The sequence below is a fragment of the Mesocricetus auratus genome, unplaced genomic scaffold, assembly GCF_017639785.1.
Source record: "Mesocricetus auratus isolate SY011 unplaced genomic scaffold, BCM_Maur_2.0 Super-Scaffold_100676, whole genome shotgun sequence".
NCBI classification, from domain to species: Eukaryota; Metazoa; Chordata; class Mammalia; order Rodentia; family Cricetidae; genus Mesocricetus; species Mesocricetus auratus.
In genome coordinates, this window is record NW_024429266.1 from 186,002,489 (window position 1) to 186,146,667 (window position 144,179).

Sequence of the window (144,179 nt, forward strand, 5' to 3'; positions counted from 1 at the left end):
CCTCCTCCCATTATTTTTAAGATACCGTGTGGATCTGAGCCACCCTCGGGAGCTGGCCCAGAAGCTGGCAGGGTGTTCAGAAGAACCTTCTGGCTCCATCCCCTTTGCAACCCTATTGATTAACCAGCTTTCTTGCTCATCTATCACAGACTGGAAATTTCAATGTCTTCCTCACATGGAACTCGAGTTACAGGATCAACGGCCATGAAGGACTCAGCACTGTCCCCAGTACTTCCCAGGCATTGGTCACCAGGGCCTGTTTCATTGGTAGCACAGAGCCACTGTCCAGACCACTTTCCAGACATCTGCCCTGATGGGCACAATTACCAACACCACCTCATGTGAGCATCTCTCTTCTCAGCCCATTGGCTGACTTCGATGTCAGAGCTGACTTCTCTTTCAACCTTGCTGTTGTTTGTTCCCAAGGACTCCCAGGAGTCCTGGGTTCCTACCAGGTCCTATAGCCTAGCAGTGGCCCTTGATGATTCCAGGCCCCAGGCTGTGTCTCTCCCTCCCTGTCACTCATCAGGACTGGGGAAGCAGCTGAGACCTGGTGCCAGGCCATGCTTATTTACCTAGAGTGACCTTGACTCTCGACAGTCCCACAGATGCCATACCTTCTCACCCTTAGCTGACTCATGCTGCTTTGTGTCTGCTACAACCACAACCCTGTCACCAAGTCAGGACGTACCGCACCAAACTAATGTCCCAAGTCTTTCGTTCCTGCTTAGGGTTTGATTCTTTCCGCCTCTTTGGGATGTTTCATGTTCCCCCTGTGAACATGCAGTCCCCCCATCTCTCTGTCCCATTCTTCACCTAACTCTGGACTCCCCACTCTCTTCAGAATCCCACTCTAGCCAGACCTATGACCTTTGCCAAATGGCCCTGCTCTGGGTCTGCAGTGAGCAGTGCTCCAAAGGGTCCTAACTGGCCTCAACTAAGGTGCTAACACGTGGTGGCCTAGGGCTCCCACTGTGATTTCACAGAGAACTCTAAGAAAGATAGTGTTTATATTTAAGGAATGAGTCTGGAGGGAGAGTTTTAAGCCCTAATAGTTTATAGGGGTCAATAGTTGTGGCCATGCTGCCTTTCTCTCTGCCCCTCTCAGAGATTTGTTTGCTCCATAATTGGGGCCTCTACTGCTAGGTTCAAACATATCCAAACAATGACATCTTCAGTATATAGTGGCATCCTTTGTCTTCAGTTAACTTTTGCCTTAAAGTCTATTTTGTGGTCCATCTTTTATTTTCTGGTACATGGTATGGTTGTTTTTTCACTTTCCAACCTGTATATCTTCAAAGTCAGTCTCTTGTAAACAATATACTTGGTTCACATCTCTTTCCAGTATCTCTTAATTGGAAATTTTAGTTTGTTTATATTTAATATGATTGATAAGAACTGATTATGTCTGCCCCTTTGTTATTTCGTGTGTGTGTGTGTGTGTGTGTGTGTGTGTGTGTGTGATTTGTTTTTCCATCACCACATTCTTTCTATTAAATAGATATTCTCTGGTTCATCATTTAATAATCTTACCTGCTTTATTTTTAAAATATATCTTCTTGGTATTTGCAATGAGGGTTACTATGAACATTTCAATTTATAACAATATATTTGGAGCAATAACAACTTAATTTCTTTTATTTAGGGCTTTACTTTTTATTTCACCTGACTGCTAACTAACTTAAGATAATAACATAAATGAATAACAACAAAAAATCAGCCGGGATGTGGCAGCACACGCCTTTAATCCCAGGATTCGGGAGGCAGAGGCAGGCGGATCTCTGTGAGTTTGAGACCAGCCTGGTCTACAAGAGCTAGTTCCAGGACAGCCTCCAAAGCCACAGAGAAACCCTGTCTCAAAAAACCAAAAAAGCAAAAAAAAAAAAATTAACTGTTTCTTAATGTTGAACTCCTAAGTTCAACATTAAGTAAATGCTAAGTAAATCCTAATGTGTGATTTTGTACATGATGTAGCCTTGAGATGTTGCAAGTATCAGAAAATTATGAACCCCTACCTTGGATATTAGTTGAATAACAATTTTCCTAAAACACAAAATTCTGATTCTGTGTAGTTCTATTCTCTTCTCCTTTATGTTGATATATTATCAACAATTATCTATATGCCTCTGAGCCTGTCATGTAGATTTACAATTATTGCTTCATGCATTCATCCTTTAGTTTGTCCTTTAAAAGGAGTTATGAGTGGTCTAGGTACAGAGAAAAAATGTCAGTGGAATGCTCATCTATAAATAGGATGTCTATATCTCCTCCTACCCTCAAAACTGGGACCATCAGAGAAGAGAGGATGATAAAATTGTTGGGAAGGACTGGCCCCAAACAGTATCTTCTGAACATGACAGGACCCTGCACACATGATCTCACAGCAGCTGTGGTTGCCTTCGCAAGATCTGCACAGGATCAAGCCAGTTAACACCCAGCATTAGGAGGGGGTGCTCATGAATCAATACCCCCAGAAAAGGGGCTGCTGATGGCCTCTGGGGAGGGAGAATCAGTTATCTTTAAGGGTGTGGTCCCTGGGGGATCAGCCATGCTCCAGTGAAAGGTCCCACGCTTGTGACTATATGGACAGTACTAATCAGACTCCATGGGTTATTAAAAAATACAGAAAAAGGACAAGTTGGGAAAGAATATTGAGGGGGGGAGTGAGTTTGGGAGGAGTTGGGGGCAGGGATGGGAGTGAATATGATCAAAATATATGTATGTATGTATGAAATTACCAAAAATTAATAAAAATATTTATTTTAAAGGAGTATAAAGTAAAGAATGCATTTATAGTCTTTCATATTTAACTGTATAATTTTGCCAGTGCGCTTTATTCCTTCATGTTTATTCATATTATTGGTTCTCTCTTTGTTCACCCAAAGGACTCTCTTTAGTGCTTCTCAGAAGCACCTACCTACTAGAGTGAAACTCCTCCAGTTTCTATTCATCTGGAAATGTACTAGCTTACCCTGTTTGTGGGTGTGGTTGGCCAGATATTAAATTTTCAGTTGACTTTCTTTTCTGTTTCAGCACTGTGGCTGTGCCCTCCCGCTGTGTCTGGTGCCTGTAGTCCCTGGTATGAAATTAGCTCAGCCCAACTGAGGAGCCCTTGTATATAAGATGTTGCTTTTCTCTTTGTGCTTTCAAAACTCTTTGTCTTTAATGGATGGATTTCCATGTCTGACTATGGATTTCTTTCGGTACACCCTACCTAGATGATGTTGAGTTTCATAAGTTTGGGAAGGTTTCTGTCGTTATTTCTTCGCATACCATCTCCTCGGCTTCCAGAATTTTCATTACGCAGCGCTGGCATTCTTGATAGTTCCACGGGTCTTTGAAGTTCCATTTGTTTCTCTTCATCCCATTTTCTTTGTGCTCCTCAGTATGGAGGATCTCATTTGTTCATTGTTAGGGTTCCTCTGTCTTGGTTGATTTCCTCTACTTTGTAAGGTATGACTCACCCTTCCTTTTACTTCTTCAGGGGTGGCTTCCCTTCAGGTCATCTGGGCACATTTAAAATGGCTTACCTTTAGGGTGCATAGTGGGTAAAAAGCACCTGCCACAAAATCCTGATGACCTGAGTTCATGCCCAGGAACCCATGGTGGAAGGAGAGAACAGGCTCCTATCTTCTGGCCTCCATATGTATGTGTGGCAGTTGTGCACTCCAGATACACACACACACACACACACACACACACACACACGCACGCACGCACGCACGCACACGCACGCACGCACACGCTGACGCACGCTGGTGATGATGATGATGATGATAATGCATAAATACATTTTTAAATAGCTTAGATTTCAAGTCTCACATCTTCCCTGTGTGCAAATCAAGTCCCTCCTTCCTTCCTCACAGTGCACACAGTACAGCAGGGATCTGGCTCACTGCCAGTGCCACCTCTGGGCTCCCTCGCAGCCTCTCCCCTCTTCTGAATTGAAGACGGCATTTCAATCTGTGAAACTCTGCCCTCCAGTTGAGCTCCTGGAAGCCCTTGGTGAGACGAGCTCCCCTGGGAAGGTTCAGTCCCTTGGGTAGGTGCCGTCCTTGGATAGATATCTGTGTGCTCCTTGCATCAGAGCCAAGCTGGGCAGTGGTGGCACACTCCTCTAGTTCCAGAACTCAGAAGGCAGAGGCAGGTGGATCTCTGTGAATTCGAAGCCAGCCTGGTCTTCAGAGCAAGGTCCAGGACAGCTGGGGCTGTTACACAGAGAAACCCTGTCTCAAACAAACAAAAGAAAAAAATAAAAGACTATGTAGAGCTCTGCTAGGCAATGACAAGTGTGGGAAGGTTAAAAATGAGATCCTAAGTTTGAAAACTAAAAAGCAGTTTACTTCAAAATAATGAAAGCAGAGCCCATGTGCATGGTAAATCTATTCCTAAATGACTGTTGCTTGGAATCAAATCCCCTATTTGACTTCCAGATCTGACCTTGGCCCTGGGAGCACGGTGCCTCTCCTCTCTTCATGCTCAGCCAGGATCCACAGGATGCAACTCTATCGATTAACCCCACCCTCCCTGTGGATGGATGAGAGGATGCCTGTCTGAATCTCCAGCACCCTCCCTAGCCACCTCTAGTGGTGTTTCTATTAGTGGACATATTCATTACCAGGAGCAGCCACACTGAAGGACCTACCACACGATTCAGTGGGGCCGATTTAATCAAAGTGTCCTACTTAGAAGAACATGGCTGGGAATGTTGGGATTTGGGGAAACCATCTGGTGCTTGGCAGAGGACCTGAAATCAATGTGGAAACTGAGGAGCACAGGTGAGGTGGTGCCATTTATCATCCTGGCTGAATCAGGTCCAATAGCTGACCCTTGTTCCTAGCTGGGACTTCATCAAGGCTATGGCTCACATCCAGAGGGGACTTGTCATAGTACCAGGAAGCTCCGCTCCTTACAAATGAGGACTCTGAGGACCAGTGAGCCTGCACCGTCATGATGAATTATGACTGGATCCATCTGACCTATAAAAAGTACGACCCATAAAACCCTGCATTCCTAAGCAAAAACTGCACAAAGAACACAGTCGAGAGGAATGGGACTGCTGCTTTTAATGTGGAGATAAGAATTGAAATAGAGGGGCGTGGAACACAAAATGCTGTGGGCTCCATCATGGCCTGTGGAAATGTGGCTATGGGAATGGGATTTATTAAGCAGGGGCACCAGGCCAAGGGCAGTGTTGAGTTGTGCCTCAATGCCCCAAGCACGGGCTCTCACAGCCCCTCTGTAATACTGCTAGTCAAATGGCTAACCAGGGTGTGTGACGCTCTTCACACACTGACTAAGTGCTCTAGAGAATGGCAGGCATGGCACCGAGCTCCCAAGGGTGGAACGATTCCTCTTTACTCCTACAGTTTGGTCTCCATGAGCTATTGAGAGCAAAGCATCATTTCTTCAGAGTAGACCCCATCCCTGGGGAGCTGCCATGCTAGAGGCCCAGAGCCTACAGGCTGGGCAACTCAGTTGGTTCAGATGAGGTACTCCTTCTGGCTTTAAAACAACATGCTGGGGAGCGTTCCAGCTGCTGTGATTCGATTGCCTTTCAGACAGTGTGATGCTCATCCGAGTGCTCTGTCTCATCCCCTGCAGCCACCCCAGCTGCTAGTGGCAATCCATTACCCCTGGGCAGCCTAACAGCTCAATTGACTTGGGCTCAGTGCCCTGTGCATAGCAGATGCTTCCCTGCCCTGCTCTTCTCCATCCTGGTATGAAACCAGTCCTTCTACCCCTTTGTGCCTATCCTGAAAGCTTTCTCCAGCTTCCAAAGGCCTGCTCAGAATAATATATCCTACATATAAGCTGTGTGGCCTTGAACAACCCCTGGTATGGCTCTGATGCCACCTACACATCTGTAACGTCGTAATACTCTTTTACTCATTGTAGAAGAGGAAGGAAGACAAATGAAAACTCAGGGAGAAAGTCTAGTCAACTGAATGGCTCGAAGCAAGTCATAGTTACTACATTACCTCCCAGAAAAGGAACCAAAGCATTTGAGGATAGAGGATGGGGAAAACACACTTCTGGATAACTAAGAGAAGCAGGGCTCCCAGGTAAAAGTGACTTCCATTACTTCTTGAAGGACTAACTAAATAGTGTTTCTTCAAGCTCTGAACTTTTCTCTAATCGTGCTGTGTTTCTTGATGTTGTGCTTTGAACCTGTGCAGGCCTGGCATCATAAATCACAAGATGTCCCCAGCAGAATTCTGCTCTCCTTCAGTTCTGTGTTTACCAAGGTGTGGCAAAGAATAGATTCTCGATGGATGGACCTGAAAATTCTTGAGACAGCATGCTCTAAAATGGCCCACCTTTATACACATGTTTTATAGAACACTTTACCACTGGGGTGGTAAGAAAGTTCTAGAAATGGAGTGGCTCTATGTGATGATGTAAATTACTTAAAGGTATTGACTTAGACATTTTTCAATGGTTTATACTAAACTTTGCACTTATTTTTATCACAATTTAAGAAAAACCATTTTAAGGAACATTTGTCTACACATGAAGAAAGGATTCATTTTCTCCCATATGAAAGCACAGCCCAAGGCTGCCTATAGTTGGTTTTGGAGTACATGAGGATGTTGAGGAGGTGTAGAGGAAAACAAGCAGACTTCTTGCCTTTGGGGTTCCAAGACATGAGAGGAAGAAACCCCTAAAAGCCCACAAGGAGCATGCCATGCACACAGCACTATAGCACCCACAGACTTCCCACCCTTAGGACCTCTTCCAACACTTGGACTCTCTACTCCTGCCTGGACCCCGCAGAGAAAGGCCCTCATGGCTCTTGGCATTCGTGCTATCCCTGCACTAGCTTCTGTGTATTTGCCTTCACCATTTTAGGGCAAGTCCCCTATGAGTGGGACCCCTGTATGCCAACAGGAATGTCTAGAGGTCCCAGAGTAGATACAAGAGTGTATTGAGTGACAACATCAACAGACAACTCTTGTTGCTCCTGGAATTCTACTGTATTGGTCACGGCAGAAATGGATTCAAAAGCACCCAGGAATTTCTGAGCTTTAAAGAGACTTGCATTGGAACCATAACTGACAAAGAAAGGCTAGAGAGGAAGAGGGAAGCTAATGCTCCAGGGGCACAGGCAGATGTTGGCATTGAGCTTGCTCTGAGTGGCTCCAGAGGTTGGGTTAGAGCCAGAAAGCGGAGCATAAAGTTGAAATACCTCCCAGAACACTGACCAGAAATGCAGTAAACACTCCTGGCCCCCTGCTCCTAGGAAAGGGAGAAATGGAAAGTATGAATTCCAAGGCCCATACCCCTGCTGTACCCCCGAGACTCAATGAAGGGAAAGGATGCACACACTTCCTTATCACCTAAGTCCTCTCCCTCCATCCTCTGTCCCCTCTGTTCCATAGATCCCATCTTGCAGAGAGAAGCACCTGGCCTGAGTGTCCCCGGGGAAAGCTCTATAGCTTTCCTGGTGTGGGCAGCGGTGCTGTGTCCCCGCCAGGGCCCTGCCACCTTCTCTATTGTAGAAAGTGGAATTACCAGCTTCACACCATGGGCCTATTTAAAACAGCCTTTCACATATGACAGATTTAAAAATATGCTAGAAGCTGGAGTCTTGCATGCAGAAAACACAAGCAAGCGGATGAAGCCTCTCTCCTTGCCCCCCCACCCTCCCAAAGCAGTTTCCATTCATGAGACCCATGCCTCTACTTCTGTCCATCCCTCTTCTCTCAGGCACAGGAAGTCTACGCGGGGGCGGGGGGGGAGGACTGCTCAGTTCCTTAGGAACCCCAGAGTGAAAACCAGTGTCTGAGGCCTAGCCACTACACACAGGGGTCACTGGAGTCTCCCCACTACTATCGTTTTCACATGAAGACCCAGCTGACCAGCCCTCTCCATTTCCTTCAGCGCACGGGACTGTGATCATATCCTGGCAGGAGGAGGGACCTGCCTAGGCTGCTATGTCAGCGAGCAGCTGCTGGCTCTGGTCCACTGTTCTTGTCATCTTCATCCTTCCAGAGTCTTCACTTGGTGTTCCAACGGAGAAGTGTACCACCCTCAAATGACTCTCCCAGAGAGCCCCAGCCCTGCTACCCCTTGTAAAGCACCTGTGAGAGTTCTGTAGCTCCCAGAAATGTCACCAATACTCTATCCTCTCATCTCAAAGGACTGTATTCACTGGGAACCCTTTTAGGGCCATGACCCACTTTCTTTGGCCTAACCCAGTTTTCTCTTGCTATAAATTAAATCACATACCCCCCAGCCAGAGTATCATCTATCTGAGGTCCGATAAGTGACTCTGTTGCATGTCCTGTGATGGCCACCAAGGACCCAGCTAGTGCTACTGACATTGAAATCAGGAAGGCAGCTTTATCTGGACAGAACACTACTGCCCCTAGTTAGTCTGCTCTGTGCCCATGCCCACAGCCCTACCACACCCAGCCTGCACTGTGCCCTTCTCTGCCTAACCCAGGCCATGAGCCTTAGCTCTGCTCCCAAACCTTGGGTGTGTGCTCAAATCATCTGGGAGTTTAACTAGTTGAGTTTTATGCTACTTTTGATAGCGTTACTTACTTAAAAAATCAATCCTAGGCACTTGCTACACCTGGAGATTCTGATTTAATTAAATGCTGGAAGAATCCCAAGATGACAGGGCATTCCTATAATCCTAACATCCAGGAGGCCGAGGCAGGAGACTTAAAAGTTCAGAACTGTCTGAAGCTGCTTAGTTGGACCCTTTCTCAAAAGCAAGCAAACCAACAGACTGGGGCCGGGCATACTCCAAGTCACTTAGGCAGCTGAGGCAGGAGGATTCCAAATTGAAGATGTATGTCGTCTACAAAGTAAGTTCGGGGTCAGACTAGGCAACATTTAAAAATATTTAACACTGAGAGAATAGCACCATGATAGGGGGCTTGCCTATATACATCTAAAGCCCCGGGTTCCAGTATGATGTAAAAGTAAAGAAATGAAACTTGAAGAGATTATCAAGAGACCTTACTATTAGTAGCAACAGTAACAGAAGGGACTAGGAGGAAATGAAGTGTCTCAAAAGCGTGCGCATCTCCTTGACTTTGAATCTGCTCTTTGATGTTACTGTCCTTGACTAACCCAGTCTGGACCAACCAGTCTTGATTCTTCACGGGAATGTTGCTGACTTCTCTGTGAAACAGGGCAGGAGGTTAGTAGATGCTACAGGGTCCTCAGCCTCCCCACACCTGCCATGCCGACTCCATGACCAGGTCTGAGATCAGGGCACTCTGACCGCCCACATGCAGGACTGGGAGCTCAGTGCCTGCCCTGAGCCTCGGGTACACCACACACATTGATGAAACCATACGCTGATCCCCCTTCTCAGCATGAGGTGATATCAGGCCTCACACCTCAAGGCAAACAGAATCCTGTATCATCGCTTACCTGAAGGGTCACAGGTCACAGTTTCTAGCTGATCAAAGCTATTTGTGGTTTGTGCACTGAGGAAGTAACAGAAACCCCAGGTGTACACCAAATTGTAGAGATTATAGGGCATTGCCAAAGCATGCTGTGGAAACCAAGGGCCTTCCTCATAGGGAGGCTAATGACCCTCAGGTTCAGTCCTCTGTGGTGCTGTGTGCACTCCACATTTACACCCATCTTGCATAGACCGAGTATCCCTGACTATGCTTCTCCTGACCCTGGCACCTCCCCAGTCTTCTGCCCTCACAAAACCCTTGAAGCCATATCACAAGGGACCATCTCAGTGGAAACTCTTGGCAGAGAGACACATGAATGAGCATCTAATCAGATAGGCAACCTGAGCAGACACAAATTAACTCCCCAAAGAAGAGTCACCCAGCTCTGGCCAGCCAGCAGCCAGCATCCTTAATTCCATTTCCTCTCAGTTATTAAAATGATTTTCTCCCAGATAGCCTATCTCCATGGAGTCCAGACTAATAAGCAAAACCAAGGCCAAGAGAAGACTTTTCTGCAGACCTGTCTCCATTTCCCGTTGGTATGCATTAACCACCTCCAGGATGCCCTCCAGCAGCCCTGGAAGAAACTTCCTTCACTCTTTGAACCTTTATTTATCATCCCATTCCAAGAAGGAGGAGGAAGTGGAGGAGGAGGAGGAAGAGGAGGACAAAACCCTAGCATTCATTACACTCCCTCAAAGTAGGAGACAGGCTCTTCTTGGAAAGGATTGGGCATGCTATGATGAAATAAAAACAGCAGAATCAGAAAGATTCCTCCAACTGGGTAGGAACCTGGAGATCACTCCAGGCTAACACCTTCATTTTCATAAATGAGAAACAGAGGCTGAGATGGTGAGTGAATAAATAACTGAGGGTCACACAGTGGGTTCCCAAGAAGAATAAGAGCTATGGGTACAGTGGCACAGGAGACATGGTGACAGTCCATCTTCTGGCTATTCAACAGTATTTGAATGAACCAGGGTCTGCCTTCAATATTGAAAGACAAACATAAATGAGGCCCTCTGACTTGTGGCGGGAAGACAGGCATAAAAAGCATTCAAGTGAGACAGCATGGGAAATGTGGGCACGGGTACAGGAGCACAGAGGGGACTGAGCAAGTCCTGGACTCGAACCCATATGTGGCTCAGTGGAGCAGCATTCCGCAAGAGAGTAGCCACCGCATGGATGGCTTGCTCCTCATTCAGTCTTTCCCCATAACACTATGGAGTGGACAACAGAGTCATCACGGGTTTACCAGAAAGGAAACTGAGGCAGAGAAAGGCTTAATGGCTTGCTAGTGGTTACACAACCTCAAACGGGAGAGTGAGGGTTTTAATGCGGTCTTAACACTCTATGCTCCTCACTACCGCTGTGTCCCATTCCCTGAGCTCTCCAAGGTTTGCCAGGTACCCGGTGGTACTAGGTTTTGGTACCCCTCATCCAAGTCCAGACCTGGACTGTGCTTAATGATCTCCAATTTCCACGAGTCTGGGACTGCTCTGAACTCCCATGGGATCCCAATCCAGGAAACTTCAAGGCCACCTTCAGAACTGTTTCCAAGTGACAGAGGGTCATCTGTCTTCTAGCTTTGCTCACAGCAGAAGCCTCCTGACCTGCTGTAGGAAGAGGCTCTGTCTTGGAGCTAGCCGCTCCTCTGTACCTTCTCACCTGAAGCTTTTGGTCCTGATAACAGGGAGAATTCCAGTTTCTATGATGTGAACCACTCACCACACAGGTGCCCTCTCCTCATGCTGAATCATACTTGTAACAACCCCAGGAGGAAAAAGGTTATTATCATTGCCATTTAACAGGGCAAGAGGCCACAGAGGAGCAAACACAAAAAGCCAAGGAGCTTGCTTCAGGTCTCACAGACACGCACTGGAAGAGCCAGGCTTCTACCTCAGGATTGTTTATCTGCAAGGCTGGCAAGAGTTCCCAGCATCATCCATGACTGTGAAGTTGAGCTGTGAGTCTGTGAAGCCTGAGCTTTGGCTTCAAGCACGATGTGCTATCCAATTGAGCTAACCAACCATGGCCAGAAAGCAATTGTCAGCATATCACAAACCCATTATGACCCGCAGAGCCTCTGAAAGATGCTTCAAGAGTATGCTCTGTGAGTTGAAAGTGATGCCAAGCAATGGCTTCTTTGGAAACAGCTGCCCAGGGCTTGAAGATATCCCAGCAGTTCCCAAATACAGATCTAGCCTTTCACAGATCCTACTGACCGACCACCTTCCACCTCCCAGACAGTTATGTTCTCTGAGCTGAGGGGAAGCCATCCTTGCCGAGGAGCAGAGTAACACTCACTAGAAAGGACAATGCAAATGAAGTCATACAAGCTGGCCCATCACATGCAAACCAGGGCATTCTTGGTTGAATCCATCTGTAAGCCCAGCAACCAAAGGCAGCCTGGTTTGCCACCCTCTCCTCAGGTCCTGGAGCCTTAGCAGCTGTTCAGCGCCCCTTTCCTACAGGTTCATTTTCTCAAGATGGCAATGGGTTAAGCCCATCACCAATTTCCAGGGGAAATGGCTGCAAATTGAGCTCATTAGATGGAGTGCATGTGTGACATGCAAATCTTTTGCTGTCACATTCCTGATTAAAATTCTTCAGTGTCTTCCTGTTGCCAAAGGAATAAGTGTCCTTGACATGGTTTGCAGGGCCCTTGACCTTGGTGTGCAGACTGTTTCCCTCACCTCTCTTCACTCTGCTTCTTCAGATATGGTTGCTTCCAACAAACTAAACCCCTTGGATTCCCTCAGCTAGGCACATGCTGTTTGCAATGAATGTTTCCTCAACCTATCCTCCAACACTTTCTACCCTCCTTTCTGTCCTCCTCCCCCTTTGACTCTCAGATTAAAGCTGTCCTCAGGGACAGGCGCTCTCTTGATCTTACACTGGGCCTCACAGCTTCATGCTCCCTCTGCTGCTATACTTTCTCTTTCACGATTTTGATCCCAGACACAGGGAATCCCAGGACGGCACATTGGTGTCTGGTTTGTCCACAGCTACACCCTCTGCACAGTATATAGTCTTCTATGGAGACACAACTCCAATAATGTCTGTGGAATGGAGGATGCTGGGAGAGGTCTCGCGGATCTCCTAGTTCTAATGGGGACTGAGAACAACCATGTTGCCGAAGATGGGATGGTGCTGTATGCTTTTCCTGGGAACATTGCCTTGCATCCATGAGACAGACACAAGAGCACCTCCCTCCTACCTCTGACTGGATCTGTGCTTCATGGTGGCACAGCACTCCCAAGCCAGCAGGTTTCCTGAATAGCACTGCTGTGATTTGGATATGGAGAGTTGTTTCCAAAGGCCCATGTGTTGGAAGACTTGTTCTCCAGCCTGTGTTGCTGTTATGGGTAGTGGCAAAACCTTTAAGGGGTGGGGTATAATAGAAAGAAGGCAGATTATTGGGGGCATGGCTGTAGGAAGATACTGAGGCCCAAGCCTCTTCCTGTCTCTATTACTATTTCCTAGTCACACTGGGGAGCAGACTGCTTTGCCTTGGACCCCTCACTATAGTGTGCTGCAGGTCCAAAGACAACAGGACCAAGCAGCCATGTACTAAAACCTCAGAAACCATGAACTGAAACAATCTTTTTTCTTATTAAGTTGGTCATCTCAAGTATTTTTGTCATAGTATCAGTTATTTGTCACGGTACTGTGTCCCTATATCTTTAGGCTTTGATTTTTTTCTTCCTGTACAATGGTCCCAGGAGGCTGACTCTATCCTTCCCTGGCCTTGTGGCCTTTCCTGGTCATAGAGAATTTGCCTGTGTTTCTGATTTTCCAGCTCTTCTGACACATGATGCCATGTGAATGTGCCTCTGTTGGGCTGACAGTAATTTTTGACAGTTGGAAATTGACTGGTCATCTCCTTTAAAACTGGCCAAAACTATCTCAGGGACTTACATGGTTGGTATGGCCCATCAGCATTCAGTTCTCATCTTGGTCCCTGCCCTGCTCCCACAGCTGGCTTCCAGAATGGAGTGCTGAGACACTAACCCTGAGCATCAAAAAGCACAAGTAGTCTGTATATGCAAACTCAGTACATTATTAACTGAAGCTAATATAATGCCTAGGGGAAGAATTCCCCTGGGAAGAGGTACCTGCCCTAAATTCCAATGCTAAGTGAGTAAGTCAACACTCCTGATCTTCACTGAATGGCACTACCCAGGCACTCTTAAACCACTGGGACCTGCCCCAAGGTCATAGGAAGTCTCTGAAGTAAAGAAAGGGTTATAGAATAAATAAAGGAAGAATCCCAGAGGCAAAATGTAGAAGAAGAGACATGGGTCATCTTAAGTTAGATAAACTAGCTAGAAACAGGCCAGGCATTCATAAGTAAGAATAAGTCTCCATGTATTTATTTGGGATCTGGTTGGCAGCACCCTCCACACACAAAGAGAAAAAAAACCAAAAACTAGTGGATACATTGTGTCTGATTTGTTGCTCAGTGTAAGCTGATGGCTTCCTTTGGGCCAGAGACCTTGGAAGCTCCGGACCAACTCCAGATGATAGCTGCCAGAAGGCAGGGTTCTCTTGGAAGTCACAAGATAAAAGGCCCAGATTTAGTACAATAGTTGATAGCCCAAGGGTAAAAGGCAAGTTAGGGAGCCCCCACTCTGCAACCAAGTATGACTGTCCTCAGAAATAAGATGTCTGAGGAATGGACGTTCAAGGTCCCATACAGACAGGTAGTAAGAATTAAGAATAATATTCCTTTAGAAAGAAGGCTTCATAAACCAGCTGGAATTTGTTGAGTATCTTAGAAAAATATATTTTATGAACACATTAGAGAAGTCTTAGACTCTGAGACCTGGGGGTGGGGGTGGAGCACAGCTGAGGCAAACAAGACAGAACAGATAGACACCAGTGATCCAAACTGGCCTCCAGGCCTGGGATGGACTCCAAGCAAGTTGAACATGGCCCAGGGATAGTATCTTAGTCCCTTTCTGCTGCTGTAACAAAATACTTGAGACTGGATAAAGGAGGGATGGAGGGAGATATATATATATATATATATATATATATATAGAGAGAGAGAGAGAGAGAGAGAGACAGAGACAGAGACAGAGACAGAGACAGAGACAGAGACAGAGACAGAGACAGAGAAAGACAGACAGAGATTCCATGGTTTTGGAAGCTGGGCAGTTCATGGTGTTGGTGAGGACTTCATGCTGCTTCCGTTCCTGAAGGACAGCATGAAAACAAGCATGGGTGAGGATGGGATGCAGCGTGAGCGGCCATCCTCCATCCTCCATCCTGCATCCTCCATCCTGCATCCTCCATCCTGCTTTGCACCAACCAGCTCCATTATAACCATCCAGTTCAGTGAGAGCAAGAACTCACTGGCATGATAAAATCAACAGTCCACTCACAGGGCTGCAGTCCACAGTGAAACTACCATGCACACTGTCTCACTAAGGACCAAGCACCCACTCAAGTTTTGCTGGAGACAGACCGTATTCCAGCCACTGTGGGTGGGTGGGATACCTGGGGACAGCCCACACCATTGCTGAGGTCTGGAGCTCGGCAGTGCCTACAGATGGGGTGCCAGGGATATCGTGAGAGGAGAGCTATAGAGGTGGGGACTAGGTGGGCCTGGCAAAGGCTTTATATCCGCCCATAGTCTCCAGAGAAGAAGGCCTCCATGGTCCATCTTGCTTATAAAAGTACAGAAAATGTCAGCTTCTCGAGGAATTGGAAGGCCAAGGGCCTGGGCAGGCCCATGGGAACCATTGCATGGAGTGAGGGTTTACCAAACTCTGCTGTTGTCCTGATGCTCCAGCTCTATACTCTGTTCATTCACAGAAGTCCCACCCTCAGAACCTGTAGTTTGTAGCTGAGAGAGAGAGAGAGAGAGAGAGCTTCTATCCCTGGACTTCAGAGTATGCCCAGGGGCCCATGTTTGACTATATTTACCACACACAATGGTGAAAGAGGCACTGCAGACCCCAGCTTATGGATCTGTGGAAGTTCTCTAGAAGAATGACAGGAGAGAGGGCCACTATTTAGCCTCCATGCAGCCTCAGCAACAACAAAAGCAATGGGTTTGGATGAGGGGTGGACTTCTCAAGTGACCTCATTTCTACAGCACCTCTGCTGTCTGTCACCCCAGGACCATATCTTAGACCCTGACTTCTATTTAGAACACAGTCAAAGCAGACATGGTTTATTTTCACAGAATCAGAAAACCAAACCAAAGCAAACCCAAACAAGACAAAAACAAAAACGTGGGCAGTTCCCACTGGAGTCTCCCATTAGAAGGAGGGGAAATAGCTGTCATTTTTATCCTTTCTGGAGTCCATGGGCAGAGAGTGATGGCCATAGGACAGGGTCTGAGGCCACCCAGGAGGCTGAAAATGAGGAGTGGGATCAGGGAAAGCCTGGGATGGCCCTCTGACAGCTGGAGAGGATGAAATGGTGTCATGGATACCTGTAACTCCCACAAGATGGCTATTCTGTTGAATCCTATGGGTTCTGGCAACATGGGACTTTCCCCTGGTGGCAGCATCCCCTCCAAGTGGGATTCAAGGCTAGGCCCCTTGCAGTAGGTAGAACTCAGGACCTCTCCAAGCACCTTGGTAATGGAAACCCACCAACAGATTGCCCTATAATGTCCTCAAAATGCCCCTTTTCAATTAAATTTCTTTTTCTAACTCAAGTGCCCTCCTCTTAAGTTTCTCTATTTTTCTTGACTGGCACAGGCATATTAAATTATTATATAATTCTCAATGATTTTTTTCTAAACACAACCAAAGTCTCACACGTTATGTCAAGGCTCTGAAGAATCAGCCCAGGGCAGGGAGGGCATGTGGGAATAATCTGGAGCCTGCTCCAGCTCTGCTTCAACTCCGTGGCTCTCCCCCCCACCCCAGCTCCCAATACATGCCAGCTACAAAGTGGGTGATAAGGCTGTAGCATCTATCTCCAAGGCTTTGGGGAAGTTGACAAAATTCATAATAGAGAGTTCTAGAAACAAAAGAGACAGCCATTGGGTTTGTTTGCCATTAGCCAAGGACTTTCCACAGACTTTATGCAAGTGTGGTGCTGTCTAGATAGATAGTCCCTCTAGATTGGTTTTTATGAAAGTAGAGAAGAATGTTAAAACCCCTCTGAAGAGCACTCAGGGGACTGAAGCCTGGGGTCCTAAAGAAGGCTGTGGGATCCTTTCATAGAGTCAGGTCATGCTGGGATATGTCGTCCCTGTCACCACCTCCTGGAATTCATTCTACTTCGGCAGCTCTACCTGGAGCAATCTGTGACCAGCATGCCTCTACAATGCACAGCCAAGTCCAAGGCCCCTGTGCATCTGAGCCCTCCTGGGCGCCATCACTCCACAATGGACTCCATCAATGGATCCCTTTCCTTCCCAGCACTTGGAATGTCTCTCCCATGGGAGACAACACAGATGATAGTCCAGACGCCAAAGAATAATAGAAACAAAGACCAAGTATCCCACCAAGTCTGACACAGCACACTGGGTTTCTATCCTGTGGAAATTGTTTTCGTACAAAGACAAGGGCCTTCAGACTTCAGACGACAGGTAGCTTCCTGGCTCTATGTATAGCACTATCGGTCAGTTCCTGTCCTCCTCCCCAGCATCCTTACCTCCACAGCTGCAGGATCCTCTTGTCCCCTCATGGCAGGACCTAGACAATCTACAGACAGGTGTGCTAGGACTGGCTCAACTTCCCAGCTGCTTCTTCCTTGGAACTTATTTCCAATGAGCAAACATAAACACAACAGGGACTGCACTCCACAATGCTCTGCCGCATTGTGGCTTCCTACTACCCCCTGCGCCCCCTGCGCCCACCCTTACACCCCACAGCACCAGGAACACAGGTCTCCCATATTGCTTCGTTCTCATGTGTGTTTATTGAGCGCCCACAGAGCCCGTGGTACTGTACTCAGGAATCAGAGCCACAGTCTAGTCAAAACGAGACCAGAGCTAGTACACAGAATGTTTCATAGCTGCGTAACATCTGTTAAGGGATCGGGATGGGGAAAACTAATCACGAAACAAATTCCTATTCAAAAGCAACAGAACCTCCTCTGAGAGTAATATAGATTCTAGGCACACACCCCCACACTCACATGCACACACGCGCGCACACACACCCCTCAGAATGAACACCCAAGTGTGCCCACTTAGTTGTATATGCATGCATATACAGATGTTTGTGGGCAGGTAAATTAATGTATATGCTGTATGCACGCACACTCACTTACACACCCACACGCACTCACACTCACACACACCACTGCACAGACAGAAAATCTGGCTTATGCTATCAAAGACACTATGTCTCCAGGTTCTAGTGGAAGTAGTCTGTCCTAGATGTCTGCAGCATGCAAAACTTGGAAGATCCATGGAGTCAGTTTAGGGGACAATGGGGGCACATGGGTTTGCTTCCATCCTCGGAGCCCCCACCACAGCACAACAGGCAACAACAAAGCCTCTGTGAGAGGCTCCAGGGGCGGAGTGGAGGAGCTGGAGGCTCGCTGTCATGGTGGGGTCCAGGAGAGCCCCGGCAAGTTCACCAATCTTCAAGGCAGAGTGGAAAGCTCTGGTTGTCCAGTGTGGTCCTCCTAACGGTATTCCTTGGGGCAGCGTGGCAGACGGAAGTGAGTGCCTCTCCTTGTTGCTCTCTGCAGCTTCCCACATGTGCTAACGCATCTTGTAGTCGTTAGATACAGATGTTTCACACAGCTGTCCCTTAAAATCCAAGTCTACTGTGAAATCGAGGTCTCGCTGTGAAGGAAGAGCAAGGGGCCACAGTATGAGTCTGGGTGGCAGATCACAGCCCTTCCCAGCATAGGAATTCTCCTGGAGCCACAGGGACAGGCAGCCATGGCATTCCTGGCTGAGGAGTCTCCATGGACAGTCAACAGGAATCCATTCTGGTTCCCCCATTATCCTCACAAGGAGGGCTGTGACATCTAACCTAAGCCTTCCTGCCGGCACACGAAAGCAGTCCCGGGATTTCTTTGGTCCAGGTGGGTGCTGGGTCTGACTGGACATCACCCTCAACCTCCCTGCAGACTTTCAGTGTCTGTGCAGATGGATAAAGGGACACTTCAGCAAGGTCCCACCAGGCTAGCTGGAGAAATGCCCAACAAACACTCCCTCTATACCAGACACTTGCATTTACTGGCTCAGCTCACCCTAAATGAAGCAGAGACCATTTATGCAACATCCATTCTCAAAGGTTCTCTTGTGGGCTTCTGGGAGCTGTCCTCAAGGTTGAGTTCAGAGTCCAGAAAGCCTCTAGCCACTGGGGTTTGAAAGACTCAACATTGAGGTTGTCCAATTAGGCCTGGTCACATGCAAACACAGCTGATGTCTGTCTCCCCCAGAAGCGTTTCCATTTGGACACAAGACATTAGAGCAAGTGACTTGTGGGAGCCCCCTGGGAGTCAGCTGCTTCATGTGACCCTCCTCCTCAGTGGTCCTGCTGTGCAGGGCTCCCTCAAACTCACCACGTTTTTGGCATTTGGCTTCATGGATATGGTCCCGTAGATTTCCTCCCCTCTCCGGACAGTGAGGTAGTCTTCCAAGTAGAAGACGGTCTGCTTCCAGTGGGTGTAGGGGGCATCGGGGGCTGGGGAGGAACATGAAAAGGGGAAGAAGAAAGAGTCAGACATGAAAAAGAGTCAGCAACAAGAGGCCCAGGACCCACAGAAGTCCTGAGCTCCTCAGGGTGAAGGGCTCTAGCAGGCCCAAGCCTGGAAAACACAGGCTGAGCGTGACAACCGTGGCTCTAGCAGACCCCCCCCCCGCTGTCTTGCTAACCCTTAGATCACATTCCTGAAGCAGCAGCTAAGCTCCATTCCCTTATTTGGCCACTTTCTCCTCCTGAGGCTGACTACCAAGGTCCACCTATCAAAGTACAGAAGCCCAGCAATTAGAAGTCCCCTTTGGCTCACCTAATTAACATGCACAATTAAAATTAAACAGCTCATCCTAATACTGGGTGCCCCCTTTCCCTTTGTCACCTGCCATTCGCCTATGTGCCACATCTGTCTCCTCTGTATCCAGAGGTCGGCCTTTATCTCTCTGCCACATCTGTCTCCTCTGTATCCAGAGGCCGACCTTTTTCTCTCTGCCACATCTGTCTCCTTTATATCCAGAGGCCGGCCTTTATCTCTCTGGGACAAATACCTCTGCCCCCTTTCCTGTCCCTTCCACTTCGCCTTGTCCTTGATCTCCTGTCTTTGTCTCTTTTTCCCTGCTCTTTGTTCCTCTGAGGCAAAGAAATCTCCCTTGCTCTGGGAACTTGGCCTTGGGGTTTCTTGAATCACCACCTGGTGATCAGGAGTGGGATCATGAATTTCCACATAGAACAACAAAAGCTTTAAAGGAATTTTAGAAACAAAAGAACGGAGAAAAGTATGGGTTCTTGGTGGCAGCATTTTCTCAGGTGGGCTCTGTTTTGCTATCGACAAGCAGAGACTCACACGGCTTGCTTAAGGGAGTCTTCCTGACTTAGCATAAGCAAAAAAACAAAACAATAAAAAAACCCAGCAAAGTATTGCGTTTATATTAATCTTTTAAAACATAATGCATAATTAAATACAGATTATAGATAGTTACTTATAATAGTCAGAACTTATAGTTAGGTAAGTTAGGTTTTCTAAATATATAGAGATGTATTTGAGATATATAGATAGTCTTCAAACCTTTCGAAGACCTTCAGAAAATGGCATTTTAAATGGTTTAGGGTTTTTCTTAACAATGAGAAATGTCTGCTCCTGGCATCACCAATTACGTCTGAGAGGAAGATAGGCATCGAAGAAACTCGTTATGGAGTTTGCTTTCAACATGGCAAGATTAGCCATTTGGGCAAGAAACTGCCTTTGCCTAGACTGCTGGACTGTTGCTGTATAAACTGGATATGGAGGACCCACAGGAAAGTGACTGCTGAACTCAAATAGTCCTTCAGGGTTCCTGCTTCATGGAAGAGTCTACGAGACTTTCTACAGGACACAGAAAAATGACTGACAGACTGCTGATGCGGATGTACAGTTTGAAATTTCCTGCTTCAGAGTAAACACCTCCCCCTTCTTGTTCCAGACACACTGTGGCCTATGGGCTGAAGATGAATGCCCCAACATTACAGAGGAACTTCAGGTGACTGTCCAGGCAGCAAGATATCTCTGTCAATCCTAGTGTTTATGTATTATCCTTCTGTGGTCTTTGATGGAGTTGAAGACAGATAGTTATAATTACAGTTTTCCTTAGTTATGATAAAAGATAAGCTACATATAGAACTTTGGACTCACAAGGATGGTATGGATGATATTTTCTTTAAATCTTGCTGAATATTGATAGACAAAATATTGTAACTGTGTTCTTACTTGATAACTGTTCTGTTATATATAATTTGACTATGTTAAAGTTAAGACCTTTCTTTTTGTTTAGACAGAAAAGAGGAGATGATGGGGAAGTCCTGTGTATATGTCAATAAAGGACTGTTGGCCAATAGGGAAGCAAGATAGGTGGGACTAGGAGTCCAGGAGGCCTCTGGGAAGGAGAAACACAAGGAGCCACGATGTAGCCCGCCAGAGAAGTAAGATGTCCGGAACTTTTCTCCGGTAAGAGAAAAGTTAGATTAACAATTATGGGGTAAATACTTAAGTCAAAGCTAGCCAGTAAAAAACAAGCAAGGCCAACAGCTTCATAATTAATACAGCGCCTTGTGTGTTATTTGGGGGACTACAACACGGCAGAGCCCAGGTGACTGGTGGGGAAAAACCAAAGCGGCAGACAAGAAAAAGGCTTCTCTCTACAACCATACACCACCACTCAAGGGGTCAGGTGTCTAGTTCAAGTCCCAGAACTCCTACTCCGGCCCAATGCCCTTCAACCCATCCTGGTAATATTAGTGAGGGGTCAGAAGAGAGGCAGCCTCCTACCAGGGAGCCTCTGGTAGCTGAAAGCCCCTCAGCAACTAATTCCATTAGCATGCATGTGCCCCCTCCCTACGCTCCTGTGCTAGTACAGTAGTGACTCAGAGTGCGAGAGACCATCCTATCTCCATCATCTTAGATCTATGACATCGTTTATGCAAACTCAGAAGCTCAACCTATCTCCCAGCCTTACCATTACCCCTCCTTACTTCTCCATCCCTCAAACAGCTTCCCTTGCCTAGGAGTTTGCCCTGTTGCTGTACCCAGCACCCTGGCCCTGTTCTGCTGGTAAATTCCATCTGTGCCTTCCCAACAGGACAAGAAAGAAGGGGATTCTTGCTTCATGGGTCATCCCATCCTGCATAGTTCAAGGCCATCGTGATGCTTGCACCTCCCCAGTATTTGTCACTGGATCCCAGGTAGTCTCCAGCTAACTGGGAGGGGCCTGTGTCTCGGAATGCAGTCCTTTTCTTCAGTAGTGACTGCCTCTGGAGCACTCTCCCCCATCCACTACGTCCTCATCTTCAAGGCCAGCCTTCCTGGACCACTCTAACCTGGGCATCCAGAATTGGTGTCGTGACAATGTCCAGCATGCTTCAGAGTAAACGCCTCCGCCTCACTTGTTTACATCCTCGGCAGGCTCCTAGAGAGTGGGGCGAGGCCAGCCTTGCTTTAATGATGCTCAGCTCTCACCAAAGTCAATGTAGAAGCACCGAGTCAAGTGGACACTGAGAAGTGGGCAGTGTCAAGAGCCCAAAGCACAGCATCTTGTGATGCGTGGTATGCCCAAAGCTGCTCAGCTGAAACCTATGACTACAGAAGACTCGCTGTAGGCTGAGCTCCTCTGGGCTTTGACTCTTGTCTTCCCCCAGTGAACTTTCCTTCTTACCTAAAACCAATGCTAACAGCAACAAGACTTGGGAAGGACATAAGGACCCTTCAAACACATCGAAGACTGCTTACATGGGAGATTCTGCCTTATAAGTGGCTCAGGGAATTACTAGGAGTCAATTGTGCACCTGCAGGAGAAATTGGAGCTGGGGGACTGAGTTGTTTGTTCCTCCTAGAGGTGTTGAGGACACCACTCACAGTAAGCTCAGTTGCCATGCGCCAAGTCATACAGTATGACCTCAAATATCTTTCAAAACCCCAAGATCTATTTTAACGACAGCCAAGTGGCCTCCCCCACCCCTCGTTTGCAGTGAGCTGGCTTGATCAAATGTCAGTGGTCAGGTAGAGACTAGGACAGCCTTCAGTGTGTGTGTGCATTTGGAAATCAATGAAAATCAAGGCCACAGGAGAAAGACAGCCTGGGCATCTGGAGGGGGAAGGAGGGCTGAGGTAGCACAGCCTGGGCCTTGTGGACCATGAAGCCTCAAGCCCACCTAGCGCTACCCCAGCCTACAAAGCATGCTGCTGTCTACAGACCACCTGCTCTCAGCAGCTTCCTGCCAATTACCTCTAAATAAACCGTCAAAAGACAAGTTCTGGCTGCGTATGCAGAATGCGATGCCGGAGCGTGACTGACAGCATGCTCGCCCCCATCTCCACCTCCGCCCACTCAGACAGGTGTCTCTCCCGTTCCTAAAGACCTTCAGCTACGGGGATTCAAGCTGCCTCCTCTGTCATCCAATCAGAGACGGCGAAGGTTGAGCTTCCCTGGTTTAGCTCTGCTGGCCCCGGGAGGCCAGATGGTCTTCTTTGCCACAGGTTTGTACTGTGACCCTGGAAGTCCTGGGCCACCACATGGACTACATACAGGTCATGCTATTTATCCCCTGAAGTATTGTAAGGCGGGATGGCTCATAGAGGGTGACAACACATCCCTCTGTGCCTGGGGACACAGTTCATGTCTGTTCACCAAGCACAGTCATCACTAGCTCACCCTTTTGCTTGCCAAAGCATCCTTAATTGAAAGCTGAATCACATGGACACCCCACTTACAACCTATTAGTTAGAACAAAACCACACTAGGGGACTGCTAAGCTGTGGCAGCTGGTACTGATTCATTACATGAGCTGGTGCGTAACTACCCATCCCTAAACTGAGGGGTACCTGCAAGGATACACTGCCTCACTCGGGCGCGTTACTGAGTTGTATCTGGAGTGCTGCAGTGCACAGGGTGGCACTCGTGCTATTCCATGCATTCAGAGCCACGAATGATGTCTACAGCCCTCTTTATCAGTGACTACGTTTTCCTTCCTCCCCAGTCGCAACCCACCGCCCAGGATAGCACAGCTTTCAGTCATTAGACAATAAACACCTCTTGGAGATATTCTGGACCTACAAGTCCACCCAGGCTCCCCGTTTCTAGATTACTGATGATTTTCAGTCTACATTTAGGCTGAGTGTAACCACTACTGTCTGCTTAGGGTGCCTGTTGTGTGCCAGGCGTGGCTCTGAATTTGTCCAGCAATGCCCAAGATGAGCACGGCTCTGCATCCCCACCCTCATCCCTCCTGTTGATCCTACACCCTCAGAAGACCACCAGCAAGCAGTGGATAGTGCAAGCAGCCTGTGGGGGCTGTGATCTTGGGTGAGGGAGTGGAAACACAGGGAGCCATGAGAGCCATTGGGAGTGGCCTCATGTGAAATTATCCTCCTGTGCTTTGAGGAAGAGAATTCAGCTTCCTGTTTTACTTCCTAGTAGTTAAATAGTATTTCTTTGTAAGTTTTCTAGCTATGTACTTAGAGTTACATTGCCTAGTGAGCTTCTTGGAAATTGAATACCGTGCACAGAGAGGCTTCTTTAACCTAGAAAATGACTCAGTGCCATGGGATGACAAATCGGGGAAGATGCTGCCTGAGACCCACAAAGTCACAAGCTCAAGGGCATCCTGCCTTGGAAAAACGGATATTTGGAGGCAGCTTCCCTTAGGGCCACTGCCTTCCTCCCACCTCACATCTTTCCTGGACTGCATGGCAGCATCAAATCCCCTCCCACCCTTGCAGAGGATAAGTTCAAGGGGACAGAGACAGCTGTGCCCCTGGCTGGCAGAGCCTGGAACCTTGTGTGCTTTTGCCTGATGCTGTAAGCAGCCAGAACCATTAACAGCAGCATTTGCAAGCTCCACAGTATGTGATTTGCTTTTTTGAGTGGACTCCCCAGAGCTGGCTGCACTGAGTTTGAGATGGAAAACTCAGTGGGGGACCAGCAGGGAGGGGCACGTGCCAGGGAGGGGAGGAATGCTTCCACAAACCCCTACAACCAATATCTTATTTTTGCACAAGCATGATTGTATGAAAACTCTTTTTACCATAGCAAGGACATAGGAATACTTAATTTAGGATAGAGCCTTAGGGGCAGGATAGCTAGAAATGGGACATTTAGATAAAAATTTCAGAGATACCGATAGCATCTAAGCCACTAAGTTCTGAGGTAGGTTCACAGGGAGCTCTTCTGTGAATACAAATTAGTTTATTTACATTTATTAATTATAAATATAACCATATATCATTTATTCATCATCCATTTAGCTGATATTTATATTTTAATTAAGTATTGCTCAACAACTCGTGCACTTACATTCCAATAGAAATAATAATAAATTTGTTCCCAGCTACTCTTTGCATTGTAGTTAATAATTTAGTTCCATTCTAGTTAATAATTCATCTTCATCCTAGTTATTGAGTTAGGTGGTAAGTTCATGAGTACTCATTATATTAATAAACAAATAAGCCCAAAGTGAATCATGCATAGGTTTTCAAACTGTGACACTATGTCTTGAACCAAACATTGGGATTTATCAAATTCTATGCATTCATGAGCCTAAAACAAACAAACAAAAAATTACTCTGCCAATGGCCAGAGTGAAGACTCTGAGCAGAATTCACTGTGAGGTTAACACAGTCCAGTAAAGTCTTTGACAGACTGAACTGGTGCTAACCTCACGAGAGGGTTAAGAGACTAACCAACTGCATTGTTTCCTCTGGTTCTCAGTGATCAGCATGAGAGTTTACAAACCACGTAAGACTCGGTAAATTCAGAGGGCATGCATGCCTTGGTGAGGAGACAGACAAGCTTGCCCTACCAGAAGGGAGTCAGGCTCAGCTGAATTCTCAACTGTCTAGTTCAAGATGGTCTTCCCTGAGGGCAGGGCTTCTCGGACTTGAGTAGGAAGCATGGCCACATGGAGGTTTTGCCAAGGCACAGAAGGCTGGGCCACCCAAGGCACAGATGGCTGGGCCACCCTCAGAGTTTCTGAATTGGTGGTTCTAGGGTGAGCCTGCCTGGATCTGAAGGATGCTGAGGCTATTGTCACTGTGCCCAAGACATGGGAATCAAAGATTTTAGGCCCTATGAACATCCTTCTTGAGCCCAGTTGTGTGGAGTTCTGTGCAAACAAGAGGAAATATGGCTTTCTGGTGGCCCAAAGGCAGAGGAGAGCCTCCTCCCTGGATTTATCAAGGGGACTCAGCTTGAGTAGGGTAGTGGTAGGGGGATGGTCTACAGACAGGGGACTGAGCCTGGGGTTAGATACTTCAAGTCCTTGGCTTCTTTCAGGAAGCTCAGAAGCAACGGCTTTGAGTCTGGGCTGAGGTTTAACCAAGCCTGACCCTCATGGGGCCATCAGAATGTCAACCCGGCCACCACAGAACCAGGGGATCAACTCTAGACAGAAATTCAGTAGGCTGCTAGGACCAAAAATAAATCAATTTAAGGAAAGATAAGCCTCAGTAAGAGTCGTGGGTCAGGGTCCAGGCTTCAGACACCCACAGCTTTTCCCAGTGTGCCATTGCCATAGGCTCTCACATCACCCACAGGGCAGGCTCTGAGCTATCACCATTGGGAGATGGAAGAAACAGGGCTAGATACCATGGCTCCCTTGCTACCACACTTCCCTCTCCATTGCTGGACTGTCTCCCCTTTATCCTTCAAGTTCAAGCAGAATCTGACATCCCCTCTCCAGACTGCTCCTGCCCACTGGGAAAAAGAGATCAGCTCACCTACTGCCCCTTGAAGGACGGCAACCCTCGGCAATGGCCCCGATCAGGGGAATCTCTGGTTTTTCCCAGGGCCAAGAGAGCACCAGTCCAACCTAGATGATGAAGCCGAGGAGACACTAGTCTTTGTGGCCAGAAGCTGTGCATTAGATCTAGGAGAAGACTTTCTGGGATTTGGACAAGATTTGTTTGTTTGTTTGTTTTGAGGCAAGGCCTCACTCTGTATCCCTGGCTGGTCTGGAACTTGCTGTGTAGTCCAGGCTAGCATAGGGATCCACACCTGGCCTAGTATTGGATATGATTAAAAAGTCTCCTGCCTCCTGTCCACAGCTAAAAGTATCTAAGAAATAAGTGGTCACATCTGCTAGAACATTCCCCCTGCCACTAGCACACCTACTTAGTCCCCGAGGGCACACTCACAGTTTCCAATAACTCATAGGGAGAGCATTCAGCCTCTGAACCTCCGTCCTGGAAGCTCAAGCCGACCATTACAGAAATAAAGGGGTAACAGGAGCCCTCTGATAAAGGACCCTCCTGTTCCTGGGTTGCATCCCAAATGAACATGCAGAAACAAAGGCCCAGGGATGAAGAGGTCTCCTGAGCCTAAGGCATGGGAGGGAGCTCACAGTGGCTGTCCTGTGGGTGGGAGTGATGGGAAATAGCTTGGCATGCCTAGCAAGAAGTCTGAGGACCCATAAGAGGGCTAGGACCAAGCCATGGAGCCCTCCTCTGCCAAGCCCAAGGCAGACAAGACAAAGGACACGGCTTGAATGTGTCTCCCAAAGCTCGTGTGTTGGAAATGTGATCTTCAGTGGGTTCATCGAGAGACAGAATCTTTTTTGCAGGGAGGAGTAATTGGGTCTGTCCTCCTGATATACAAATCCATTCACAGATGGATGAACCTGTGGGGTATCATGTGTCTTAGCTACTGTTCTATTGCTGTGAAGAGACACCGTGACCACAGAAAAGAAAGCGTTTAGTCGAGGGCTTGCTCACAGTTTCAGGGGGTGAGTCCACGACCATCATGGTGGAAAGCAGACAGGCATGGGGCTGCAATAGTAGCTGAGAGCTTACATCCTGATCCACAGATGGCAGACAGAGGGAAAGACAGACAGAGCCTGGTGTGAGCTTTTGAAAGCTCGAAGTTCAATCTCAGTGACACTCCTCCAGCAAGGCCACAGCTCCTAATCCTTCCCCAAAAGTTCCACTCTCTGAGGATTAAGCATTCAAATATATGAGCCTATGGGGGCCATTCTTATTCAACCATCATATCGTAGGAGTGGGCTACTGTCCAGGGAAGCTCTGTCTCGGGCTTTCTTTGTCTTGCCTTTGGTACCCTCCGCCATGTTATAATGCAGCACAGAACCCTCATCAGATGCTAGGATAATGCCAGCACCACGGTTTTGGACCTGCCAACCTCCAGAACTTTGATCAAATAAATTTCTACCCTCCCAAGTTACCCAGACTCAAATGTTTTGTTATAGCACCAGAAATCAGACAAAGATAATAGTGAAAGTCATCTTCTGGGAATGCAACCACAGACTTAATGATATATGGATGTAGGTGAGAAAAGCAGGAAAGAAAGAGAGAGGCCAGTTCATAGCCCAGAGAGAGAGAGAGAGAGAGAGAGAGAGAGAGAGAGAGAGAGAGAGAGAGAGAGAGAGAGAGAGAGAGAGAGAGCGTGCGGTCTTGCATAGAGGTTATCACCTCTGCACACGGCACCAATTTGAGCATATAGGTTGTTCTGGAACCAGAAGGGGCTTCTAATGGAAACCCCATGCTGTTCTTGCCTCTCACACAGAATATTTTCACAAATGCTAATCAGACAAGCATTTATTAAAAATCTCACAGTGAGATGAATCAGTAGCCAGAGACCCTTGCCACCTGAGTTTGATCCCTGGAACCCACACAAAGGTAGAAGGAGAAAATCAACTCTGACATGTCTTCTGACCTCTGCACACACAAGCCATCCCTCACACACGTGATAACACACATTATAATATCAATCAATTAAAATTTTCAACATGGAATCTCCTTACCCAGTCCATGTCTCCTACCTTGCCCTCATCCAGTGTTAAGTAGGGCATCATATATGAGCAGGGCGAAGGTGAATGGGGATGAGACCTCCCTCATAATCAGCAGCTTGTAAACCCAGGAATGAAGACAGCAAGACTTGGACTATTAGTCAAGACAATGATATCTAGGTTTATCTCTGGCCCCAGAATATCATGAAGACATAATATTCTGAACTTCCAGAAATTGCTTCCATCTTATTGACCTATGGGCATTTTTATGAGGCATTTTCTTCATCGTTAATTGATGTGGGAAGACTCAGCCACTGTGGACGGTTACTATCCCTAGGCAGGTGTGTCTGGGATATATAGAAAAGGAGGTAAATGTGAGCTTGAGAGTAAGCCAATAACCTGGTTCCTGTCTCTGTGTTCTTGCCTGGGCTTCCCTCAGTGGTAAACAAAAAGCTGTAGGATTAAATAAACCCTTTCCTCCCCAAGTTGTTTTGGCAATGGCATTTATCACAGCAGCCAAAAACAAACGAGGACAGCTCCGTACTCATGTGCTCACACAAGTGAGCACATGAGTGTTCAAACACAAGACACAGCTTGAGGTAGATCTAAGTATCTACGCTAGCCTGATGGCCTCCCTGAGCACTGTCCATGCTTACCCATCCAAAGTGTCTTCCTTCACAATGGTCCCTTTGGTCACAGTCTGCTCTCACCCTCAAAAGTACCTCATGCTGTTTTGTAATAAGCCCAGCCTATATCCTGTAACTACACCACAAGGATAGAGGAACAAAGGGGAGGCCAGGGTGAGTTCCTGGTGGCACCATGCCAGCTCTCAGCTCTGGAAATCCTACCCCGTATCACACTTACCCTCTCCTTGGGAACTCAATAGAGTGGGAGCTGCATCCTCTGCTCAGATGGAGATGCTAAATTGGAGCCCCAACTGATGTCTGGCCAAGTTAAGGCCAGCCCTGGTTTCTACCCATACTCCTTAAGAGAGCGCAGAGGGAAAGCTATAGATAACCAGTGGAGAGCTCACCTGTAGAAAAGCCCATTTTCTTGTGGCACTTGGTAAATTCAATATTAAAATAGGTGACGAGGGCATGGACGTAGTCGTTGCGCTGTATCTGCAGGCAGAAGGCAGATGTGAAGCTCAGCTCTTCCGTCTTCACAGTGTAAATGTCCACTTCCTGCAATCCGAAGGAGAGAGAAGCCACAGGCTTACAGCCTCTGTCATGCCAGGGCCCAGTAGCCTCACCCCTAGAGAAAATAGATTAGCTACTACTTTGCGGTGACTTCCAGTGGGAGGAGTAGAGAGGGGCTGAAGGTTGAGACAAGAGTGATCTAGGTAACCACACATCACCAAAGCAAGTTAGAGTGGCTTCCAGTGGCCAACCAAGCATTGCTACCTCCCCCTGGTCATTCTCAAAGTGTGGGTCACCCATGCTCAGCACCTTTATTACCTGGAAGAAAATTCTGAGTGGGGCAAGGGGAGTCAACACAGACCTACTCCATCAAAACAGCAGGGCCCTCCAGGGCCCCCATGAATCAGAGGACTCATTCCCTGACCCCCGCCATTTTTTTTTGTATTCAAGTTCTTCAAGTCAAGAACACTAAGTGTTACCTCAGGACTGAAGCATAAACTGGCTGGAGGAAATTCCACTGACCATTTATAACAAGACTGGACGGGTTTAAAAAATAAATAAGAGGGGAAAACACGAGGCAAGAAGTCTCAGTTTGGACTGGGCAAGCAGAGCACAAAGAACTAATAATTCTCACAAGTTCAGCTGGAGAGTGGCTGAAAATCGATGTTACATGGGGAGCCAGCTCAATGGAGAGACGGTTCTCCATGTGCTGCTCTTCTGTGTGTGAAGGATGCTGAGTAACCTGCTGTTCTTTGGCTGGCCTGAGGCAGGAGACCCTACTGGGGACTTAAGAGACATCCAGGCAGATGCCCGAGAAACTTCAAGAAGAACTTCCCTGGTGTTGGGGCGTATAGCAAGAACCACTATTTGGGGGATTCCAGGAGAGACAGCCAGACACCTGTGTGCCTGGTGGCTCTGGGAAGTGCTCCAAATGCCCAGCAACAAGCCCCATGAAGAGGCAGAATGTCACTGGGCAAAGGGCTCCGTCTCTCTGCTGTGTTTTAAAGAATCATTAGAAGGAAAGGGGTTGCAAAGGTCATAGGACTTGTAAAGATGAAACTGAGCCATGGAACCCAACCTGGTCTCAGTCCTGATGGCACCTGAGTGAGCCGCCATGGCCCTTGGAGAAGGGGAGATGCTCTCAGACTGGCCAGGAAGAGAGCAGATGCAGGGCTAGAAAGTGAAGCTCTGCAGCAAGCAGCTGGGTTGCAGGGGCAGATGGAGCCTTCCATGAGGTGGACACTGCCTAGTTTCTAGAGCCCAAAGATGGAGAATGAGAACTAAGGGGAGGGTGAACCTTGGGTCAGAGGGGCCTCTGTAGATGGTATCAAGCATCCCATCCATTTTGATAAGTGACACCTTGACCTTTGTGAACAGCCCAAGGATGCTGATCCTCTGCCCATCATACAATGCATTCTGGGTCCAGGCATCTTCAGCAGCAGTGGAGAGATCACAGCTGCTTTTCCTGACTTCCACCTACAGGGCAAGCTGAACCTCTGCTCCATCTGCCATAGAGGCCCTGCACCCTCATGCTGGGCACTCCAATGCTGCTGCTGGGTTCTGTCTGCATTTGATTCTGGCTCCACCCCACTTCTTCAGCAGAGACCCTGCCTAGAGTGTGGGCATTGTTCCAGGGTAGGAAACCACTTCAGAGGAGATGTCAGACTTTCTCAGTGCTCGTGGTCCCTCCAAGCCACACTTCATTCGCAAGTTCCCCGGAGCTCCAGAATTCCAGAGAATGCCTCTGGGAGCTGAGCAGTGACTGATGGTGCACATAAGCACTTGGTGACTTTTCTGCTTTCTCGTGCAGGTCCTCTCACTGTCCCCATACCTTTGATCTCAGCCACCAGCCCAGCTTCACTGCTGGCTCTTATGCAGGGGCCTTGTCACCTCCATCCTCAGCCCCTGCCATTAGAATGGATCCTTTTAGGGACCAGAGCTACACTTCATTGTCTTGTGTGTCCTTGGCATATAATTGAGCACTAACAGGTGCGTGGGCTCACCATTCTCCCAGAACAGGTTTCCCTGCCTGGAGTCCTTCCTTCCTTCCTTCCTTCCTTCCTTCCTTCCTTCCTTCCTTCCTTCCTTCCTTCCTTCCTTCCTTCCTTCCTGGGTTTCTTTCACAATCACTCACCCACTCAAACAATGTCACTCTTGGTCTACAACCTTCAATGACTCCCTATGACTTATACCCAGATCTTGATAATTTCCCCATCTATTACTTCCCTTTCTGTTTTGTCACCTTCAAAACACATGTGGACACACACACACACACACACATACATAAATGCACACATACACATACAGACACACATAAACACATATGCACACATTACTTAGTGGGAGCTTAAATAAGTTTCTACCTTCACACCCTTTAGTTGATTCCAAAGTCATTAATTTGGGAGACTCTGCAGCCATCAATGTGTTACAGGCTTCACACTGGCTGTGCTCCAAGTGACACTCTGAATGAAGCCACCCTGCTGTGTGAAAATTGCATTTCACTATCTAGCCTGACTGCAGTTGCATGTCTCTGGTCCTCCAGGAGAAGTGGTTTTCCTCTATCCCCTAGGGTCTTCCAGCAAAATAGCCTTTTGCCATCTTCCCCATTCTTTGGAGGAAATAATGCTTTCTATTTTATAATAATTAACTGCAGAATTAACTTCTCCTGGGTAATGGAGTTCCAAAAAAACAGGAGTCACACATTCATTTTGCTTGGTTTGGATTTGTTTTTGAGACAGGGTCTCACATAGACCAGGCTGGTCTCCAACTCATTAAATAGATGAACCTGGCCTTGAGCCCTGATCTCTGACCTTTACCTCCCTAGTTCTGGGATTCCATGTGTGTCCCACCATACCTGACAGAGGCTTTCTTATCAATGATTTTCCTTCAGATTTACAGAATCTAAAACAGCCACACACAGTGAACGGACGTTTCGATGATTAAATCTTTTGAATAAAAACCAGAGAAGAGTTTTTCACATCAGAGAAGAGCCCTGGTGCTTCGTATCTTGAATTCTCATGTTTCCCACACCAGCCTGCAAACCCAAAGCAAGACAATCTTGTTGATGTTCCAGACTTTTAGCCTTGCCCCAACAACCTGCTCTGGAGTCATTAGTTTCCCAGTGCTAAACAACAAACTTGTATTCACGGTAACACACACACACACACACACACACACACACACACACACACACACACACACACACAGCAAACCCTCTAGCAGGAATCCCATCTCCAAACAGTCTCTCAGACCATCCATCAACCAAATGTCATCTGTCGTGTCTTGTGCTAGCTGACAGTGTTCCATGGGTCCTGGAGATATTTGCATCTAAATGGGGGCCTCTGAGGAAACAAAAGGCTTCCAGGCAAAGGGCAATGAAGCTGTGCATTGAAGTGACAACAGCGGAGGCAGATGGGTCCCATCTGGGGCGATAGGATCAGACCTGGCTGGGCCTTGGGGACACAAAGCCCGGGGCTCAGGTGCATGCCTCAGTTCACAGCTCAGACACAGTCATCCCCACTGATGCCCCAGAGCCTAAGCGCTGTGGCTGGAAGGGTTCTTTGTCTCTCATCCTCTCATCCGTACCCTTGAGACCTCAAGGAAATTCACTGCCTTGGCCTTAGGCAACCCCAGATAAGACAGGGGGCCTCAGGGAAGGAGTTTCAGAAGAGCGCCTGGCCTCTGCTACCCTACCTCTCAATAATGTCACAAATAGATATCTCTAGGCAGGAGTCTGGTCAAAACAGAGGCTTAATTATAATAAAGTGTCACACTCAGCAGTGTTAATAGCTATGAAAACAGCAATTAAGTGTGTGAAGAAGGGCAAGTGTTTTCCCAGAAGGCTCAGTGAGATTCAGTGAGATGTTGGAAGGAGAGGGAGAGAGAGAGAGAGAGAGAGAGAGAGAGAGAGAGAGAGAGAGAGAGAGAGAGAGAGAGAGAGAGAGATTGGTGGAAGCCTGGAAGCCAGCATTGCAGGGGCAAACAGTCCCCCTCCTATCTCAGAAAATGCTAATGCTAGGAAGAGGTCACAGTGAGGCATTGGTAGTGGGTACAGGAGCATCGTTACAGGGTGAAGTCCCAAGACATCTTCAGAGCACTTCTGGGCTTGAAGGAGGAACAGATACAACACCTGTCCTTCCCCAGCCTTCTTGTCTAGTCTGGCTGCTTGGCACACAGATATACCCAAGTACAACCTGGTGGCCAAGGATCTTGTTGCCGAGGTACCCATCTAGGAAGAAGGGAAAGGAAGAGAGACGCATGGGGGGGGCTGGGAGTGTGGGAGACCCTAGCTGATCTGTGAGGCCACCAGCAGGTGACACACAGGAACACAGTGGCCATATTGCAGTGGGACTCTGTCAAGGAAAGAAGGCAGCCTAAGTGCCCCAGAACACTGATTTTATCTCCAAGCTAAAACTGCTTCGTGCAGGTGCCTGATGGTACAGTGACTGCTACATGTTGTTTTGGAAAACTCAATAACACTAGTTGCCTTCTACCTCTTCTGAAATCAATTAAAAAACAAATTAATCAATTTATCTGTTTGTTTTTGGTACTGGGGATTGAACTCTGCGCCTGGAACATGCTAGGCAAGAGATCTACTGCCGAGTTATTAAACTGAATTCTTCCCTCAAACTCTACCTTCTCCCTTAGGATCCTGGAACACAGAAACTAAAGACCTCAGATCGTCCTCTGAATTTTGAGGGGTGTATCGTGTCCTGAGAATGAGCATCCTCCAATCTCCTTGCTCTTGTTCAGAGTTCTAAGAGGGAAAGGTTTCAGGGGTGTGAGTTTATAGGAAGAGGTGGGCATATTTCCTCATAATGGCTCCTGCCAGCACCATGGAAGCAATGAGTTAGGAATACTGTGAAATGAGAAGTCAAGACTCAGGCCTGAAGCCAGACCTCATAGGCAGGCCGCTGCAAAGTGGGGGTCATCAGGTGAGACCTTGCCCAAGTAGCCCTTCCCAATGCAACAGGGGTGGCCAGGGCCAAAGACTGTAGTGGATCCTGCGTTGCCAAATAAAGGGAGGGAGGGTTCTTTGTGTGAGCAAGCAGCTGCCTTTCAGAAACTTCCCTTCAACTTTGGGGGCCATGAATTGGTCCTTACTTCTGCTAGAAAGGTTCCAAGCCACCAGTCCCAGAGCAGACAAGGATGCCCCAGTGTAAGATACGAGAGACAGGTGGGCTGATGAGGCTTTATACCACGGGTCTATACCAGAAAATGAACTTGCATCCTATGAAGTGGATGCCTTTCAACCCAAAGTACTAGAGGTAGTCACATGTCAGTTGTATCTGCTTCAATGTCATGTGTTAACACATAGCAGTGAAAACATAGAAGGAGGACTAAAAGGATCCAGCTGGTGTAAACAGTGGTGGCTCCTGGGAGGAGCTGGGACGGGAAAAGCAGTGGGGGTGGGCTCAGTGCTTAGGGTTGCTCTTTGTAATTTGTCATGTTTGGGTTTTTAACAATAATGGATTCAAGATGCTGACTAGCTAGTCATGTACACCGAAGAAACCCTTACAAGAAAGGATTTCAAGCCGGGCGGTGGTGGCACACGCCTTTAATCCCAGCACTCAGGAGGCAGAGGCAGGCGGATCTCTGTGAGTTCGAGGCTGGGCTGGACCGACAGCCTCCAAAACAATACAGAGAAACCTTCTGTCTCGAAAAACCAAAAAAAAAAAAAAAAAAAAAAAAAAAGAAAGAAAGAAAGGATTTCAGACTCCAGGACAAGGCTGGAGGACTGTCTATGCGAAGCTGATGTGTGCAGTCTGGGAGGTCTGTCCCAAGGTGGACACTCAGCTCTGAATTGTGCCCCACTATCCCGAGTCCCCACATTCCTGCTGCCTCCCAGCAGTTTTCCAGGGCCACCACTTTGGGTCCCGCTTCCAGCAGTGCCACTCTGGAGTCATCTCAACAGTTCTGCTTAGTACAAACATTAGCTTTTGACTTGTCACCAAGCTCTGACCAAAGTGGCCTTGGTGCCCTCGATGGGGAGCTATGCAGAAACTGACATTACATGGCTTTCCAGAGTGGCACAGCTGGGTCCTTTGCATACCCAGGCCCAACCCAGATGAATCTCCAGACCTTTATTAAACAGGCATTGGTCACCACTTGCTTGGGGTCCACGATGTCCACCAGGGGCTCCTTCATGGCAACATCTCGGATACAGGTCATGTCAAAGCCATAGACGTTCTCCCACCCTGAGGAAACAGAGTGAGTCATGAAGGCGGGTAGTAGGAACCCCAGCTCCCCCACGCTCCGGGGTGCTCCAGCCCAGCCTGCCTAAGACATGGGAGCAGGGTGAAGCCTCTGTTCCCTTCAATCAGAACACTGTAAGTACCACTCCTACAAGGGGAGCAGGGCGAAGCCTCTGTTCCCTTCAGTCAGAACACTGTAAGTACCACTCCTACAAGGGGAGCAGGGCGAAGCCTCTGTTCCCTTCAATCAGAACACTGTAAGTACCACTCCTACAAGGGGAGCAGGGCGAAGCCTCTGTTCCCTTCAATCAGAACACTGTAAGTACCACTCCTACAAGGGGAGCAGGGCGAAGCCTCTGTTCCTTCAGTCAGAACACTGTAAGTACCACTCCTACAAGGGGAGCAGGGCGAAGCCTCTGTTCCCTTCAGTCAGAACACTGTAAGTACCACTCCTACAAGGGGAGAAGGGCGAAGCCTCTGTTCCTTCAGTCAGAACACTGTAAGTACCACTCCTACAAGGGGAGCCTTGCAGTGAACGATGGCTCCTTCACACTGTGTCATTCACACCTCTAGAAAAGGCAAGCCCCATTGTGTGACATCAGCCAGAAGTCAGAGAGGCTGTGAAACTTCTGGACGTTCACACATCTAGAAGGCAGCAAGGCCAAGGCCCTTACACACACAGGACCTGTGACTTGGGGCACGCGCTTGCTACCTCCTTTCCAGGACATTTACTTTCCTATTCTGGGCCTTCGCTCAAGCTTCCTGTCCCCAAGGGGCTATCTGAACCTTTAATGCAGATGAGAGAAACACGGGTCCTTGCACTGGGCAGACTCCTGCCCTGATCTCTCAGAACCCCAGCTTGGGATCCAGGAAGGAGCTCACTTTACCCCCATGCCATCAGTCTGAAAAGCAAAAAGCACTCACTGAGGGTTCACTTCATGAGACATCACCCTATGTGTGTGTGTGCGCGTGTGTGTGTGTGTGCGCGCGCGTGTGTGTGTGTATGCCTGTGTGTGCGTGTGTGTGTGTGTGTGTGTGTGTGTGTGTGTGTGTGTGTGGCCGGGGGGAGAGGAAGCAATCACTCTTACAGGGCTCTGGGCCTCTTGGACGACTCATGAGATGCTTTGGGAGGAAGAATTAGGGTGCAGGAGTTGTTAAGTGCATTTGGGTCTGATAACTTAAGACAACCCTTCAGTGGTGGAGCTAATTCCTATTACAGATCAGTCACCTTTGCCTAAGATACCCAACAACCCCTTAAGGGTACCTCCAAGCTACAAATAAGAAAACTGACTCGGATAAGTTGGCATCTGGCTCATAAACAAAACCTGACCTAAAGTCACACACCAGCCTAGTGACACCAACGTGGAGGTAGGAAAAGCATCAAGCTGACCCCCCTAACCCTCCAGCTGTGTCCCAGTGTAACAACAGCCAGGCACACAAAGTTCTCCCTCCCAAGAGGAGGGCCTGGTCCCAGGCTTTGGTCCCTGGGAGCTGGATCTCATATATCTGTTTATTCTGAAGGGTTCATAAATGCTTTGAAGTAAAGATGTTTTTGTCTAAAATCTTATTAAATGTAAATTTTCTTTTAGTGTTCACCACACAAATGGTGCCTTGGGGAACTTAGGTCTGTGTGTGTGTGTATGTGTGTGTGTGTGTGTGTGTGTGTGTGTGTGTGTGTTGAAGAGAATGGGTATGGGAGAGGGAGGTGTGAATGGCCAGTGAAAAGAATTGCTGGTCTTTCTAAGGTACACAAAGATCTCTGGGGTGGGGGTGGGGAGAAGCAGGCAGAGAGAACAATCATTTCCCCCAGGGAGAGGGCTGGTGAGTTCCTGCTTGCAGAGAAGATGCTGGGCATGGCCCATTCAATCACAGGAGACTGCTGCCAAACTCCTGGCTGAAACCAACATTGTGGGGGCTGGGAAGTAGCTCAGCTGATACAGTGCTTGTTTGACATGATGAAGGCCTGGTTTCCATCTCCAGCACTGCATAAAACTAAGTGTGGTGGAATCTATGATCCTAGCACTCAGAGGTGGAGGTAGGAAAACCAAGAGTTCAAGGCCAACCTTTGCTATATAGTGAGTTTCAAAGCTAGCCTACCTAAAGACTCTGTCTCTAAAATAGACAGACAGACAGACAGACAGACAGACAGATAGATAGATAGATAGATAGATAATAGACAGACAGACAGACCACCTTGTCAGATCTAGCAGCTATTCATTCCCTTCCCAGATGTACTGAGGCACACCGCCTTAGGATTAAATCCCTCCATTAAGAAACCTGAAGCTAGCCGGGCGTTGGTGGCACACACCTTTAATCCCAGCACTTGGGAGGCAGAGGTAGGCGAATCTCTGTGAGTTCGAGACCAGCCTGGTCTACAGAGTGAGTTCCAGGACAGCCTCCAAAAGCCACAGAGAAACACTGTCTTGAAAAACAAAACAAAACAAAAAAAAAGAAACCTGAAGCTGCTCACACGTCCCTGTACCCCCTCCCTCCAGGAAAAGTTGTGTGATGGTTGTTGGCCTGGGTGTTTGTGATGCAAATCAGGTCTTCTGTTTGTTTGCTGTGTAACTTTACAAAGTCATGAGATTCTCTAAGCCTCAATGTCTGTTTCTTTAAAATAGAGCTGTTGGTGATAATAATGGCTACTCCCTGGGGCCCTTATGAGCAAAGTGCCTGAGACAGTGCCAGGCGCAAAGAAAGACCTCTACATGTGGCAGTTGTCGTTATGCTGTATGAGCGCAGGGCTGAGCAGCCCTGTGCAGACCAAGCCTCTTCTCCACTATTGTTTGTAAAAGGAAGGGTTCGTCTCAGTGTCTGTGTGTTCTAGAATCATCTGGAATACTTTTTAAAGTGCAGCTCCTGGGCTCTGACCAGACCTACTGGACCAGAATCTCTAGGCGGGAGATTCAGGAGGCTGAACTTTCACAAACATGGTCATTCCACCCAGAGTTGGAAAAACCTTCATGTTGCTTGATGGTCTGAGGTTTTTTTCATGTTGTAAATTGTGAACTTAAAATCTCACAGCATTTGTGAACCCTTTCCCAGCTACTGGGTCCCCTTCTGAAAGGTTCAGGCATTACACTGGCCTGCCCTGTTACCTGGCAGGATGCACTCAGGCAACACTCTGGCCAGCCCAGAGTTCTGTGAGAACCACGCAGGTGCAAAGGACCCCTTTAAAGGACTGACCCCTGCCTGCTTAGGCTCTCTTGCACTCTTCTCTCTCTCTCTCTCTCTCTCTCTCTCTCTCTCTCTCTCTCTCTCTGCTCTGCACAGGTTGGTTACCTGTCACCCCCCCTTTCCCTCCTTGTCTACCAATAAACTCCACGTGGGATCGTTGAGTCACGGTCTGTGTCTCCTTACTGGATAAACCTAAACATTACAACAACACCTTCCACGTCCATGGCACCCACAGCATCTGGCACAGCACGGGCCTGCAGCCGACTTTTCAAGCTGAAGGTTTTCAGAGATGAATGATGTCTGTCTTTGCAAGTGCCTTGTCCTCTAGTTACCTTTACTGGGGCTAACTGATGTCGTATGTTCCCAGCTAAACTGTCCCACTCCAGTCATTCAGTACCAGAGCATCCAGGACCATCAGAAATGCATTTTCTTGGTTCTGCTGACCATTCATTTTCCCACTAGGCTCTCTTGATGGAAGTGAAGCAGAAATGGGAGGTTGTGAACCAGGCATGCTAATCTTCTATTGCAAGGGTACATTGTCTGTTGAAGAGCTGCCATTATTTATCTAAAGTAACATCAGAGGGCCCTGGAAATCTTTTGGTGATACATTAACATTAATTCTCAAACAGACGGTGATATATCACAACAAATGTTATTAAGGCAATCTGAAAGCCCATGACGGCCAGCCCATTTGACTGAAGCACCTATTCCAAAAGTCTGTCAGAGGAAAAAGTCTCTTGTCTGGGTATAAATATCCTTTGTCTCTCCATGCTGCCTTTTTAATACTCGATGCCCAGCAGCAGTGAAGAATTATATGACACTGAAAAGGGCACACATACAACCTACCATCCGAAGAGAAGGAATAGGGCAGACTCGGCCATAACTCAGATGTTGGAATTGCTCAACAGAGACTATGGAGTAACTATAGCAAACACATTAAGGAATCCGGTGGGAAAGGTAAAGGTTGTGAGACAGATGGGTAGGAGACTTCATCAGGGAGAGAGAAACATGTCTTTAAAGGCCAAAGAAATTCTCCAAACGAGAATCATGCTATCAGAGAAGAGTTCCTAGAATCAGCTTGTTAGTGGAACGGATGGACACACTGAGGAAACCATAAACCTAAAACCAGTTCATTAAAAGTAACCCAAAACTAAACACAGCAAGGAAAAACAGCTAGATATAATATCAAACACATTTTAATGAAACTCCCAGAAGATGAGGAAGATGAGACAGAGAAACATACACATTTGTATGGATGACGGATGAGATAATCAACCTACAGACCCAAGTGTCGTATTTAACCCCAACTAGGATGCATATGAGGAAATTTAACCACATTCAGGAAGCATATGAGGAAAACACACCCAGAGAAATCCAGGTAAAACCTGAGAGGGGGAAAGGGAGAGAGAGGGGGAGGGGAAGAAGAAGAAGAGAGAGACAGAGAGAGAGAGAGACAGAGAGAGAGAGAGAGAGAGAGATGCATACTAGAAAGACATATGCACAAGAAGGTAATGTCTCAAAAACAACCAAAGAAACAAATGCAAATTCCTGGGGAACAAACAGAAAACACATCGGAAAACGCAGCACCTGACCCTCCTCTCTCTGGCCAGAAAGATCTGAGTTTCTCTGTGAGGGCTGAAGACCAGGATTACTGGCTCAAGAGGAAAACAGGGTGCCTCCAGGCCCCACATACAGCCTCACTGTGCAGAACGGAAGATACTTATACTACCCCCATGCGTTTTAGCCTGCCAGCAGCAAAGTGAACAACAGTGGGAAAACCACACATAAAGACATATAGGTCCAAGAGCAGAACTCTGGATTAGGGGGGGTGGAAAAACCAGCTGCAGGCTCTGCCTCTACACCAGGACTTCCTTCTCAACTGGCTGGAGAGTCTAGTATTGGGTGATTTGTGGCAGGGATGAACCGGAATATACAAGCCAACTTTGAGACTGCCGGTGTCCTCTGCAGTAGGGCATGGTTTTTACTGATTGCCCCTCTTTCAGATTCAAACATGCCTGCACATTCCTCTGATGTGTTATTCTTTGCTTTGTCCAACAAAACATGCACATGAGCCAGTGCAGGTCAGGCACCCAGTCCTTCAGGCCAGGTTCCCTTTTAGCTGGTCAATAGAGTAAGGGCAGGGCCTGTACTGTGTTGTATGCTCGAGGCTGAGATGGGGGAAGGGGGAGCAGGAGAGGTGAAAGGTGATGGGAAAGAAAGCTTTCCATCTCAACAGTTTACTTTCTGTAGGGCTGGACAAGCCCCACATTTACATGGTTCCTGTGGTTCTTGGGCCAATTGAAATTTGCCTGTAACTGTTCCCTTGGCAACCAGCAACCAAAAGCTGTTGTTTAAACACGTTTCTCTAAATGGGCCTGTTTCCTTTAGCTAAAAATGTGTCTTTGAAAGAAAAACATTTAAGTGGGAAACTTAACCGTATCCTAAATAAAATACAAATGTTAGACTCTTGCTCTTTGGGAATTTAGGGCTTTTAGTGTTGTTTGATGTTGCTTTTGTTTTTTTGCTGTGGTGCTGGAGATTGGAGTCAAGTAAGTACTCTACCATAGAACTACAGTGTCAGCCTCTTTAAGAGGTAAACACTTTATAAGGAAACAAATGGGGCCTGACTTATGGTTTTTTTGATTGATTGTTAATTTGTTTTCCCTTTGCCAGAGCTGTAAAGGCAGCAACAGGAACTGCAAGAATAAATTACACACTCTCCAGTTCTGGGCTGTACCCTAAGTAGCAGCCACTGTCCCTTCCTCTAATGGGTTCAGAGAGGCTCATTGCAATGTGCTTGCTCCAAGGGCTCCCAACAGGTTCCAGGGAGGGAAATAGGGAGGAGGTTGCTTTGTTCTGGAAACTAGAAGGCAGCTCAGTAAAGAGCTTTCCTAGGAACTCGATAAATATTTAAGTAGATGTGTGTGAAGAGTGTGCTGGAATGTTCTCCCCACACGCTGCTCAGGGCAATTACTCCTCGCAAGCTCCACAGTGTCGTTCTGGGGTGATCTGCATCCTATTTGCACACACTTGACTACTGCTCACTGCTCAGTGGCTTCTTCAATCTTCTATAGGGAGATGCATGGCCCATATTCCAAGCCACCAGAGGCCAGCCAGCAAGCTTGCTGAGCCTGGAGCAGTACAAGATGCTGGTTTACTCCTTCAGAGGCTAGACCTGGCCTATTCCTACACGTTCCACAAACTGTGGTGTTCTTTGGCATATATCATCTGATTTAGTCTTTGCGAATCACTGAGATTGAGGGCATCACCTCTCACTGGGGCTCAAAGTCAGGTACCACACTCAAGGTTACTCAGCCAGTGAATGGCAATGCCCACATTTGGAGCCCTGGGCTTGGCAGGCGTCAAAGCATTCACCCAAGGCACCCCACATCTCCTGACTTTCATTTAGAGACCTGCCTCCTGCTTTCTTGGGGTCAAATATTAGCAAACGCAGTGACCTAGAAGGCTCCAGGGCATAGAGCTTCATGGCACTTGCCCATTTCCACTTCTGAACTTTGACTCTAAACTTCACCCTTTGACCTTCAGCTTCCAGAAGAGTGTGTTAACCCTCCACAGCCATGTCTCCAAGCAGGAGTAAGCAGCCTGGTGGGGGGTGTGTGAACCTGGACATATTGACTGCTGTGCAACTTATAGCTCCTGCCTCCTTCTGGTTTGGATGCTGGTGTGCCGATTGGTCAAAGGGCTCTTTACTCCATTGTCATGTGCAGTTCCAGGTGACATGGCCACGTCTCACCTGACAGAAATATACTGGAAACCAAACACAAGACCCATGCACTAAGAAGTAAAACTTTTAAAATGAAATGGAATAAATTGGTCCTTTAGAGCCAGATAAAATATTGACAAGGATGTTATTTTTTTAAGTTGTTTTTGTCTTGTTTTATTTTGAGACTGGTCCTTATTCTGTAGCCCAGGCTGTTACTGAACTTGAGTTAATCCTCGGGTCTCAGTCTCCTGAATGCTGGGATTACAGGAATGAGCTACCATATTTGCTTTTGTTTGGAGTTATGTAAAGCCCAGGCTAGCTTTAAACTTATGATCTTCCTACTTCGGCCTCCTGAGTGTTGGGCTATAGCAATGTACCCACACAGAGCCATTTGGCCTGAGAGAGACACTATTGTAACTTGTAAGACATGGATACGTATTTACATATGAGCCTCCCTCCCTCTCTCCTCTCTCTCTCTCTGTCTCTCTCTATCTGACTGAGAGTCTCTACTCCTTCCCACCTCATTGTACATATCCTTAGAGGAACTTCAGAGAAGAATCCATATTTTACCTAATGTGATGCAGAGTCATAGTGATTTTGACCAATCTGATAGACATAGAGGCATGTTTCAAAATGGCTGGCTTGGTGTGAGACCTTCCACACCTGGCCTGACACCCCAAGCCACCTGCCTTGCTGTTCTCTGCACAAACACAATTCCTACTGCTCCAGTTCCACACCCCATTCTCACTTCCCAGATGTGTTACCCCTCACTAGCTACACTGTTCACGTATTCTCTGTAGACCTCCCACTCTTGGAGGTAGTAGGAAAGACTCCATAGAATAACCCAGAAGGATCACAGATAAACCCTCCCAGGACACCAGCTGTCCGCCCTGAAGTTTCTCTCACCCCCAGCACACAGCAGAAGTTCAACAAAGAATCGTAAGGTGACTTACAGTGGATTTTGAAGTCCTTGTACTGTCTGTCTTCGATTGCTACCACGTATAAAGCTGCCCGGTCTGGAAACATAAGCCCTCCAGGTTTCTGTTGATGAATTGTGGGGAAATGGGTCTCGTAATCTATTCACCTGACAAAGACATCACATTTTGAACTGCACATAGAGTCACCAGACAAGCACCCCTTGGGCAGCATTTCTCACTTAGTGGATGGACAGCTTGGCTGGGCATGGCAGCAGCATGTCCTAAGTTGGGGGGATCTTAGGAGCCCAGGTGGAGCTGACAGGACAAGTGGGGTGCAAAAGGCAAATCAAGGAGGGGCAGAGAACCAGCCTGAGGCTCGGCGAAGCCATGGCAAACAGCGCCCCTGGCTCTCTCTGGCATTCTTAACAAGAGAAAACGGGTTTCTGCTCTAGTCAGAGGGGACAGAGTTAGACCTACTGTGGTTACACATTCTGACAGCTGAGCATGTTGGACCAGGGTTGACCACTTGGTCCCCTGAAGCAACTGTGCTTTTAAGAGAGGACCACAGCCCCTTCTTCTGTGAAATTTTCATATTCCTCCCAGGTGGGAGGCTATGGGAAATGTGGCAAGACAGCCATCAACGTAATGAGGGGACAGCATGCCGACCACTTACCAACCACTTGTCCCTGGCAAAGATCACCGTGTTGAGCATGGACTCATAGAACAGACAGTAGCCCATCCACTCGCTGATGATGATGTCCACTTTCTCCACTGGCAGCTCCACCTCCTCCACTTTGCCCTTAAATATGGTAATGACTAGAAAACAAGAACCCAGAGCCGTGCTGTGCCGGGACCCCTTGGGGCTGTGGGCTCCTTGCTACAGGGCTGCTGACTTTTGAGCCCCATTCTCATCCGACGTGTAGGGTGTGACTTACCTTATCCTGCATCAGAGGAACTTATTAGTTACTGAAAATGCTAACATCTTTGAAAGCTGCTTGAGTGTGTCCCTCATCAAAAGTACCGGACGATTACTATGCACTTGCCCCTGTGCTAAGCCAGCAGAATACAGTGTCATGTAATGTGCCTTAAGAACTAAGCACATTATCATCATCATCGCCTTCTCTTACAGCTAAGGAAACTGAGGTCTCGAGGTGAGATGATGGCAGTGGAAACAGAGTCCAGGTCAGATAGAATGGGACTGTAACTGTCCTACTGTGCACTCCCTGCTCCACGTGAGGTTACCATGACAACTTAGACCTGAAACAAGCAAAGGACACTGCATGTGTTGCTCTTGTATCTGTGTGTAGTCAATGCCTTGTATTCAGTGGGTGCCCATCGAATGTCTGTGAAGGAGGCAAATTGGTGTTTTGACAAGACCATGGACTCAGCAGACAGAGAAACCCAGGGTTAAATGCTGGGTCTTCTAATTAGCTGTCTGATTTTACACACATCACATTGGCCATGCAATTCCCATCCAATTCCCCAAAGAATACCAGAGAGCATGAGGTCTTTTGTCAGCCTGGCTGTGTTGAGGGAATGAAACAATACCTAGCAAGTGACAGTCCTGTAGCTGAGGCTCAACAGAAGGCAGACATAGCAGACATGTTCCTTATTTAACAATATATGGAGATAAGAAAGGGACAAGTGCCCTCCACCCCGTGAGAAGTGACATCCCATCCCATGGCAGCAGGAGAATTGTCTTAGTTGAAGTTTTGATCAGTTGACCCAGAAGGACACATCATTTTTGTATTCTTTGATGCACAGATAGAGCACAAAAGTGACCTTAGGGTCTCTGCGACACTGGAAGGGTGTTGTGCCAGTTGCCTGGTCCCTTCTTAACATCTTTGCTGAAAGGTCACACACTTTCATGCTCTGAAACCCTCCTTCTGTGGCAGTCCCTGGAAAAATCACGCTAACAAAACTCAACAGAAGCCCAGACCTCAGAGTCACAAACCACATAAACTGCCTGTCTTGAATCCAAGGCAATTAATTTGGACTGGAGTCTCATCTACAGCAAAGGGCACACAGGCCAGGGCCTTTGTTTAGTGCCTTCCCAGTTAAGGGCGCCATCAACAGCTCCTGATGGTGACTCTCTCTCCACCCCCTGGTTAATCAAGGCTTAATCAGATTTTATAAGTGTCAGAAACTATTCACATTCACCCACCCCCATCACCTACCACAGAGGCCTATGTGCCCTGCCTGGTCATTGTTTGTGACCTCTATCCCCAAGAAGGAAGAGCAAAGCAAGGCCAGACTTCTCCAAAATTTTTGGAACAAATGGGAGAGACAAGTGTTAAGCATGTGGTTTTGGAGGAACCTGAGACCACAAAGAAAGAATTCAACTAAGAGAAGAGACCCATGGTACACCTTGAGAATTCACAAGGGAACAAAATCAAGGGCTTTGGAAAGTGCTCACATAGTCCCTAATTTATTTCTCATTCTGAAAAAGAGCCAAAAAGTACACCCATGCCCTTCTGCCTGACTAACAGCTTGCAAAGCCTGGCTTGTTTTATTTTTGTCAACAGTTTACACTGTCTAATAGCCTTCCTTTTTGTATTTTCTTTGTACATCTCCTAACGCTTATGTACAGCTGTATAGCTTTGACTTACTTTGCCATCTTGTAATTCGGCATGGCCTCCATTTGGCGTCAGATAAGACTCCCTTCTGCCTCTGGGATCCTATAGCCCCACTCTGGGTGCTTAGTAGAAGGCTCCAGCTAGGATGAGCTCAGAAGGAAACTACGTAGGGAAGAAAGGGTTTATTTTTGGCTCACAGTTTGAGGACATAGTCCATTTACAGGAAGTCATGAGCAGGAACGCGAGGCAGCTGGTTACATTGCATCTGCAGTCGGGAATCAGAGAGATGAACACTGGTTTTTAGTTGATTTTCTCTTTTTATTCAATGCTGGATCCTGGCCCATAGAATGGTGCTAGTCACACTTAAGATGGGTCTTCCCACATCAATTAGTCGAATATAGAAACTCCCTCATAGACATGTCAAGGTGACAGTCAGTATTAACTATCACCCATACACAAATGCATGTATGTAATATATGTATTATCTGTCTATCAATCTCTATATATCTGTGTTCTATCTAAGTTGTCTACCTATCTGCATGCTTATCTATTATAACCCATACTTATCAGAATACGGTAGCTAATGAATAAGAAGGCCAGAACAGGGAGCCAGGGAACAGGAAAGTCACCCAAGGAATATTCCATGCCCGTGTTTATCAGACTAGACTAAGAGTACACATCATCTGTTTCCCATAGCTTCATCATCAACTTGACTGGATTCAGAATCAACATGGAACCACACCTCTGGGTGTGTCTATGATGATGTTTCCAGAACTATTTAAGGAAGAGGAAAGGCCCACCTGGATATGGGCAGTCCTATCCTATGGACTCGGTTCCCTGGTGGATGAAAGGGAGAAAGGACATCTGCATTCATCTTCCTCTGCTTCCTGACTGCAGATGCAAATGACCTTATTCTGTTGCCACACCTTCCCTGCCCTGATGGAGGCTGGCCTGGAACTGTGAGTCATAAATTCTTTCATCCTTATGTTGCCTGTGTCAGGGATCTTGACACAACAGTGAGGGAAGTAACCAGACCCAAGTCACCAGAGACACTGTCTTGATGTCTATAGCCAATACCTGTAACAACTCAACATCCGTGTTCAGTTTCATAGGCAGCAAGATGTGGCCTCCTATGACAGGGCGTATGTTGGCTGCTTGGGGCTATTGGCTCACATAGAGCATGAGGCTGGCTCACAGGACTGTGTAAGCATACAAAGCTCTATTTCCCTTCTTCACAGAGAGGCCTTTGGAGGGATAGAAGCAAGTGTCCCCAAGGCTCAGAACAGCTAGGCTGCAGCTCCGCTTGCCCAGTCTGGACCCCACATCACCAGGGCAGCATCAGCTCAAGGTGGCTTTGAGGTCGCTATCTGGAGCTGTGTTTTCAGATCATAAGTATGATGGAAAGTTTGTTTGACTAGCTGTGACAGGACCCTGGCTCATAAATTTCACAGTGATTAATCATAGCTAAATGTACCACAGAGAGCTATAGGTTCTAACTTGGGAGCTTTTACCCTGTGGCTTCAGTTGGAAAACCAGACAACCACAATTCAGTTGTTGTTGCTTTTAATGGGATTTTTTCCTTTTTTATTGAGTGGTTATTATAAAGTAAATCTGAACAGCCTAACCAGATTTGGGATTTCAGTGTATCCATCAAAATTAGATGGTCCCATAAGGTCTGGAGCTCACGGTCTGCCATTTAATTTTATTTTAATTATCTATTTGTTTTTATTTTGATTTACTTACTGTGTTGGTTTTTAGATAGGATCTCATACTGTAACCCAAGCTGGTCTGGAACTCACTATGTATCCTGGACAAACCTCAAACTTATGGGGAATCCTCTGCCTTTCAGCCCCTTGTAAATGCTAGACTATAAGTATGAGCCATCCTGCTCGTCCAGGAGCTAATTCTGTCCCATGAAAAGTGAGCAGTGAGGTCATATTTCCCAGGACAGGAAATGCATTATGAGTCATGAAGCGCCCAAATCTGTCATTGTAACCACACCAGAAGCCCTCTCTCTGTGTACTTTGCTTACTCTTCTGTCTTTTGAGAGTAACCCCTACAGTCACCATTATGCTGCTTAGGCATCAGCCCATGACACTCTCTCCCAGTGGCCTATCTTGACTTCCCATTTCCAATATCTGGTAGATATTCTAAACATCTTCTCACATGAATGGATAGACGAATAAGCAATTAAAAACAAACAAGCAAAACCTGGGCATTGGTTTAAAAGACCAAAGAGCTGCAAACCAGTCCTTTTTTGTACTAGTAAAAATGATCAATATTTGAAAAGCAGCTTGAAGAGTGGTTTCACATGAACTTAACCTGACTCCCAGAGACAGTGTGGCTGCTTTCATCTGCCTACTAAGAGACCTGGGGTCTAGAAGAGTCAAGTTATAGAGCCCAAACCAGGCTCACTGGGTCGCCTGAGCAGCTCACGCAGCCGCAGTGAGGCTCCTGCCCCTACCTTGTGATTGCACCTTCCACCACCTGGAGTGTGTGCATCGAGCAAATGCTTGAGAGGTGGAAAGGGAAGAAGCAGGAGAAGGGAAGGGCTGTCCTGTCCTCCTCAAGCCTGCTCACACAAGCAGATGAGGGGAAGACAGAATAAAGGTGGGCAGTGAGGCTTGGTCAGAGCTACCGGTCTTCCTTAGCATCAGCCCATGCCTTGCTTCTGTGGTCCGTGTTCTCCAGAGCCTAGGCACTCAATAAATCTCTCTCCCACAGAATCAGAGCCTGCATACCACAATGCACTGGTGATGAAGACAGAAACCATCAGAGGCTTCATCTGCATGTCTAGTGGCCCTGCACCAACAGATTCCATTATAAGTGGCACTGGTGGGCCCTGGGTACCACGCAGCCTCAGTGTGCTGCATACAGCAAAATGGTACCCTCTCCTGGTCCAAATCCCTATTCACCTGAGAACGGGGAGCTTGAGAGTCCACCCTCTCCCAGGGCATGCTTCCTATCCTAACCAGCTGCAGATCTCAGCAGGACCTGGGCGACTAGTCTGCTAAACTGGGGCTCTGAAGACCTGCTGGCTCTAGCCAGAGGCCTTTCTAACCAGGTACAGCATCCATCATAATGCTCCCTTCATCAAAGTCATCTGATGATTTCCATCTACCCCAATCCATCCCTGAGCAGTGAGGAGGACTGAGAGGGTCAAGACTGCTTAACTCCCAACACACTGGTGACTATGCAGGCCTGGCACACATAGTCATTGAGAAAAAAATTGCACCTGGCAGGATGGCTTCTGCTCAGCTCGGGTGTTCAGAATATCATCCCCACGTCTCATTTTCACTCAATAACCAGACCAGAAGCCAGCAAGGGACAGAGAAGCCAGCAATGGCAGAGGGAAAAAATGTCCCACACTTCAGGGGATTTACACAGATGACTCTCTACTACTGGAGGTTTTGAATCCATAGATTGGACCACCAGGGTACCAAGAAGATTTGAAAGGCAAGCAGCGTCTGTACTGAGCATAGACATTTGTTGTCTTTATTTCCCAGGCTGCATCATATAACAACTATTTACATAGTGTTTCCATGGCATTAGATGTTCTAAGGAATGTGGAGAGGATTTAAAGTATGTAGAGGATATGCACAGGTAACATTCAAAGTCTACATACTTTGAATGCCATTTTATTAAAGGGACTTGAGCATGCTTGGTTCTCGGTATCCTCAGGAGATCCCGGAACCAACCCTCCATGGACATTGGTGTCCAGTGGCAACTGTACATTAGTGTCCCCCCAACTCCTCCACCCCTACACCCACCCCTGTGTAAACTGCTTGTCCTGTCCCCTCAGCATGGCTGGCCTCTGCTCTAACCCTCTCAAGTCTGTCCCAACGCCCTCTCTTCAGAAAGTGTTCCTTTACAACTAGTGATTGTCAAAGCTTAACAATCAGATCCAGGAAGGGAAGCAGGAACAGGGGGAAGGGGGAAAACAGGAAAAGGGAGGAGTCTAAGAGGGAAGGATGGAGTCCTTAACTATAGTACCTGCTGATGGCTAGGGTGTAACCCCCCACCCCACAGCCGATTGGGGGCGGGAGACCACTCCAAGCAGGATGAAGATGCATGAGCAAAACCATCTCTCTGAAGCAAGCATGTGAGCTGCTCTCACACACCTCCGTGACTGTCCATGCTAATGTACATCCCCCAGTCTCCTCACCTGTTCTGTCTAAGCACATTCACGACTTCTAATTACACAGTAGTCTTTATTCACCGCTTTTGTGGTCGTTCATCTCGGTGAGGCGAGAAGCTTCGTGACAGCAATGAATTCGTTTTCCTAAGCCACACGGTTAACTCCTTTAATACCTAGCACAGGGCCTGGCATATGGGACAATAATGCTCGAAGGGCTGAATCAATGAAATTACTAATGGATCATTTCACTGCTGTTAGGAAAAGGAGAGGCAATTGCCAGGAGCTAGTGGTACAGGTTCATCCAAAACAGTTTTACGTGATTAATCTCATTTCTTCTTTTGACAGCGTCATTTGTCAAGTTAATAAATGAAATATAATAACAATGGCTCACAGGTACTGGTTGCTGCCTGCCCACCAGCACTGTTCTGTTTCATACAGTGGTGTGCTAGAGAGAGAAACTTGACTGGATCTCCGAGGGATGAAAACATGGTCCTTAGAATTTGACTGTATGGGGGTGTATGGTCAAAGGGCCTGAGGACCACGTTCAAGCCACTGACGTGACTACATCCTTTCCTCAGTCCTGCTGAATGTCACATGAGTCTGTGGGATCATATAAAGAGCTGCTACAGGCTGTTGCAGCTCTATAGCAGTCATCACCTGATCCCCTCAGTGACACCATGAGGTCTGAATTACCATGGTTCTCATTTCACAGAAGAAGAAACTGAGGCACACACAGGCACTCATCCAAGATGGCTCCCTGCATCTTCCCAGACCAATTAGCCCTTGCATTGTCCCAAGAAGAAGAAAGTCGAGTGTCAGTCCAATGGCATCGTAAAGGAGTCAACGACAAGTTATCATGCAGGTTCACAAACAGCCCCATAGCTGCATTCCAGAGCTGATCATTATGTAGGTGAGTGTAGCTGTCCTGCAGAGACATCCACATTCACCATGGGATGCTATCAAGCATGCAGCTAGCATGCTGCTGGGAGCCAGGTCCTCAGACAAGGGATGAATGAGAGAATCTTGGTAGTTTGGAGTGAAGATCAAATTGAACAACACCAATGTTTAAAATTTTAAAACAGTGTGTCTCTCAGTTAGACGCAAAGCATCTATCAGGTACTTTATCTTCGGAGACAACACTGGAATGACAGTGCACTGTGTGTCTGGTCCAAAAGAAAGGGACTCATCCAAGGCCCCCTGAAGCACAGTCAGAGAGAAACTAGGAGAAATAGCCTGGGGATGTGTGAGCAGGGACAACTCCTTGGCTTCTGTGATCCAGAGGAGAAGAACCAGAATTTCAAGAGAGTGGCAGGGAGGGAGAATGCCCCTCAGTGAAAAGAAGTACTTTCTGATGACCACAGAAGCCCAGGTGCTGGGCAGTGACGGCTTGTCAATCAGCTCCACAGTGCCTGACGTGCAGCTGACTTACAGCCACAGCTGCGTCGGCTCTATCAGTTTGAAAGGGCATACAGCTAGTATCTGCAGGGTACCTAATGTATGTAAGGCCATGGATTTGACATTTGACCTGCCTCATTGCTCATCTCTTACCTGCCCCAACACACCTCCTCTGTAGAGCAGTTTGCTCTCCGTGTAAACTGATGCAACAGAGGCGCTGTGAGTTAGACTGCAGACCCTCGTGTCCACTGTGTTTCATCAGCTATCCTAAGATCTCTTCCACCTGCGACATGTATCCTTAGGGACACGTACAAGGTGAAGAAGACAGACAGAAACATCTTTTCCCTTTGGGTTTCTGGAGAGTACATGCATTATATATTTTGTTTGTTTGTTTACAGAGTTACAGAGCTTCTATCTCTGCCCTGATGTCGATCTTCACAAATGAGGGGACTTTCTGAAGCATTTTTTCAATGGCCCCCAGCCCCAGTTTCTGTCATGGAGGAAACAGTAATTGCTGGTGCTTAAGTCAGAGAAAAGAGACTGAAACATATGTGGGCCGTGTGTGGATCGAGGCACGTGCAGGAGGCCCATCTGTGCAGGTGGCTTCCTGTAGGTGTGTGTCTCCATGTGAATAAACCCACCCCAGGAGTCACACGGAGGTGGGAGGGAGCCACACTCTGATTCCGGGTGCCAGGTGTTTTGTGTGCGTGTTGTTATTTATGGCCCACCGCCCACACTCCCGACACTCATACAACTGGTGGTGGCAGCATTTCTAACTCATCTCCATGGAAGCACTCATGCAAGCCAAGCTGTCCTCTGTCGAGGACACATGCCAAGACTGAGTAAGCTGGTGCAGGGGGCGTGGCCTGCTGCGATCTCAACAAACCCCGCCTACCTAGTCTAACTTCTGGGGAGGAAGAGATGAAGGCCACTAGACCTGGCGGTCCCTTGCTAGTATGATGTATATGGGGGGTGGGCATGCCTGAGACATAGGGATAGCTGTTTTTTGGGGGATTGGTGAGAGCAGTCTAGCCTTCATAGGCCTTGCTTCAGTTAAGCATGAGACCAAACAGAACCAAGCATAAGCCATAAAAAATCCAGAACGTGCAATGGATGAGCTGGGCTGAACAAGCTAGACGTGGTGTTGCTGGGGAAAGGTGAGGTCGACACTGCAGGGTAACGTGGGGTGGGGAAGCCTGAGTCAGGGACAGTGACCCAGCCTGGACACCCGACACCGAGTTGGGAATGAAGGACATTCCTCAGAAGACTGCTCTGAGTGGGACAGTGGTGCCCTAAGGGGAACAGGGCCCTCTAAGATGGAGGGGGAAGGACGTCACTTAGGAAGCTGTCCAGCCCAGGGTGACACAGTGACAAAACATGTACATGGTGCAGGAGGCGGGGACTTGGGGAGACTGGTTACATGCAGGAGGATTGATCCAGTAAGCCAATATGTCAATAACAGGAGGCTAGCTTTTCAATGTCAGAGGAAGGAGGTCTGGGTAGAGAAAGGGAGACAAGGAGTGGCCTCATGGGGCTGAGTTAGAAGTGGAGGAGTCATCTGAGCTCAGCACCAACAGCTTGGGAAGGTAGATCCAGGAATGAGTGCTGTGTAAGTGTGTACATACACATTCATCACACACATGCATACGCGCATATACACGTATTCACATAATACAGCACATACATATCCACGATACATACACACATAGAACACACACAAACATACACCACGCATGCACATAGCATACACATGCATGCATGCACACGATACACATATATCACATACATGCACAGTCCCCAGCTCTCTACAGTGAGGCACCTGAAAGCTAAGGAGCACATCAGGTCCTTCTCTACTCCTAGTTACTATCGTCCAGTCAAGGACACTGGGGAAAGAGCTGATTGAAAATAGAGGCAGGTGAAGAGCAAGATGAGTCTGAAATGACTGGAGCTGGGAAATCAGAAATCTAGAAGGCGGGGGAGTACACAGGAGCCAGATTGAAGATGCTCTCAGAGACCCAAGCAGGAGTGACTGGAGTTTCAAAGCACGTAGTGAACGCCAGGTAGAACCCACTAAGTAAAGTATGGGTGCACAGTAAGTGTTAACATTAATAAGTAAAAGGATGAATAGCTAGAAATAACAAGATGAGAGGCCAGGGACAGACAGATAGATGGTAGCCATAGACAGAATAGAAAATATTTATAGAAAAAATAGAAGATAGATAAAGATGGTAGATGAAAGATACATGGTAGATGGACATATGTAGCTGATAGACCAATGAAAGCTAGAGATGATGCATAGATGAAAAATGGGTGGATGGATGGATGGATGGATAGATAGATAGATACATAGATACATAGATAGATACATAGATAGACAGAATGTTTACAGGATTTCAAAGCACCTCTCCTAGAACAACTTGCTCCAACTATGTTATCACAATAACAAGAAGAGAAATTAATTTAACCAGCAGCAAAAGAAACAGGAAAGAACAGGAGGAAAGGCAGATCCCAGAGGTTGGGAGTCACCTTCAAGGAAGCCTGCACAGGGATGGCATAAGCACCAGTGGAAGGCCCTGGGGCCGAGGAATGGAGCCCAGTATCTCTACCAGTATCTCTACCAGTGGATCTCATTCCACGTCTATCTGTACTCACCCCTGTTCCTATTTGCAGGACTGCAGGTGCTTGTGGAACTCTGCATCTACTCAGAAACACATGGAGTGCAGGAACAAGAGCTCAGGCCGGGGTTCTGGCTCCCCTCAGCCCCCACCTCTCCTTGCCTTAGTTTCCACATCTGTTAACTGGGAAGAAACACTTGCCTGTTTCAGAGGGATGGAGAAGGGACAGGGGAGGTCTGGAAGTGTTACATTGTATCATCCTTATGTAGAGAGGGTGGCCTCATTTCCCTTCTCCATACTCAGAAAGAAAAAAGACATCTGTCCTCCCTCTGTCCAGGTCAAGCACTTTTATGAAAACACCTATCCCCATGCCTGCTGAGGAAGCTAAGAGCTGCTAGAGACCAAGCCAGAGGTCAGAGGTCAGGATATCTGAGCAACATTTGCCACGCTCAGTCTGAGTGCGTTGCTCCAGCCTATGATAGCTGCTGCCCATACAGTGCCCCAGCCTTGTCCGTTGCTAGTAGCCTCCCCTCTCTTCACTCTGCCTCCTTCACCCAGCTAGATTCTGCTACAGTTTGAAAGTGGTCCCTGTCTTCCCAAATGCTTGGGCCATTTCAGACTCATCTTGCTCTTCACCTGCCTCTATTTTCAATCAGCTCTTTCCCCAGTGTCCTTGACTGGATGACAGGAACTAGGAGTAAAGTAGCTTTCGGGTGTCTCATTGCAGAGAGCTGGGCACTGTGTACGTATGTATGTGTCAAAGGCTTGGTCTCCAGGGTTGCATTACTGTAAGATGGTGGACCCTGTAAGGGGAGCCAAGCAGGACATCATAGGTCATAGGAAGCATGAGTTACCTCTCTCAGATCCCTGGGCTCTTGCACAATGGGTGTCATGAAAGGAGTGAGCCTGGCCACACTCATCCTTCCCCTCTGCTCCCTCATTCTTAAGTTTAACCTGTAAACTGAGCTACTTAACAGCTGGCATCCCGTACTTCACTACTGAAACAAACTCAGACAAAGACATATTGTGTCATCAGTTTGTTGTCATTGTTTTCTGGATCCTCCTCCCCCACCCCACCCCCAAACCCCTGCCTAGTCTTCTCATCAAAGCCAGGCAGCCTCCAGCTCCACACACATGCAAGCCCCAGTGAGTACAGAAAGAGAAAAGCCACACAACAGTGAGAGCGGGGCTCTCTGCTCAGCGGGGTCCAGAGCTCTCTAAGAGAGAAACACATTTCCCAGCCATCCTCACCTCCCCAGCACGCTCTGCAAAGAACACCCAGCCTTTCTCCTCCCCTGCCCCTCCCATCTAAGCTTCTCTGCCTAAGACTGCATTCACACCATGGAGCAAAGCAAAACAACCAACTAGAGGTCTCAGACCACCAACCACTTCCATCTAGATGGCTCCATTACCATGTCTGGAGTGTCCCTACTCCATGATAAAGGCCACCTTCTCCACTAGGATCTGCAGCTAGCCCTTCAAGGACTTTGCCTCACACACCTCTCCCTGCATTTCTGCTGAATCCCACACATGTACCCAGACACTTGCTCAGCCTGCTTCCTTCATGGTTTTCAAACTTGAACTTGAATGTGCTGACGGAAAGGGTGTCGAACCCACATGAGTGGAAGGTCTCCAGATACCCTACCCCAAATGATCAGAAGAGCATTGCCACCAGGTCACTGCTTTCTTTAGCATCCGTAATTCTGCTCTCCACCGGAAGTAGACTCAGTTAGGTCAGGACATCAGTTGTCATATTCCCTGCTCTGCACCCAGAGCCAGGCTCATGGTGACACACACAGAAGTTTATGAAATGACTTATTCTCCTGTCTTTCAGAGTCTACAGCAAATGGGTCAAGCGACAGGCAGCACAGGTGGCAGGCTGAGGCCTCACTGAAGGAGGTCAAAGGCCTACTTCCTGGTAGTGTGCAGTGGGAAGGCCCTGTGGTGTCTGTCTCTCAGGTCAGACCCATGGGGACATCTGGCTCCCTATGGAGAAGCTGAAGAATTCTGGGGTGCAGCATGAAGAGCACCCAGGGCTCTATTCTGGGTCTTACAGATAGGAAGGCATCTGGGCAGATGCCATCTGATTAGCAAGATAGGGGAAGGTCACACTACAGGGCCACAGTTCCGTGAGTGGTTGTTCCAACATAAGCTGTCCCTTCCCCAAACCACATGTCCTGTGCTCTCATCTCCAGTGCCCACCTATGCTATCAGAACCAGAGAATGCAAGCCCTATCTCACCATTCGGAAAGACTTGGGGGTGGGCCTTACCATTGTCCAGGTGGTTGGCCTTAATGATCTTCTCCGAGTAGTCAGAAATACTGGAACATTCGATCTGGAAAGTACACAAAACAAAAAGAGACAGCGATTTACAAAGCACAGCTACCTGCTAAATCCAGGACCTTCAAAGGCCCCAAAGGCCCAAGTACTGAAGGCTGGGGAAAGTCCCAGCACATGGCACTGTGGGAAAGCAAAGGGGCCAAGTAAGACGGAGTTAGGTCTTTGGAGACAAGCCTTTGAGAGGGATATGGAGACCTCAGCTCCATCTCTTCTTCCTTTCTTTACTTTCTGGCCTCCATGAGGGAAGTGACTTTGACTTACCAAAAGCGCCTACCGTGATTAGCTGTGTCACTGCCTGGAGCAACGCGGCCAACAACCGTGTGCCAAGACCTCTGAATGTGAGTCAAAATAAACTTCTCTATGCGTTTGGAGACAATTATCTCAGGTATTTTGTCACATAATGGCAATCTGACACAGCACCCAGAACCAATTGAATAGATGGGAAACTGAGGTTCAGAGAGGTGCATAGTCTTAGCCACAGCCACACAATAAATCTGTGGTAGTTAGAAAACTAAGATCCGGCCCTCTCATTGGGTGGCTAGGGTCATTTTACTAAAGCGACCACTTTGCCTAGAGACCAAAACCCAGAGGTGGGGACCCTGTTTCTGTGCTGGAGCCGGAAGAACAACTAACTAATCTCAGGATCCTGCAGGAGGGGAACGGAGGAGGTCAGAACAGACTAAGCTCTTGAGGGGGGGTGTAAGGCAGAGCTGGGCCAGAGTTACCATGAGCGTCCCTCTACATCCCATCACTAAGCACTGCCAGTGTAAAGTGGACACATTCTTTAACAGAAAAGGTCAGGGCAGCTCTCAGGACTGGTCTTAACAGAACCTTCACTCAGTAGATGATGGAAGCAGAAGCAGAGATTCGCAGCCAAGCGCTGAACCGAACTCCTGGAATTCAGTTGTAGAGAGGGAGGAGTGATGAGCAAAGGGGTCAGGATCATGCTGGGGAAACCCACACAAACAGCTGACCTGAGCAAGTAGAAGCTCACAGACCACAGAGGACCAAGACAGGCCCCCTGAACATGGGTGTCAGTTGGGGATCCTGGGCAGTCTGTGGGGCCTCTGGCAGTGGAACCAGTATTTATCCCTAGTGCACGAATGAGCTTTGGGAGTCCATTCCCTGTGGAGGGCTACTCTCTCAGCCTAGATACATGGGGGAGGGCCTAGGTCCTGACTCAAACTATGTGACAGACTTTGATGAGCTCCCATGGGAGGCCTCACCCTCCCTGGGGGGTGGATGAGGGGTGGAATGGGGGGTTAGTGGGGGGTGGGGAGGATGGGAGGGAGAGGGAACTGGGATTGGTACGTAAAATCACATTGTTTTTAATTTAAATAAAATTTTTAACAATAAATAAATAAAAATAGATAGCGCCCTCTATGAAGGCACACACACAAAAGTTAACTCTGGACCTTGAGCTGATCTGGGTAACATTCTCTAAGGCCCTTGAGCTGATCTGGGTAGTGTTCTCTAAGGACCTTGAGCTGATCTGGGTAGTGTTCTCTAAGGCCCTTGAGCTGATCTGGGTAGTGTTCCCTAAGGCCCTTGAGCTGATCTGGGTAGTGTTCTCTAAGGACCTTGAGCTGATCTGGGTAATGTTCTCTAAGGACCTTGAGCTGATCTGGGTAGTGTTCCCTAAGGCCCTTGAGCTGATCTGGGTAGCATTCCCTAAGGCCCTTGAGCTGATCTGGGTAGTGTTCTCTAAGGCCCTTGAGCTGATCTGGGTAGCGTTCTCTAAGGACCTTGCTGACTTCTCAGTCCTCAGCCTATCGGGCTCCTGGCACTGGTGCAACCTTTAAGAGAGGAAGCTTGGTGGGAGGAAGTCAGGTCACTGGACCCGGTCAGGTCACTGGGTGCATGTCCTTGAATGTGGTACTAAGACCGGAAGCCCTTCTCTTCATTCCATTCTTTTCCTACCAGGAAGTGAGGCCTTCCTTTACACATGCTCTCACCGCAATGCGATGGCTCATCCCAGGCCCAAATCAAGGAGCCAAGTGGCCATAAAACGGAACCTTTAAAACTGAGCCAAACAAAACCTTCCATCTTTTAAAACTGATTGTCCCAGGTATTTTCTTACAGTAACTAAAGCTGACTTACAGTGCCCTTCTGCAGACTCTTCCTTTGACAGAAGCTGTTTGCTTGTGCATTCAAGTCTTTTCAGGATCCCCAAAGTTCTAAGAAAGGACCAAAGTATTTGAGAAATGAATTGACCATCAGCTAAGAGCAGAGCTTCACCAGATGACTGGAGGCCAAGGCCCATCCCTGGGTCTAGAAGCTTGGAATGTGTTGTAGGAGGTGCTGGGAGCAAAGGGGCATTTCTGGAGACCTATCTGTCACTTTATCTGGCTCTCTGACAAAGAGGGCTTGAGAGTTATGTCAGGGTCACGGTGGCCTTGCCCAGTGTCTGCCTTTGGGATGGAAAGGCACTGACTCAGGAAACAGATGCTGTCCTGTCCCGGGAGGACCCAGCCTTCCTTGGTCATCAGGCCGTGGCTTTCAGTTTCCATTCCCCCGGGCAGTGCCCCCATCCTCTTCTCCTTGACGCCCTGTCCCCCCACATACATGTGGTTCCTGAGGTTAGCATTGAAGAACACAGCAGCTCCAGGTCGGCAGATGGCCACATCCTGATGCCCTCCCAGGCCTCTTGTAACAGGCTGTGGTCCCTTTCAGGGTTAGATGAGGGGGAGATGAGGCACAGACCACCCACCATGGGGAGCCCTCCAGCCAGGCTGCATACCTTGGCTCCTCATTTACCTTTTCAGCCATCACCCTACCCTATCCTTCCGTCTGTTTCTGTTCTCATTGTTCCTTTCTTTCTTTCTTCTTTACATTCTACTTCATTTTCTTTCTTCTAACTTTCCTCCGGGTCTCCCTAGTTTCTGCTTCTCACCTCATATCACCGCCTTCTGTGTTTCTGTCTCACTTCCTGTCCCTTCCTCCCGTGGAGTGCACGGTGGTCGGAGGGGGAGCCTGAAACAGGAACAGCTGAAACAATGAGCTAATGGGAAGGAAGCTGGCTAACCCTGGCAGGAATAGAGCCACTTATGATAGGCAGACTGTGCCAAGTTACCAAGGAAAGGCACCAAGCAGTGTCCCTGGCAGCAACTTAGCTGTATTCCCCAGTGACTCAGGAGTCAGAGACAGTGCACTGCTGTTCCCGGCTCACCCTGACCATGGCTGGCATAACCTGGGCCTCTGTCCTCGAAGGGACAGTGTAGGATCTCCAGATGACCTCAAGGCCACTGAGATCCATGGCATCAGGGTTCCATGCTGATGAGGTTTGACAGAAAGAAGCCTAAAACAAGGAAAGGTTGTGGCGGTGACAGTGATGGTGCTACTCTTGATGGTGGAGGTGGTAACGATGGTGGTGATGACTTCTAGGATGAAGTGCAAGGGGAACCTTGGCGGATTCCATGGCAGGCAAGGGTAATGGAAGCAGGGGACAAACACGCCAGATAGACAGAGCTTAAGTGCATCTTATTAGAAAGGGAAAGGGGGGAAGGAAAGAGAAAAAAGGTAACGAGACACAGAGTCAGAGACAAGACAGAAGAGAAGAGGGAGAGAAGAAAAGTCCTGTCTGCCCCAGGGGAACCACGGGATAAAGATTGCTAAGTGGGCCGGGGTCTTTATTTTAAAGGCCCTTTGCATGCTGCATCCAGACTAGTAGTCAAGGAACCCTGGGCTGCCCAGGGTACTGCCTGAGTGCATTCTTCTAGGCGCCAGGGGCAGGCCAGCATGATGCCTGAATCCTTACAATGATAGCGATGGTGGTGGTGGTATAAAGATGATTATGTTGATGTTGGTGATAATGGTTTGTGATTGGTTGTCTCTGCTCCTCCAGCAAGAGACATGGACTGGGGCTGGGAAGGTGGCTTTGCCTAACATGCTCAAGGCTCTGGTTCTAGCACAAAATGGGAAAAGAGATGATGGACCAAGGTGGGTCTTCGTAGGAAGGCCCAGGGAAAGCCAGAGGCAAAGACCACTCTGCGGAAGCCAACACGGGGAGGGTGACATGCTTACCCCAAACACCTTCTTGGCCCCTGCTTTGGCAGCAAACATGGAGAGAATCCCTGTGCCACTCCCAACATCCAGCACCACTTTGTCTTTGAACACATGCTTATTATGGTACATGGAGTTCCGGTACGTGAGCGTCCTCACCTCATCCTTCAGCATTTCCTGCAGTGGAAGGAAAAGAAAGTTGAAGTCAGGGGACGCAGGGCATCTGGGGGCAGGCACATCTGGGTCACTGGAGCACATCTGCACCACAAGCAGCTGAGTCATCCCACTGCAGCACATGCAGGTCACATGCCTCAATCCCGCCCTAAATGGCTACTTAAAAGACAGCTGAGAGTTATAAGAGAAGAAGGTTGTGTCCAAACCTGCTCCAGTTTGCCTAAAATCGAAAGGAAAGAGCAGAACAGCACTGCGCAAGAAGGAATCATTGAGCTGTTGTCCTCCCTAAGCTACTCTGTCACCACCTTTCACAGCTTAGAAACTTAGTGTCTTTTGTGCTTTTACTTGTAGCAATTTTAGTTCCTAGGGATCCACAACACTGTGGTTCTAATTGTATGTACTGTATGACTTCTGATAGAGATCACCTTTTTTAGGGTGTTCTGTCTGTCTGTCTGTCTCTCTGTCTCTGTCTCTCTGTCTCTGTCTCTCTCTGTCTCTGTCTCTGTCTCTCTCTGTCTCCATCCCTTCTTCTCCTTGTCTCCTCCTCCACTCTCTTGCTCCCTCCATCCCTCCCCCTCTTAATAGATCTAATTATGTTATTAATTTAATTAGTCTGAAACCTAACTTTTGAGCGACATACAGTAAACTTGTAGCCACATTATGTTGAATGGGGAAACTGAAAACTTTTCCTCTAAGACTGGAGAATAAGACAAGGGTGACTACTTGCTTCACACTCAGAATGATACTTAAATTCTTAACTAGGGTGATCAGAAGAGAGGGAAAATAAATGGGGACAGAGATGAGAAAGGAAGAAGTCAGCTGACTCCCATTTGCAGAAGTCACAATCCTGTTATTGAAAGTCATTACTGACTCTGAAAAGTTTATCTGCAACAAAGACTTTCAGAGAATAAAATCAACGTTGGAAAATCTGTGGCTTTTCTAGACACCAATAATAAATATGAAATGCAGAAAAATTCACAATAGCCTTAAAAACTTAAATATGTAGGAATGAATCTGACACCAGAGATGAAGTAAAGGACATCTACAATGAGAACTACAAAGCACTGGGAAGAAACCCAGGAACTACCAGAAAATGAGAACACCCTCATGGAATAGCTACTGTGAAAACAGCCACAAGTTTAATACAGGCCCCATTACAATTCCAGTGATGTTCAAAGAACCAGGAAAAGCAAACCTAAAGTCCCTGGGGCAACACAAAAGATTAGAATGCAAAGTAATCTTGAATGAAAGTGGCTGTGCTGAAGGGATCACATGCCTGATCCCGAGTTACACTACAGAGGACCAGTGACAGAAGAGCATGGTGCTAGTATAAAAGCCAACACACAGACCAAAGGAGCAGAACAGAGAAGCCAGAAACCCATGAGGCTCAGTAAAGTGGGGAAAGGTATTTGCTGGAGAAAAGATAGGTTTTTCAGTAATAGTGCTAGGAAAACTGGATAATCACATATAGACGAATGTAACTAGATCCCTGTCTCTCACCCTGTACAAAATCCAACTTAAAAAGGATCAAAGATCTTACTGTGCAAGACCTGAAACTTGGAAAAGGAACACTTAATGATATAGACACAGGCAAGGACTTTCTGAACAGGGGCTCAGTAACTCAAGAGCAATAATAAAAACTGACAAATGGGATTGAGTGGAATTTAAAGGCTTCTCCCAGCCAAGGAAGCAGTAGGGTGAAAGGAAATGCTTGCCAGCTATACATCTGGCAGGAAATTAATATTCAGAATATATAAATAGCTACAAAGACTAAGAGAACAAATAATCCAATTGATAAATGGGCAAATGAGCTGAACAGATACTTCTCAAAGAAGAAAGACAAAATGTTCAATGAATTCAGGGCCAAAAAGAAAAACAAAAAAAATTACCAAGAAAATCATCGACATTCTTAGTCATCAGAGAAATGCAAATTAAAATTTTGTTCAGATTCTTTCACCCCAGTCAGAATGGCTATTGTCAAGGAAAAGAGAGAAAGAAATGGAGCTGGCGAAGGTGGGACGGATGGAAAGCAGTGTTGTCACTGTAGCCATCAGTAGGGAGAGCCCCCCAAACACTGCGAGCAAAGCTGCCATACCATCCGCCCCCCACTCGAGCATGCACCTGCACAATGGGAACATACTCACACACAAATAAGAAGAAAGCTCGCCTCATGAGGGAAACGGAAGGAACCAGAGATCACCATGCTAAGTGCAATCAGCCAGACCCAGAAAGACAAATATTTTCTTCCATATGCAGGATCCAGTTGTTTATAAAGATGTAGAAGGAAAAGGGGGTGGGTTGGGAAGGTCAAGGGGCACAAAAATGGGTAGTTGGCGTAACTAAGATGAAAGTGAACAGTATTCTCTGTGAAACTGTCACAATGAAATCAGTTACTTTACACAGGTAAAGTACACTACTAAACTCAAAACTTTGGGCTCTCATGGTTTCCTCTATCGTTGGATTTCTTTCTAGTTGACTTGCTCCCATCTGTATCATTGCCTTTCTTTGACTTGAGTTGTATGTGTTCTTATTTCTCCAGTTTTGTAAGGTGCAAGCTTTGCTCTTGGGTTTTGGTGTTTGTGATTTTACTTTTGTTCCAAAAGGAAACATTTAAAAAGCCATTTCTTCCTAAGTTCTCACCCTCCCTAATGCTGTTCCTTTAATACAGCTCCTCAGGTTGTGGTGACCCCTGACCACAAAATTGAGGATGAGTGAAGCCTCTCTCTTCAGGAGATCCCTAGGTCACAAGTGTGCAAGGTCCTATCCCCAGAACAGGCAAGGGCGTCCTAGATACGCTTGGTAAATCAGAAGACAGTAATATAGAGCATGTGGCCATTGCACACAGACACATCAGCCTCCGCTACTGCACCCGTTCCACACCTCCACTGCTGCTAAGCTCCCTGGCCCAGCCCATCATCAAGTGCCTGGTGCCTCGGCTTCCTGGTCTGTGAAGTAATGCCATGATAGCACCCACTTCTAGGGCTGATGTGGTGATTAAGCAAATACAGAAAGTTTCCCGAAAGTGTCAGCTCTAGGCTAATGAAGGAAAACCAGATTCCCTGGCAATGTACAGAACAGAACCTGTAGAAGGTACTCAGCCTACCAGTGCTGACCCGCTGTCAAACCACACAGGCAGAGACTGTTCCAGGCTGATGCTCCAGGCCCACCTCTGACCAGTACACAGATGTTGAGACTCAGGCTGGTTCTTGGGGACCTGAACATTTCCCTGTTTTTTGAAGGTCCCAGGAAGCCCACAAGCCTCTGGGTTCCACTGGAAGGTCATGGCCACCCTCTCCTGGCCCTGCCCTCTTGAGTTGTCTCCAAGTGAAGCGTGGATGGAAAGAACATAAGGTCCAGAATCATTGTTTGCTTAGCCCTCCTCCTACCTACCACCCATCTTGTCTATATTTATAGAACCATGCTCCATCCACACCCCCCCCCCCTGTGACTCACCCACCGCTCTCTGGCCACCATTGTTTCAGTAACCTATTGATGGCCAGGGCACCAAGGCACAGCCAGCTTGCCCACGCTGGGGCTCTGAGGTCCTGCCTCGAGCATCCCGGAGGAGCACCATTGTGAGAGCTCTAGTGATGAGCAGATAGATCCCTGCCACTAGACCACAGGAGGCAGGAAGGAGTCTCTCTACACAGAGCATCTGCATTCGGCTTATCCCTGTTCCCATGTCCTTTCACACTCAGTGATCCTGGAGAGAAGGCCACTCATCTAGTCACGTCTGATTTGAAAGACCTCCTTGCCAGGTCTGGAGATGGCCTACAGCAGCAACAGGAGGGATTGAAGATAGGCATGCAGAAGCACTTCCCCATGAGAAGGTTACTCAGGCTGTGGAGTAGAGGGGTCATCTGTGACACACAGACCCTTTTGCCTTCGCTATGGCACATACAAGTTTGGGGTTTTTGTTAAAACATCTAAATGAAAGTGCCTGGTGTAGTAGTCAGTTGGTGGCTTTCTCCCAAGCAGATCAGGCCAATCGCCCACCCCCACATGTCAGCCATGATGCTGATCCCTACTGACAAGCCAGGCAGCTCAGTCTGCGATCCCAGCACCTGGGAGGCTGAGGCAACAGGGCTGCCACAAATTCAAAGCCAACCTGGCTACGTAGTACCTCTCAAAATGCACGCACGCACCCAAGCATGTACACACACACACCCGCACGCACCCAAGCATGTACACCCCCCGCACGCACCCAAGCATGTACACACAGCCCCCCGCACGCACCCAAGCATGTACACACACCCCCACACGCACCCAAACATGTACACACCCCCCAAAGCCTTGACAACACTGAAGCCCCAGGTCACAGTGTGGGGAAGGTCAACCCTGAAAGAATTACACAGCCTGAAAATAGCCCAGGAGAGCTGCGCTAATGGGCCTGCAGTTAGCCCAGGAGCTCAGAGGGGGGCTTCCTGGGCTCAGTGTGAAGATGCAGAAAAGGCTGTCCTCAGTGTGCTTTGGGGCTGGTTTCCAGTGGGGGAGCTTCAGGCAGGCCAAGCCATTCAGGGTCCTGGATATAGTTCCCAAGTGTGGCAGTTTGAATGAGGATGGCCCCATAGGCTCAGATATTTGAATGTTTGATTCCAAGTTGGTGGAGTGTTTAGGAAGGTTTAGGAAGTGTGGCCTTGTTAGGGGAGCTGTTTCACTGAGGATGGGCTTTGAGGTTTCAAAAAGCTCATGCCAGACCCAGTCTCAAGCGCTCTGCTTGCCTTCTGCTGTGGTTCCAACCATGATGACCATGGACTAACCCTCTGAAAGTGAAAGCAAGTCCCAATTAAATGCCTTCTTCTATAAGTTGCCTTGGTTATGGAGTCTCTCCATAGCAATAGAATAGTAACTAAGATACCAAGTGCCGGTCCAATAAGGAACCCACAGCTACAGACTCTTAGAGCCTGCCTCATGGGTGTACCCTTAGGATGGAAACTGTCACTTGTCCCTTCCACTGCACAGAGCCTGCACAGTCTTAGCACAGGTTAATGCTGGATGGGAAGCTGGACCAAGGATGGTGCAAGGGACCACCCACATTCCTGAGCGGGCACCTGCCCCCTCCAGGACCAGGGCCCTTGGAACAGAACCCTGATCCTCAACCCTCACACAGGCCCCGGCTCACCATTTATGCAGAAGGCAGCACAGAGAACCCCAACTTCCCTAGACTATGCAAGACAGAGCCCCTGATCTAAGGGGGAGGGGGCTGAGAGTTCTCCTCGCCTTCACCTTCTGCCTTCACAGAAGCTGCCTAGGATGTAAGGGAAGCAAATGAATCCACTCATCCTGTAAGATTTCTGTGGGGGTCAGGGAGCAGACAGGAAGGAAACATCTTTAAAGGTGTGTGACAGGACAATTAGGAATGAAATCCCCATGCACAAATGGGAAGGCTGAGCTTCTAGCTGTCTTCACTAGTCTTATGCAAAACAACAGCTAGGATGAGGGCTGGGAGGATTGGTAAGACCCTGGATCACCTATGAACACAATAGCAGGCATAGCATAAGGCTATGCTGAGAGGCCAATGAGCCGATAATCCAGAATGCTTGGAACAATACCCAGTACACAATAAGCATTTCACAACTAAAAACCGCTGACTACCGATATTAAAAAACCTCCCTGGCAGCAGCCTGGCAATTTGGATGGAAGTAGACCTTCCGGCATCATCTCATCGCCAGGGAGCCACAGGAGCAGGTTTGAAAGACATCCTCACAGCCAGGGAGCCGCATCCAGTGACTGGCCCCCCTTTCCCTAGGACTCTCTTCCCTTTGCTTAGGGATGGTGGGGATGTCATCCTCACAGGGTTCTTATTAGGATCAAGTGAAAATGATGCATACTACACAAGGAGAGCTGTGCCCATTACTTGGCAAGTGGCAGCCAATGCCAGCTGCTTTGGGGGCAGTTTGGGACAGTGCTAGGGAATTACACAATGAGGTGTGGCATGGGGCTCGATTCTGCACCCACAATAGCCATGAGGTTTGCTTCTGCTTAGGGTCTGATGCAAGGCTTCTCTGTTGAGAACTTGCAAAGATGGAATCAGAGTGTCAGAGGGGGCCTGTCTATATGATCTCACCCTCCATTCTTCCCCTGGAGATGCCCTGTGGACAAATTAATAGGCATCACGACCTCCACAAGGCAACGGCGGCCTCAGTGCATTGGCCAGGATGTCTGGGGTTAGTGGTTAGAGACAGACACAGGGCTGGAAGCAAAACATAAGCTCAAAGCACCCCTGGTTTGCCCCACCCCCAATTCGTTGCCATTCATTTGTTTTGAAAAGCAGTTCACTCTGTAATTCAGTCTGACCAGGAACCCACTACATATCCCAAGCTGGTCTCAAACCCTCAACAGTCCTCTGACCTCCTCTCAGCCTCTCAAATGCTGGGACGCACAAACTCCCACTTCTACCTACTCACCTGCTCCAGGCCCTGCCTTGGCCATCCATGACTGTCCCAAAGGGAACCACAGGATGGAGAGAGAGTCGGGGTTAAGGGCACCAGAGGGATTCATTTTGAGGTGACAGAGAGTTGGACATAGGTGCTTTGCCACCTCTGAAAACAAGAAAGAAATGACAGGGCCACACCTGTGCCACTGGTCCCCTGGTCCCCAACATGCGGGTGTTACCTCGTGGATCCCAAAGTGAGCATACGAGTCAAAATAGTAATCCCTTGATGTCATTTCCTCGGGATTCAGCAGTTTGGACATCTTGCCCCGTCCTGGGCAGCTGGGCTGTGTGGACACATGGTGGACGCATTGCACAGGCTTGGCTGGGACGACAGGCTGAGGGGGCTGAGGGGGGGCACTGCTCACCTAAAGGGAGAGAAGGGACCCAAGTTAGTCCTGCCTCAGAGATTTCCGATCTTCTCCGTACTAAGTGGCAATGGCTTCTTGACCAAATGGTTGACAGCAGGCTACTGATACACCAAATAGACCTTGATTGACCTCAGTTCCAGATCTTACAAACTGGGTGGTCTAAACTGGTATGACCCTCAGTTTCCCTGTCTGTCAAATGGGGAAACAGTATCTTCCTTTAGTGGGACCAGGAGGAAACACTCAACAAAGGGAAGGATTATGTGGGGAAGGTGGGAAGCAAAGAGTTCGCTCTTGAGCAGCCGTGGTTTTGATGTGGCTTACTCATGAGGGCTCACATACTTAAGGTTCACTCTGTATTGTGGGAGATGGAGCAATCTTTAAGGAGTAGAGTGGCCAGGTCACTGGGAACATGGCCACGGAAGTAATTAACCTCATTGTCTCATGGAGATTTGATTAGTTCTCAAGAGAGAATCTTTATGAAGAGCAAGATGCTCCTCTCTCCTCTCTCTCTCTCTGTCTCTGTCTCTCTCTCTCTCTCTCCCTCTCTCTGTCTCTCTCTGTCTCTGTCTCTCTCTCTCTCTCTCTCTCTCTCACACACACACACACACACACACACATACACACACACACATGTTCCTGCTATATCAAAAGCCTCTCAGGGCAGAAGATAACACTGTGGTCTTAAAACTTCAGAACTATAAGCTAAAGAAATTTTGTTCTTTATAAATTACCCAGCCTTGGGTATTTTATTTCAGTAGTGGAGAGATGACCACTACATTAATTATACAATGTCAGGCAAAGTTATTAACCACTGCACTCTGTACCTTAGTTTCCCACTTCTAAAATGAAAATAAGATATCCATACTTCATAAGATTGCCCTGAAAATTAGGCAAATTAGTTGTTTTAAGTGCCTAGAAAGAGACTGGACATGCAGTAAGTGTTCATTAAGCCAAATCAAAATCACAGACAAGGATGCACCTAGGAAATGAAGCCCTGTGCTTCTCTCACCCACCATGCTACAGCAGGCTACAATCAGACTTGCTACCCTCAAATACGGGTCTCCTGTGTTCTGCTATGTCAGGGCTGTTGTCTCAGCTCCTAGGCTCTGACTCCCATTTTCCCTTGAACTTCAGCACTGCAAGTCCTCCTATCGGCGAGCTCTTCCCTGAGCAGTGCCTACTCCTGCTTCTCCGGCTCTCCATCCTATTAGCTCAGCTCTCCCCTCCCACTGCATCTACTTGGCTTGCATTCCTCAGGCTAAGGGGAAGGGTGTATGGAGGTCAGAGGTCACCTAGATGAATCATAGCAATGCCAGAGGACTGCTGGTCTCTGGAATATGTACACCCAGATGCCAGGCACAGAAAAAGCACCAAAGGATGATACACGTCTTTAAAAATACCAAGACCAATAGCCAAGTGGGTTTCTCCAAAAGCTGGTGTTCTTCAGCTGGGAATCAGGGCTCCAGGATTCCATCCTGACTCCTGGCTGTGTGACCTTGGAATTTGTAACCCACCACTACATCTCTGTTCCCTCCTCAATAAATACAGGGCCTAATGAAACCTTCCAGGGAGCTGTTGACACAGCTCAGTGCCTCAAGGGCTGTCAGGGAAGCATAAGTCCAGTCCCCAGCACCCATGTAAAAACCCAGGCATAATCCTAGCACTGGGGAGGTGGAGACAGGAGGATCCCTGGCCAGACAGTGTAGCCCAATGGTGAACCCCGGCACTCAGTGAGAAATCCTGCGTCAACAAAGCAAGGTAGATGGCTCCTGAAGAATGATACAAGGTTGACCTCTGGGATCTAAATGCATGTGCACACATATGTACATAAAATGTACACACAGACACACCCAGAGAGAGAGAGAGAGAGAGAGAGAGAGAGAGAGAGAGAGAGAGAGAGAAACAGTCAAGGCATCGACTAAGGTCAGTTTCTCTTAGCACTAGATGTCTGCATGGTGTGCATATAAAATAAGGGCTTCATTACTGTTGCTAGTATCATTGCTACCATGTGGATCATATGTATTATATATATATAATCCTTGTCCTGTCTTAATTTGCCCCTTCATGAGCTGGGTCAGCTCAGACCAGCAGTCAAGGGAAAAGGTAGCCCCAGGGATAGAGCAGATGGAGAAACACAAGTGATGCCATCCCTCCCTCCTACCTCAGGCGTAGCCCCAGGACCACCCTGTGTCTGAGACTAGACAGGAACGAGCTGCGTGGGGTATGAGGTGATGCCCTGTTCTCGTGGTGCATCCGGGCTGCCGCCTCTAAGGAACAGCAGACTTCACAGCTTAGCAACAAAGGCCTTTGGGTCGAGGAGAGGCCAGGCTGGCTGGCAAGTGGGGCTGCCTCATCATAATGCTGCAGGTGTACCCACCCTCTGCTTGGGATGTTGGTCACGGTCTCTGGGAGGCTAAAAATAGACTGTGTCAATTGCACACGCCCGTGCAGGCTGCAGAGTCACCTCCAGAGCTGAAGACGGCTGTGCACACAGTTGACCCTAGTATTGACTCCATTTAAATACATTAATGAGAGAAAAACTCTTAACTGGTGCAGGCGCTTGCGTGTCAAGGTCATGGGGCTCCCAGCACCCTTCAGCTGTCATTCAACTCTCAGCCCAAGGAGAGTTGTTCCCAAGTCTTTTTATCCTCAATGGTCAACTTGTGAAGTAAATTCCCCATGTCACGCTGTGCATGACATGACTTGACCAAGGACAAGAGAAGGGCATTGAATAAATAGCCACAAATCGTGGGGACAAAGGGATGATCATGGCTGGTGCTTTGTCCCAAAGGCCACTCATCAGTACAGCTCAGCCTTCTGCAAAGTAGACTTGGACACTGCCCCTGGACTGACAGGCACACTCTTCTCACAGTGATCTTGAATTCACAAGCATTAAGCTACACGAGAGTTGCTCTGAATTCTAGAGACAGCTGCTGAGCACCGGCTGCTGTGAGGCACTGTGTAGAAGAAATAGTCCTGGGGGGAGGAGTCCCTCAGAAACTCTGCTTTCTAGACTCAGGGACCTTTAGCAACCCCGCCAGAAGCCACATTAAAGCACAGTCTACAGAAGAGGTTCAAACACAAAGAGGTAAATTCCCTTCAACCGGGAGTCAAGAAACCCTAGCAGAGTTGGTCGTGCCATGAGCAGGGAGCTTTGTCAATGGGTTTTGAAAGGTACATGAGACAGGAGGGAATTCTAAGAGGAGGGGGTGGTTTGAGCAGAAGGGATAGGGGGTGGGAAGGAGGTGAACTTGATGGAGGAGAGCATGCTGGGATGGCAGAAGATTCAACTGAGAGAAGGTCGTGATCAGGCTAAGAGTGTGGAATGAAATGCAGCAGACAATAGAGAGATGTGCCCTGTGTGTGCAGGGCCCTAAGTTTGAACACTGATTTTGGAAATTGACTGTGACTGTAGAGTACGGGAAGGGGCAAGGAAGAAAGGGGTGTCCATGGAGGAATTTAAGAGACCATTTTCAAAGTCCAGTCAAGAAATAATGAGCATCTGAGCCCCTGGGGTGTTGGAGGGACTGCCTGCCAGTGCAGCACAGAAATAGAACCTATAGGGGTTGGCAACTGGCAGAAGATGGGGGAAGAGGGAGAGGCTGGAATGCGAGATGCTGTCCACATTTCAAGCCTGGATGAGTAGGAAAATAGTGGTGACATTAACAGAAATAAGCAAGTCAGCGGGAAGAGTGAGCTGGGGTGTGGGAAATAATGAATCTCAATTTGGATATGTGGAGTCTGAAATGCCATCGAGCCACGTAAGAAAAGATGTCAAGCAGGCGGGTACGGAAGCAGTCCCAGTCAATAAACACCTTCAACAAGGCTTAACCGGCACACCCTAACATATGTGGCGAGGAGAGGTTAACGTGTGCTCACGGAGCCAGAGCTGACAAACCAGTAACTTCACACCCCAGCTTAATGGGGATGAAGAAGTCTCTCATCTGTTCATGTGCAAATAAAGACCAATGGCAAATTAACACACAGCATAAACGTTTGGCTCCACTGGAGATCAGATAAATTTAAAATAGAACAAAATCTCATCTCTCAAAGTGATCAGTCTCTGTGCTTGCAAGATTAGAAGGGTCAGGGGAAGGGAGTGGTGGGAAGGAGGAGGGGAGGAAGTACTTTTGCACATGTCTTTTGGAAATGGAATTAAGTCAAGACGCTTTAGAAAGCAGTTTGGTAAAAAAAAAATTCATTAAGCTCATTAAAAAGCACAACTCCTCTAACCCGCAATTGCTTTCTTTAAATTTAACACCAGGAGAGAGCCATTTATCGTCCTAAGTATGTAGCTCTCTGAATTTCATGATGGCCAAAAGCCAGAGTCAACTTAGATGCTTCACAAGACAAAATTGATTACAATTTATGGGGAGCACCTGGCCATAGACTGCTATGCAGCCCTTAAAAATGCAGGAAACGTGTTTAAGAACAGAAACAGGCGAGCACAGCAAACTGTTGGTTGAGAATAGACTGTGTGGTTGTGTCTTAATTAAAACCTGTTCATGCTGGTGCATGAGGAGAGGAGACTTGGGGAAGGCACCAGAATTGGCAGCGATTGTCACTGGGTATTGGGTCATGAATAATTAACTCTTTCTGGCACCACTTTTGCAAATAGCAAAAGCTAATATTGAAAAAGAATATGAAATGCAATTCCAGACCCCTGGAGGGAAACTGAGGTTGGGACTCTGTCTTGAGAGACATTGGAAGGATGGGGTGAAGGAAAAATTTGCATAGAAGCGACCACAGTGGAAGAATGCAGGATGTGGCTAGGAGAAAAGCCACAGCCACCACCCTTGGAGGAACTGAATAGGCTGTGGGGACTCAGAGGGTTCACATGGGAACAGGGATACAGTTGAGAGGGAAGATGTGTCTCCAGTCTGCCCTTCTTCTGGGGACATGTGACCCAGGTATTGACTTCAAGGAGAGTACTCTAAGGCAAAGCCTTCCTTCCTAAAGACTGGCCAGGGCCTTCATCTATTGATAATGGCAATGAGCTCAGACGAGAGTCTAGAGTCATCCCCCAAATTTAAGGTACCCCTACACATCCAGTTGTCACCAATGTAGACCTTATTTAAATTCAGCTACAGGGAAGACCATCCCTAGTTGTTGAAGCATCGTGCCTGATCAAGATCCTCTGTCTCATGGGGCTTCCTGAGCCTCTTCCCGACATCCGAGTGTAAGCCGTGTAACTCCAGTGCACTCATGAGACTCGTGGGATTCATGAGTCTGGGGAGACAAATAAGATGAAGAGGTGACATCAGCCCGGATTCCAAAGACTGCAGCCTCTCTGCTTAGGAGACCTGCGTTCTGCCTAGGGCCTGAGAGGTGTGCCCTCTCCCCAGAGGCTGAGGGGGAGTAGGTATTATGGGGTGCCACTTTGCCTTCCTACTTGAGCTACAGGGCACTGTCCATGGAAAGAAGCCTGAGACAGAGGGGTCCATGGAGGAATGAAGACAACTACTGTGGGAGATGCTTGCCACAAATGAAGGCTCACTCTGGGAATTTGGCCACGTAGTTGGCCCAGCTGCATGCCCACATGGCTCTGGAAACACTTGAGGAACACAGGCCATAGGTCCTGCTAGTCACTTCTGTAAGGTCAGAAGGCCTGACCCCTCCTTAGGAAGGAGGCTCAAAGGCGGCGGGGATGTCTTCCAACTATTCATGGCTAAGAAGTCAGGAGGATGGTTTGAGAGTACACTGGGTATGGAGTCCCACTAACCCCCAACCTCAGCACCTTCCTCTCCCATCACTGTGGCCATTAAGCTCCAGTGTGTCTCATACCCCAATCCCTTCTCCCCATGGATAGCCTTCCAACACAGTATTCCAGCAAGGATGGAACCCAATTCATCCTCCATTTCTGACCCTGCCTGCTTGAAATGGCTGTCCTGCTCATGGAAAGTGCCTAGGCACAGTGACACTCATCTGGTCCTGTACATACCTGGGGCCCCAGGGCATGTAAAGGACTCTTCAATGCTTGCCTCCTCCAAGATGCTCGGGGTGCTATTTCCTACAAGTCTCCCACACAGCTTATGATGCCAATGTGCTGAAAATCATGTCCACTGTCTGTCAAGGTCAAGAAGAAGAAGGCTTCTGGAGAAGATGCCCTGAACTGGTCCTTCAAGGAAGAGGGTAGGCCGTCCCCGGTTGGGATGGGACAGGGACATCTCAACCTAACCCTGTATCCACCTAGAAGGGGAGGGAGATGGTAGGTGATTTGAGGATAGCAGTGAGTTCTGATTGAAAGCTCGCTCTGCTAAACATGTTGCAAACATTGCTCAGTGAAGGTGTAACAACTTGACAAGACGCTGAAATAGACAAACCAAAAAAGAAAAATAGGGCTCTCAAGCTCTAGAGTTACTGGAGAGAGTCCAGAGTTGGCAAGCCACAGAGCCAGGCAGTAAACCAGTATCTGTAACAGGGCCAGAGCCTATGCCAACAGCACTGACACCATAGCAAGCTTGGTTCAGCCCAGCCAAGCCTAATACAGCTGCTGCCTCAGCCAAGGCAGACTAGTTCAGAAGGGAGCCCAGCACTCAGGGCAGAAACCGGGTCAAAGGCAGTAACCAGCTCGGGGATGAGCTTTAAGGTAGCCAGGGGATGAGCTTTAAGGGAGCCAGGGGATGCGCTTTAAGGGAGCCAGGTAGCCACTTGTCCAAGGTTCCTAGGTGGAAAGAGAATCCACAGCAGGCTCGGGTTATAGATGGAGAAACTGAGGCCCACATGAGGACAGGGACATTAGAGTTACCTGGAACTGGAGCTGCAGGAAGCAGGGAAGGCCTGGGGACAAGGACAGAGAGCAGCACACGGGAGGCGCGGAGGAGGAAGGCAGGCTGCCGCATGCACAGGGAACTGCCAGTCTTCTGCATCCAGCAGTCAAAGCCGACCTGAGCCCTTTGGGCTATAAATGCCTCCTCCTGGCGTCAGACCAAGCTTTAAGACCATCCCTGAAATCAGGCCCACTGCAGGAGTCGGCTCCTACTCTTTTCTCCGCATGCCAAGAGAGCTTCTAACATCACATTCCTGTATGGCCTAGCATGGGCACCGAAAGGAGGAGGAAGACTGTGGAAGACAAGACCCCACGGGAGAGTGGGGTGCCCTGGCCTCATCACTGTCCTCTCTCCAAGTGGCCTTTGTCTCACCGTCCTTACCCATCCTCCCACCTGGCCCTGTCTCTAGAATCACTCCCAGACTCCCTCTGCACCTTTCCACCCTTCCATGCACACTTCCAAGGCTGTGATCTCAGCTGTGGCTGTGTTGTTGACAATGGCATAAACAGGTAGCTGTGACAGCAACATCTGTCATCACTGTGCGGGTACCAGAGGGAGAACATTCTCACAGTGGGCTTTTGGGCCACTCCAACTTCCTAAGACCTCACCAGAAATAGGGAGCTTCCAATTGTGTGTTCAGCCACAGGTGGCCAGAGTACATCTCATCACGGCCCTGCATCCATGTTCCTGACAGCTGGGCTGCAGGATGAATCCCTGGATCCCAGAAGAGAAGCCTTGCGGTCTGTGAGCCTGGATGGAGGCAGTGTTTCGGCAGGTGGGGCTCACTCACTGCCTGAACCAGGGATGTGACTGGGGTGGTGATGTCCACTAGCAGCCCTGCATGTTACTGGCTCTCCTCTCAGTCACTGGCTCCCTGGGTTGCTCAAGATCATTCTCCAGCAGCCTCCCTTGTGCCCCACTAAATGGACTGCCTAGTCACAGCCACACCCAGATGCTCTTCCTGAGCCCTGAAGCTAGGAGTGTGGCCCTCCCCTGCTGCCTGTCACCCCTCTTCACATGCTGTTTTATGACCATGGAGTCAAATGCCCTCTAAGCTACCTTCCCAGAAGCCACACCCAGTCACAGTCACACCATTGGCCACCCTCGGTTCACTGCCCTAAACAAGGTAGTATGGGGGAAACAGGAGGCAAAGGGCAGTGGTCCTCAGAGTATGGGCCCTGTACCACCACCATCATCCTTCACAACACCAGGACCACTGCCTCAGAATCCACAGCAAGACCCAGTGGTCTATACTCAGAATGTCCCCGGGGAATTCTGATGTACCAACCAGTATGAGAACTGCTGGTCCCTCTGAGCACTTCCCCAACCAGCATGCCATGGAACAGCAACTCTCACAGAAAAAACAAACAAAACAAAACAAAACAAAAAACATGGTCAAGTATAACCTGAGTTCTTTATGATGTTTTTAAGACTCTGAAATTCCTGTCTGGGCTACTCTTTCCCAAGAGGCAAGGCAGCATGGTTCTGAGGGAGCGAACCCAGGTTGTGATTTAGATTAACTTCTAGATACCAGCCCTGTGGACCCTCACAGGCAGGTCTGAGGCCCTGATGCCCCGAAGCAGAGCTCATGGAGTGAGCCCCACAATCGGGCGATGATGCTCATGAATGCGGCACTGACCATGTGGAGTATGCCTGCCTGCCTTCCTCAGCCCCTCTGAGCACCTGAGATCTTACATGGCCCACAACACGGAAACTGGACACTACCTGGGCGCTACTGACATTGACAAAGGCCAGAGCAGTCACAGACCCTGGGAGAGACATCTGATGGTTCTAGAGTGCACATTAGCTTTGCAGAAGGTGATTGGAGATTGGGTGGATCACACGTGGGCTGTGTGGCCTGGACTGATCCCTGACACTCAGTCACTACTAGAATCTGGCGGAGTAACTGGAAGGCAGTCACGGTGCAGTGCACTGTGTCCCAATGCTCCCTGTGAGCCCCTGGCTGTCGCTTTGTGGTACAACAGCAATGCTTGCCTCAAATCAATACTGCACTGCTCCCACACAGCACTCCCTCTGTCTCCTGGATCAGTAACCACTAGGAAAGCATTGCCTGGATTTGTTGGGCCTGACCTATTTTTTAAATAAACTGGGGCTGTTTTCCATTCTTAGTCACTTTTCTCCCAAGCCTCCACATATTAAATTCTCTTCTTATATCCTCAGATATTTGGGCTGCAAACCATGTCAGGTTAATTGGATGCTTGGCTCCTGGCTCTTCCTCTTCAATGGGCTTATAAAGCAGACTTCCCCAAGCTAGCATACCCTCCTCCTCCCTCTCCCTTCCCTAGGGCAAGAGGATCTCTCTCTCTCTCTCTCTCTCTCTCTCTCTCTCTCTCTCTCTCTCTCTCTCTCTCTCTCTCTCTCTCTCTCTCTCCTCTCTCTCTCCCTCTCAGGAGAGAGCTTGCTGGTCGCCTGGCAGCCCCCCCTCGCCACTGTGGGCAGATGCACACTAACAGTCCCCTCTCACCCTTCTCCCTTCTCCCCCAGACGTCAGTCACATCATCCCTGTGGGGTCTGCACTGGTCTGATTTTGGTCCCCTCAGGCTGGGGACAAAATCCTGTCTGTGTCTTATCTCTTTTTGCACAGACACACACCTGTGGATTCTGCTCTTGAAGATCTCCTCACTTTCATGTCACTACACCAAAGCTGTTTCTGGTTCCTGCCCTCCCCTTCTTTGTGATAACAATGTATTCTGCCTCTTCCCCGGGGACACTAGAGTGACTAAAATACTCTGGATGGGCCAGCAGTCAGAGCAAATTCTCAAGTGTGGCATGGGTACCATGAGACAGCCAGTTCTAACCACCTGATCCCACGGTGCTATTTTGGGATGTTCACTGGGCCCTTCAGCAGCACTGGGGGTAATGTTTCTGGTTGCTGTTGTGTGCTGTTGTGACAACTGTTTGATACACACACACACACACACAGCTACATTGTCTGCTCTCCAGGCATTCACTACACTTCCCATCCCACACCCCACCATTCTCTAAACTTCCTGAGTTCTGGGGGACTGATCTCTGCAGGAAGGGGCCACTACCTTTTTCCTACTCCTGGAGACCTGAGTTTCAGCTGCTTCCATTCTGAAACCCCAAGGCACCTGCTGGTCTAATGACTGTGCCATGACAATAGGGGTCACTTCTTAAGAAGGAAGCCCTTCGGACCGTACAGAAGGGTTATTCCACAGCACAAACATATGTCTCTGGCTCCCTCACCACAATGGACATAACGGCGTGTGGATAGCAACCGCCCTTACACTTCAGTGGGTCAGCGTGGCCCCTTCATCAGTGAGACCTCCAGCCCATCCCTTCTGCTGACTGAGATCTGTGAGCTCTGCCTGGTCCAAGGAGAGTGGAGGAGTCACCCCTCCCTCCTGAACCCAGGCAACAGACACTCCTGTGAGAAGGTAATGAGGTGGTTAGAAGACAAAATTGAGCGTCACCAAAAAAGAGGCCGCTGATGTTCTCAGTCCCGTTGGAGGGTCCACAGCCCTTAGGCATTGCTAGCAGAAGTGCCTAAACTCCAGGGGAAAAAACATCTCCAGCCCTGTAGACTACAAGTGGCTCCAAGTGCAGACTCACGTGCATCTGTCAGGCATTTCCCAGTCATCTTTTCACACTCCAGTAGCACAGGGACAGACCCACTGGGGGCTCATCTCAGGCACTGGCTCTTCACGCCCCTCAGGCCCTATCTGAGCCTTACACTGATTGGGTCTTACACTGATAACTTGGATTTCACTTTCTTTGGGCTTGCGGATTTTGTTTTTTGTTTTTTTTAGTTTATATTTTGAGAACAAGATCTGACTAAGTAGCCCCGGCTGGCCTAGAACTCCTTATGTAGATGAAGCTACCCTTAAATTCACAGAGAACTGCCTCCTGGGAACTGGGATTAAAAGTATACCGTGATAGCTGGCCAATAATTTTTTACCGTGTGTGTGTGTGTGTGTGTGTGTGTGTGTGTGTGTGTGTGTGTGTGTGTGTTGTGTGTATGTGTGTGTCTCTCGGGAGGGAAGTGTGATTACACCTGTAGAGTTCTCAGAGGACAACTTGTGAGATCTGATTCTCTCCTTCCATTATGTGGATCCTTGGGATTAAGCTCAGGTCATAAATCTTGGCATCAATTGCAGAAACATCTTGCTAGCCTCAGCGACTTCTTTAAAAGAACTAAAGGTCACATGATAGTACAGAAAGAAGTCTCAAGTGGCTGGCCCAGATCACAGGCACATAAACTTAGACTGTCACCTGGTTTCATTAATTCCTTCAGACATTTCCTACCTTATCATAACAAGCTTATTGACCCCAGATAAGTATATTCCCACCTGGAATCTTAGCCGAAGCAGCTTAGTCCTTTCATCAAACAATCTTATATGAGTGTTTCTTGACAATACTGGCTCAATCCAGAGAGTAATAAAGTCTGTTGTCAGGTAATAGCCAATGTGAAATAAATTTTTTAAAGTATCCCCAGGCAATTCCAATAACTATTTTAAAAGCCAAATGAAACATAAGAAACAAAAGGTTTCTCACTTAGCACTCAGGAGGCAGAGGCATTCAGTCTGTTTTATACAAAGTTCCAGGCTGGACATGGATGCAGCATGAGACCCTGTCTCAAAAAGAGAAATGACCATTTTTACGATACTGAACACCAGACAATGGATAAATTGACATCCCAGAGATGGATTGTCCCAGCGTGTGGCCTGGAGGAAATATCCAGGTGCAACAGAGAGAGTCCACACCAGGCAGAGCGGATGGATCTCTGAAGCTGGGAGAGATGGTGGTCAGCAAGGCAAGAGTTGCTCAAGCAAAGTCCTGAGGGGGAGCAGTCTTCGGGGCATATGCAGTTCTGCTGAGTGTTCCCAAGTATTCTACCAAGGCTTACCACACAAAGAGTGTGAATAAACCATACAAAACCAGAAGAAGCCCCAGAGGGACAGGGTTCGTAATCTGCAGTGCTCACAGGGCCTGGAAAGTTTCTTGTCCCTCCTAGCCAATTTGGAAAGCTCACGATTCATGAATATTCAGAATGTTTCACTGCTAACCCCCCCAGTACAAGATCCCTAAAAATATCCAGTACCCAATAACAACAGCAAAAGATCATAGTGTTTGGCATCCAGTTGAAACTAATCAAACTTTCAAAGAAGCAGAAAAACACTGTACAAAACTATTTACAGTTAAGGCCAAAACTTGACACTATAATAAGTTTACAGTATACACTGTTGTCCTGTTCTGCTTTTTTGTTGTTGTTTTGATCAACTTGATACAAACTAGAGTCATCTGGGAAGAGTGGGCCACAACTGAGAAAACTCCACTATAAAATCCAACTGTAGGTTAGCCAAAGAGACATTTTCTTAATTAGTGATGATGTGAGAGGACCCAGTTCATTGTGGGTTATGCCACCTCTGGGCACATGGTCTTGCATTGTGTAAGAAAGAGGATGAACAAGCCATAAGGAGCAAGCTAGCAAGCAGCACCCCTCTATAGCTATATTGGCATTTGCTTTGCCAGTGAATTTGTGGTGGTGGCCACACCCTATGGATGTAGCTTCAGGTGTGCAGACCCTTATAAGGTAGAGTGGTTGGCTTGCTCTTGGGTTGCAGTGAGAACATTGGAAGGGCAGAGGCTGCATCTTCTGGAGCGGGAAGACCACAGTGGTTATTTACTATTATTTGTGTAAGTGCTTCCCTAATAAATACCTGTTTATCATTTATCTTGTGTCTGGTGGACTCATTTAAACCCCGCCTTCATAAAGCCTCTCATTCAGGTTCCTGCCTTGGATTCCAGCCTGACATTCTTCAGTGGTTCCGATGTGGAAGTGTAAAACTAAGATCAGTTCTTTTCTCTCCAAGTTGCTTTTGGTTGTGATGTTCTACCTTAACAATAGAAACCTAACTAAGACAAATATTGGGACCAGGTCATTATAGCCTTGACCATCTACATTTTGGGAAGACTGAACTTTGAACTTTAAAGCCATGTAGTGCTCAGAGCTCAGCAGGCTGTACTGTGTGACTCTGGAAGAAACAGCTGAGAGCAATGCAGACAACGGAAACAAGGCTCGTGGAGTCCCAGAGGGAAGTTTGGGAGTTCTTCAAAGACTCTTTTGGGACTGTCCACATGATTTTTTAAATATTTATTTTCTATTTACCGATTGCATACATGTATTTTTCCTGCATGTTGTCTGTATGCCACATGCATGCCTGGAGATCAGGTCCCCAGTAACTGATGTTACAGATGATTGTGAGCTACTGGGCAGATGCTAGGAACTGAACCCAGATCCTCTGCAAGAGCAACTAGTGCTCTTAACCACTGAGCCAACTCTATACCCCTCGTTCACTAGATTTAGCTTTTGAATTAAGAATCTGTATTCTGGTCAGATGGGACTGAAGATACAGCAGTGATTAACAAGAGGTCAGCACCACTGAATTGAAACTTTTGTTTTACTGGTAACAGTTGATGCCAGTCAGCCGGACGGAGCTGAGAAGCTGATGGCGATTAAGAAGAGAACAGTGTCATTAAGGTAAAACCTGGGATTACTTCCTCAGGGTTAGCACACGAAAGCTGTGGCCGGGAGGGGACCAGGGCTGCATTTCTTGGAGGTAGTTGAACTTGGTCATATGTAAGAGTCTCAAGTAGTAATGAATTTGAAAGCATGAAAGGGTTGTGGAGAGCAGTTGAGACTTGACACTGAGAGAGACCACTGGTGAAAGGGCAGCCACAATATCAATCCAAGGCTCAGGATTGAGGGGGTCATGGAGACAGATTGTAGCAGGGTTGGAATCCTTGAAGAGAGCCCAGTAGAGGCTACTGGCAAAGGTGCAGTCCAGTTGCAATGGAGACATCAGCATGTTGAAGATGTCCGTACCATGGGACAACCACCAACGACAGCAATGGAGTTGCCCTGAACCCGTGAGACAAGCTGTGTGTGCTGGGGATGGCAGAGCCGGAGAAGAAGAACTGTCTAAGTCTTTGGGGCCTGAAAGATGGTGAGTAGGTCCCAGGAGTCAGATGCTGAGCTTTGCACTAGTTAGACTTTGGCTTTGCTTTGCTTTGATTGTGACTGTGCCCTAGTTATTCCTTCTTGGAGTAAGAAAGTACGGAACTTACTTTATAGGAGCCAAGAGACTTGCAATTGTAGAGAGACTTTGGATTTTTAGTCTCTGGAGTGTTAGGAAAAACTTTGGATGTGTTAGAGAGACTGGATATTTAGAAGATTTTTCAGAGAGGCTTTGAACTTTGGGCCTTTGGATGTTTTAAAACAACTTTAGATTTTTAAGACCTTTAAGGGTTGAAATTTAAAATACTGTGGGACTTTTAAAAGTCTGAATATTTATATTGTGAAATGATATCAATATGTGATCTTGGAAACAAACAAGAAAGGAAAGGTTGTAGCTGAATAGCGATGTGCTTGTGTGTCAAGTCGATGTTGACGAGGGTCAATTGTCCTTGCTTTTTGTTTGTTTGTCAACTTGACACAGTGGGAATTATTTTCAAAGAGGGAGCCACAATTGAAAACATGCCTCCATGAAATATGCCTATAGGCAAGCCAATGGTTTCTTGCTTAGTAATTGATGTAGGAAGGATCAGACCACTGTAGGTGGCACCTAGGCAGATGGTCTTGGGGTACATAAAAAAATCAATCTGTGGAAACCAGTAAAAAGTTTTCCTCTGTGGTTTCTGCTTTAGTTCCTGCTTTCAGGCTCTTGCCTTGAGTTCTTTCCCTGACTTCCCTTAGTGATGGAGTGTGACTTTGAAGCTATAAACTAAAATAAGCTTTCTTCCCTAAGTTGCTTTTGACCACAGTGTTTTATCACAATAGAAACCATAAGATAACTGTGAACCCTAAAATGATTATTTTATGAAAGTAAATGCATAGACTACATAGGTAAATAGTCTCCCCAATGGACAGAAAAGGGAGAATTAAGGTGACAAAGAAACAAACAGCAAGATAATAGGCTTAAATCTAATTGCATCAGCAATTACATTAAACATAAATGGTTGAAACAGCTCTATAAAAAGACAGTGGTTGTCATATTGGACTTTTAGAACTAACCAAATGTTTCCATGCCTGAGATGCACTTTAATGTTATAATAGGGTAACAGTGACGGGACAAAGAAACTATGCTATGTTGGTGACAATGTGATGAAAGCTCAGCAGCCATGCTAATAGCAACACATACTTCAGAGCAACTAACGTCAGGAGGAAATATAATCAATTTACAATGTCCACGTTATCAAGAGGATAGAGCAATTCTATACATGTGTCCACCTTGAGAAAATGCTACAAAAGACAGCAAGAAAAACCTGACATAATCATCTAGGCCCTAAATCAAACCGTGAATCAAAATATACAGGGGCTGAGAGTGCAGTACAGTGGTTGAGAACTCAAACAGAATGAGCAAGGTCTTGATTCTCATGGCCAGCACTAGCAAAATAAACTGCAATGAGTTACCTGTCACACAGAAGGCTCAAGCCGAAAAGAGACTGGAAAGAGGAGCAGTGTGCTGCTGCTGGTGGGAGGGAAGACGGTCTTGCTACCACGGGGAGCACTATAGTGGGTCCTCAAAAAATCAAAAATAAAGCAATGTATAATGCAGTGATCCTTTTCCAGAGAGGACTCAAATTAACTGAAAGCAGGTTCTGAATGAGACAACTACACTTCCATGTTCATTTTAATATCATTCATGATGGTTAACACATGAAAGCCAACCCAGGGCCTGCTGATGTACACATACAATGGAATATTATTCAGCTTTAAAAAGGAAGGGAGTCCTGTCTAGGGATATGACTCAACATTAGAGGGCTTACATCATATGGAGAATTCTTTGAGTTCAATCTCCAGTGCCATCAAAGACAAAAAAGTAAAACCAGAAAGGAAACCTCAACACATGCCACATGGCAGTTGGTAAACCAAGACAGTCACAAATGCCAAATCTGTACCAGTTCACCACTCTGGGTAACTGGAGTCATCAATATTATAAAGACAGAGAGCAGGCCAGTAGCTGCCAGAGGCTGGGCCACAGTGAGAGATGTATGGTGTCAGGGTGTAATGTTTCTGTTCTGCAAGATGAAGACGGTTCCAGGGAACGATGTCAGGTACGACTGCAGAGCAGTATGGGTGAGCTTGGGCCTTCTGCCCCACACATTTACCCCAATACCCCACTATCAATAAACTCAGGCGTAGCCATCCCGCTGTGAGCCGGGGCAGTACTCCTAAGCTTTCACCATAAAATAAAAGACTCACTAGCCCACTTGCTGTAGCACCCGACAAGTGGTTAAGATGGTGAATGCTGTGGTTGTGTACGTCACCAAAGTACAAACATGTAGGGAAAAGGTCTGATGGAATCAGGAAACGTAGAGCAATCCCATTAAGTGGTTTGGAGACACTCAAATAAGCCCGTCTATGACTAAGAGCCTACGAGGTAGCATCACCCTTTCTATCACTTCCAACTCCTCAATTAAGGTGTCTACTTAAATAAACACCTTAGCCTGAACTCCTTCATCAGGCCTCTTCTCCTCTGAAAGGAGGAGGAGAAGAAAGACTAATTTCAAAGACCATTTTCCCAGGGAAGGACTCCAATCCTGAAGGGTGGAGACAGTAGTCGTGGGCAGCAAAGTACGGCTGTTGCTGAAAAGACACAGGAAATGTCAGAAGCATGCTTCGCAAGCCTTGGAGGGCTGAGGCCCTGAACACATACCCAAACTCCTGTATCCTCTACAAAGCCTCAGGTGTTGCATCCTCTGCAGCCCCCGCTGCTGTTTGGCCTTTGCTGTCTATCCTGGTCGCCTTCAGCTCCTCACGCACTGCAGCCTCCTCCTCACTCCGAGGCTGAGCACCAGCTACTGCTCACACACGGCGCCACTGAAGAGCTCTCAGCTCTTCCCACTTGGGTGTCTGTTCAGACGGCATCTCTCTGAACACGGTCTCCGTGCCGTCCTGTCTGCAAACACCGCCACCCCTGTCGCCCCCGCTTCTCATATCTGCTGTTTTCCTCAAAGCTCTTTTCGGTTCCTGACTCTATTTCACGTCCTTGTTTGTTGTCTGTCTCCCCCGTGAAATCAAAGTTCTCTGCTGGCAGCGGCAGACTCCTCTACCTTCACCCCAGTTCTGAGCGTCGTGCCTTGTACTGAGTGGGTGTTCGATAAATCCCTGGTAGATGCCTGGATGGATGAGGGGAACCCTTAGCCAACTGCCAAGGGGGATGGCGCTGAGAGGAGCTGCAAGAGCCACAATCGGCACAAAGGAGCCGTTTCCGTGCCCAAGCTAGACTAAGCCCCACCCCAGTGAAGCCGGATCCATGCGGACAGAGATGGAGATGGAGTCATAGAAAACACACTGACAAAGTTCAGGTTTGTTAGCAAGGATTTAAAGTCAACTCCCACCTGCTCCTTGAGTTCTTTCTTGGGCTTAATCCCCTTTCAAACGCTGCTCCAGAACCACTGGCCTTTCACCATGTCCCCTTAAAACTGTGACAGGCCTTGTAGACTTTACACTTCCCTCTGCCTAGAATCACACCTTCTCCCTCTCTACTGTCCATTCACCTGCTCAGCTCACAACTGGGTACCCCTGCTGAGCTTTCAAGGAAGTCAAGATGACTCGTTAAATATGATGGGGTCATCCCCTTCTCTGTATGTCACTGCCCCTCCCCACCAAAGGGAACAGTGTGAAATTCTTCTCCCAACTGACTACAGACAATCTTCTGAGGAAGGCTTCTGTGTCAGCTCTGTGTAAAAGAGCTGGTTTTGATGTGTTTCAAAATGGTGGCAGCAGGGTGGAGGGGCATGCCCTTTGATGGGGGAAGTCCTTCTGTGTATATGTAAATAAAGCACTGTTGGCCAATAGGAAAGCAAGATAGGTGGGACTAGGAGTCTAGGAGGACTCTGGGAAATGTAGTGAAGAGGGTCGTCATCATGTGATCCCAGGGAAGGAAGGATGGGTCAGGATACTGTCCTTAGAAAGATAAGTCCTTATAGAAATATATATTAGTAATTATGGGTTAATAATTAAGTCAGAGCTAGCCATTAAAAAAACCATAGCAAACGGACAACAGCTTCATAATTGATACAGTGTCTTGTGTGTTATTTGGGGCCTAAGTGTTGACAGGACCCAGGAGCTGGCTGTAAAAGTACACATTACAGTCCTTGGCTCTCTTCTTCACACACTTAAAGTCTCAGTAAGTGAAGTCTGACTTTAAAGTTCTGAGTCTCCCCTCCCCCTAGTTTTCTGTGAGAGCCCAGGCTGATTTTGAACTTACTATGTAGCCAGAGGTGGCCTTGAGTGCCTGATTTCCCACCTCTGCCTCCTGATGGCTGGGATCACAGGTATATATCACCTCACTAGGTTCAGTTGTGACTCTTACATTTTCCCCCAGCACCTCCCTTCTGGAAGAACTTTCTTGTCTCCCTCCTATGTTTTTCATAATTCCTGTGAGACTGATGATCTCCTTACCAAGTCTCCAAATCTCTACCAAAAGAATATGCTTCTCAAAGGCAGGACCACAAGTCATGGTAGCATGCATCTATAATCCCAGCACTTGGGAGACAGAGACAGGAGAGTTGCCCTGAGTTTGAAGCCAGCCTGGACTGCCGAATGGGACCATCTCAAACATACAAGAATGCATGTGCACTACAACACACACACACACACACACACACACACACACGCACACACACACGCGCGCGCGCACACACACACACACACACACACACACACACACTCCAAGAGGGGTAGGCCCACGTCTTAGCTTTCATTGCACACTCTCATCATCATAAACAGCATGGGACTAGCAGCAGAAAAATTCCATTTGTTGAATATACAAATCGATGGGTAGACAAACATCCCTGAGGAGGTGACTGAGACTCTGAGAGTCTAAGTGACTTTACCTGAAGTCCCTCTTCTTCAAAATCCATCACTCCTCCTCTCCCTCATTCCTTGGGCATCATTTCAGACAGCCAGGACTGAGATACTGCTCCTTGCTCTCTTTGAACTTAATTTTAGCTTGCAAACTGGATCTGCTTTTCAGGTTCCATGTAAGAGAAAAGCATTTAGCAACCCTGAACAACTGTCACCATCACAACCAGAATGGCAGCCACCCTTCATTGAGCAGCCCCTGAGCTAAAGGCTTTGTTAATGTTTCTTCGTTTTTGACCTCATACAAATCTTCCCCCAAAACTGTCTGGATCACAGCTTCATCCTCGTCTCTAAACTGAGGTTATGGTGCATATCCACTTATGAGATTATTTAAGATTTAAACCAGATGATCCCCCACTGAGTGTGTTGAAAAGTGCCTGCTCCCTGGACAGAGTGTGCTAAGTGAATGAGAGTCGTCATTTCTGTTTGTGGGCGTGGCTTAGTGGAAGTCACAATGATGCCTAGGTCTCAGATGAGAAGACAGAAGTTGCCCATGTGCCTTAGGAAAAGAGGCATGTGACAACTCTGGTTCATAAAAGGAGCCTTGGTTTACAGGGCCCATACAGAGAAGGAACAGAGGGGTACATGGATGACTACATTGCCCTCCATCCCTACTGTTGCTACCATGCCACGACAGACCTAGTCAATCAGGGGCTGTGAAGACCTGGAGATGGGGTAATATGAAGGTACTGTATGTCAACTCTCTAGAATAATTCCACAGAATGTCCTGGGGAAACAAGGAGGGTGAACTGGAGGGGCCGACATAAGGTTACCAGAATGCTTCATCACCTTCAGTGAAGAAGATGCAGTCAGAAAGCGTTCACTGCCCAGGCCAGCAACTGCCCCCATTCTGCAGCAGCAATGGTCAGCACCAGGCTGTTCCCTGGCATTCCCAGCTGTCGTTCCCGGCACCTCTGGCAAGATGAGTCAGAAGGTCTTGGGGCCACAGCCAGCCCCAACACTAAGCCAACCAGGTGCTCAGAGCAAGCCACCGCCTTGCAGGGAGCAATAAGGCAGGGTGAGTTCAGGAGAGCCTGGAAGGCGAACACAGCACCTGACACATGGCCCCAAGCCAACTCTCTGACTCAGACAGAGCAACTTGTCACCGTCACCCTGTCACTCTGTCCAGATCCTCCTTGTCCTTCTGGGCTGAGGCTGGAGAAAGATCCCAAGATCTGCTAAGTCACTTAGGCACTAGTGCAACATGCTGCTGTGTAGTATTCATTGTCTAAGGCTGGATGGGATAAAAGCCTCTTGAAAGATATACTATAGGGCCTGCGTCTGCCTCAGCCAGGTACAGGACTAAATTCACAGCCATTATTAAGCACATTCCCAAAGCTGCTGACATTTGATGTGCTCTTTCTTCTGATTCTTGCTCCCTTTGTCAACATTCTTGAAAGGGACTGGTAGTGGGGAAATGACATGCAAGAATCCCAGAGCCAGATTTCCAAAGGTATCTGGGAACAACAAAGTACAAGCACCGTAAAGAAATGGTTGCTCTTTTGGGGTTCAATTGCAGTCACTGAAAACTGACTTGGAAGAACAAATTAATACATGGGAACTCCAAAAAGGACCTCCCAAACCCCCTGCTGTAAGGTAAGATGTTAAGCAGGTCTAAAGGTCCCTTCATCTACCAAAATGTAAGGGAACTTAACCAGGCGTCAGTACAGATGACGCATGCGGTACTGGCTTAGCATCAGAACTATGATGGCGGAACAGCCGAAAACCTCAGACACCATGACTGTTGGCTTCACAGCACTCTGGAGGACAAACACAGCCTCAGCAAAGGCCAGTCACACAATAAGGAGTTGCTGAGTGGGAATCTAACTCCAATGTTTTGAACTCGATGACCCTCATCCTAGAATTATTTAGTTCCCACTAAGGCTTAATGAGCTGGAAGACACTGATTTCCCCTGACAGCACACTTTCAAACTGTCCTGATGCCATTGTCCCTGGTTATTAAAAGACCTTTCCATAAAGCAAATAGATAGTAGTCACCTTGCCTGATTTTCAGAGAAGCCACTATGCTCCCTGTCTGCTAGCCGCCAACAACAGAATCCAGAACATGGCTTCTGCCTTTTGGTTCTCTACTTTGACTACAGTATCTGGTATCACATGGGGACCAGAGAAACTGCAGTGAATGAACAAGAAAAATGGAGGCAGTTCATCTTTGGGGCTCACGACAGGTCCGCACTGGCCTCATCAGATATGTGACCTACAATGTAGAGCTGGAAGATTGAGCTGAAGTGCTCACAGGTCTCGGACCACCGAGGGAGTGGAGCAGAGTGCAGGTTCAACAGAGCCTATGAGACAAGCCTCCAGAGTGCCCTGCGGCAAAAATCACAGTGCTCCTCAGTGCAGGCTGCCCACGCAGTTTGGGTTTCTTTACATCGGAGAGTAGCAAGTATCTATTTTTAGCCGTGCAGATAAAAGAGTGAAAAGCAATGCTGAACCAAGAGCAGGTATGCGTCACGGGAGCCTGGGTCACAGCAGGAGCAGAAGTCCGATGGCTTCTGTATACGTCCCCATAGGCTCGCGTCATGAACCACTTTGTCTCCAGCTGGTGCTACTGTTTGGAGACGTCATGGAACCTTTGGGGCATGGGCCCTGTTTGGTAGAAGTAGACTGTTGGTGGTACACCTTGAAGGTTATATTTGAGTCTTACTTCCCGGTTGTTCTCTCTGCTTCCTGACCCAGCCATGACACGAATGTCTCTCCCACAAGCTCCCACGAGGACAGAACTATTCCACCAAGCCTCCCTCGTGGGCAACACCCTCTGAAGCTGTGAGCCAAAACAAGCCTTGTCACCCATCTGTCATCTATGTCTGATGTTGCTGTCAGAATGACAAGGACAGTGACTGATGTGGGGTGTCATGTTCACGTTCCTGTGAGACTATAGTTAGGAGACAGAGTCTCGGGGCAGTTCAGATCCTTTGGCTGGGGCATTTAATTTATCTCAGAGTAGCCAGGGATGACAGATCAAATAGGGGGAACATACTGGTAGATCTAAACAAGTACCTAAGATGTCTACATGGGGCTGGGGAGATGACTAAATAGGTAAAAGCATTTCTATGAAGCAGGAGGACCTGAGTTCAAATCCCCAGCACCCATCCATGTAAAAAGTTAAGCAGGCATGACTGCACGTCTGTAACTCCAACACCAGGAGGGGGTGGAAAACTGATTCTGAGGACTTGATGTCCAGATGCCTTAGCCAGAGAGCCTCCTGTGCAGTGAGACGCATTGCCTCAAGGCAAAAGGTGGAAAAGGGTTAGTGAAAGATACCCCATGACCTGTCTTGCTCTGGCCTCTGCTTGTTCAAGCACAGGTACCTACATATTCACATGCACACACCACACATATCTATGAAACACACACACACACACACACCAGGCCTGTTGAAGAGAAAGGAAGTAGAAGAGTCTAGGTTGTAGCTTTGGTGACTACACTGGGCGAGGTAAGGATACACAGAGCAGAAGAAAGTGTGAGTTGTAGGAAAAAGAGGAAGACCAGAGATGGGCATCTGAGAAATCTGAGGTTCCAATGAGACACCTAAGTGGAGAGGTCCTGTAGGAAATCAGACGTGGGGTGAACTTGGAGGAGAAAGCTCGGTATGCAACTCTGAGGTTGAGAAGCAGTCCCAGATGAACCAGGAACGAAGCTACAGTAGTCAGCATCACACTGTGACCAAACACCTGAGGCAGGCCACTTATGCAAAGGGACTTACACAGCTCACAGTTTCGGGGTGCAAAGTTTGGGGTTGGGCTGCCACACTGCCTTGGCCTCTGACGAGGAAAGACAGGTGAAAAACATATTGTGGCAGTAGTGTGCATAGACAACCTTTTTGTCTCACTTCAGGAAAACAGAATGAGACCGCAGTCCCGAAGTCTGTGCTGAGAGCACAACCCATGAGACAAAGCGCTTCCCACTCTACCTCACCTCTTTGTTTCTGTTGCTGTTACAGGGCAATGGGTTTCACAACGATAATATCTTCCACATCTATCGTGTGATTTGACCGCCTTCACTCCATTTCACCTCTCCAAGGTCCATCTTCCATTCCCGCCACTCTGAGGACAAAGCTTCTAGATGCATGACCCTCTGCACACTAACCACATACAAACCAAGGAGAAGCCGGGAACAAGGATGAGGTAGGTCACCTGGAGAAAGCCTGGGGGTGAGAGAAGGCAGCCCAAACTCCAGCCCTCAGGGAGACCACTGACATTACATAATGCATGATGGAGATCTGAGGCTGCAAAGCCCCAGACTCCACCCTCTCTCCACAAGGCTCTGTCCCAGTGTCCCATAGCTGCCTGTGACAATTCATCTTTACGAGCAACTTAACAGAATCTAGAACCGCCCAGGAAAGACACCACTGAGAGTTTCTAGGTTGTTCTAAATATGGGTGACACCATCCCACGGGCTGAGTACCTGGACTAAATAAAAAGGAGAAAGCAAGCTGAGCATTGGTGTTCAGTTCTCTCTTTCCTGCCTGTGTACACAGTGTGACCAGCAGCCTCACAGTCACCCCTTCCCTCCCGCCCCTCCCCCTCCTTCCACATCTCTTCCCTGCCCCTCCCCCTCCTTCCCCATCTCTTCCCCGCCCTCTCCCACCCCTTCAGCGCCCCTTCCCCACCATGATGAACTGTACCCTTAAACTGTGAGCTAAAATAAACCCTCCCTTCCTTAATTACTGCAGCGTCAGGAACGGTATCTAATACACCAACCTCATTCTTACCACGTCCTACGAATAACATGTTCCCCCGCTGAGACTTCAGACTCTATCTCAGAAGCTCCAGCCAGCAATTGGAACTGCCCCCATGCATTCTGTGAAGCAGATCTCAAGCCACATCTGATGGGTGTATAAGGATGTGAACATGCTTGTCTGTGCACTGTGCCTACCCCCTCAGACGTGGGTACTTGGACCCCTACAGAAGCGCTCCCGTCCCCCATTCCCGCAACCTGCCAGGATTCTCTCATGTCAGTTCTCCCAGAACATTAGAAGCAACTGTTCCCACTCTGAACTATAAATTTTCCACTAACAGCAAAACAAAAGCTGGGCGAGTAAAGTTCCAAGAGGAAGAAAACGTGTCCAAAGTCATCATTAAGCATAACGCTCCTGGCTATCCTGTGAAATGTGCTTTCTAATCCCACAGTGATGACAATTCGAAATTGATGCCCTAAGCCACCCTGGGTCCACACTGAGGCCCTCAGCTCTAATTTGAACAAAGGGACATGGAAAGAGGACACAGGTGTGACATCATACAGCCATTACCTAGTCCTCCTTTCTCTGGCTTACTTGTGCACCTGAAGGCAGAAGTTAGACCAATGTGTGTTGCCATTGACACAGGATTGTCCTCAATTAAAATCCTGTCTACACTTGTCCTGGGCTATAGTCATTTGTGGATTCTCTGATGAGCCTCTTCAGAGAATTGCTGTCATAACTGCTTGTCTGGGAGAGATGGAGTCCTTGAATTGAACGCATCTGCGGGAATTCCAGCCTGTCATTTTCTGGGAGCCCCAGTCTTGAAAGGGCACCACTTTACTTCATCTAGCAGGAAATTATCTCCCACAATGCAGTGGCAAATAGGGCCCTAATTGATGAATTTGTTAATCGCCACTCCCTTTGTAGTGTCATTAGTCCAATTTGGTCCTACTTAACTAGACTAGCTTGGGCCAGGCCAAGCACACAAAATCTTCTCCTAGGGGATTTATGGTCAAGAGGAGAGGAAGCTTAACTCATTAATTAACCACCCAATCTGTCCTGTGAGACTGGGCATCTCTCTCCTGTCTATCTGCTCCCCTCATGCCTCTGTTTCTCTCTGTTAAGAACATGAAGGAGAGTGCTACATTCATCCAGTAATTAACAGGTAAGGGTTAGTTTTTGTTTATTTGTTTGTTTGTTTAAGGAGACAGACTGGGGAGGGGCACAGAGGTACTTTAACCATTGTGTGCTTTCTCTGGGACATTATAGTCTGGCCAACTGATACCCCCATCTCTGTTTCCCTCAGATTTGCCGGGATGCTCTGAGATTGCACTTTGGTTATAGATGTTACCAGGTACCAGAATGCTGACCCTTCAGGGCTGAATGAACTCCCAGTGTGGTGGGTCATAGAGAATCATTCTCCTCCTGTGACAAGGCTGTTGCCATGGGACCAGGGCACCCCAGGGCAGCCACACTCTGCAGTCCTGTCTCCAGCTGTCTTTGGACCACCTGAATTGTAGCCTGTCCTCAACTGCTCAGCTCCTGCCTCTGCTGCACAGACTGTGTGATGTCATCAGCTAAGGCTCTTTGTCTGTCTGCTCCCACTTTTAAGACTCCACCCAATAAGCCCAGGTGATTAATGATCGCTCATGTTCCTGGGCACAAACCTCATGCTAAATGCTGTGCTTACATGATCCAATCCACTTAACACTCAGAATAGCCCTAAGGGAGGAAATGCTGTCACAGGTCATGGATGAATGCCAGGTGCGGATACATGGAGTAACCTGTGGGGGCTGGCAAGCAGCAGACAGCTGAGGTCACAGTTCAGCTAGAGAGGCCAAGAGCCTGCATTCAACCTTCACTCAAGGCCAAGAAATCAGTAGTCAGTACTGATTTAGTAAGTTTAGTAAGTACTGAGAGGCTGGCTGTCCCCTGCTGCCCGGAGTAGCCTTGCCAGTTATAGGCTCACAACTCTGCCACTTAAATAGCTCTACTGGAAAATCCCAAACAAATCCCCTGGGGAGCTACCCCCACTAGTCCAGTTACAGTTCTGCAGATGTCAGTCAGTTGTGAGTTCTTTCCCATGCCTACAAGTTTGTCTGGTGGGTAGGACAGAGTCAGGAGGTGGCATCATCGGTAAAAGGACTTGTCATGGGCACATGAGGACCTGACTTTGACAGGATCCCTGGGCTTGCTGGCCAGTTGGTCTTGCTGGAGTGGCAAGCTGCAGGTGTGGGTGGAGAGTGATAAAGGTAGCCACCTGATACAGACCTCTGGCCTCTACGTGTACACATATGCAACATACATTTGAGCAATGTATATGCCACACATGCACCAAAAACATATTAAAAGGGGAGAGACAGACATGGAGAAAAGAGAAGGGGAGAGAGAGACCTATGTCAATAACAGAGCCCATTCCAACTCCAAGCATTGCATCCCAGCTCCCTACCGACTGTATACGAAAGTTGCAACTTCCTCAGTTCCAAAATACAATTGATAGGACCTGCTTTTTTTTTTTACTGCTGCTGTTAAGGAAAACAGTGCCCCCATTGAGCCCCTTTTTGCTTTTTGTTTTTTTTTTTAACTGAACCCAATGGAAATGAAAAATAAACATTAAACATGATTGCTCTTGTGATAATTGCTAATGTCTCAAGGGAAAAGCCACAATAAGAGACCCTGGGTGAAGTGAGCAGCTAGGTCAAGGGACGTGGGAGAAAGGAAAGGGAAGGGGTGATGAACTAAACTGCATTGGATAATCAACCATCCAGTCAGTCATCAGCCAGGTTCATGTTGTGGGCATGGTATTGGGTGAGCCTACAGGTTGAACTGTGTCTCTCTGAAAAGATGGATTTGTGAAAGTGGCTGTCTTGGATGTTTTGTTGATGGTGGTAGGGGTTTTGTGGTTCTGGTTTTTGATGTTGTTAGTTTTTGTTTCTTGTTTTTTTAAATTTTTTGTTTTGGTTTTGGTTTTGGCTCTTTTCAACTTGACACAAGCTAGAATCATCTGGGAAGAGGAACCTTAATTGAGAAAAGACATCCATCATATCACCTATAGACAAGTCTATGGAGCATTTTCTTGGTTACTAATTGGTATGAGAGGGTCCAGTACATTGTGGGTGGAGCCACCTTTGGGCAAGTAGTCCTAGGCTGTGTAAGAAAGCAGGCTTAGCAAGCTATATGGAACAAGCCAATATGTGTTGGCTTTTCACTGGCTGCCAGCTCACAAATAACACAGAAACTTATTAATTATGAAAGCTTGGCCTTAGCTTAGATTTGTTCTCAACTAGCTCTTATAATTTAAATGAACCCATTTATATTAATCTATACTCTACCACATGGCATTACCTTTCTCTGTACTGCCTATCCTGCTTCCTCTTGTCTGGTTGGTGACTCTGCCTTTCTTCTTCCCAGAGATCTCTCTGTCACCAGAAGTCCCTCTAACCTCTTGCCTAGCTATTGACCATCCAGCTTTTTATTATGCCAATCACAGTAATACATCTTCACACAGTGTACAAATATTGGGCACCAGATGAAGTGTTTATCAAGTTATTCTTTATCAACAAAATCTCAACAGATATTGGGGTGAGAACCTGATTGATAAGAGAAATGGAGAACAGACCAGTGACCTCCTCTCTCCTCTCCTTCCTCAATCCAAAATGGCCAAGAATCTCCTAAGCCCCTCCCTACTACTTCCTGTGTCTTTCCATATGTACTTGATCCTCCAAAACCTCTATGGCTAATTTTGGTGAGCTAATTGCTAGCTCTGCCCTCTGATTAAAAGTATATTTTATTGTCAACCTTGGGAGTGTCGGTGATGACAATATAAATAGTATTTATACCAAGTAGTATATTATACCAAATATATCATAACAAAAATGTAAGTAGTATATTATACCACAACAAATAAGCAAGCAATACTCCTCCATGGCCTCTGCTTTAGTTCCTGGCTCCACGTTCCTGTCTTGAGTTGCTGCCCTAATTTCCCTCACTGATAAAGTATGGCCTGAGATTTTTAAACTGAAATAAACCCTTTCCTCTTCAAGTTGGCTTTGATCTGGGTATTGTATCACAGCAATAAAAACTCTAACTAAGATAGTGGCTTCATTTGGGACTGCAATTTTAACAGAGTGATCAAGTTAATATGAGGTCATGAAATCCCACTGTAGTGCAAGAGGACAGATAAGCAAATGGACTTCTAACACACACACACACACACACACACACACACACACACACACACACCACAACAGAACACCATGCGAAGATGAAGACAGGGACTAGAACGCTATGTCTATAAACCAAGGAATGCCCAGCACACTTGGCAACCATAGGAAGCTAAGAGGAAGGGAAGGAACAGGCACGATGCATCCTAGAGCCTCCAGATTGAACCAGCTCTGCTGGTAGCTGGATTGCAGGCTTCTGGCTTCCAGAACTGTGAAAGAGCAAGTTTATTCTGTTTTAAGCCACTCAGTTTGTGGTACTCCACTATAACAACACTAGGGAATACAAATGAGTTATGAAAAAATGATCATTGAAAAACAAACAAGCAAACAACACTGTCTTTAGTGTTCACTTCATTCCCACCAAGCAGCAGCTAGCTTAGAGCCCAGGTGTAATGCTGATGGCCTTCAGTTTAACTTCCAAGGTGGTACACTTTATTAGACAGGAGCGTTTTTTCCTGGTCCACCAACACAGTCTCCAGGAGGAATTGCATGGATGCACAGGGGAAGGGGAGATTTTTGTCTCCACCACAAGTTCTGATACGTCCTTGTCATGCACAGGGTATTTCTGAGGACTTCGGAGGTGAAGGTGGCAAGACGGTGGTGGAGACAACAGGAGGGTACCTAGGAAATGGAAAGTGGGGCTGAGGTCTCTTTCTAGAAGTCTCCCAAGTCCACAGGTCCTCATTCTCCTACTGTTTTTTCCTTCCTTAGTTTGAATTTTTCAGTTCTTGCCTTTGGTTCTTCCTATGTCTTTCCAGACTCATGAAGTGGATAAAATGTAGGTTTTGGTGACTAGAGAGTCAAATTTTGGGGTGTTGATTCCAACACCTGCTCATATCAGGGCCTTGGAAAGTCACACTAGTCATCCTTGCCTTGGCTTCTTACCTGTGCAATGGGAATGGCACATGTCTCACAGTGTCTCATAGAATGGATGTGTAACAAGGCATCTAAAGATCATATGAAGAAGAAGGAGCTCTCATTGCGCACAATTTCCAATGTCTGTGTGGAGAAAAATAGAGCTTTGGATGATGCTATGTATGGGTCAAGATGTACCAGAAAACATGCTCAGAAGGTCAGAACAGAAATGTGATGCTCTTTTAAAAGGGGCAAAAACGTCATTGCTCTATGAAGAGGTGTTGGTCTCTCTTTGTCCAGATTTGAGTTTCTTTCAGCTCTAAGATTGTGACATTATAAAAATGTACAGATCAAACTGTTTGCATTTTATCAAATAAAAGTACACAATAAGACAGTCTTTAAAAAGAAAGAAAAATAGGAGTTGATAACTAAACCCTTAGCAAGAAATCTAACCACCTAGTTTTACAAAGGTGACTGTAATTGCAATATAAGAGAATAGGCTCAGATTCCAGGAAGAATTTCTCAACTACTGAGATAACTGGGAAACTAAGGGAGCCATTTTCTCTGAAGCCTTTTGACAAGAGACCACTGAGTGGGCAACTATGCATCTTGGGCAAGGACATTCAGAGGCAAAAGCAATGACCAAGCAACTTTTTGGAGGTCTCTCTCCATCCCGTGACTGCTTCTGTTTGTAAGGATGAAACCCCCTGTGTCTCATACACACAAGAGCCTCTTGTAGTTATCTTGGCAGCCCATGCATTGTCAGGCTGTCCATTTCTTCCCTGCTGGTACAGTATGGTCCAAGGTGTAAGTAGTGTTTTTACATATTGTTGCATGTTCCACATTGATATGTGAGAATCACTTCGCATTGCAGTTAGCAAAGAGGAGGAAATGAAGCTCACTCCCAAACTGGAGACAGGAATGTTGTATTTCACCCTCTTTGACAGCGAAAAGCCAAGATTTGCCAGGGGGTGAACACATGTGGGTATCTTCTTAATTCTCCTAAACTCAGTTCAGGGTTGAAATCAGGGTTTGCTGAAGAAGGAAAACTGGATTTGGATTATGGATGAGGGACTATTTGAACAAGAGGAGCAAGAAAGGGAGAGTCCACCCAGACTTAACTTCTCCTGGCAAGATTCTTATAACATGTCAGGATAACAGGCAGACGCCAAGTGTTAGCCAAGAACGAGCCAGCCTCCTGACCCCAGTACAAGCCTGAATGTATTTAATCATAACAGAAACCTTCTGAAATGGCTGGTCCAGCATAGCAACGCATCTAGGGAGCCCAGAACTGGACTTAAACCCCAGCTGCCTTACTCCAGGGCCTGAGTAAGTATTTGGTGGTCAAAGAAAGAGACTTGGAGGCCAGCTGTCCTGACGGAAGCAGCTGCCTCCTCTCATTCCTGTCTCTCGGCTCTCTCACATGGGGCTAATGGGGCCATGCACTTCGGCAGAAAGTGAAGCTGCAGTTAATGGGTATTCCAAGTCTACACAGCACTCGGGAAGTCAGCTCAGTTGTCCCCACGACTCCAGCTGTGCTCATGTGTACCCAGACTCTGTTGTCACTGTAGGATCTTCCTCAGTCTGTAAGGAATCTCTTTCTGGGCCAACAAGTTAACAGAACACCAAGAATAATTCTTTGAAATGATTATTGCTAAAGATGTTTTTTCTAGCCCCGATGTTCTCCTTTGTGGTGATGGACCCCCAATCAAGGAGTCAGTAACCAAGAATCACTACAGGAAAACAGAGAAGGGTCCATTAACCCCCTGGCTTGTAAGAGGCTATCGTGATTAATACGTTTATCTTCTTTTAGATGAATGCCCTATAGCAAGAGGCAATGATTACCAAACATTGGATAGGTCCATGAATAACCAGAATGTACCAGAGTGCTTTGAGTGGTTGCAACATCTGGATTCTCAGAATCCTAATCCATTGTGAGTTTTAAAGGACTACATTAGCTCAAGCACAGCAGAAGAGATGGGAACCCCAGTTTTTAGAAACCCAGAAGTCTTATAACCACACAAATCAATTCAATCTACACATTATTTACTGTGTGGCAGATACCGGGCCAAAAATAATGCATGTTAAAAAAAAAGCTTGCCTGTCCAATCAGAGAAATAGACATGTATAAAGGAGAATTATCTTGCAATAGGAAAGCAATGGGCAGGCAGCACAAACGCCTAAGAAGAAGCGATAGATTGCTCTCCCTAGGGAGAAACGTTAAATGAGAGATCTGGCAAGGCTGCCCAGAGGAAGCAACATTTGCTTTGAGTCTTGCAGGTTGAGGGAGACTTTATTTTCCCCCAGAAAGAAGAATAGGAAGAAGCATCATAGATGGAGGGAAGGCACAAAATCATTCAGGCCTAAATTCAGCTGTCTCAGAGGGAGGCTCCCATACGGCAGATACCAGAGGACCTTGTCCTACATGCTAAGAACCCAGGTACTTTGTAGGAAGTGGGGTAGCTCCTGAGTTTTGAGAGCTGACCTATCAAAGTCAAGTTATCCTTTCAAAAGCCAGCCATGCTGATGAGACTGGACCAGACATGGTCGGCTGCTAGAGGCTGGGATTCTAGCATGGAATCCTAGCATAAAGGACCTTCCTTGGGCACTGAGGGTAGGCTGCAAAGAGTGGGCATGGAGCTTCTGCAGACGTCACAGGAGGCCCCAGCACCAGGCTGACGATGTAGCTCAGATGGTAGAGTATTTGCCTAATTTTCACAAGACCCTGGGTTCGATCCCAGCACTGCATAAATCCCAGTGCAGTGGTGTCACATGCCGATAATCCCAGTACTCAGAAAGTAGAGGCAGAGGAATAAGAAGTTCAAGGTCATCCTCAATAGTTCACCGCTTGTCTTGGGTACAGAAGACTGATGAGGAGAAGTGTATAACTGAGGGCGCAGGAGAAAGCAGGAAGTGAGATGGGCTGCCCTGGTGCTTTCTTACACCACACCCACAATCAGCTTAGATTAACAATTTAAGAAACCAAAATCGAAGTGACTGAAGGTGCACCCAGGACCAATTGTAGCCACAAAGCCTTGCACTGGAGGCTCCATGCCCTAGCTTCTAACCTTGTTCCAGACCTGGAGACTGTGGTCACAGTACATATAGTGACACCTCTCACACACCCCCAAATCCCTCACCACCCCACCCCTGCCTGATGACTGCCATCTCTTTCCAAATCTTTTCCTTGTGAAAAAAACCTCCTCTAAGCTTGCCATCCTCTCAGCCTCCCTCCCTTCGAAAGCAATCCTCTCCTCCCACTCCCCATCTACTCCATTCACACGTGGCATCTTGCTAGAAATAGCAAGCGTAGGGCAAAGAGCAATGAATCAAAGACGAGGACAATCCACGTTCCAAGTCCAGTCTAACCCAGCAGCTGCTTAGAGACACTGCCTGACCTTAGGCTACTCTGTGGCCTCAAATCAAATGAGAAACAAACACTAACCTTTGTTTCCCTCGCAGTCTCAATATGAGGACAGAGCACAAGGAGTGTGCTCACGCGAGCAAGAGGCCAGGAATGATGCAACAGGGCTCTCGAGCAGGAGTGCCCACGAGCCTGTGAGTTCTTTGAGGGCAAGAGCCGGGCCACTGGGGTCTTGGGGACCTATGTTTGCCTGGTACAGAGTGAGTAGTGCCTGCTGGGGACTAGGCAGGGACCACTGCCACCTAGACCTCCACACATTCACAAGGTTGCTCTTGTCAACCCGACAACACGCAGGCAATGCTCCCCCACAATATCCCACTTTGGAAGTACTGCTTTGCTCCTAGCTTATTCCAAAAACAGCCCTTTCCTGGAGGAAAACCAAGCAGCAGTCACGAGGCCTGGATGCCTCGCTGGGTACGTTTGTTTGACCAAGTCCTTTCTTTCTCCAAGGAAGTTGCTGAGAGCCGAACTTCCTCCTCTGTTGTTCCATTGTCCCTCCAAGGGGCCCCAGCTGGATCTTTTCCTACCAAGCTCCCTTTATACCCTGCACACCTCTCTCTGTCTTTCTCTCTGTGTGTCTCTGTCTCTGTGTGTCTCTGTCTCTCTCTGGCTGCCCCCCACCCCCATCCCCCGCCCCGTCCCTCGCCGCCGCCCCGCCGCCGCCTCTACTGCTGTTTTCATTGATGCCTTGAGCAGAGCTGGCATGTGCGACTGCTGAGAAGGGGGAGCGTGGAGCAGCGGGGGAAGCAAGTAAAAATAGCCTGTCGCGCGTCGCTCTGCCTGCTCCGGACGCCTTTAACCCTCGCGGAGGGGGAGAGAGCCGCAGCTGCCACTGCACACTGCGGAATGTGGCCCGGGTCTGCACCAGACCCCACACGCCAGTCCCGGTGATGGCGGACCAGGACCCACGGAAACTTTATTTTTATTTTTAAAGACAAGCAGAGCTGAGGTAGGGTAGGGAAACACAGGCGAAGAGCTACAGCTACCGAGCTGCAGAGACTGCTACGTGCTGGCTAGCCCAACACTTCACCAGAGCTCGGCCTTGAGACTCCAAGCTATTTTTAGAAACCTGTTCCTCGGGTGGGCGATCAGAGGGCAGAGGGGGAATGGAGAGAGTCGCTCTACCGCGATGCTGAGCGCCTGGTGCTACACTCGGTTTCAAAGGTCTGCTCTCGGGCTGGGGGTGGGGAAGAGGATGGGCCAAGGAACGACATGCGGGCTGGCTTTGCCCTAACTCAAGGAGAAAACATTAGATGCTTAATGCTCCGTGTCTTTCAAGCTCCAGAGCATGTTTGTTTCAAAAATCGACAGTTGCCACAGCATGCTGCCTCTAGTGCCCAGGAAATGGGAATTCTCAAGCTTTGCTACCTACACTGTGGGATGAAAATGAGTTGTGACCTCTAGGAAAGAAGGCCAGGAAGGGTCTTCACGTTGTTTTTGCATTCCCGCAAGGCCGGGACAGTTCCCGCGCCACACCCCCATCCCCGCCCCATGCTGCATATGGGTTACCGTATGTGAAATGTACGGCAGCCCCACCAGACACCGGGCTATTAATAGAGCCCTGGAGTTTGCTCTGTGTCTTTTTCCTGCCACCGAATAAGGGATGATCACACACACCCCACTCCTCCCCCACCTCGGCGCACAGTTCCTCCGCGAAGGTAAGGGGGCTGCCCACACCGATCCCCTCTGTGACTACAGGTGCCCAGAGCCGGGGAATAATCCCGTTGTAATGACAATGGGGTCAGAGCTAGGCGAAAGAACAGACTTGCTCCGGACGCAAAGCCCCGCTGGGCTCTATCAAGATCGAGGCCAACTCTGGAGTAGAGAAAGGGCAGCTAAGGGGCTGCCGAAGACGGAGGGCAAGAGTACCATTTGCGGAGCTAGAGCGGCTTCCTTAAAAGCTGCTGCCGGACAAGTGGCGGCAGACCCATTTTGCGCTGCAGCCTAGCGTGAGCAGCCCCCACCGCCTTGTGCAGGCTCGGTTGCGGCAGGCACTGTCCCTGGTGCTGAATGGGGCCGCGGTCGGTGCGCCCTCTCCGGGTTCCGCGCTCCCGTGTCTCCTTTAGCACTCGTGGTTTGCAGACCTCCAGGCCGTCCCCGATGTGGACTGGAGGGGTCTGGTTGCAGGTGCTTGAGTACCGTCACCAGATCGGCCCCCCTGAGGCCGGGAGCTCTCCGTGGTGCTGCGGGGACCCGGAGATTGGGAACCGCCTCGAGCTTGAAGGATAAAGCCCAGGCAGCAGTGGGAGATGTCGAGGCACTGCAGGGAGTAGACCTGGCCCTAATATAACCCACCCCAGCTCTGCATAAAGCCGGGATCCGAGATCACTATCGGAATCCAGTGAACAGGGGTAAGGGAGCAGGGCTGCCCAGGGTCTGGGACTTGGAGGAACAGTAAGGGAGCAGCGGGTGGCAGGAGAGGGTGATGGGGGTGAGACTTTTACATTTTCAAGAGGGGTGGGAGCTGAGACATGCACGGTCGCCCACCCCCACCTCTACATCTCTCTCTCTCTCTCTCTCTCTCTCTCTCTCTCTCTCTCTCTCTCTCTCTCTCTCTCTCTCTCTCTCTCTCTCTCTCTCTCTGTCTTTCTCTCTCTCTCTCTGCCGCCAGAGACACAAGCGGGATGGGGAAAGTTTGGCACCGCGGCATCCGTAGTGGCAGCAGCCAGCAGAGACACACGGGGGTCCGGGTGGGCGGCAGGGTCGCCCAAAGCCCCGGCCCGGTCGCCTCCTTACCTCCGTGTTTTCGACTGCGTTCTCCGCCATTTTCCTCCGGAGGAGCAGGCAGCGGGAGGAGTGTTTCATGCCCATAAGAGCCAGCAAGGGTTTGGGGATTCGAGATAGTAAAGAAAGAGAGAGGGCTGGTATGGCTTTAAAAGAGAGCCAAAGAATGCGAGAGGAAGGGGAGGAAAAAATCCCCAGCCAACCCCTCTGCCAGAACGTCCTCCGCGACAATCGAGCTCCGTGGAGTCCCCTCTGCGGTCGCCACTTTGTTCACGTTTCCTCGCTCATCTGCCTCGCATCCCTTCGCACACTTCCAAGTTCTGGTCGAGCTCGCGACCCCCTCCGCGCCCCTTTCCCCTGCGCAGCGGGCTGGGCGGGAGGGAGGCGGCCCCGCGGGCACGCCGGCTGTAGCCGCGGTTCCGAAGTCCGGCAGGCGGGAGGCGGACGCCAACTCTCCCAACTTCTGCCGATCGCTGGGCGAAGCAACACGCGTCCTGCTCCGCGCTCCCGGGGGCTGAGCGGGTGAGTGGGGGCGGGGTGGGAGGTGCACGGGAGCGGGCGGGTGGCGGGGCGCTGACGGCGGGGACCCCCAGCCCGCCCCCGTGCCCGGGACCGCGGGGTCTGGGGGCCGCCTGCGCTGTGCTCCACTCTGCTCCCGGCGCGGCGCACACCTGGCGCGGGGGCTAGGACTGAGCGCACGCCGCAGGGCTGCGCGCCAGGTTCCCGGAAGCCTGTGTCCTGAGGTTCTCAGTCCTGGTGTATGTAGTCCTAGCTAGAGCAAGCCCGGGGCAAGACTCGGCCACCGTTACCTCGTCTCCGTCGACCCCTCCCCCGCCCCCCCGGAGGTTCCTGGATCCTTCGCGTGTTACGGTTTGGGGAGAGAAAGGATGGGTGTTTGGATAAGGGTGGGGAGTCCTTAACTCCTTCAACTCTAGGACTGAGTAGGCCGTCTCTGTTTAGCCTTTCCTTCACCCTCCCGAGCCCAAGACTAGAAGAGCTTCAAACCCCTCTCAGGGGGACCGGGTTGGGGTGAAGGTGGCCGCTCGAGGTGGCTTGGGGAAACGATCAGGAACAAGTCAATGAGAGAGCTTGCGGTCTAGCTTCCCCATCCCTGGCTTGCTTGACAGCCCCCCCACCCTGGGCCCACACGTTTCTCCCCCCCACCTCTCCCCCTCCCCCACCATCACCAGATCTTGAAGTCCCTTTTATGGGAGAGAGCTGTGAGGATGTCACGTACCCATTAGGATTCTCTCAATCCTTTTTTAAGGGAGTTTGGGCGGCAGCGGGGGGGTGTGAATTTTTATACAATGCATTCCTGTCTTCACTTTGAGAGCTTTTTTCTCTCTTTCGGGCCATCTGTCAGGCACTGGGGGATAGAACAATGCGGGAAGGAGGCGGCACTCAGGACCCTTTAGCTGGCTCTCTCAGAGGCTGAACCTTCAGGTTTTCCAACCCACAGGTCAAGGCCTGGACCTCACAGATGCCCCCCGGAGCGCTCTGCTCTCTTCATTTTGGTCCTTATTTGACTTTCTAATCCAATTGTCCTGCTTAGTCTGATCACAACCTGTGATAGCCAGGAAGTGTAAGAGTAACTGTCCTCAACTAACCCGGATCCATTGAGGAAAGGGGCCAGCCCAGGCTCAGCATGATGAATTCCTCCATCAGAACAGATCCTCCGGCAAAAAGAAGAGACACTGTCATAAGTGGGGGTGAGAAGCGAAAACCAGGAAGAGGAGACGATGAAGAATGACAAGGATTAAAGAAAATGCAGCAAGAAGCTTGGGTTAACTGAACCACATTGATTACATGTTCTGAACAAGAGTAAATTCAAGTGCATTAGCCTCAACCTCCTCGGTCCACAGACCTCAATTCGAGGTGGGCTCAAATGAGCAAATCTTTGACAATACTTGGTCCTTCCTCACGTCTATCCTGACATTCTTCCAAAAGTCGTATGTGGGAATGGGGGTATAAGTGCATCCGAAGAGTGATTCTTACCCTCTGTTACCTCCTGTTTTCTAAGCTTCTTCTCCCAGATAAAGACTCAGATGTTAGATTAAAAGAGGCTCAGTACTTGTACAATCGAATAAGACTAGGAAAGCAAGATCCACACCCACACATTGGGCCAGTCCTCTTGCAGATAAGGATCCTAGATCAGAGAGAAGGGGACATTTGACAAGCTGTGAGAACATCTGACACCAATTCTCCAGCCTCCCGACTTTCAACCCAACACTGTCCCTACCCCACACTCCTTCTGCTAGTTCATGCATTCTGTGACTAACAGGGGAGGAGGGGAGCTGAAGCAGGCTCCCACCGAAATAGGCTGCTGCTGTGCCTGATTGTGTTGCTATGAGAACCTCAGTGGGGGTGTTCCCTCAGTTCTCTGTTGAAATTTTTTGCTGTGCTTGGCTTCTCCCCAAGTACAGACACAGCTCCTGTTGGAATGGGGAAGGGACATAGAGAGCTGTGTTTTGACATCAAGAGTTTTCTATTCCAACTCAAAGCAGTCTGGGCACTGAGTGAGGTTATCTAGGCCACTAGGGTTGCTCTGTAGTGGCCAGCGGAATGTGTGACCCTATCACAGTTGATGCTCCTGCACTGCTTGAACCCTCCTGGAGCTGAGATACTGTCCCTGCCGTGGGCCCTCCTAATTACAAATTCACAGACTGAAAGGTGGAACTTCAAGTGATTTGTTACTCAACACTGGAGACAGAGAGATGGTTCAGGCCTCCAGGTGCACACACTTTGGCACATATTCACACATGGACATACAATGAATATATACACACAATTACCTGAACACCCACCTCCTAGGGTTGTGAAAATCCATGCTGTCTGAAAAACACATAGTAGGCTCTTTCCAGGTCTATTTTCTCAAATCCCCTTATTCTTGAGAAGCCAGCCTTTTCCATTTCCTTTGCATAAATAACATGTCTTCTTATCATGTTAGTTCAATTATCCCGCATGATACTGACTGGGCATCTCTTGGGTGCCTTGCTCACAATAGGAACTTGGCTTAACAAGGCAACAGAACCCACCAACTTCCACTGAGTTCTCAACTTTTTAGTCACCTTGAACAATTGGAACAAAATGTTTATAAAGCTTTTGGAGAGAGTTTGGTGGCAAGCAAGAAAACATGGGATGATAAAGACATTCAACATTTGTCATGGCATGTGTTTGATGTATTCTGTGGTCAAGTGGTCCAAAGACTCATTAGCTCATTTCCCTTGCACTAGACTTTCAACAGAAAAGAAATGTGTTGAATGGCACACAGGTATTCAGAACAATGCTGACCTGATGGTAAGAACACAAATACGTGAACATTTGCTAGTCTTGGAGAATGAGTTAAACTCCATAGAGTGTTTTACTAGGTTGTTGTAGTCTCTGTTTCTGAACAGGTTTTCATGTAGTCCTTTTGACTACTCTTTGGGGTATTGTCTCCACCAAACAAAACACAGGGGAAATGCACAGAAAGAGACAAAACCCAAAGTATTGCTCTCAGAAACACATTCAAGATGGAAGTTCAGGCAGGGTGGTGGTGGTGCACGCCTTTAATCCCAGCACTCGGGAGGCAGGTGCAGGCGGATCTCTGTGAGTTCGAGGCTGGGCTGGACCGACAGCCTCCAAAACAATACAGAGAAACCCTGTCTCGTAAAACCAAAAAAAAAAAAAAAAAAAAAAAAAAAAAAAAAGATGGACGTTCAGGACGCCTTATTCCATGTAGGGCTCTAGAGAAGTTAACTGAACTCAAACTCAAAGACCAGGACAGTGGCTCCCAAACTTAGCAGCATGATAGAACCATCTAATGAGCTTTAAACACACCAGTTCTTTGGTTCCTCCTTTAGTGATTGTTCTTAAATGGATCAGAGCATCGAGAGATTTAGGACTTAATTCTAGTAGAGAGCCATGTTGAGGAAAATGGATACAGATATTGGAAACAAGAACTGTGTAAGGTCCCTGAGGTATAGAAAAGACACCCATGTCCTGTCCCAGAACCATGAGAACTGCCCCAGTGTGGAAAGGTCTGCCTCTAATGCACACACTGTTTTCTTCCAGTACTGGCTTCCAATCCCAGCAGTCTACCACTACTGAGCCACATTCACAGTCCTTGGTTTTAAGACAGGGTCTTGCTATGTGGTTCACAATGGACTGGGACTAGGGAACCCTCCTGCCTTTGTTTCCATAGTGCTGGGACTGCAGCTGTATGCTGTGACACTGCTACCAGGACTGGCCCTTGAGATCTGTGGGATGGAGTGAAGTTGTGTTGATGCCTGGAGTAGCATGCAGGATTGAAACCCTTGGGGAAGGGTGTCATGGGAGTCCTCCAGTGCTGTGAGATGCAACTGAAGAGCTGGGGTTAGTTAGACTCATGACAAAGACATTGAAGAGGTTAAAACACCAGAAGAAGTGATTACTTATATTGTTCTATTATTAAATAAAACTTAGGAGTCAGATATTGGGGTAAAACCTGAAAGATCCAAAGAGCAGTGGGGGAAGGATCAGTTAACCCTGTCTCTCCACACTTCTAGATTGAAAAGGCAGGCCTCAGAATCCAAGCCTCTCCTTATTCCTTCCGGTGTCTCTTAATCCTAATCTGGTATGCAAAAACTCTATGGTTAATTCTGGCCATCTTAACATTGACTCCATCCTCTGATTCAAGGTTTAACTCTGTCAGTCTCAGAGTGAGATCAAAATATTCCAAAACAGGAGGTGACTTGTAAACACAGGAGGCCTATATGTTCCTACCCACCCTATTCTGGAACTCTCTAATTTTGCCTGACAGCCCATGCTGGAACCCCAGAACCAAACATTTCCTTTGATGCCTTGCCACTACCACCAACCAAGTGACCTAGAATAAGGACGCAGCTTCCCCCTAACCTATATAGACCATGCTCGGGAAGATGTAGGTGCAAACTCTGGTTTGCTCCTGCATGTAGATCTGATCTATGCACCCTCCTTGATCCCTCACATGTAACCAGGGCTCACATAGGACCACAGCACACTGCAGTGGATCCCTGCCTCCTCAGGAATTAGGCCACAGCCATTATCCATCACCACACATGGCAGCTAACCCAGCAGTGTTTTGAGGGTTGTCTGGGCCAAATGGAGTCCAGCCAAGACTGCAGCAGCCACTACCTGGCCAAGCTTGCAAAGAACCCCTTACCTGGGTGGTTCTCCTGCACAAAAACTTCTGCAGCTTTCTTCCTGACCTAAGGCCCACTGTCTTTTGTGTTTTTTTTTTGTTGTTGTTGATTCTTCGGGAATTTCACATCATGTACCCCAATGCCACTCATTTCCTCCTCTCCGTCACATATTTGCTGGGCATAATAATATTGGGAGCTGCAGTGTGTCACCAGTATACCCTTTTGCCCAAATAATTTTATTTGCAAATGTTCATTGCAATGAGCTGTTGCTTTGGATCAAGGCCTCTAGCTTCTGTTGCACCACCAATACTGAACCTTTATCGTGACTCATCTTTTTTTTTAAAGATTTATTTATTATGTATACAGTGTTCTACCTGCATGCATTTCAGATGGTTGTGAGCCACCATGTGGTTGCTGGGAATTGAATTTAGGACTTCCTCTGGAAGAGCAGTCAGTGCTCTTAACCACTGAGCCATCTCTCCAGCCCCTATCGTGACTCATCTGGGATATCCATCCTGCTGTTGCCCGGAGTCAATGGAGATCCTGCAGCTATGGCTCTGCAGGACTAGTCCCTTCACTACAGGGTCATAGATGTTGGGGTGGGCCAACTCAAACCCTGGATGTGTGTCTGGGTGGTAGCTGAGTTGGTTAGCTCTGGCCTACCGGGGCCCAACTCAGGCAAAGGCCAGGTCTCCTCTTGGCAGCCAGCGATGGGTGGAGCCAGATCTCCCTTGGCCATGCCATTGGGCCTGTTCTCCTATGCCCACACCACCACCTGCTCTGCCACACCGCTGCCAGCAAGGGGCAGGGGCAGCTTCCCCACAAATGGCAGCCAATGAGGGTCAGGGCCAGCTGTCCCATGCCCAGGCCACTCTCCCATGCCGGTGCCACTGGGGCCAGCTCTCCTGTGGAAGGCAGGGCCGGCTCTCCCACTGCTGCCAGTGAGGGGCAGTTCTCCCAGGGCCAGTTAAGGGCAAGGCCTGATCAACAGGGCTTTAGGTGGTAGTCCAGACCTCAGGCATTCTCATGGTCTTTGGTAGTAACATTGGCCACAGACATCAGCACGGATCCCAGCTTCAGTAGGGTCACAGATCCAGACATGACCCTCAGTGAAAACACAGGCCCAGTCATGTCAGCCTTGTTTCTGATGGCCTCTGCCTGTCCAGTACATGAGCAGCTCCACTTCTTTCCCACTCCTCTACCCCATATTTGATCATCATAGCAGCACCCAGAAGGCATTGTCTTCTGCCTGCCTGCAGGCCCACTGTTTTTAAATCACATCCCAAAGAACAACTTGCAGAAGTGTCCCAGGGCCTGTGGAGCACTAAGCTGCCTTTCCTCCCTTTTTTGACATTAAGACCAGAATATGATTTCTTTCTTCATCTCATAGTGTCTGATTAAGTCGCTGTGGTTTTTGTTATGTGTGACACTATTTGGCATGGTAATACTATTTGGGAGGCCTTTTGTTATGGTTCTGCATTGGTAAGGTTAGCCTTTGGTGCCTTGCACTCTTCAAGTTCTACTGCTGGGCTGAAATACAACTCAGGGCGGGGGGAGGGGGCATGCCAAGGCCCTGGCTCCAATCGCCAGCACGACAGAAAAAAATTAAAAAAAGAAATATTCTAAAGGCTGGTGAGATGGCTTACTGGATAATGCCTGTTGTATAAACATAGCAACATAGCGATCTCCTGTTTGAATTCCTAGAACCCCTGTAAAAGCTGAAAGCACTGGAAGGCATCTATAAAATCCCAGTGCTAGAGGAGAGAGTAGGGGAGGATCCATGATGTTCAATGGCAAACCAGACTCACCAGCTGATGAGCTCTGGCCTGTGAGTCCAATGAAGGACCCTGTCTCAAAAAATAATGTGGCGAGTGATTAAGGAAGTCATCAGACATTGACCTCAGACCTCCATGCATATATAGACATTCATGCATATCCACATACATGCACCCCCATATAGAACACATCCAAGCTACATATACCTTCCCCTGCAAATCTAATACCTTGGTTACCTACCTTTCTTTATGGATGATAAGGGCCAAAGTATAAAGATATATGCTTATTTTTCTCAGTAGTCTAGCTTCTTTGGAGACACAGAAGAGCCTTAAGGTTCCAAAATATTCCAAAGTGCTGTCAAAACAAAATTAGCTTTTCCTACTTGCTAAATAAAATTGTCCATGTCTTCCTTCTCAAGTTATTCATATTTACCTTTTTACAGCAAATCCCTTCCAAGCACCCCTTATCATCATTAACGCTGACTGGCAACCTTATTCAGCCTCTCCTGTGCAGTAGTTCAATGCATACTTTTCCTAAGAACTGAAGATGGAGGTTTTCTGTCCCGTGGCTGCTTCAGTCCCAAATAAGCACACAAAGACTTATATTATTAAACTGTTGGTCAATGGTTAGGGCTTCTTACTGGCTAGCTCTGTCTTAACTATTAGGCCATGTAGAAATACACAGATTAGTAGTTATGGATTGTCTTACCAGAGAATGTCTGGCAAGTCCTATCCTCCCAGTCCCTCTCTGCCTCACTTTCCCAGAGTTCTCCTCATCTCCTTGTCCCACCTATCTTCCTGCCTCTATTGGTCAAACAATGTTGTATTCATCAACCAATAAGAGAAACATACAGAAGAGAACCCATCAAAGAGTCCTTATGCATAAATGACTACGGATCATTTCTGGACTAAGATGTGTAAAGCTGAGTGCCTGGCCTTGGTGGTGCTTATCTGGGAAGATTTTTGTCAGATGATCAACTCTAGTACAGTCAGTGTTCTGATAGCCTCAAATACTTTTGGGGTCTTGTGAATTGGTTCTTATAGGTCCAATACAGTCATGATCAATGGCTTATCATCAAATATTGAGATGAGCATGGAGATCCTGAAAGGTGTAAAATCTGTGTCAAAAACCTAAGTCTCTACACCAAGAAAGTTAGGGACACATTCCATTATGAAGATACAATTCTGGGAAGTGCTGCTGCCTCAATTATCCAAATGCACTGTGATTGCACTTGATCATAACACAGTCTGCAAGCAAGACTGATCTCAGGTAGCCTGAAAACTCAGTGATCCTGTAGAGCCAAATAAAACCATGAATGAGTTTTCTTCATGGACCATTTAGTGACCATCATGACCACTTTCTTCTATCATTTAAGACTCCACTGGGCTGAGGAGATCAGTAAAATGCTTGTCTTGCAAGCATGAGGACCTGAGTCTGATCTTCAGAACTCTCTTTTTAAAGCCAGGCATGGTGTCATGTACTTACAACTGCAGCAGAGCGGATATGAAGACTGGAGGAAGGTCATTTGGACTCACTAGCCACCATCATAGTCTAAAGCTGCAGAGAAGTGAGAAACCCCAAAGTAACAGCTCCTGAGAAATGGCACCTGAGCACCTGAGGCTGTCCTCTTGCTGTCACAAGCATGTATGCACTCCCCTCCCCCCTCTCATACACACACACACACACACACACACACACACACACACACACACACACACACAAAATCCATCTCTGAGTGTCACCACTGACATTTTCCAGCTTGGCCTTGGAGTTTTGTTTCTGTACCTATATAATATGCAACTGTGTAGGCACAAGTGTGTGCATGCACACATATTGTGTGCCTGTGTGTGTGTGTGTGTGCATGTGCACGCACGCCTGTGTGTATTTGTGTATGCATGTATGTGCATGTGTGCAGTGCCTGATGTTGCTATGGCAACTGAATCATTTGAAACTTATTTCCCTTGTTAAACAAGCCTCTTTCCAGATTATCACATATATATCCAAGTTAATTTTTAAAACTGTAAACATCTTGCATGGGCGAACCCCACTTTACAAAAAGGAGCCCCTATTGAAAGACTTTCAAGTTGTTAGTTTCCTGTCATTCTCAGAAATTTATAGTAAATGTTCTTTTACAAATATCTTAAGAATAGGAGCCTTTATTTCCATGTGACGGCTTCCCAAAAGTAGTATTGTGTAGACAAGAGGTTCTGTTCCTCCTGATTCCACAGCTGTTTAGCCCCAAATAAACATACAGAGACTTATTAATTTTAAACTGTTTGGCCAATGGCTGAGGCTTCATACTCGCTAGCTCTCTCTTAATTACTAATCCATAATTATTAATCTATGTATTTCTACATGACCTTATCTTACCAGAGGACTCCTAGCCTGTCCCATCTTCCCAGTTGTTACACGGTGGTGTCTCTCTCTGGTGGCTTCTCACGGCCTTTTCTCTGCCTAGCATTTTTCGAGTCTGGTGACCCCACCTATCCTTCCTGCCTGGCTACTGGACAATCAAGTGTTTTATTCATCAACCAATAAGAGAAACATATATACAGAAGAACATCCCCCATCAGTATTGTCTCAGTTTGTATTGTCAAATGCTAACCAAGCTAGAGGTATAGCCCGAGTCCTCGGAAGACAAAAACTCCACCTTCCTTCCCTTATGTGCCCTAATGTTGTGTGCAAAAACACCCTCTGCATCCAAAACTGAGATCAGAGTCTTGAGGCAGACCTACAATATCGAAGTCACAATCGTGTCAGAAAGGTGTGTCCATAGCTTGAGCCTCTCAGAGAAAATTTAAAAGAGTCGCTGAGACCTGTGGTGCTTTTCAGTGATCATCTTTCCAGCGCCCAGAGTGCTCCCAAATGCTGGACAACAGGTATGATTTCGATGTTTCCAAAACCTTCTATGATCTGAAGAACAATAAAACTCTTTTTAATTGGCACCAATCTTCTGTCTGGAAGAGATAGCCAGAACAAACCAGGCACCCTTGGGTCCCTTTTCTTCCAGGCTGTGCTGTGGCAGTGCCTAGATCAATAGCAATTACCACTTTTTGTACCAACTAGAAATCTTGCCACCACAAAGCCACCTGCTATCTCTGTTAGAGCTGTGCTCCCCTCCTCTATGGAACAATGCTTCCTGTATTCAGGGTTGCCCTATCAGGAGTGACTCATCTAGTACTTGTCACACTAGGAAAGTTCACAATTTAAAGTCTTCCACCTGAGTCCATGCTTCGGTATCTGATGCCTAGAGTGAGTGAGTCAGCTGCTCCTTCTCCGTGCACGTGGAAAGATGGCTGGCACTGGCTAGCAGAGGGTGTGAGGTACACAAGCTCACGGGAAATGGCGCGTGGCACAGTCCCTAGGTTACAGTGGTTTAAGGCAGGGGTGTTTCCTTTCTAGTTTTGCTTCTCAGATGATGCCAGCACTAGAGGAGAGAGAGAGAAAAAATCTGGGAAAGTTGCCTAATACCTTACTCCCCATTTCGTTCTCTTAGAACAGGGATTTCCCTGAGAAAGGCCTACTTCCATTTCTTTGTCTCCTTAGGAATGCTGTGACAGTCACAACTCTTCATACACCCAGTAACCACGAAGACTGACCAGACACAGCTCACACAGCAGCAAAATGAGGAATGAAGAACAGAATATGCCCAACTGTAAGAGAGCGCATAGGCTCCTGTGTCTGAAGGCTTGGTTGCCAGCTGGTGATGTGGGATAATGCTCTTGTACACTGTAAAGATTTGCCACTAATATCGGTTTAATAAAACACTGATTGGCCAGTAGCTGGGCAGGAAGTATAGGCAGGGCTCAGACTGAGAACTCTGGGAAGAGGAAAGGCAGAGACAGAGTCGCCAGCCAGATGCAGAGGAAGCAAGACGAGAACACCTTACTGAGAAAGGTATCAAGCCACATGGCTAAGAATTATGGGTTAATTTTAGCTGTAAGAGCTAGTTAATAAAAAGACTGAACAATAAGCCAAACAGTTTATAACTAACATAAAACTTTGTGTGTTTATTTGGGACTGAATAGCAGCAGGGCCAGCAGGACAGAAACTTTCTTCTTCAAGCTGATGATTCTGTTTGGGGAAGTCGTGGAACGTTAGGTGGCCAAGCCTTGGTGGGGGAAGCAGGTCACTGACTGCAGGCCTTGGGGCCTATCTACCAGCCCCATTTCCCATCTTGTCTTTGTCCAATGTTCTGTCAAATATAGAGAGTCCCAGTTACAGTTTCCTACTGCCATAGAGCTACTTGCAACCATGCCCTTCCCTCATGATGCACTCGAGCCAAAAGAAAATCTTCTTCAGTTGCTTTCGTCAGTTATTTGGCTACAACTATGAGAAAAGTATCCAATGTAGAAAGGAAATCCAATACCTAGGTCACCAGAGCCTGATGGCGGCCCACCGTCCTGTTTTCCATGGTGTGTAGTATCTTCTGTGAGTCATGTCTTGGCCTTTCTAGAGATGAGAAGGCATTTCAGTGACAGCAACTAAGCAGCCAATACCACAGTTATTCTATTTCTCTGTTGCTGGTCAAGAGCAGAGCTTGGTGGGGGGAAAAACTGATAAATTTCTCTCCATCAAGGGCTATTGGACCTAAAAACAGTTCCTAGTGGTGCAGGTTGATGTACAATTAATCAGCAAATAGACCTGCTCCAAGTATCAAGATGCATAAAATAAGAGTTGTTGCTTTTTTTAAAAAACGGGGGAGCACTTGTCAGTGATTCTTGACATCAAAATTGATCCAGATGTATGGATAACCTGGCACACAATGAGGGTCACCAAAGATGTCCCCAGTAGCGGTCATCTGGCTCAGGTGAGACAGGCAAGGCGTGTCCCTTTCTGTAAGCCACCCACTCTGCACCTAGCCTACTTGCAGGGAAACATACATTGCTCACTATCCTGACTAAATTCTCAACCAGTGCTCCCAATGGTCCTACGGTTGTTTCAAGTTATTCCACGGGAAAAGTGACATTCATGCAAGGGCACTGTCCAATCCCACAGAGAAAGGAGTTCTGCTTCTTGGACTTACCAGTATCCGTGTGATCCAAACACAGCTATGGCTCGGTGTGGTCAAGGCCTATCTTCTCCTGGGGTGGACATATTTCAGGTAGGTCTGTCTCTTCTGTGACCGGGAGTCTTCCTCCCTGGGTGTCGTAAAGGTAGAGAAGAGAGTGCCTGTTTCCTTAGTGTGAGGTGTGCATGGCATGGACTCTGTGGGCCATGTGCCCCACTCATTGCCCCACCAGATCCTCTCGGCAGCCTCAACTTCAGTGCCCACTCTTATCCCCATTGTGTATGTCAAGGGCGGATGGCAGAGAAACGCTGAAAGGCTTGAGATAAAGGACAAGGTCACAAATTCAGTGACTGAATTTCACATAAACTTGTTTTCCTTGACACCGCCAGTAGAAGGTCATAGACTTTGGCCTTAAATTTGGGCTCTGGCATGTAACTAACTCTGTGACCTTGGACACAATGCTTATCTTCCCTTCCTGTCTACAAATGGGAGTAGATGGTAAAGTCCCTAACAACAAATGAAGAGTGGTGACATAAAGCATACAGCTGGGCATGACATCAGCAAAGCTGAATCTGCTCCTGGACTCTTGGGTGCAGGGACAAGTGCAAAAAGGACACCCCATCCCCGAGGCCAGAGGACCTGCCAACTTCGAAATGGCTAGAGACAAGAGCAACCACACCTAACTGACACCTATCAACCTATATTCCTGCCCTCGGTGCTGTCTGTCACATCTGCTTAGTAAATCCTCCCAAGGGTATGTCACCCAGGTTGCATAATACCTTTGCAGGTATGGAAGACGCTGTTTTTTTTTTAACTGCTGGAAAAATTCAGCTTACACAAAGCCCATCCAAAAGACACCAGAATTTAGCTAGTGAATCCTGAAAATGGAGTTTGTCATGGGAAGGAAGAAAGGATCCAGGACATTGGCAAGAGGATGGTGATGTCAGTATAAACTGAATACATGCCCATTTTCCAGCATGAAAAGATGGTCCAGTTGTTTTCCTGACTTATTTCTTCTCTCATCTCTTTCTTCCTCCCCCCCCACCCCCATCATCTTCTGCTCTGTCCCCTCGTCACCAATCTACTGTCAACAGAATGTCTTATTCCACACTGAGAGTAATCAAACTCAGTATCTGAACTTTTCTTCCTGGTCCATGAACCATGCCTTGGAACATTCAAGTCATAGTTTCTGACAGAAAGACTCTGAAATCAAATCTTGCCCTCTCCCTTATTTCTTCTTTAGTATCGCATCAGTTAGGACAAAGAGGTGTCTTTTCTTCTCCTGGTTGTGTAGTAGGGTCCTTGAAACCATTCTTGTCTCTCCTCTTTCCCAACTTTGCCACACCTATTGAATCACAGCCTGCATTTGGGTGTGTGAAATGTCATATGCGTGGACCAATGAGCCCATGAGTCATTTTTGTCCAGCATTTCAGGCAGAGATGTGATGATATCACTAGGAGACTATGGCCTGCATCACACTAGGTAGAAATGCTCTGGGGTCCTCCCCAGGTCCCTCTTCTGATGGGATGCCTGTAATGGGCAAACCTCCCAGCGTTGTCTAAGAGACCCACATCATACATATTCACAGCAAACCTTCACCTTGAGCCCCCCTGGGTCATCTTCTCATAACTCTTAAATTGCCTTACTGCCACCTGATTTGACAATGACCCTCATGAGAATGTGGAGTGAAGGGACTAGACCCTCAACCAAGCCCCTTGCTTTGGCAACCATGACAGACTGCAGAAAAGACCCAGCAAGACAAAAGCCTCTGACTCAGCAACATGTGCTGGGCTTCCTGACTTTGCCCAACCTCCTAGTCACTAGGAAGCCAAATACCTCCATGTGGCAAGGAACCAATCAGAAGTTAGCTGGCGGGCTCTGAATATGCTTTACAAGCTCTGGATGTGCTTTACGGCAATAGTGATTGTGCAGAGCATAGCAACCACCATAGGAGGGTTAGCTTGGAAGTGCACCAATCCTGAGACTGTTGCAGACCCCTAGACAACCCCTTGCTCTATCCCCAATAAATTCCCTGCCTCTCGGGTTCTCTGGGTCCTTCTTGCCCCACCTGCTATGTCAGACAGATAAAGGAACCATGTCAATACACTTACTTCGTTAAATAATAAAAGACTGTTTGCTTTTACATCAGAATGGGTCTCTTGGTGATTTTGGGGTTCAGAATTTGGGCACAACATGGAGAGCTATTGGTGGGTCCAGTAAGTTGCCAGCACCCACCCATGTTCAAGTCTCATTAAGTCTCTTGCAAAAACAACCTTTTCATCTTATTTTTCCCCTAAGCTACCCTATTGTCCAGAAGACATAGAGAGTACATTGTGGCTTCTGCCATCCATGTCTCTCCTTGTGTCTTCTACTCACAGAATACCAGTACAAACTCCTTCCTCTTTCAGCCACACACAAAAGTCCCTTTAATGGTTCATCTATGCTGTCAACTTGACTGGATTTAGAGTCACCCAAGAGACACACCTTTTGGTGTGTCTTTGAGGATGTTTCTAGAGAGACTTAACGGAGAAATTCTACCCTAAATGTGGGTATCACCATCCTACGGGCTGGGATCCCAGATGGAATGAAAAAGACAAAGGAGGAAACCAGCTAAGATGGAATGAAAAGGACAAAGGAGGAAAGCAGGTAAGTACCAGCATTCACCTCCCTCTTCTTCCCGAGTAAGTATAGAGGAATGAGACCTGATACTTGACACTCCCTCCTGCCACACCTTCAGCACCGTGATGGACTACACCCTCTTTGCCGGGTATTTTGTCATAGCCATGAGAAAAGTCACTGATACCGTGTTCATCCAGGACAATTTGTGAAGAAGGAAGCTTTGGGTTGAGGGTTAGGAGGCCTGGTCCTCACCAGATCTCAGACTCAGTTACGTAGGAGTAGAGCCCTGGGGCCTCGTCTGGTGGCTTGTGCGTGTGCCCAGTCCTTTCCCTCTAGGTTTCAGGCTTGCTTAAGTCTTGTGCATGGTATTTCCCACAAATGTACCTGGTCACATCCTATGTTCTACATCCAGTTTGGTAGGTGACAGCATTTATGGAATATCTGCAGCAATGTGGGGACCATCTCTTAAGTCCCAAATGTTATTACAATTTCCAAAATCCCCATCATGGTTTCTCCTCTGTCTCATCATCGCCAAGGATGAATGACACTCTTAGGAGGGAACAACCCCTCCTGTCTGTGAGCTGTTCCCATCTGCTGCTGATGGGTCTGTATCCATTGAAGACACTTTGGAAGACTGTTCAGTCTCCACAAAAGAATGAATCTCTAATGGTGGAAAGTCAAGCATCAGAAACAGGGTTGTGTGGTTCCAGAGGTGTTCCAAAACCCATAAAATCATTTTATACTTGTATATAATTATAGCTACATAATTCTAATTCTTTAGCCCACTGCTAAGTTGTGGCCTGGTGAATGAGGAAAAGTGTAAATTTATAGGAAGAAACAAATATACAATAAGAATGTCAAATTCTAGTCTCAGTTGTTTTTCATGTTACTGAAGGCCCCAAGGTAGTGATGGGTCAGCTAAGACAGAAAGACCCCTGGAAAATTGGGACTGGTAGCAGCTACAGTCTGGGTCTGTCTTTAAGGTCCTCTGTATTACCAAGCTGCATGTCTTCCTCAATATTTAGAAGTGTTCAAGTCTTTGGTAGTATTATTGTGAGTCCTATGGTTGACATTCAGAGTACAGACACCGTTCCTAGCCCTCTAGGAAGAAAAGGGGAAGGAGGAGACAGTATTTATGAAGTTTGAGTAGCTGGGGCAAAAGTGTTTGGGTCTCAGGAATAACCAGCCATACTTGTCTTCAAACTTTAATTTTGAAAAAAAATTAAATACGAGTAGAAATAATCTGTTTTTTTCCATCAAGCCAGGCTTGAAGACATGTATCCTCTGGAATTGAACCATTGCCCATGGACATTGGAAGGAATGTGTTGGGAACATGCATCCAGAGACTGGTACTTCTGGGTATCCATCCTGCAAGGTAGCCTTACATAAACACCTCCTTCACCTTCCAGCTCCACTTTACAAGTCTCACCCACTGTCATGCATCTCCCCTATTTTTCTCTAGTTGGATTTAGAGGCTTTGCAATGGGGATAATTCACATGAAGAGAGGCTAAAAAGTCTGAGGGTTGAACTTGACACTAATATGTCAGCTTCAAGAACCAAGAGGGCAAAGATGGCAGGAGACCATGTGCATGCCACTGGAGCTCTTGGATGGATGGGAAAACCCTGATGCTGGTCCTATCCTAAGTCACAGTAGGTCTTCAAGGGAGGCATGTCATTTCTTGATCCACAGCAGGAAATGCAGGGAAATTTTCCTGGCGGGTACTGTGGCAACTACTTCCTTAGGAGTATTTAAAAAGCAAAAAAAGCAAAGATGATTAGCTGAGGAAACTGCTTTCAGTCTGATTATGCCTCGAGCCAGGGACCAAGACATCATTACTCCGAGGAGTTCCTTCTACAGTTTACTTCCATGATTACAATAAAAGGGCTAAAACATACTGGCCAGGTTCATGGTGCAACTTGGGACACAATTAAAAAGCACAGCGCCTGCTCCCCCACAGTTCTGGAGAGGTGGGGACAGTGAGGAGCAAATGGCTAGATGACAAAGGGTAAATGATGACAAAGGGTAAATGACGACAAAGGGTAAATGGGACTTTGTCCTGCAAGAACCAGCACCAGCTATGAACTGCAGAAACCAACAGGAATCACAAACTCAAGATCGAAATAGAGTCCCACTTGGCTTTCCCAAACAAAACAGCAGGCAGAGGACAGAAATTTGAATGTGAAGAATTATTTTAATAAAGAATTTGAATTGTTTCTGAATCCTGCTCTGTGGATAGGCTTCCCAAGGGATCCTGGATAACTTACTGTCCCCTTGCTGGGATCCTGGTAGCTGGACAAGCATCTGGATTAGCCTCCTTTCCATTGGTAGCCCCACTCAAGAAGGATGCCAGAGACGCATGCTGTGGATCAGCCCTGGTCTTCCAGAAGCTATAGCCTCCAAAAATAGCCTCTAAGTCTGCCAGGTTCTCTTTCTGACTAGCCTCCCTCCTCCATCCAGCAGAGCTGGCCATGCCCCAGGATGCCAAGCCACTGAGTAACTTAAGAGGCCAAATCCATGCCTTGCTCTGTTCAGTGGAGTATGTGCCTATGGTCCTGGACAATCAAGTCTGCCTTTGTGCTTCTTCCAATAAGAAAAATTATTGAGATGTATTTGCTGCAAACTCCAACTTCTGTCTGGAAAAAAACAATTATCCCAGTCTCACTTCTAGGTGTTCCCAAGTGAATTTAAGGGACAATAAACATTAACGAATGGGTGTCAATTCCAGGCAGGTAGCCATACTCTTTTCCCAAAGATTTTAAAATTTTTAATTATGTATGTTTGTGTATGTGTATGGGGGCGGTGTGTATGAGTGCACTTGCCCTTGGGCATCAGATCCCCTGAAGCTGGAGTTACAGGAAGTTGTGTCAGCCATTTGATGTAGCTACTGGGAACTGAACTCATTTTCGCAAGTGCTGTCTCTCTAATCCTCCTTCCCCCAGGTATCCATAACTGCCCCAGGTGCAAAAGAGACAAGTCTGTTTGAGGCTAAGAGACACCGCTACAGTCTAGCCATTGACCTCTAAAAAAAGACCTCAGTTCATGCCCCCTCAGCCACCACTCGGCTGGTGAATATAGGGGGCCGCCTTACTTTGCAGTCTGTAAAGCACAAGTCTACACAACAGAGTAGTTTTCTTGACTCCTCTCCCCATTGTTTTTCTTTTAAATAAGGATCCTTAGTGATTTGTGTGTGCAAGCCAAGAACTGATGAACTCTGAACCCATGATGCCCAAAATAACTTTTCAGCCACACATTTGACAATTGTGATGCATCTATAGCACCAGGCCCTGTCTTTCCCAGGCAGCTTTTGTGGTTCCATTGCTCTTTCACATGTGTCCTGTCAGTGAGAGGTTTTGTCACACTTACACTTGCTCCTGCCCAGAAGCCTCCTCCCCTCATGTTGTCCTAGTACCTCGATGTCTCTGTTTGGTCATGGATCTTTTCTCAAGCATTCTAACTTGGCAGTTATTTACAGCTATTTAACACTTGGACTTTTATCTCATTGTATTTCTACTGTTTGGTTTCATTTCTTCTCTCCACCCTATCCTCTAAGACTCCTTACAGAGAAACGCTCAACTGTCCAGACATCCTTCCCATCTCAACCCTTAACTTTCCAAGTCTCTACACATCATCATCTTTTTAGGTGCTGAAGTCCAAGAGAATTCCCATTCCATCTTCACCGGTTTTCTCTTCAGTTCTGTTCACTCTGCTATCCAAAAGCAATCCGTTGGTGTTAAATGTTGAACAGTTTGGTTCCCAAGGCCTCTCTGTATATCTGCTGGCCACATTTCCTTCCAAGTTCCATTCTGTTTACACATCACCTTTCCTCCACTGTCAACTCTGTTGTACAACTCAGAGCTCTGATTCCTCATTCATGCTGTTCATTTGTGTATGGGAAAGTTTCTGTGAGCCTGGGAACCTGGAGTAAACTGCTGTATCTACTGTGGGCAAGTTTTGCTTCCTTCTATCCAAAACAGGGAAAGTGTCTGTCATTGGTAGAGTGAGGCAGCAGAGGCGTCAGTCTCTTAGCTTGTGTAGACTGAAGAGCTCTACTTGGAGCCTCCGGCGCCAACATCTGAGAAGTCCAGGTCAAGGGTAGCTATGGAGCAATCACCTTGACTATCTGATCATCCTGGCAGCCACAATCACTCGCCCCCCTGTGTGTTCTGGGCTTCCTTCCTCCCCATTCCTGTCACTTAGAAACCCAGGCACAATTTTCACAGGTCACTCCTGCAGCAGTGTTCACAGCAACGCCCCTTCAGAAAACTAACTCCACTGACCTTCCAGGTTCCAGAGATTTCTCCCAGTTCCAATGCGTCAAAGACAGTTCCTGATTTCTGGCCCTGTTCATGGTTTTAAACCATATACTCCTCTTCTTCTTAATTTTGGGTGGAAAGATAAGGTTGTCAGTTTTGTTTAATCCTTCCTCTTGAGCCAAAAGACATGATATGTTCTCAATAAATAGTTGTTGGATGGATGGACGGATAGGTGGATGGATTGATTTGATATTTCCTCACCACTTAAAGTTTCAACTTTGAAAAAGAATTGTTGCGTCATGAATTTAGTAAACTGATTTCTTGCCTCCTGCCATTCAACTCAAGTGCAGAACTTAGTAAAATTGATCCTAAGGCCTCAGGTAGCAGATGTTTTTGATTATTTGCAAGAATCTCTGGAAATCGTTCCAAGAATTTCTAGATTCCCCAAGGTTAACCTGGTTTCATTACTAGCAGAGGTCACAGCAGTTAACCCCAAATTGTGGCTCCCGATTGCAAATCCAGCTTTTAATTTCCTTAAGAGTGTTCGGGGAGCTTTGGTTCCAGGGGATGAAATGGGTCTATGACAGCACACAAAGTGCATGAAACCTGCCTCCTGCCTTTACTTTTAAAGTACACATTGAAGTTCCATTTTATGTCTCATTTTATGTCATCTGAGAGCAAGGGTATAGGTTTCTTTTCTGCCATTCACCTTCCCTGACCAGCCAGAGCCAGCAAATGTGCTGAAGTATCTCATAGGAAGGGCAGGGACCAAGCCAAAGACATAGATGTCTCAAAAGGTAGACACACACACACACACACACACACACACACACATATACACAAATTATGAAGGAAGATTGCTCATTGCTCCACAAAATGTGAACACATGACTACTTTTTTGTTGAAGTAAGTAGTAAAGGGCTTGCTACTTAATCTGTAGGTAAATTGTGCAAGTATTTTTGCCCAGAATCTAGAGGATGAATCCTCACATGGACTGGCAGCATGGTGATACAGTATCACTTCATAACTCCTTAAAGGTATATGACCATCTCACAATGATGCCACCGGATTCCACTGCAGAGTATAGGCTACACTTTTCTTCAAAATGTGATTTCCCTCTCAACTCATCTGGGCCCTACCCTGTCCTCAAGACCAAGTTACATGTCATTTCCATAAATACTTTCATGGGGAAAATCAGAATATGACGATTCTTTCCTTGCTCTATTTGAATCATCAAAATAGATGCTTCCAGTCACTTTGACAGGTCCAGTGTTGGGTCACCTTAGTTTAAAGTTATGTCCAGCTCTGATTATGTAAAATGGGGGCAAAAGGAACACACCCTCAGGAAGGAGAGGAGAGACCAGGTATGATTATCCACAATGTACTCAATCACAGCTAAAGCAAAGCTTGGCAACCTAGAGTTGGATACAAAGATAAGATTGCTCTTTAACCAAAAGTCAATGTCTCTTAGCTCTAGTTCAGTCACTCAGTGGGGATAGTCCATTAGGATACAGCCTCAGTAAGAACCTTAAGAATTAGCTGTCACTGCTTTTAGAGCTCACAGAGTCAACAACTAAAACAAGTTTGGAACCATTCAAAGGGTTGAGTTAATCATCTAATCTAAAAGAAGACTGTGTCCTGAGAACTCTTGTTCTCTAAGGCAGAGTGGGGCTGTCATTTTAAAGGTCCCATCATATGTCTTCATATAAAATGTTTCTGAACTTGAAGACAATCATATCCACTGCAGGAAAATCAAGGTGCAAGTGGAGATGTAAACCAGGCCACCCAACCCCTTTCTGTGTTGCACAAGCTCTTGGTCACTGTCTCAGCTCCCGAAGGCAAAGCCATGCCTTCATTTCATTATTCCCAGCATTCAGACAAGCTCTAACTAAGCACACACAGACAGTTGCTTTTTGTATACTGGTCAAATGAATGAATGAATGAATGAATGAACACATCAGTAATAACTATTTTAGGCCTTCTGCCTCTCCTTACCCCTTACATTTTTATACTAGAAATCCTTGTCAATAAATCAGTTTTAAGAGTATTAATTTGAAGACCCCACAACAGTCACCACCCCGTCAGACCATAGAGGTTAGTGGTTTTCTGTAAATTGCTGCTCCAGATTCTCCAGTGGGGCCTTTTTCCTCCATCACCCATCAGGTGATGGACAGGCTCTCAACCCACTTTCTGTTAGCTCACAGTACTGCCACATGCTTGGATGCTCACATCCAGAACCATAGCTGCAGATACTAATACACAGAAAAGAGGAACCACTCAATGAGTTGCTGTCAAATTTAATGTTCTGTTTTTAATAAGTCTGGGGAAGGATTCTGCCTAACAAGACATTTTTTGCAAGGACTTTTCTGTTCTGCCTTATCTTGTGACCTCCTGAAGAGCACTGAGCCAAACCCTTTTAGAGATTATGAGAGAAGGAGAGGGAATATGTGTGCTAACAAGATAGGAACACAGCCCGGGTCAAAACGCCAATAAGAGTTTAGGGCCTTCTACCTAGGCATTGGCCTGCTAGCAGTCACTTCCCTGGTTCACTGTTTATAGACCTGTCAAATGGAAGAAATCAGACTTCTTGAAAGAAATGGTCTGCCTAGAACCAGCTGACTTGGGTACCATGACTCAGCAGGCTCACACATCAGCCATGTCAGCCCGGCACCCTGAACGGAGGAGAACTTATGTCCTTTATTAGCAACCTCCAGAGAAAAGGCCTCCTCTCTGTCCTAGCAAAAAGAGCTGGTGTGTGTGTGTGTCTAAGGTATGACCATCCCCTTAAAAGCTGAGATCCCTTTAAATACTCAAAACACCTGGCCTCAGAAGCGACTGGAGAACATTTGGGTTTCTGTCCTGGACATTCAGAGTGTTGGGAAGGAAGATGAAGTGAATTTGGATTAAAGCTAGTCTTAGGAGCAGCTGTCCAAAGGAAGGGCTTCCCTAAGGTCCTTAGTATTTTGAAGCATCTAGACCTGTCTCACTTCTTAGGAAATTGCAAGACAATAAAGCTCTGACATGGAGAAAGGTGTCTAAAAAGAGAACTCGAGGCACAAAATTCCTGACTCTTCAGCCCCTCTTCCCCCACATCCCTCTCCAATCAGTAAGATTTGGAAGAGAGTGAGCATTCAAGAGAAAACTAGACTGAAGCCCGCTATCCCTTCTCCAAGAGCCAGCTGCCCTAGCTGCTCATTCCAGGGCAGGAGGCATCTTGGCCTTCCCATTGTGGCCAGAGGTTATCTCATTGTTGGGGCCTTGCAAACAGGTCGAGGCTTGCCATCTGTCTCCTACTTCTGCTAGTGACCCAAGCAGCAAAAGCCAGTCATGTCTAGCAACATGGGAGATGATATAAGTGCCTCCCCATAGAGCAGGGTCTGGCAAGGAGGCTCAGCCAGATGGCAAAGCTGAAGCCGGCCCCAAGAGGCTAATCCTCCAGCAGTGGTCAGACAGCTAGCTATACATTGCCAGAGACTCTGGGACCTTTTAAAAAATAATATCAAAGTCAGGGGTGGAGTTTTAATAGCCCCTGGGACAAATTGTGTGAGAACACAGATGTTCGTAAAGGATCCCCACACCTCCTTCAAGGCCAGCAGAGGCCCAAGCAGCCAGAATAAGAGGCCAATCCTCTGTTTACTCATGAACACCACCTTACTCTGACTCCACCATGAAACCTCGAAGGCCAACTCAGGATCCCTCTGGGGCCACTGAATTTAACTGGAACAAGTTAGACAGAGTTTGGTGTCACTCATCCAGGGTTTCCTCCTTGCCTGGACTAGCCAAGCAGTCAGAGATGTGCAGTGTGAGTTTCCCATTCTCAGTTCTCCAGGTCACCATGCTGCAATGGGCCCTTGCCCTGGGGAGCTCGCCCATCTAAAGTTGAGCTGACAGTTCCTTGCCACCAAGAGGAGCAGAAAAGTAAATAAGAAACAATTGAGCAGAAGTTTGAATACCACTTAGAAACATTGCCAAGTTTGAATTGGTTCGTCTCCAAGTGCCTGTAATAGCCTAGCATGTTCAAGAACAATGCTGGGTCCTAGGGATATAGAGATAAATAAGACATGATCCCTGTCCTAGAGATTATTTGCCCAGGGAAAAGCCCTTGACTGAAAGGTAATTGCCAGATAGAAACGTGAACGTCTTGGAGGGCCATCTAGGAAACATCTAGAAACAGCAACCGGGAGAAACTTTTGTGTAAGTCCTGAGAACCACCTTAAGCAGTGAGGAGAATTAAGTCAAGAGGAGGAAGATGCTAAGCTAGGCATGGAGGTGGGGTCTGCACAGTTATAAAGGGTTCTAGATGGAAAGTGTCCACTCCTAGGAGGGACCAGGCCTCAGGGTAGACGTAACAGAGGGCAGATATTGGGCGCAAAGCTACCAGGAAGAGTAAACAGGATCATGGAGTAAATAGTGGGCCCCACTCACGGTGTGCCTACAAATGAGGCAGAATGCCCACAAGACAAACACGCATGTGACTTCATTTTATTCTCTGTGCATCCAGGGAGGCAGGCATATTATCCTTATTGTATGCCATGAGAACACAGAGGCTCATGAAGGTTAAGTAGCTCCCTCGAAGACACACAGCACAAATGTTGCTAGGTTAAGAAATGGGATCTCTCTGAACCCCATTCTCATGAGCACTGTGCGATGGGCAAGGCCTGGGTCACCCCACTAGGGAGTTGGCACTTTATCTTAACACATGGGAGGCCTAGAGGATTTTAAACACAAGGAGGGCATGATCACGTCTGCATTCTTAGTCACCCTGCCAGCTGCGCAGGGAGGGCATGAACTGAGGCCCCAAGAAGGCAGGTGGCAAGTGCCGTAAAGATGCTCTGAGTCGGAAGATAGGCGGTGCCTAGGCACACAAGAACTCAGTGGGACCCGTGATCACATAAGCGGAGTCACCAAAACAAAAAGGAGCTGTGAAAGTGGCCCACTGCGTCGAGCTATCCGCCAGGTCGCGAATGGTCGCGGATAGTGCAGACCTCGAGTCACTGAAGACAGTACTTACCAAGACCACAGGTAATAAAGGAAAAAAAGACAGAGGTGTGGAGTGACCTAGACTTCAGGCAGGAAAAGCAACTGGGATTCAGGTCCCACTGCAAACAAAAGCTGCCAGAATCTTCTATAAGATACCGGCAAGCTCCAGTCTTCCAGTGAGGTAGACAGAAGAAGAGAGCCGGAGACGAGAAGCACAGACAAGGGAGGAGGTGGCCTTGTCAGGGAAGGCAAGGCAGGACAGGATTGCAGGGTCCTGACAGACTATGGCCTCCCCCTCGTGCAGCCTTTCTGGCTTTTGAGAACTGAGAAGTGGAGTCCACTGGGCTTGCGATGGGAAAGTCAGTCGTGATTCAGTCCAATGGGTTGACAGAAAGTGCCTGAGTTACAAAGGCTGAGAAGTGAAGGGGAGGTGGGCCGGGGGGGGGGGGGGATGCTCAGAGACAATAACTGCAGGCAGCACTTGTAAGACCTCTGACTAGAAAAGAGGTGGTGACCGGCCAGTGTAATAGGGTTTAGAGTTGAGAATGGCTAGTCAGAGCCTGGAGAAGAGCTGGTCGTGAGAACGACATTTAAGGAGGAGGGAGGGAAAGTGGTGTAAGCTCCCTAAGACTTAGTCAAAAGCAAGAGAATGATCTAGCAAGTTAAGGAAGGAGATGCCACTGGGAGGCATGGACGGGAAGGGGACCAGCAATGAGAAGGTTCTTCCTCATACAACTAGAGTGACTTTGGCCTTGGGATGAGGGGGTGAGTTTCCTGAGAACTGGCATCAGAGTAGCAAGTAGAAAGTGGACTGAGAAGTTAGTCCCGTGTGAGTTTCCACTAACTAATGTGGGGGGCAGATGTGGAGTTAGTTGCCAGATGAAAGATGAAGGCTTTAAGCAACACTGGGATAAGCCAAGGTCACAGATCCTGTGTTAGCCAAAGTCTACCATACTGTGCCATCTTTAGCAGGTCTCAATTACCCCCAAGAGAGGACAGATGATATCTGGTTACATAGGGCCAAGACTTTGTATATGGATGCGGTGGGTGGACTGCAGCAGAAACAGAGACACTGCAGGTCAGAGAGAAGCAAGCCAAGATCCCAGGGGCCCTTTAGGAGTCTCAGGAAGAAACAGAAAGGCCAAGGCCTTGACATTGGAAGAGGACTCCATGTGATAAGGTGCGGAAAATGTGAGGATTCGAAATTGAGATGAGGAGAACTTGGCATTGCCAGCTTCTAGAGGAGAAGCAGTTAAGCGTAGCAGGTGGGGGCGGGCTGGCTTTACAGGACAGGGGACTCCAGAAAGCCTCTGCTGCCAGAAGAATGCAGCATGTGGTGCAGTGGCCTTGACCTGGAACCACTCACAGAACTTTGTGCCTTACTCCTGCCCACTTGTGGTGCAAGAGTCCACTCAGAAACCAGCAGACACTCAGGGAACTTCAGGGACGTATCTTTAAGTCAGGAGAGGTCTAGATAATCTAGGCCTCACTTGTTCCTAGCCTCCAACCCAGAGAGCAACCTTTTCCCCAGCACGCAGACTTGGGCTCTAACTCTAAGCCTCCCTGCATCCCACAGAGGTTTAGATGCCCACTGCTGGCATTGTCATGGATGCTAGGTCTGGTGTTTTCCCCAACCCCATTTCCTCATTGCTCTTCCCCCCAAGATTTGGTTCCCAGAATACACACTCCCTCTGCTGCCAGGCACCTCGGTCATGCCCCGGTTAAATACTTAGTACCCCTGTTTGGGACTCTCCAAGTCCCTGAGTGGTGAAGATCAGATGTGCATCTGGGGGATGGGCCCTTCCTCAGTTCTTCTCTCCTCCTAACTTTAGGTCACCGAGCAAAAGAGTTTCTACATGCTGAGGAAGCTGCTCCTGATCTTCCCATCCGTCTCCTCGTAAGCTGGCCCATCACCACAGTGCTGTGTAACCAACAGCCCCGTGCTAGGAAGCCAAGTGGGTGTTGCTTGGACTTCCCAAAGATCTTTGGCATGGACAAAGTTGAGGAAAGGGAGGCTCAGAGAAGTTAACTAACCTATCCCCGTGTCACACAGTTGCCAAGTGGCTGAGCTGGCATTCGAATCCAGGCTTGTCTTCTACAAAGGCAAGCACTGTGACCCTTTCCTCCCCCACCTGCACCCCAGCCAGAGCTTATGACAAACTCATGTCATCATTCATTTGTCCATCCATATATATACCTGTTGACTCACTGATCAAGGATGAGCATTTCTGAAGCTGGCTGCAAACACTATCTTAAGACTCAGAAAGGTCGTGTTGAGCATTAAAAAGGCTCTGATGAGTGAACCCATTTCTTAGGGCAATCTACACACCACCTTCCAAAACCAGAAAAGCTCTACAAACCCTTCCAATCACCTTTGTTCTTGCTTAGAGAATATGAGAGGGAGGGAGGGAGGGCAGGAGACTGTGGCACTGCTGGTCCCCCATACTCACTGCAGAGGCCTTGAGTTTTCCCTACAGCCTCCCCGCTCAAATTCCTTCTTATTGCTGGGACAACACATCAAGCCTGAAGGAGTTCAGCAATTCCCCACTTGCTCAGCATCTCCCTGCTTACCCCCCACCTGCCCTCCCATCACTAAGACTCCACAAGTCTATCCACCTAGACCGGATGGGTCCCTGAGCCCCTGCTCTCTCTAAGCTCTAGGCTCGTTAGACAAGCTGAGCGAAATGTGTGGCAGGAGGGGACTGGGCATCAAAGTGACTACGGAAGCAGAATGGCGAAGAGACTCTGTTCCAGAGTGAGGGAGATCTGAGGAGCATCAGAAATCCCAAAGTGGACAAAGAGCGGTTGAGAAGTACCCAGCAGCAGGAGAGGCTCCTCCACCATTTGATAACAAAATAACTTGGTCCTTTCCCCCAGCAACCTTTCTGTGAAGTCTTTGCAAGCCACCCTGGCCACACTCAGGCCCTCGGGAATATGAACTAGACTGAGGAGGGATGCTCTTCTAGCCACGCTAGCTGGCCGGCTCTTGCTTTGCAGGGACCACTTAGTTCTACTTTAGGAATCTTGCCTGTCCCGAGAGACAAAAATCTTGATTTGTTCCTGCTGGGCTAAATGGCACTTATCCTCCCCAGCCAGGCTGGGCACCCAGTTGGGGTCATACTTAATGTAGATATCAGGCTCAGATGCACCTGCTGACACACTTATTCTTCTGTATGCCCAGGATGACCGCTAGAGTCAATTGCATGGATCCAATCGCTGTCCCTCCACTGGATTCGGTGTCACTGAAAGGGAACATGATCAAGTGCCTCCCCCAGATGAAGCCACTTACAACAGGGGAGAAACATCCATGCTCATTCTAGTGACATCAGTTCCCATAGCAAGTATTAATACGAGCTGAAAAGATAGTCTGTATTTGGTTCATGTGAGCTAGAACTCCTGATGTAGGAGGCAACAAATCAGTTTCAATTTCATGAGCCAGGGATGGCTGATCACAGACAGTCATGGCCCTTTGTTGTTAGGTCCTGGAATAGAACCCTCTGCTCCAATACTTCCTGCTGTTTTCGTATCAACTGTGACAAAGTTAATACGACGTTAAGTAAAACTAGAATAGAAGCCACCTGGCTCTCTAAAGCAGCCCCAGGTGGATTCTGGAAAAACTTTTGTTGCCTGAACTTTCTGATTTGAGTTGTTGGTCCCTGAGGAGTAGGGCACAGGGATGAATCACTCTTTTGCTTCTCATAATGGTCTGTGCTGCAATTAGATGGTAAGCACTATCCAGGGTCACTAAGGGATCAAACAAGAGAAAGCCGATTCTTCCTGTAACAAAAGTCACCAAGGGTAGACCCTACATCCCAGTGCCACAGCCTATACTTTGGAATCACTTCTGGATTTTAAGCCAAAGTGTTAGCCGTGGTCAAGAGCTGGATGTCAAAGGTGAACGACTCGCAGCACTACTTTGTCTCCCTTGGCAGGGGTGGGAGGTGGGGGTGAGAGGTGGGAGTGGCATTCATTGGTCTGGTTTGGGGGGGTTGTTTTGTTTTGTTTTGTTTTGTTTAGAAAAGCAAACAGAGGCTCAGAGAAGTTATGTGGCCTGCAATAATGTGCAGATCTGGTCAGAGGGTCAAGGGGCAAATATGCATCTTGTTGTATGGTCTCCCTCATCATCATTGAAAAGAAAGAAAAACCTGGGGGTCCATCAGACCTGCAGTCTTGCTCAGGCCCATAGACAGCCTAAGGCAACATTAAAGACCATCCTGCCTCACCTCTCTGTTTACAGATAAGGAGGCTCAGACCCCAAGAAGAAAGGTGACTTGTTCAAGGTCACACAGCAAATTAGTGGCAATGCCCAGGCTTCAGGATAGACAGACAGAATATGGTACAAGCCAGCACCCAGCCCTCCCTCTCCAGCATGTGCCCCCAGACTGAGTTGGGTCATATTATGGTCTCCCATTTCTGTAGGGACATGTCTGCACTGCAGTAGCTAGGGATTCCGTTTCAACCAGGTGGAAGGTCTTTCTTAGGCCCAGAGATAAACCACAGAAGAATCCAGGCCCTCCTTTCTTCATGTGAGCAACTAACTGTCCTTGCTGACAGGGGGAGGATAGGCAGGAAATAGCCAATACCTTTCTAAAGGAAGACAACAAGCCAGGCTGCTGTTCCCCGATGAACAGTCATGCTTAAGTCCACCAGTGGCATTATCATTTGAAGTCCTCTCACAGAAATTAAATTCCAGATTTCAGGATCTGATGTCACATCTGACAGAGACACCACTACCCTGTCCAGAAAACCAAATGTACTCACTATGCCTTCAAAGGTATGTGGCCTAAGCCTTCCTAGGATCTGTAGTGGTATCACACACTGCTTCCATGTTAGGCTCTGATGTCCGAAAGGTCTCCTAGAAATTGCTGCAATTCCTTCTGACCCCACTCCCCAAAACCTTTTATCTCCCTCTTGACAAATCGCTATCTACCCAAATGCAGATAGATACTAGAATTTTTTTCTCCTTAAATAAAAAGCCTCTTTGGATTATTTTTGCCATCCTCACCTGGCAGAGAGCTCAGAGCACATGATAGCTCTGAATAAACAGTAGATCAGTAAACGAATGTATGCTGTGGAAAAAGTACATTCTCCCTCTACCGCTCAAGGCCTGGGAAGAATCAACTACTACAGAAGAGAAAATAGGCGTGGGAAACCTACACAAAAAGCTCAGATGAGAGACAAGGCACTTCCTGCGTGGAGCCTTTCTTAATCTTTCTTACTACGTTGCAGAGTAAAAAACCCACCACGTGAGTTGAAGAGGAGGAATGGAGTGGTGTTATGTTTCTGTACCCTGTGTAACCGGCATCTGTGGCTGAGGAAACAACAGATACCTTTGTCAGTGGGATTCTTTCCCCTTAATTTATTGCTTAAAGGAGGCAAGATGTGGCTCACATCTTCTGCTGTGACTGCTGTATTGTTTGTGCTCCTAAGCTAGTCACTCACTTGTTCACAGTGCTCACGAGCTGTGAGAAATCATCCCACTTCTTTATCTGGCTCAACAGCCAACATCAACAGTGCTATAGAAGGATCCTCGCTCTGTCTATGTCTACTGCAAATGAAGCAGTAGGTGGTGGGTCTCAACAGGCAGTGTTTATCATCCTGCTAGATGTTCCCTCTAGGAAAGAATATGCCTTGAACCCCCACTAGAATTTCATGGAAGTCCAACTTCATTGGCTTATGGAGAAAAAGCAACTATAACCTTCCTTGATATTTTAATCTACCTCATAAACCCCAGCCTGGAGGAAAAGAAAGCTTCTAAAGGCCAAGACAGGTACATGAATATGCTGGTGTGTGCGTGTATTTGCCCATCAGCCTAGAGCAAATGGCTAAGAAACTCTTGGGCTATCTACTTTGTCCGTTATCATGAAGTCTACCTTTCAAAGCCAATTATAATGGAAGTTATATCTCTATCCTCCCAGGTGGCTCTGTCTTAACATAACCAAACTCTGGACCCCAGAGCTTTTATCCAGCTAATTTCACTCTTTCTACACACATTTCCCCAGATATGTGCCACTCACTGCCTTCCAAAGGGAACTGATTCCCAAGGATTTCCAGTAATGAATACCTTAATTTGTCTCCAGCATTGCTACAAGATTTCTGGGAAGAAGATTAGGCGGGTCTGTTTAATAAATATATTCATCTGACATCTGACTTAAACTGGTTCCCACTTCTCTCAGCAGGAAAGTCAACAAAGCTGGTTGAAGCTGAGGATCAGACAGCCCTGGCCCAACATTTTTTATCTCCCTGCATGGTCTGTCCTTTTGTCCACTCTCAACAGCCTCTCCTCATTGGAATCACTTGTATACTTGGTATGGGAAAAAGAGGTTCCTTGTGGGACTAAGTGAATAGCTCCTTCTCTGTCTGATGCTTGGACACCACACAAGAGGACTGCCCACTCCAAGGACTGCAGGGAGACTATTTCAGAAGTAAGAGAGGCGTTTCTATCTGCTGACACAGTGGGTTCTATCCAATGAGGTCAGAGGAAGGCTGTTGGCAGCTTCCGTTAAATTCTGTTGGGGCAGGGAAGTGGCAACTGGCAGTTAGTTCTGAGGTGGCACTGAGGATGCTGGGATAGACTAAGTGAGCAGCCAGCCCTTACATTATGAGCCTCACTTAGGTGCCTAGCGAAATGGAATAGAAGAGTGAAGGGTAGTCACAAATGATGCCAAGGCCTCTTGTTAGTCTTTGGCTTCCATATCCTCCCTCAAAACTTCAACTTAAGTGCTCATAGCCCAGCATCTCCATCTCCTACCCGGGTCTTTGTGGCAGGGGTTCCTCTAGGTAAAGCTGAGGAGCAAGGAAGATGGAGGACAGAAGTATTGCCCCAAGCTACCACATTGTAGTCAGGACACAGACATCTGTAACTGACTACCCTCAGGTCAGATCTGCTGAGAAAAATGCAGTCTCTCAACCTCAGTATAAGTGGGCAAGTTAAAGTAAGTCCTGACTGAATCCAGGGACAGCCTAGACTCCTTCCGTCCTTCCTACCTTTTCCCACTTAGTGCCAAAAAGTCTCATGAAGGCCAGTCAATCAAATAGCAGGAGATGAGGTCCTGTAGACATGTCTTCTTCTTGGGAAGCTGGTTAGGTTCTCCACTAGCATGTGGTAGTGGAGCTCAGGCTCCAAAATAAGAAATTTCAGAGTTTTAATCCTGGATCCTGTTAGATACTAGACACGAGACTTTAGACAAGTTACTTAACCTCTTTAAACCTCAGTCTCCTCAATCTGTAAAATGGGGATAATATTGGGTAAAGCACTAACTAGTGTGAGAAATATGCATCATGTTCACTCCGTGGTTACCTTGCATACTCCTGTGTCCCACTCTGACACTCTCTCCTCTCTCTTCCTCTCCACAAGTCCTAACTAGTATGGACAGACAGAAGGGAATTACCCCACCCACGAAATCAGGCAGTGTTGGACGGTCCAGAAGTGTCTAGGCAGAGTGACAGTTCAGCCAGCGGACTAGGTTTTGAAAAGCCTACGAAGCTGGTAATGTCTAGACGCTCACATGATCCCTCCAAAAGCCAGTTAAATCACATAGAAAATGACCCTCAACTCTCCCTCCAATAGAACACAAGTACATTTTGCTGCTGGGGCAGAAGCTCATCTGGGCAATGAATGACGTTTACTCTGGCCCCCAGTCTATGTTTGGGAACCACTTCAGGGTGCCTTGATGCCCCGATGGAGAAAAGTCTTCACACTTCAAGACTTCAAGTTTAAATGGTTCAGGGATAACCAGACAGAGATCACAGAAAGAAAAACTCCCGCTGGGGCTCTGGGAATGTTTTTGTTGTTGTTGTTGTTGAAAGTTAACTGTGACACTTGCTTTCATGAACATGTGACGGTAAGGGCTTCCCCCCATCTTCAGTGCATAGCAAGCATGGAGTCTAGGAAGGGTCTCATTACCTCTACTCCTCTGTGGAAGTGGAATAGAGGCAGGGCAGGGACTCTGTCAAACCTCTCTACTCTTTTGTTGTTTGTGTTCAGGGCGAGGAATCCTGGGAGAAAAGCCCTAACCATCTACTCTTGCAGACCCCAGTTAACCCTCTCCTTTCCCGTCCTTGCTTTTATTTCAAGGTTCACTTTGAACCTCTGCCCCAAACCATCCCTTGCAATGTAGTCATCAGCAGCATTTTGCCCACCAAAGGGCAACTTTTTCCCAACTTACATAAATTAGTGCGTAGGTAACACTTAAGAGACCCTGGTTCTAATTCCTTAAGAGAAAAACATAATAGCTATATTCCCTATCAAAGAAGGTTTTCAGGAGACTATGCAACTTGAGTGTTGGTGACAGGCACACTCATTATTAGGTTAGGCTGGTAAATGGTAGGGACAGTTTGGTTTTCTGTGTTTCTTCCTTCACCATTCAGGAAATCTCAGCTCCTTCAGTATTGGCTTGAAATGACACTGCAGAGGTAGGACAAAAGGCTTCAGGGAGAGACTGGTGATGTGAGGAAGGGTAACGAATCCTTGTCTTTCACCCAAGAACAGGCACTGGCGGGGCAACAGCAAGCTCAGCTCTGGAGCGAGCACCTACTGACAGCGAATGTCTGCTATCCTCACCCAGATGCTCTTAAACTTGTAGTTAGTTCAGCCAGGCTCTGATTTCTGAAGGAAGGAAGGGTAGACTCAGAATCATTTGGGAAATGAAGGTATCTGGTTAGAGATGAGAGTCAGAACAGCTCTCAGGTCCTCTTCCCATTCATCGTAAGAGCAAACACCTGACGGGAAGAAAACACCCCAAGTAGAAAAACATGCCGATGGGTAGCAACCAAAGAAGGCTAACCAGTTAAATGGGTAGACCCTCTTGAGCAACTTGGAAATGAAAGCGAGTCAAAGTACCTTTACCCCTCAAGAAAGCTTGGACTAAGAAGAAGCACCTGGAAAGGGGGAAACGTCCTATGGACTCCAGGCAGGGGTGACTGAAAAGAGGCTCAAACCGTGGGAAAACCCACACGGGACCACCCAAGCAGCCTGCAGCAAACCTCAGACTATTCTTTTCCCCAAAAAGGGAGACCCACCTCATTCAGAGAGGTCACAAGGACTGTCTGAACCAAATGCAAATTAACTATAGGAAAGAGGGGATTTTGGTTTTGTTCAGTGTCTTCAATGTCTCAAAGGACAACTTACAAGGGCATCTTTTGGGACCGGTTTTGCATCACAGCAGTACAGACAAATCTCTCACAAGAATATCTTCAATAATGGTGCAGAATATTTTAGGTCTTATGAGGAGAGGTTTTTCTTTGACGTTCAGTCCAGTGAAAGGATTCCTGAAGTTGCTAGGGGCAGGCTTCATAGCTTCGGGTCCAGTCTTTCAGCTCTCATCCCCACCCCATTCTCTGTGGTGGATGACGAAGTATCCTCCAGGGCAAATGTTGGTTGGTTAGTTCTTTATTGGAGGAAGCTCTGAGATTTTTTTCAACAGTAAAACTGAAGGACAGAGAGTCTCAAAGTCCAATAGGCCAAAGGATGCATGATTATAGCACTGGAGAGTGGGGGAGAGGTGGGATTAGAGCTATCAATGTCAGTAGTGTCTAAGTCTGGGTATTACAGGTATTGTTTACTCTCTTCTTTTCTGTAATGGTTTTTGATTTTGTTTGGTGGGCCAGTCCAGTGTCCGAATATCTTCCAAGTTTCCTACAATGTGTGGTTTTGAAGTCAATTTTATAAATTGGTTGATGCAGCAAGGATGAGCTCCAGGTCAAGGTGGAGATAGAGCCCAAGGTGTGCTTAGCAATGACTAGACATTGTCCTCGTCCAGGAGTCAAACAATTCAGAGCTTGCAGTAGTATGGTAGTCCCTTGCTGGCCATAGCCTAGGGTACCATTTCTTCCCTGACCTTGGAAGCGCATCTATGCATGGCATGAATCTGGGGACTCCTCACACTCATTCTTACAAAGCTCGCTCACCTACTGATAGATGAACAAAAGACAACAGAATCTTAAGATAACTCTTCCTCAAGGAGAAAATATTAATTTTGTCTTTTAAAAGCGGGCTCTTCCATTTTCCAAAATTTGTCTCAGCACAATGCCATGGGAACTCTATTTCTGTGGCCCTCATGTTGCCTTGGCGGAAGCAGCCAGAACAGGCAACTAACTCACTACCTTTCCTTGCCAGGATCTCAGCCATGCCAGCACACTGCAGCTCCGTCTCCTTTGTTGGGAGCCCCTGAGTTAAGAGAGCCCACAGCTTCTGTTCTGTTGTTCACCTACTTTCCCTGCTGGAGGATTTCAGTTCCTTTGACCTGGTGACATATTTTTTTTCCTTCTTGTACAATCCTTGGAGAAGGGGTGGCAACTTTGGGTGTTTGAGCCCCTTCTCAGCTGATCCTCACTGCTATGTCTCCTGGGGGTGGGTGCATACAACCCCATTCTGCAGCCTTCTCTCCAAGGTATCTTCCGGACCCTCCGGACTTGCACTCTTTATTTTTTTGTGCTCACCCCACAGGGTCACTACCCTTGCTTCTGGTGTTGACTATATCAAGATTACAGCCTCTACTCTTGATGCTCACTATATGAAGGTCATCCCCTTTGCTCTTGGTGCTCACTATGTGAATGAAGGTCATAGCATCTACTGTAGATGCTCACTATATGAAGGTCACCCCCTTTGCTCTTGGTGCTCACTATGTGAATGAAGGTCATAGCATCTACTGTAGATGCTCACTATATGAAGGTCACCCCCTTTGCTCTTGGTGCTCACTATGTGAATGAAGGTCATAGCATCTACTGTAGATGCTCACTATATGAAGGTCACCCCCTTTGCTCTTGGTGCTCACTATGTGAATGAAGGTCATAACATCTACTGTAGATGCTCACTATATGAAGGTCACCCCCTTTGCTCTTGGTGCTCATCACATCATCCCTCATCGGGTTAGCTCAAAAGGATGCATTGTCCCAGCCCGTTCACAGGAGAAAGACTGTGAGTTTGAACCTGACAGGGCAGTGTAACTCAGGCATGGGCTGTATGCCTGAGTATACATTATATTCTGGGAACGGAGTTTTGCACATGGTTTCAAAGTTTTGGGAGTCCCTGAAGTTGTGTGGTGCATATGGGAAACATTTGAGAATTTTGAGTGTTCATTTTCTTCTTGGCAAGAGAGGGGCATGATCATTCAACAGAGAGGCCTTTGATCTTCCCCCTAAAATGTCCAGAACATTTTGCTGAAGGGCCCTGTTGCCTAAATGAATCACCACGACTGAAAGTGTAGAGTACATGGATGCTGGAACCAGGATGGTGCAAGGAGCACCTCTGTGGACGTGTGGTGGGCATGGCTTCCTTAGATTGCTTGGATGTAGTCAAAGGGGAGAGCACCATGCAGCCTGCACATCTGACTCATGGTCTGCATTGGGATCAGTGGCCCCCACTCCACTCCCTCTTCTTTACTCGCTGCCATGTGGTAGGCAGGCAGCCTTTATTATCCTCATTTTACAACTGAGGAACTAGGCTCAGGAACATTAAGCTAACAAGCGAGAGATCTGGACTTGGAAATTGGACCAGTGGACCCAAAGGCTCATGAGCTTTAAATCCCTTAGACACCAAATCCATCTCTTATGTCACAGATGGGGTCTGGGAGGTGCAGGTGGCCTGGGCTGATCCCCTGCTCTCTGAGACTCACATTCGTATGTCTTCAGTGGAAATGCCACCTGCTCGTTTTCCCTTCCCTGTCTGACAACTTGTCAAAGAGTAATTAAGAGAAGGTGGGAGAAAGTAGGCTTCACTCCACCTTCCCTTTCACTGACAAAATGACAAAGTGCTGCAGGAGAGGGGTTAGAGGTGACGGCCATTGGACGGCTATGTCCCCAGGACAGAGCTCAGAGACTAGGCTGTGCCACTCTCTCCTTTGTGAAAACCAGGGTGGTGGGCAGAACAAGAATAGAGAATGTGGTGTGCAGAATACGAACTGTGAAGGCTGGGGGCATGCAGGATGTGTATAATGTTGATGCAGTTTCTCCAAAGACAAAGTGAACTAGAGAGTAAGTAGTCTTGAAAGCCTTCCACACACAGTGTGACTGCTGCTAGGGATCTGGTTAACCACAATGAGCCCCAGATCATGCTACTCCCTGAGCGGATGAGTCTTCAGGAGGTTTCTGCGCCTTTCACCTGGGCCATGGACAGCTATTTCTTAAAACCACGGTGATTGTCTCCAATGCATGCTCCAATCTGAAAATGGCAGCAGCAGGCATCCCTTAGACACTGGTCACCATGCTTTGTACCCTGTGACACCACTACAGAAGTTACAAAGGTTTCCTAGTAGGCAGCTGGCATTTCAGCACACAGCAGCCAGTTTGAGGCCACCCAGCAATGTGACTTTGCTTGAGCATCTGGTTCACAGTCCCCAGGATATCCTCCCTCTTAGGAAGTTGCAAATGGAGGCTTAGAGGAGGAGCAAAGCAAAGGACAAGAGGGCCAGTGAGTTTGGCGGGCAGAAGGATTTAAAGACCAAAAAGATGACTGTGCTGATGGCAGGGCTGAAGGGCTCAGTTGAAAGGTGTTATGGCACTTAGGGTACCACAAGGCTCCCAATTGAATTTCCTTATTTGAGTCTATCTCCTTTCAATAAGGCCTCATCCCCGGAGGAGATCAAAGCATACCACTGCTTTATGATACTGGAGAAGGTCCCTATGAGGTGCTGTGGAAAGCCCACTATGACCAATGACAGACCTCCATGTTCACATCCAACCACTAGAGTAGATGGAATAGATGCTGACCAACAGGGGTAGGGATGAAACAGACTGAATGGACAGGAGGACAGAGGTACTAAGTGCTGACCAAGTCAGACCACAAACTAGAGGAGCCCCAGACAAGAGGTGTAAGTGGGGAAAACAAGAACAAAAACAAAGATTCTGACTGGGGATGGCGGGGGTGGGGCTCCATGTGTGTGTTTGTGGGCACAAGACATTACCTGTGGGCTGGACAAGAACTGGCTCCCCTGAGCATGGAAGTATACATGGAGAAGTGAGCTTGACCATTTATTCACCCAAACAAGGTATTCCCAGCCCATTCAAACTTGTGCTGGCATGTAAAACACTGTATCTGGCTTCTGCCAGTGAAAGCAAGGTCCCTGAGGTCAAAAACCATGACCTAAGGCTCCTCCAAGCCTCCTAGCCATGGCCTCCAAATGGCCTAAGACTCCTCCAAATGGGAGGCCTGCTTGAATACAGCAAGAACTGATTCACAGTCTGTATTTACGAGCATTTTCTGTTGCCTAAACTAGCACTCAGCAGGCATGTATGAACCTCTGCCCTTAGGGAAAAGTCACTAGATTCCCATCAGTGCCCATTGAGGCATCAAGACTCTCAGGTTCTGGGGGTGATCATGTGAAAAAGGGGGACAAGACTAGAGGGGGCGAGGAATGGAAAGGCTTCCCTTTTACTAGTTGAGGCTCTGATTCCTCTTGATGAGCCCCTAAACCCAAGGGGTTGCACTCCTCCAAGGGGGTGCTCTATTCCCTCTACTCTCCAGCCTTCTTGCCACAATTTATTGTGCCTTGTTTTAAATTACCCTATCTGAGCTTTTAAATTTTTCTGTTGAAGTTTGGAAGCTCTGAAAACGTAAGTCCTCCATAGGCCTGCTGCCATTCTGTCCCCCTGGTCTATGGGGCTAGGCCAGAAATCCTCTTTCCTCTCCTTTCTACCCTGCTCTTTAAGGTTTCTCCAAAGCAACCTTCAGGGGAGCCAAGACTTTCTCCCCAGTGGCTGAAGCTGAGAGACTGTCTCCTTTAAACACCATCATAGATCAAATAGTTTTGCAGTCCACCTCTTTACCATTTGGGGGACCTATCCTAGGAAGCCCAGTGTAGGCTGAAGTCTCGGGACACAACCGTCCCTGTTCCTGAATGCAAGGACTGCCAAGATGTTGAACATAGTAACTAAGAGACCACCTAGTCTAGTCTTTACCCCCAGACACCCCCTTAGCCCAAGGAAGTTTTTGAGTACATCTAGGACATTACCTCTGTGGTGATAAAAAGCACTAAGTTCTCTGTCAGCCTCTTTGTCAGCCTGTACTGTCCCATGTGACCACATGGCGTTCTGATGTGACTGTGAGAAAAGGGTCCCTTTTCTCTACTCTACCATTTGAAAGCCAAGGAGGCCTGGTACTTGCTTCACAAAGAAAACCACAGGTCGTTGGGAAGAATTTTCCATCTTTATTGTCATGAATAATTTTGACTAGGTTTATACCCTGTGTAAAGAATCCCTGTATCCTCTCTGCTTGTCAGCTGAGAAAAATGACCATTGTTTTCTACTGAAATGCCACAAAGTACAGTGGCTCCAAGTTATGGTTGGGATGAAGGTTAACAGTATAATTAAGCTAGTAGCCATGCTCCTGTTCCAGTGGCTTCTTCTAACTGTACCAAAATGTAGATGGAAAGGAGACTCTTAAGTTCACTTTAATTTCATGTGGCCTAATCAAATGGGAAAACCCACTAAATTCTATTAGTGACACTGTTATGGGGAGCAGACAGGAGAAGAGACTCAGATACAGTATATAGCTAATTGAAAGTCTTTATTCCAGCAAGCTTGGACTACACTCAGGTATTCAAGACCCAGGTCTAGCCCTGAGTGTTTAGAATAAGGGCAAAACTACATCATGTTATTTCACTGGGCAACTACTGGGGGAGGTTTTATGCAAGGAAGCAGTTTGCCAGAAGCTAAGTTGCCAGCTGAAGTGGGAGGTTTTGTGCAAGCAGGGAGTTTAACAGAAGCCAAAATAAGTTAGCTGGGGCATCTTGACCTAGGGCTCCTAGAATAGAGGTGGGTAATTTTCATTCACAAGGGTTTCCATCAAGGAGATCAAATTCTAGTCAAACCTAAAATGGCTTCAACCTCTGCATGGTCTTGCCCTGTTACATTCCCCATTGGTTCTGTGGTCCTGAGTAAAAATATTGACTTGTCCTGTTTGGGGGTGGGTGGGGTGGGCATAGATGATCCTAAGGACAAGTGGCTTCTCTGAATTTGCTCTCTGTTTGATGTAGTTAGCCATGTAGCTAGGGATGCAAGGTCTCACTGCCAGCCTGATGAGAGTAAGAATCAATGGCTGGCTAGTACTGACAGTAAGGTGCTCTTCCATGGGGACCAGGTAAACAGAGACAGATACCAATTGTCTGAGCTAAGGCTCCTTTATTTCCTTTCTTTGAGGTTCTCTCTGACCATGGCAAGAGTTTCCCTAATAATGTCTGATTGTTTGGTATAGCAGGTTTCTTCTAAAGGCACACATAATCCCCGTTGTTCTATCGAGAAACTATCTAAGCCTCTTGGTTTTGCAGAACCACTTCGGCTAAAATTTCTACTTGTTTCTCAAGTTTGTATATGGAATCTTCTAACATCCTTAAGTACTGGTCCACTTGCTTACCTATCGTTTACCTGATTCTTTAAGATCCCTGACTACTGTAATGTTCCTATGGTAGCTGCCCCTATAATGTTGGCTCCAACCAGGAGCAAAACAAGGACAGGTATGGCATGGCTCACTTTTCCATTGCAGACAGGGGTCCATGGTAAAGTGAGCTTCCCCTTTCTTTGCCATTGCATATGTACACCTAGGGCAGGAAGTGAATGCTGTGTGTCTGTTCACAAAGTGGTCTGATAGACCATGAAGTATTGCTGCTGATGAGGAGAACTTGCCTGGAAAGTAGCAGGTTGACCTGGAGAATGGACTCTAGCAAGCATCAAAGTAGAGTGAGTATTCTAGATCAAAAGTCCTAGGCATGTTCCAACTCCCTATAGCTCTTCTGGTGTAATCCTTTCCTATTCAACCACAAGATCTCACATTAAAATCATTAAAAGTCCCACAGTCTTTACAAATTTAAACACATTAAAATTTCAGTCTCTTTAAAATATTCAATCTCTCTGTAAAAATCCAAAATATCTTTTAAATTTTTAAAGTCTTTCAGCTGTGGGCTCCTGTAAAAAACTCAAAATTATACTTTGAGAGCTGGAAAGATGGCTCAGCAGTTAAGAGCACTGGTTGCTCTTCCAGAAGATCCAAGATCAATTCCTGGCACCTGCACGGCAGCTCACAACCATCTATAACTCCAGTTCCAGGGGACCCAATGCCCTCCCTCTTCTGGCATCTGTTGTCACTGCATGTACAAGGTGCTCAGACACAAAATGCAGGCAAAACACCCATACACATAAAATAAAAACAAAGGTTATTTTTTAATTGAATACCTTCAAGAGGGAAGAACCAGGACACAGTCACAATCTGAACCAAGTAAAATCAAACTCCAATCGTATAAACAACTTGAGGTCCAATTATCTGGGATTCACTCATGATCTTGTGGGATCCTCCAAGGAGGTCGATTCATTTCTCCATGTACCTTCTGCAGTACACGCAGCTTGTCTTCCAGGCTCTGGTTGGCTCCACTCCACTGTTGCTGCTGTTCTGGGTGGTCCTCCCATGGTACTGGCATCTCCAAATGCTGGGGGTCTTCTGCTGCAACTGGGCTGCACTTTCATCAATAGCCTATCACAGACTCTTTTCATGGTGCCAAGGGGACATCTTCATTCCTGGGCCTTCACCTGTCACAGGCTGCACTTCACCAGTGGTCTCTCCTGGCCTCTCACAGTGCCAAGCCTCAGCTGTTCTCCGTGACCCCTTCGTGCCTTCAAAACTAGTACCACCTGAGTGACTTGCACATTACCAAGTTTGATTACCAGTGTGAGGAGCAATCTTAACAACCTTGCTTGTTAAGAACACAGTTTCTGTGTGATGACCACCAGGAAACACTTCCCACACTTCCCAGATTCTCATTCTCTCTCTCTCTCCCTCTCTCTCTCTCTCTCTCTCTCTCTCTCTCTCTCTCTCTCTCTCTCTCTCTCTCTCTCTCTCTCTCTCTCTCTCCCTTCCTCTCCCTCTCTCTCCCTCCCTTCCTCTCCCTCTCTCCCTCCCTCTCTCTCTCCCTAGCTGTCCTGGAACTCTCTTTGTGAGACCAGGCTGATCTTGAACTCACAGAGACCCATCTGCCTCTGCCTCCCAAGTGCTGTGAATAAAGGTGTGTGCTATCATGGCCAGCAATGCTGGTCTATTCTTAATCACTGATAAATTCTCAGCTGAGCACCATCAAGTGTCCTAGAAAAGCAAAGATTTCACTTTAGTAGTTCTGGTATCTTATGAATCACCACTGATTTTCAGCCCCAGCTAACCAGGTTAAATCAAAACAGCAAATGGCCATGATTGTTTTTAAATTTTCTTCTGAAACTTCACAAGCCAGGCCTTCATCTTCTGCTCTACCCTCAATATTTCACAGAGCAACCCAATGAGCACGCAACACCCAATGAGTCTTCTAGCCCAAATTAAAATTTGAGTCCAAATTAAAAGCTCCGCTCCTTGAGCTGAGGTTCCTGCACTTAAAGCTGGTGCCCAGATATTACTTTCTTGAGTCATCACTGTTGCCTTTGCATACCCGATCCAGTCTTGGACAAAACTGCTCTCGTCTATGAATTAATTACACCTTATACCTTGTCTAATGTTGCTAATGGGACATCAGTCAGATCAGGCCTGTTAGACTGAATCTGGTCAGTCACCTCAGGACAGCTATGCAGAAGTTCTACAAGGGCTTAGTCCAGCAGGAGACTGGCAGAGCTGAGTATTGGCATCTTGTGGAACCAAATGTGGCGCTGATTCATAAACAAGGCTTAGTATTAGGTCACCTGGCCATTAGACATCTAGCTTTCAGGTGCTGCCCCCAAGAGCATCTCAACAAAGAGCCCTAAAGTCAACGTGTCAGCTTCTTTTTCCATCAGGGTTGTGGCAGCTATGGCCCTTATACATGCATGATGTTTAGCTGTACCTGAGTCAAGTCTCTTGGCTAGACATGCCACAAGTTTTTTCCAGGTGCCGGATGCAGTGCTTGCTATCTCAGCAAATCCCATTATCCATGGTCAACGATATCCAGCCACCCCCAGGAATTCCTGTACTTGGTTTTGTTTGTTTGCTTTGTTGATTTTGTTTGTTTTTGTTTTGTGGGAGTGGCAATTTGCCAGATTGCTGAAATACAGTCATGGAAAATCTTCCTCTGGGTTGTAGTTTAATTATGTGACCTGAGGGACACACAACTGAAGCTTTTTGGATGAAACCCTGTACCCTGGGACTTGGAAGGTTTCTAAAAGGCCCTGTGTTTCCTGTCTATATTCCTCCTCAGTGATCAAAGCTATGAGGAGGTCATCTACATACCAGAGTAGAGTGCTTTGTGATATTTTTGTCTAAATTCCAACAGTTATGACTAAGGGTTTCATCAAACAATGTTGGTGAGTTTTTGAACCATTGTGGCATGTTA

General features: G+C 47.5%; 1 protein-coding gene and 2 long non-coding RNA genes across 5 annotated transcripts; 1 reads left to right on the forward strand and 2 right to left on the reverse strand.

The window, feature by feature from the left end:
- Positions 1 to 17,299: 17,299 nt before the first annotated feature.
- Prmt8 (protein arginine methyltransferase 8) lies at positions 17,300 to 102,258 on the reverse strand. Of its 2 annotated transcripts, XM_040737978.1 has the most exons (10): positions 102,138 to 102,248; positions 67,328 to 67,513; positions 60,560 to 60,715; positions 56,468 to 56,531; positions 44,146 to 44,288; positions 43,509 to 43,596; positions 35,542 to 35,657; positions 29,355 to 29,505; positions 18,924 to 19,045; positions 17,300 to 18,195 (listed from the first exon to the last, which is right to left on the reverse strand). In XM_040737978.1, exons 1-10 carry the CDS (start codon positions 102,210 to 102,212, stop codon positions 18,112 to 18,114), a joined length of 1,185 nt encoding a protein of 394 aa, XP_040593912.1. In that variant the 5' UTR covers positions 102,213 to 102,248; the 3' UTR covers positions 17,300 to 18,111. The 2 variants fall into 2 exon arrangements, with proteins under 2 accessions (XP_040593912.1, XP_040593913.1); XM_040737979.1 differs by lacking the exon at positions 67,328 to 67,513 and having other exon boundaries at positions 102,138 to 102,258.
- LOC121136775 lies at positions 101,449 to 105,284 on the forward strand. The gene is made up of 3 exons (XR_005873908.1): positions 101,449 to 101,752; positions 102,013 to 102,647; positions 103,585 to 105,284. It is a non-coding gene; the product is annotated as an uncharacterized LOC121136775 (long non-coding RNA).
- A 7,748-nt stretch (positions 105,285 to 113,032) lies between these two features.
- On the reverse strand, positions 113,033 to 132,304 carry LOC121136995. Of its 2 annotated transcripts, XR_005874203.1 has the most exons (3): positions 131,972 to 132,304; positions 114,069 to 114,183; positions 113,033 to 113,494 (listed from the first exon to the last, which is right to left on the reverse strand). It is a non-coding gene; the product is annotated as an uncharacterized LOC121136995 (long non-coding RNA). The 2 variants fall into 2 exon arrangements; XR_005874202.1 differs by lacking the exon at positions 131,972 to 132,304 and having other exon boundaries at positions 114,069 to 115,921.
- Positions 132,305 to 144,179: the final 11,875 nt, after the last annotated feature.

Bases quoted from the DNA above. Each gene is read 5' to 3' on its own strand.
- Prmt8 (XM_040737978.1), bottom strand. From the start codon at position 102,212: ATGGGCATGAAACACTCCTCCCGCTGCCTGCTCCTCCGGAGGAAAATG. The intron at 43,597-44,145 runs GTAAGTGGTCGG...ATTCATCAACAG, and splicing joins TTGCCAGGGACAAGTGGTTG to AAACCTGGAGGGCTTATGTT. The intron at 35,658-43,508 runs GTAAGTCACCTT...CTGTTTCCTCAG, and splicing joins CAAGGACTTCAAAATCCACT to GGTGGGAGAACGTCTATGGC.